This window comes from Mixophyes fleayi, chromosome 3, assembly GCF_038048845.1.
Source record: "Mixophyes fleayi isolate aMixFle1 chromosome 3, aMixFle1.hap1, whole genome shotgun sequence".
Taxonomy (NCBI): Eukaryota; Metazoa; Chordata; class Amphibia; order Anura; family Limnodynastidae; genus Mixophyes; species Mixophyes fleayi.
The window spans coordinates 27,973,392-28,117,570 of record NC_134404.1 but is presented as its reverse complement, the minus strand read 5'-3'; the positions used below and the strand labels follow the sequence as shown (position 1 = coordinate 28,117,570).

The window sequence follows — 144,179 nt, the reverse complement described above, 5'->3', positions numbered from 1 at the left end:
CAATCACCATCACCAATTCTGTGCCCCTTCACCATCACCACCTCTGTGCCCTTCACCATCACCACCTCTGTGCCCATCACCACTTCTGTGCCAATCACCATCACCACTTTTGTGCCAATCACCATCTCTGTGCCCTTCACCATCACCACCTCTGTGCCCTTCACCATCACCACTTCTGTGCCAATCACCATCACCACTTCTGTGCCAATCACCATCACCACTTCTGTGCCAATCACCATCTCTGTGCCCTTCACCACCTCTGTGCCCATCACCATCACCACTTCTGTGCCCCTTCACCATCACCACTTCTGTGCCCCTTCACCATCACCACTTCTGTGCCCCTTCACCACCTTTGTGCCCCTTCACCATCACCACTTCTGTGCCCCTTCACCATCACCACTTCTGTGCCCCTTCACCATCACCACTTCTGTCCCTTGTTTTACTTACCTTTCTATTGCGCGCTCCTCCTCCTCCGTCAGTCCAGATGTAAAAAAAAAAAAAAAAAAAAAAAGAGAAAGAGTCACGTGATCGCTCGTCGGGTCCCGGCAGCCTCTCCTCCTCTCTCTATCACTGAGACACTGAGAGGAGAAGAGGCTGCCGGGACCCGATTCGCGGCACCCGACCCCCCCTCCTCCGATTCGCGGCACCCCCCCCCTCCCCGACTCGCGGCACCCCCCCCCCCGCACGAGTCGCGGGGGGGGGGGGGGCGCGAGTCGGGGGAGGGGCCGAATTTTTTTTTTTTTTTCATTTTTTTAAAAATTACTCCTGTCCCCCCCAGCTGTGCCCCCCCAGAGCCGCTAGGCCCTAGGCAGGTGCCTAGGTTGCCTAGCGGTAAATCCGGCCCTGCTACAGAGAGCATCTCTTGAGCTGAAATTCTGCATCAAGTTTATTACGTGTGCAAAGCATGGTACATGTTGAAATTCACGCAGTCAAATTGCACACACAATGGACCCGATTCATTAAGGAAAGCAAAGTGTGTCACTTCTGACAGCACTTGTAGTACTTCTGGAATGAACATCCCGCAGACAGCTTCAAATTAAATTGTGCTTTTATTGTTTGCGTCACAATAAAGAGCAATACTTTGTCAGAATGACACCAGTAAACAATGTCATTGTTTATACCTCTTGGTGACCCTAATGCTAAGCCAAACACAGTCTGTCACTCTGACTGGCCAGTTCTTCCAGCCTCAGTCACAAACACAATTGTACAATGCAGGTTTTACATACACAAGTCTCCACCCCTTTATATAATTACATCATCAGACCACCTGTATGTGTTGTGTGTGTGCAGTCTAGGAGTTTGACTGTGTACAGACTTAACCCTGTATGCAGTCTTCCCAGGACCTCACCTGTCCCTATGCATGAGAGGTGTGGCAAATAGGCCTCTTTGCTACAAAAGCAAAAAAAATAAAAAAAAAATAGTACCTTTGTACAGTGACAAAACCATGTTGCATTGGAGGGGGATGTAAATTTAAAGTGTGATGACAGATTTAGAGTTGGGGTATGGCATGTCCTAGACCAACTTTAAATTTCAGTGTACAAATAAGCTAACAAGTATTTGTGTGCTACATGAAAAAACAGACAGTATTTAACTTATGTGCAAAATAAAAAAACTAATTTTGACCCTTTAATTTTTCTCTTGGACAAACCATGTTTCAATTCACTCATTTTCTTTGCCTTACTTTCCTAAAAAAAGAATCAGGCTCAATATTTGCTTTGTTATCAGCAATGAGCAATCATGAGGAGAGGCTTTTTGCTATGACATTCCTGAGTTTTTCCAACAGGCATCGGCATTTTTCTTTGTGAAGCCAGTGATGCAAAGAGTAGCTTGCCTGTGAATGACCTGGCATGACCTAGGCCTGTGAATGACCTGGCATGACCTAGGCCTGTGAATGACCTGGCATGACCTAGGCCTGTGAATGACCTGGCATTGGGTACTAGCACTACTATGCTAATAAGATGAAAAGGATGATGCTACTGGCACTGCTGATGGGGATACTTCCCAGTGGGCTGTCATGAACATGTAGTATTTTGTTTGACCAGTAGCACTTGTTCACATGTCCGCAGTTGATAGTCGGCACTAGGGACTAAATTATTTTTTCTGTAACCTCCCAGTACAGCTGAGGATATGCTGTTTGGGAGGAATGGAATAGAGATGAAATTTTGTAGCATGGACACGTGACCTCAACTCATCAGTTAAAATCTGATGTATTCATTGCGGCAATTGGACTCACATCCAATGTTAATATAGCGGTCATGGCTGTAGTGATCCACTGTGCAACAGGGAACTGACTGTCATAACTGGTTCCTCTTGCAAATTCTTGCTGCAGACAATTGTTGAAAACTATGCTTACACTTCTTGGTCCCTTTATGCATAGAAGAATCACCCCCAGCAGCAGCAGCTGTAGCACACAGGGATGTTTCTTGGGAATCATGTATGAATTAGGCGAGTCAGCTAGAATTGGAAAATAGGGTGCTGGACTACATACTATTAATGAGAAGGTAGATGAAGGTGTTGACAGTGAGGATTACATGAGGTGTATCTATTAGGCTGCTCGCTGATGCTGGGCTGCTTGCACAATTTTCCACCTTTTGAAAAACTACTTGAATGACCACTCAAAAGACACAACATGGTGGAGGTGCCAAGATGCTCAATGTCCCTACCTCTACTTCTTGTGGCATCACAAAGTCTACAGATGTCTTATCAATTGTGTTTGGAAATATTTTTACCCCAACCCTGACAACAAGAGGTGCTTTTTTGGTCTTATATCCTGGCATGACAATGTGCTTTTCATGGGCATGAGGTGGTACCACTGGTGGTTGCCTTGCTTCAGTACAATCATCCTCCTCATTATCTTGTCATGTCCAAGATATTAATTTTTAGTAGAGATGCTTACTGACCCCCGTGAAGTGGTTTTGGATCTGGATTAGCTTTGTGTTTTGGTTTTGGCAAAACCACCCTCGTGTGTTTTGGATCTGGATTTTTTTTTAGAATAATTGCTAAAGTCACACAATTATGCTCTTTTTTTAAATCCTACATTAATATTAACCTCAATAACACTAATTTCAAATCATTTGTAGTCAATTTTGACCACCTCACAGGTCACAATATTAATTTCATACACTTTAAAACAAATACTGCAGCGATCTGGCTGGAGGGTAAGCGACAGAGCAATGACTCAAACACACGGCAGTTCCGAGCACATCTAGGACACATCGGCACACAGAGTGGCAGAAAAGAAAGTGGTGCAAGATGGAATTGTGCTTGGATCATGAAACTAGTTATGTTTCATTTGATCGCTCCACCTGCTTCTTGGATAAGTGAGGTAATTCTGCAGCCAAAACATGGCAACGAGCACTGACCCCCCAGGATGCGTGCTTTTATCAGACACACCAATACAGGATGCCAGACAATGCACTAAAAAGAGCCATTGCAATTTTTCAAATCAGCCCCAATTCCCACAAAATTATAATCTAGTTATGTACCTTTCATGTAAAGTGCAGACTACAAACAATTGATGGAGAAAGGCGAAGGCCTCATTCTTTCTTTGCCACTGCATGTGAAGAATGGCATGCTGGCAATTTTAGTTTTTTCTGCAGATAACTTAAAAGGTTTTTCTTTTAATTTTTGTTTGCCTGACTTAAAAACACTATGTACTTTTACATATGCTTTACCAGATGACGTACAGGGATTACCATCATGGCTGGTGGCAGCAGCTGTTTGGTGCTCCTGCTCTTCCGTGTACTGCTGTGAATCCATTTTGATAACGCCATACACTTTTTTGTGCAAATTTAGAAGAAAAGCCTGCAAGGACTAGTATTTGTATTTCAGCAATGACAATTAGCAACGCAGCTCTCCTTTTTGTGTTACCTATATAACACTGTAGAATTGGACTGCAGAATTACACCAACCCTGCCAGCAGCAATAGAATTTGTATTTTTCTGCAATGAGATTTAACACTGGAGCTATGGAGCTTTCTTAAATGTTACTGATTACTTTGTTTAACACTGCTACCACCCTCCTCTTTCAATTCTCTAACTTTGCCTGCCCAACTGCTCTACACTATGCTACCCCTTCTGTATCCTTCTCTCATATGGCGTGGAGGGTGATATTTATAGATTCCAAAACACGCGAGATCCGACGACGTCACAATGACGTTTTGCCTCATTTTGGAATCTGAAAAAGAGCGAAAGTACGAGCCAACTCGGATCTGTACTCTGATCCCCTAAGTTCGGGTGTGTTCGGTTTCCAAGGAACCGAGCCTGAGTATCTTATTTTTAGATTCACAATTTTCCTCCTCAACCTCTTGCACATTTGCAAGTTCCAAAGTAGCATCTTCAATTTCTATGTCTAGATCATCATAATTATTACCACTCATTCTCACATTTCCCAATGGTTTGGAAATTTGGTAAGGAGGTTACTCTATAATTACAGTATCATAATCTGAAATGTCAGACTTGCATATACTATTAGACTCTCAGGATTCTGGGAGTACCCAAATTGTTCTTGAGCCTCTTTTCTTTTCATGCACTATGTGACTGTTTTGGAGGTGACCAATCTACACTGAGTGAGAAGGTGGTGTATGGGAAGTCAATGAAGATGCATAACCACATTGGCACTCTTTTGCAATGGGCTTTCTAGTATGTGTACCATCAGAAGCAGAACACCAACTAGCAAAACGTGGGCAAAACGTTCTCCAAGAACCGAACCCACCCGAACGTTGGGTATCCGAGTACCGAGCTGAGCAGCTCGGTACTCTCCCGCCCGTTCCGAATCCAAATCGAGGCCGAATGTCATTGTGACGTCGTCGGATCTCAGTGCTTTTGGGGTGTCCTCCCTAATTGTGCATTAATATTTCTGGCTGTCAAAAGTCATATCGGTCAGCAGTATCTACTAAATAATTTTTAGCACTCCTCAGTGCTTTTGGGGTGTCCTCCCTAATTGTGCATTAATATTTCTGGCTGTCAAAAGTCATATCTGTCAGCAGTATCTACTAAATAATTTTTAGGGATTACAGGAGAATATTTGCTCTGATTCACAAATGACAACAATCCCTGTGGAGAGTCCATCCAACAGTGGGATGTCTAATCGTGAGCATTCTGCTGATGTGTGCCTTAATAGCCCGAGTGTAGCCGGTGATACCCAAATTGAGGATGCCACTTTGGAATTAGAAGAGGATGAGGGGGAGATTTGTGTAGGCGACGAGGACGCTAATGATGATGTTGATGATTATGATGCAGACAGATACCAAATTGCCTTTCTCAATTTTTATTTATATTCTAGATTATATAACGGCTGAATAGTTTTCTATTTTACTCCTAGTGGAGAGAGGATCTGATGCAGACAGATACCAAACTGCCTTTGTCCATTTCAATTTTTATTGTACAGTATATAACGGCTAAATTTATTTGTATTTTATACAAGTGGAGGGGGGCCTAGAGAGACAGAAACCAAACTGGCTTTCTCCATGTCAATTAATATTGTACAGTCTATAATGGCTGAATTTTTTGGTATTTTATACAAGTGGAGGGGGGCCTAGAGAAACAGAAACCAAACTGGCTTTCTCCATGTCAATTAATTTTGTACAGTCTATAATGGCTGAATTTTTGGGTATTTTATACAAGTGGAGGGGGGCCTTGAGAGACAGAAACCAAACTGGCTTTTTCCATTTCTTTACATATTTAACTATAAGTGTAGGGTGTAATATACATTCAAAGACGATGGCTGCATTGCCAATATGCATAGATGGAGAGGAAGACAATCTGTTTTGTGTGTAGAATAAATGAAGGCCTACCAATGAAGAATTAAACTGTTTTTTGGATGATTTATTACCTCAACAATTAGATTACTTGTCTCTAAAACAGTTGGAGAACTAAATTGGGTTAATTTAGGCCCAAAAACATGGATTTTAAAAAAAAAAACAAAAACAAAAACAAACAAAACCAAAACACGCAATGGCGGTTTTGCAAAACCAAAACCAAAACACGACGGTAATCCAGATCCAAAACCGAATCCAAAACCAAAACACGGGGGTCAGTGACCATCTCTAGTTATTATATACAAACTCTATAAATTGGATATTTTGACCATTCAAGCTTCTACCTTAGATCTTTTTCTACATTTATTTGATCACATGTGGTCTATCTTTATATGTTGACAATAATGTTATAGATTTTTTCATATGTCTACGGTAGTCATTTCTCTCAGTTGTTTATATCATATGATGCATGTAATGTGGTTTTAAATGATTTGATGTACTTTCTAATCCATGTTTTTAAACATTTCAAATACAATAAATACCGATTTGGGTACTTCTGCGCAATTCAATGTTTTTCTGATATTGTTTAAATCAGGCCTGTCCAACCTGCGGCCCTCCAGGTTTTGTGAAACTACAAGCCCCAGCATGCTTTGCCAGTAGACAACCTGTTGATAGCTGGAAGGGCATGCTGGGACTTGTAGTTTCACAACATCTGGAGGGCCGCAGGTTGGACAGGCCTGGTCTAAATGGAGGATTAACATTGCCTCCTTTTTGAGTTGCTGCATTTGATACCCAGGGGTCATTGTTATTATCTAGATTTGTGTGCACTATATTAGCACCAGAGATTGAATTTGGTTTATTACCTTCAGATATTGCCCAAAATAATAGAGATGTGTAAAGACCCCTGTGTTTTGGTTGTGTTTTAGTAAAACCAGACTAATGTGTTTTAATTTAGGATATGAATTTTATTAAAATTGTCATAACAGGTAAAATCATGTAATTTTGAGCTGTTTTTTTTGTTTGTTTGTTTTACTATAATATTTATATCATTAGCATTCATTTACAGACCATTTTCTAATGACCACTTCACAACTTGTAATATTTTACCAACATTGGGCAAAGACTGCAGCGAGCTAGCCGACTAAAATAGTGACAGAGCAGCGGCAGAACACATGACAGTTAAATATATATAATACCTATGAAACATAGTGACACAGCAGTGGCAGATAGAATGAGAGTTTAAGAAAATAAAGGACACCTTTAAAACCTACAAACAGAGCACTGACTTGAGAGAGAAAGGGAGAGAGGGAGAGAGAGAGATAATTAGTGGTCAAAGACACACCATGGTGGGCCTCACCCAAAAGTGAAATGATTGGAGAATAACAATGGTACCATTTCATTCTCAAATTTACACAACATATGTGACATATTGGAGAGGAAGAGCAGCAGCAATAATAAATTGTCATTTTAGAAAGGAAAATATATCAAGGTTGGTAAAGTCCATAATGTAAAATAGTGCACAATGGATTTGTCGTTGGGGTAAGTAGTATATGCATAGTTTAACAAACCAAGCAACAGTGAGTGTCACTTTAGTGGCTGAAGTACTTGATTTGTTAGGGCCTCCTCAAAAGAGAACATTTTACTGTTGCTTGTTGAACAGTAGAATATATAGCAATTTACTAATGGACATTAGGCTAACATCATCATCATCATCATCATCCTCACTGAGATCAATTTCACACAATATTTGTTTATCCGCTATGGAATCCAGCGTTACATATTCTCTTTGTTATTGGGGGCAACAAAAGGTAATCCTCATACAATATGTAGTTTATTTTTTTGGAAGTGCAGCCCATGTCGATTGCTTCACGACTGTGTTAAACACTCTTTCCAAGTGCACACTGGAGCTTGGACATCTTAATTACACCATAGCTAATTTGCACAATTGAATTTTTGCTCCCAGAATTAAAAGGGACTGTATGAGTTGCTAATTTGTATATTATCATTAAAGTAAATAAAACGTGGTAGTAGATTCAATAATGTATTTGGCACTTTTATTATGCAGGACCAGGGGGTAAATGTATCAAGCTGAGAGTTTTTCGGCGGGTTTGAAAAACCAATCAGATTCTGGCTGTCATTTATTTAGTACATTCTACAAAATGATAGCTAGTAACTGATTGGTTGCTATAGGCAACATCTCCACTTTTCAAACCCGCCGGAAAACTCTCAGCTTGATACATATACCCCCAGATGTCACAATAATCTTTCACATTGGTGCGCTGTGTGGACTCAGTGTGACTCTTAGAAAAGGTTTTTGTTTTCTGGCAGTAGTTTTTTTAAGAAAAGGGGAGGGGTCAAGTGCAATTTGAGCAGACAGCCTGCCCACAAGCAGCTGTTTGCATCTATGAAGATTTGTATCAGTTGAAAAAAAAGACATAACATTTCACTTAAAAATAAATTCAAGCATGGATGTGGTGATTCAATTTAAAAATGTTGCAAACGTTTGGATCCCAGCGAAGCGAATAAAAACTTGATCTACAAGGCCCACATACTTAACAGAATTGTTTGCTTTCATATCCTCCTTCAGCTTCCCTTATCTCTTTATATTTGCACTTCTAGAGTCATCCCCACTATTTATAATTCACTGGAGTCACTTAGCATCACAACTCAAATATTTTCATTATCTCTCAAGATTTTTATTGATTAAAACATCAAGAAACACTGTATTCAGGAGCACTAAGTTGATTCTCTATATTTATCGCCAACAGAAATGTGGTTAACGCCTTACTCCAGCAAATCATTTGGCCACAGTACTATCCAGGCTTGTTGCACTGACCATATAACTTCTTTTTGACAAATAATAGATACAAACCTTCATATGTGTTTAAAAAATAATAATTGTGATAGAAAAAAAATTGCCAACTCAAGTCCTTTAAAAGATAAGTAGAAGGGGCACAACCTAACTCAACTCTAAATTGTTAGCATTAATAAATATCTCTCACACACACACACACACACACACACACACACACACACACACCCTCTTCTTCACACTCAAACACACAATGCATATGTTCATGACCCATGGAATCACTGGAGGCCCTCTGTGCAATGGCATGTCTGTATGTCTAAGGAGAGCCTAAGGGTCACTTCTCCATGATCATTCTCCTGGACTGCTCCGTGCTTCTTCTCCAGCACACCCTTCACTCCATTTTCCTTCATGCAACTGTACTTTCCTGGCTCACTTCCTACCAAACGACTTAATTATTGCAGTGTCTCTACCTCTGGCACATCCTTCCCTCCATTCCCACTACCTACAAGACTCTGCTCTCAGCCTTCTGCTTTTCTCACTGTACACCGCTTCTCTTGGGAAATTAATTAGTTAATTCGGCCTCCAATACCACCTCCGATCTGATGACACCAAAATCTACCTTCCACAGTCGGTTGCAAAAACTGGAGAACAGAGGCAGGAGCTGGGATAATATTAAAATACATTATTGCAGGATAAATCTATAAATACTGTGCTCCAAATGGTCACAAGTACAGAAGGTATTGTATATTCAGTTCAAAAGTTGGACCTCAATGACTGGATGCCAGACTAGACAGAAAACAGGAGCGGAGTTGGAAGCTGCACAGGTAATGCAGGTAACCAGGCTTGAGAAAGAATGTAGACAGGAAATGCAGACAATGCTGATAATGAACTTGTGCAGGTAACATGATTGAAATACACTGATCAATCAGTCAGGAAGTTCAGCAGCAGGCTCAAAGGTTGCAGTGTTAGCAACAATTAATGATTTTTTAAAGCTGATACAAAATGACCCATTTAAAAGGCAACAATTAGAAAAAATCAGAGGCAGCTGCAAAGTTGTGAGCAAAGACTGAGCAAGCTCAGGAACTTCGAAGCAAAATTGACAGTTTTAAAATTATACATTGAGCAAGTACAGTGAACAGAAAGATTATGGGGTAATTGTATCATACTCCGGTTTCTTCAACTCGCGGGAGTTCGGCGAGATGACAGCTAAAATTTAAAGCGGCGCTGCCTTGTAAAGGGAAACTTGCCTTTACAAGGCAGCGCCGCTTTAAATTTTAGCTGTCATCTCGCCGAACTCCCGCGAGTTGAAGAAACCGGAGAATGATACATTTACCCCCATATCTTCTTTTTAAGAGTATAGAATCATAACACTACCTCTCCTTCCCTGGCCTCTCCCCTTCTGTACATTGTCGTGAACCAACTATCTCTCTACTATGACAACGTGGATGTCCCAACACTACCTAAAGCGCAGATTATCAAATAATCTTTCGTCCTACAAAAGTCAGCACCTCCCCTCAAATTTCCCTCACCTTCAATAACACCACAATTTTCTCAGTCTGCCAAGTCTACTGTCTTGTCGTCATGGTGGACTCTGTCCTCTGCTTCATTTCTCACATCCAGTTTCTCTTCAAGTCCTGTCACCAACAACATAGTAAGATTCCCAGAATAGGCCCTTTTCTTATCCAAGATGTTACTAAAAATCTTATCCACTTTCATTATCTCCATCTTTGACAACTGCAACCTCCTCCTATCTGGTATTCTCCTCAACCAATCTTAAATGAAATAGCAACACTGATCTTCCTGCTGCTCCACATTTGTTGCAACACTTTGCATATCCCTACACTGACTCCCGATGTCCACCAGAATCAAATTCAAACTGCTCACTCTTACCTGCAAAGCTCTCGACAACTTCACCCTTTAGTACATCTCAAATCTCATATCAATCTCCATCTTCCATCTACTTCTGCTTTGCATTTTACTTCATCTCATGCCCGATCAGACTTTAATTTTTTAAACACACACACAAAAAAACCTCTTTATTAAAGCTTACCCTACTCCCACCTATACTACCCTCACAACCAACCTCCACTCTGAGGCCCAGTCACTCCTCTTGCTTCAGCAGTGCCCACTTACAATTAGAATATAAGCTCTCTCATGAGTAGGGCCCATTCTACCCTTTATTGTCATGTCTGCAATTATTGTCTCTCTTTTATATCCCTGTTTTACATATGTCATGTTTTCTCCACTGTCTCGTGCTTTAGAACACTGTAGTACCTTATAAATAAGATTATTTTTATCATTAGTAATAATAAATGTTTATGATTATTGTTGACTTGAATTTCTTCAGGGGCAGACAAATACATCACTTAGGAGGTATATTTCTTGCAGGTGATCGAGACAAGGATCTGCAATAAAGATGGTGACTATCAGCAACACTATCTAGCCCCTTTTGATTGCCTGATTTTATTAGGCCCCTCCTGCTGATAATACTTAAGTCTGACTATATCATATGAAATCTATTTGCATTATTAACATTTCCGTTTTATTATTATCATCATTTATTTATGTGGTGCCACAAATGGTCTGCAGCGCTGTTCATAGAACAAGGGACCACAGTACAGGATAACAGTACACATCATACAGGCATTACAAAGTGCAACTAGTACAAACTCAGCAGAGAGCAGTTGCAAAGGCAAAGAGGCAAGAGTGACTACTAATGCATGGAAAGAGTGGGAGGGAGGTGGGGAGTACAGAAAGGAGGCTGAGCCTGAGCCCAAGTGGGTACCACTCAGTGGCGGATCCAGGGGGGGGGGGGGCGATCGGGGCGATTGCCCCCTCTACCAGGGGCTTGCTGCTGACGGCTGCACACTGTGCAGGTCCGTTCAGCATTGACAGTATGCTGCCCGGTTGCTCTGATTGTGTTTTAAACACAATTAGAGCAGTGGGACAGCACACTGCCAATGCTGAACGGACCTGCACATACTGTGCAGCCATCAGCAGCCTTAGAAATTAGAAAGGGGGCGGGGCCTAAATCACCCCCTTTCCCCCCTAAAATCGCCCCGGGTAGAGCAGTTGCCTAGATCCGCCCCTGGTACCACTAGCAGGATCGGACAATGGTGGAGATGCAGAGGCAAGGGTGAGGAGGAGAGACAGCAGTAACAAAAAGGAGAAAAGAGGGAGGATGAATTCGGGGTGGGGGGAGAGGTAAACAAGAGGACATGAGGATGGAGGGCCCTGCTCAAGGGAGCTTACAACCTAAGGGAGAGGGGGAGACTGACCGGAGACACAGAAAGTGAAGATAAGGTGAAGGAACGAGAACTTTAGGGGATGAACGCGAGTAGGAAGGAGGGAGGAAGAGTGAGGGGGAGGTAGATTATAGTAAATGAAGAGAAATAGTGAAGAGGGTTAAATGGAGTATTGCACTTGGACTATTGCAAGAAAGACATTTACTATTTAATGTTAAAAGGACAAACAGCAAACAAATTGATTTAATTTGTGTTTGTATGTCATTATATTGAAATGTGCACTCTTCTGTACTGAGTATAATGTGACTTTAGCATTTATTATTAACACTGTGTCAAGCCTCATCTCCATGTAATCCATACTTTTGGTGGGCGTGCATACATACATATTATACCTGACATACGCCTGGTGAAGTGCTATAACCTTAACATATGCTAACCTTTATGTACATTATAAGCTCCTATGCTTCCACCTCTAGATGAGCCACTATGTCTCTGTGCTGCTACATAATTAGCCAATTATAAGCAACCCCTTGGTGATTGAGTGGGTAATTGACAAAGCCACAAAACAATAAAGCTCACAGTAAAACATATTATTGTGACCTGTGAGATACACAACCAGCAGATAAACATTTATGTGTATTAAATGAAACAACTTATCTAAGCTTTCAGTTTAAACCTATGTCTTTAATAAGACACACACTTAAATTTCATGAAATAAATCTAGTCAAAATATTTTCCGAACAGTCAGAGCACTTGGTATCTTACTTTGAGTACTGCAGAGGTCACACAAGGTGCTGAATCCCTCTTCTCTGTTCTGTACTCTTGCAGAGAGCTGTGTGTTAATAAATGCTTGGAGCGTGTTCAAGTTATATAGTTACAACACACTTGACATGCAGAGGCGTATACAATTGCTTAATGACTCCACCCCTCACTAAACACACAAAAACATTTGGGAAAGTATGGCATTTAATAACAATGTATAATAGTCTGCCACAGTATTGTATATGTATGATTTATAGGAGTAATGAGAATTCTCATATAGTGCTCCCTTTATAGTTTAAAACACAGGTCAAAACAAACATAATAACAAGAAATAACTTCTGCAAAGTGTTAGTTTTGGAATCAAATCTTGGTTGTGGCCGTCAATAGTGAGTGTGCAGTATAATACTACACTCTATGGGGTATACTTACTAAACTGCGGGTTTGAAGAAGTGGAGAATTTGCCTATAGCAACCAATCAGATTCTAGCTGTCATTTTGTAGAATGCACTAAATAAATGAAAGCTAGGATCTGATTGGTTGCTATAGGCAACATCTCCACTTTTCCAAACCCGCAGTTTAGTAAATCTAGCCCTATGAGTGTTTTACCAGCTATTGTTCTATCTCCACCTTGATCCAGCCTTTATTGTCTCAGCATTGCCATGTCCCAATAGAATGTATGCACTCACATACAGGTCCCTCTCTATCCATAGTGTGCACATTTCCTCATCAGCTTTGTATGCATTTTTTCTGTTTTTATATATGATTTTTTTATGCATGATTTGTAATACCCTTTGTCCAATACTGTGAAGTTTTAATGCACTTTTCCAACTTTTGCAGCCAGCTGTCCAGGAGGGGGCTCCATTGTGGGGGCGTGGCCATGTGAATCGGCCCATTAGGCCCCACCCCCTGTCAATATTTGCCCATTTCAGCCTATCGGTGGGTGGGGGGGGGGGGTCAGGATGACACTTTTAGCCCCACCCCCACCTGCTTCACAAACGAGGTGAGCTGGACCTGGTATGTTGCCCTGCTCTCCTGGGAGTCCGGGAGAACTCCCAAAAATTTGGGAGTCAGTAGGCAACCATTTGATATACTGATAGTGATATGCTGGTTACAGCTTCATTAAAATCAAGAAAATAATGCAGCAATTACTAAAACTCATGAAAGTATATAATAGCAGACCATTTTTACTCTGGGTAAAGCCAGCAGAGTTTTGTGAAAGTAATTAGATTTACATTTAGAAAATATTTTTTTATAAATTCTATAATATATTACAAATTTTTTTTTGATGATAAGAAACTTTTGTTTTGTAATTATTTATATTTGAACTGAAAACACCTGTGTGGAGGACTTACCTGGCCGGGGCCGTCGTCATCCCTCGGGCGGCGGTTCCCTCAGTTCAGCCGGGACGGTGAGCCAATCAGGGCTCACCTCCCGGCCATTTCAAAAGGAAAAATGGCGGCGGACCAATCCGGACCCGCCATGTCATCACGTGGCGTCGCGTCGACGCTACGTGATGACGTTAGCGCGGCGCCGACTATTTAAGTCGGCGCGCGCGCCGCCATGTGCAGTTCGTCGGCGGAGAGAGCAGGAAGAGGACGTGTCGCGGAGAGCTGCGGGATCAAGACAAGAAGAGAAGACAGCGGAGACCAGCAGTGGCGGCAGAGAGCCCTTGTTAGGGCTAAGAGCGCCTCTGCTGCCTGAAGACCGGCGTGATCAAGACAAGAAGCCGGCGGCAGAGCGTGGAAGCAGCGGCAGACGGGGAAGGAGTCCAGGAGAAGCTCCCCGAAGACAGCACCAGGTAAGGCCTTGCCAGGCAACTCCTCTCCCGGGCCCACGCCCGCAGCACACTAAGTAAAGTCGGGCACTAGGCCCATGGGCACAGTCGGGCACAAGGCCCGTTGGCACTAACTTAGGGGCACAAGGCCCAGGGACCTGGGCACTAGGCCCCAATAAAGTTAGTGGGCCAGTAGGCCCTATTACTGTGACAAAGGGGACAAGCCCCTGTTAGTTAGACAGGGGGCGCGGAGCCCCAGGTGTACAAGGGCACAAGGCCCTTAGGTAGTTAGTGGCCTAGAAGCCATAGGAAGGCCACAGGGCCTGGTTAGGGGCTGGTAGCCCGTAGGCTATTAAGGGCACAAGGCCCTAGTAGATAGCTAGGGAGGCCACAGGCCTCGGTAGGCAGGGGCTAGGACCCCTAGGTAGAAAGGCACAAGGCCCTAGTTAGTGGGCTCAGAGCCCTGAGGTAGAGAGGGGACTGAAGCCCATGGTGTGAAGGGCAGAAGGCCCTGGTGGTGATGAGGTAGAGGCGTGGGAGCCTCGTGAGTGTAGGCGCGGTCCTGTGTGAGGTGAGCACACGTGGTTAGGAGGTACAGTAGAGCGGAGGCTCCTGTGGTGTTGTAGCAACCTGCTGGTTGGCTAACAGCGGTGTGCTCTGGTAAGTAGCTTACAAATTACTGTATATTGTATTCTGTCTGTGAGGCGGGTATTGTTGAATTACAGTATTTTGGGTGTGCTATGTAATTGTGTCCAGGGGCAAGACGTCAGGCCCCCATTAAAGGTAGGCTCTTGTTCCTGTGGTTTCCTGTGCTAACCCGTGCTGTGGGGACAAGTGTAGTTACCAGCCTACACATAGTCAGGGAAGAACACACATAGTTTTCCTGTCCCTTAGGTCCCCGGGGTCACACTGGTACCCAGAGGGGGTGGCTGAGTGAGTTGGTGGCAGTGCAGCACACCTTGAGGCAGTTCCAGGGGCGGCCGTGGTTCTGATCAAGGGTCCTCAATGCCGGTTCCGTGCAGGTGGACCTGTGGTTCCGGACGTAGGGACACGTGTGAGATACCCGAGTACAGGCAGTCGGGCGGTTCAGTTCGATCGGCTGTTCCGTGCGGCAGTCGGCCCGCGGGTTAGTGTGCTGTTCTACTGAGCCTCAGCCGGGCTTAAAGAACCGGTCCTTAGGGTCCGTGGGTGACCCCATAGCAAGAAGGCAGCTTCTTGGTACGACCTGGGTGAGGGGGTTAGGAACCGCCCTCCGGTTTAGGCTGTGAACCCCGGCTGGTGTTCCCCGTAGCGTGTAAGTGAGCAGTTCCGTTAGTGCACCACACCTAGTTAGTCATAGTGGTTTGACTTAGTTGCGTTGCCGACCATTAGAACGTTGTTAGGGTCGGGTCGCTGTTGTAGTCAGTCCAGTTTTGTGGGTGCCATCTTAGTCTCACGGAGAGCGTAGAGGGAGGCTGTGTGTTCTTGTCATCCGCAGGAGTCGGGAAGGTGCAGGAGAACCGGATCGGAAGTGGGAGTGTCCCGGTGAGTATCACGCTCGATTCCTCCTTTCGGTTAGGCCCTCACCGGCAGGTGTGTGAGGTACTTGAGGCGGGATTAGTCCTCGGACTAGTCTTGGCCTTCAGTGCCTGTAGTCCCCCGCGTCTTGGCAAGAACAAAGTGAGGAGGCGGCAAGTGAGCTTGGACTGACTGTGTCCTTGTTCTTTGCCGTAGTCTCGAACAGCCCTTACTTGGTAGACTCGGTTTAACTGTGTTTTCCCTCTTAGGTGTTACTTGCGGGCGTCCGGAGAAAACCCAATCAGGGACCGAGGTAGGATCCAGTCATCCACGCGGATCGTGGTAAATTCAGAGGTATTAGGAGTTAGTCGCCCTGTGAGGCACATCTCCGATAGGGACCCTACATTTTGGCGTAGTCGGCAGGATCCGCGTTCGTGATGACGGATTCACGACAAACCACGCCTCGCGCCGAGTGCAGCCCGCCTAATGTGATGGCTGTGGGTGCCGCGTTGTCCCACCTGCCGAAGTTCGATGGAAAGAATCTTGCTTTCGCTGACTGGCAGGAACGGCTGCATGGCACTGCCCGGTTGTATCATATCACCGGTGCCATGAAGGTGGAGCTGGCTCTGAACGCCCTGTAAGGGGATGCCAGGAAGACGGTTCTTCTTCGACCCAAACCAAATAGGGACACCTTGGACGCCATCTTCAAAATCTTGGAAGAATTGTACGGTGACACCTCCTCTGCGGCAGTTCTGAGGAAGAGGTTCTTCGGGCGTGTGCAGAGGGAGGACGAGAGTCTGACCCAGTTTGGCAACGCTCTCCTAGAATTGGCGGGAGAACTCTGGAAGAGAGACCCACGGGGGTCGGCCGCCATGGGAGACTCGGATGTGCTACTGCGAGACCAATTTGCCATGGGGCTCTGGAACGTGCCGCTCCGGCACATTCTACTGGACAAGGTGCGGGATCAACCTGACCTGGCGTTCCAGGAAATACAAGCGGAGGCTGTGTCCCGGGATAGAGATGATCACTACGGGCCTTATGCGGTAGCGCCCCAGCAGGTCCTTCTCACCAGTAGTCCATCCGAAGCAGAGGCCCACCCGTTGGAGAGTTGTGTGAAAGATCTAAAGGAAGCTCTCTTAGCCATGAAGGAGGAAGTCACCCAATTGCGGCAGGAAGTCCGTCGGCCGAGGGATCGCCGAGGTGAAGGGGGACCTATAGAGGAACGTAGAAGCGCCCCCAGGTCCCAGCAAGGCCCAAGACTGGCCGTTCGCTGCTGGAGATGCCAACGCGTGGGACATTATGCCCGTAACTGTCCCGAACCTCCAAACCAGGCACCGTTAAACTAGAGTCCCTCGCGGTGAAGGGGCCACCCGCGGGGGAGATGGGGGCAAACCCCAACTTCACCAACTCTGCTGATTTGGTGGGGGAGTGCCCTACAGTAGTAGCCACGTTAGGGGGTAAACCACAGCAGTGCCTGCTGGACACGGGGTCTCAGGTGACCATTATGTCGGAGCGGTGTTTCCTGGAAAACTACGCTCACCTGCAGAAGAGCCGGGCCCAAACGTGGATTAAGCTGACCGCCGCCAACAATTTGCCCATCCCTGTCGTGGGAGTAGTCTGGTTGGAAATTGAAGTATGCGGACAGACCTTGGGAAAGAAGGGCATTCTGGTGGTTGGTGGAGAAGAGCTTCGTCATGGCCCAGTGATCCTGGGGATGAACGCCCTACAGAATTTGGATCAGGCCTTATTCCACGCCAAAGGGCCTCGATACTGGAGAGAGTTGGACGTACCCCGGCCCGTGCAGCGGGTTTTCCAGAGGATGGTACGACGGTGTGATGAAGAACTGACTGAGTCGGGACTGGAGCTCCTTGGCTACCTACGGACCAACTATCGACAGACGGTCGAAGTACCCCCTGGTCAGGAGGTGCTGCAATATATGGAGGTGAGGACAAACCGGAGATTAGAGGGAAGAGTGGTGTTGGTGGAACCGGTCAGTCCGGAACGAACGGCGGAAGGACCGCTTGTTGCCCGTGCGTTGGCCAGGGTACATCGAGGAAGGGTACCCGTGCGGTTATGTAATGTGCAGGACCATACTCAGAGGATGGGTCCTGGTACGACTGTCGCTCGAGTTATCGCCGTGGAAGCAGAACAGATTGGAGATGACCGGCAGATACTTCTCAAACCCGCGTCAGAACAACAAGGGGGCTTGGCGGTCCAGGTGGAATGTGACGATAGCCTGTCCCGCGAATGGAACGGCAACACCATTTTGGAACAAATGGATGTTTCCTTGGAAGGGATCGAGCCTCGGGATGTTACCCGGTTACAGCAGATATTGTGGGCCAGACAGAAAGTTTTCTCCCGAAGTGAAGAGGATTTTGGGTACACGGAGGAACTGGAACATAATATCCGTACCGGAGACAGTCTGCCCATTAGGGAGAGATATCGGCCAATCCCGCCCAAGTTGTACCAAGAGGTCAAGCTGATGATTAGGCAGATGTTGGATAGCCACGTGATTACCGAAAGTAAGAGCCCGTGGGCAGCTCCTATCGTCTTAGTACGGAAGAAAGATGGCGCTATCAGGTTCTGTGTGGACTATCGGCGGTTGAATAGCTGTACTGTCCGCGACGCGTATCCATTGCCCAGGATTGAGGAATCGCTAGCTGCGCTAGGGAAGGCGAGATATTTCTCCACTCTGGATCTTGCCAGCGGATACTGGCAAGTACCAGTGGCGGCAGAGGACCGGCAGAAGACGGCCTTCATCACGCCAATGGGTCTGTTTGAGTTCTGTAGGATGCCTTTTGGGCTCACTAATGCTCCCGCCACCTTCCAACGGTTAATGGAGAGATGTCTGGGAAACCTGAACTTCGACGCTCTTCTGATCTATTTGGATGATATCATCATCTTCGCTCCCACGGTCAAGGAACATCTGGATCGACTCGACGTCGTCCTACAGCGCTTGGAGAAATTCGGCCTGCAGTTGAAGCCGCGAAAGTGTCATCTTCTGAAATCTCGGTTGGAATACCTGGGACATATTGTGTCCCGGGATGGGGTGAGCCCCACTCCGGATAAGGTTTCTGCGGTGTTGGACTGGAAGATCCCTCGAACGGTGACGGAACTGAGAGCATTTCTGGGGTTAGTAGGCTACTATCGGAGATTCATCAAAGACTTCGCAAAGGTGGCTGGCCCGCTGAACGAATTGTTGAGGGGAGTTGCCACTACGGCTAAGAATCAAGCCATAGCCTGGGGAGACGCTCAGGAAAAGGCGTTCACGACGCTGAAAGAAGACCTGACGACGGCTCCGGTGTTGGCGTACGCTGACTTCGAAAAGCCCTTCGTTCTGTATACCGATGGAAGTCTCAAGGGCCTGGGGGCCGTGCTAGCACAAGTCCAAGACGGTAAAGAACGGGTCATTGCCTACGGAAGCCGGAGTCTGCGGGATTCAGAAAGAAACCCCGATAATTACAGTTCCTTTAAGCTGGAGTTGCTAGCAGTGGTTTGGGCAGTAACCGAAAAGTTCACGGAATACTTGACCGGCGCTGAGTTCGACATAGTGACCGACCACAATCCCTTGGCCTACTTGGGCACGGCCAAGTTAGGGGCGCTGGAACAGCGCTGGATGGCTCGGTTGGCCAAGTTCGGATATAAGATCCGGTATCGACCCGGAAAGGCTAATGGAAATGCGGATGCGTTGTCCCGTTATCCCCTGCAAGGGCCGGAGGGGCCTAGTGATGAGGATAGAGAAGGGGAAGAGATCCCGGATCTGACCCAGTTGACATCTCCTGTCTGTGCTCTGAGTGTGCCCAAGACGACCGTAGATTGGGCCGAACGGCAGGCTCAGGATGCTCCATTGCGGTGTGTCCGCCGATGGAAGCAACAGGGACATTGGCCCTCTAGTGAAGAACGGCGTCGACTGTCTATAGCCGGACAAAGGCTATTGCACAGATGGGATCAACTGGCAGTGAGGGAAGGGGTGCTAGTTCGCCGAGCCTACCTGGAGCAAGAGCTCCATCCTGTATGGCAGGTGGTGGTGCCTGAGTCCATGGCGCGGGACTTGGTACTGGAAGCCCATGAAAAAGGCGCTCATCTCGGGGCGGCCAAGACCCATCAATGGCTACGCAGGCAGTACTGCGTACCTGGCGCCAAGGCGTTGGCGGAAGAGGTCTGCCGAGCCTGTCCACGATGTGGGGTAAGTAAGGCTGGGGAGCAGCATGCGCCCGTGCAAACCATCCAGACAGGGCGACCCTTGGAGCTGCTTATGATTGATTACGTCCTGGTTTGGGAGTCAAGTAGTGGTCATAGCTACGCGTTGGTCATGACCGACCACTTTACTAAGTTCACCGTCGTCGTGCCCACACGAAACCAGACTGCGGAAGCAGCTACGCGCGCCATTGTGGAGCACTTCATTCGGAGATATGGGTGCCCGGAGCGGATTCACTCGGATCAGGGAGCCTGTTTTCAGGGACGCCTCATGGAGGGTCTGTGTGACACTTATGGGGTACAGAAGTCCCGGACCACTCCTTATCACCCTCAAGGTAATGGCGCCTGTGAAAGGCTCAATCGGACCTTGCTGCAAATGCTCAGGGCTCTGGAGGCTGGGCAAAAGAACCGCTGGCCGGAGTTTGTGCAGGACTTGGTGTGGGTATACAATAACCGGGTACATAGTACCACCGGTTATACTCCATACTTCCTTTTGTTTGGGCTGCCTGGAAGGGAGTGGCGTGATTTGGAGTTGTCCGTCCCCGAAGAAGCGGACAGTTGGACTCCCAGCGGCTGGGTGACCGAGCAGAGGAGGAAGCTGAAGATTGCCGGGGACGTGGTTAGGGGGCAGCTACGGTCCAAAGTCCATCACGGACCAACCAACAGCACGGCTTCCCCCTTCGTAGTGGGTCAGCGAGTACTGATGAGAGTTAAGAGGCCGGGAAATAAACTCAGCGATCGGTGGGAAGTGTTGCCACATGTAGTGCAACGGCGCATGGCTCCTGACCTTCCTTTGCATGAGGTGGTTCCTGCGGAAGGGACTGGAAGACCGCGGGTGCTGCATCGGAATATGTTACGTCCCTGTGGTTTTCTGGATTTGCCTTCCGACGTCCAGGAGAGAAGTGAGCCAGATCTCATACCCGCCCCGACGGGGGTGGATTGGTGGGCACCAACGACCACCGAAGACGTTGTTACTCCGGATGCTACTCCAGTGAACATGGACCTTCCGACACCGCTGCTTCAACCTAGAAGATCGCAGCGACCAAACTTGGGCCAGCCTGGAGAACGTTATACTGACCCGAATTTCGTGTGGACCATTGTTTTGTCGGCAGGGACTGCCGACATTAAAAAGGGGGGAAATGTGGAGGACTTACCTGGCCGGGGCCGTCGTCATCCCTCGGGCGGCGGTTCCCTCAGTTCAGCCGGGACGGTGAGCCAATCAGGGCTCTCCTCCCGGCCATTTCAAAAGGAAAAATGGCGGCGGACCAATCCGGACCCGCCATGTCATCACGTGGCGTCGCGTCGACGCTACGTGATGACGTTAGCGCGGCGCCGACTAGTTAAGTCGGCGCGCGCGCCGCCATGTGCAGTTCGTCGGCGGAGAGAGCAGGAAGAGGACGTGTCGCGGAGAGCTGCGGGGTCAAGACAAGAAGAGAAGACAGCGGAGACCAGCAGTGGCAGCAGAGAGCCCTTGTTAGGGCTAAGAGCGCCTCTGCTGCCTGAAGACCGGCGTGATCAAGACAAGAAGCCGGCGGCAGAGCGTGGAAGCAGCGGCAGACGGGGAAGGAGTCCAGGAGAAGCTCCCCGAAGACAGCACCAGGTAAGGCCTTGCCAGGCAACTCCTCTCCCGGGCCCACGCCCGCAGCACACTAAGTAAAGTCGGGCACTAGGCCCGTGGGCACAGTCGGGCACAAGGCCCGTTGGCACTAACTTAGGGGCACAAGGCCCAGGGACCTGGGCACTAGGTCCCAATAAAGTTAGTGGGCCAGTAGGCCCTATTACTGTGACAAAGGGGACAAGCCCCTGTTAGTTAGACAGGGGGCGCGGAGCCCCAGGTGTACAAGGGCACAAGGCCCTTAGGTAGTTAGTGGCCTAGAGGCCATAGGAAGGCCACAGGGCCTGGTTAGGGGCTGGTAGCCCGTAGGCTATTAAGGGCACAAGTCCCTAGTAGATAGCTAGGGAGGCCACAGGCCTCGGTAGGCAGGGGCTAGGACCCCTAGGTAGAAGGGCACAAGGCCCTAGTTAGTGGGCTCAGAGCCCTGAGGTAGAGAGGGGACTGAAGCCCATGGTGTGAAGGGCAGAAGGCCCTGGTGGTGATGAGGTAGAGGCGTGGGAGCCTCGTGAGTGTAGGCGCGGTCCTGTGTGAGGTGAGCACACGTGGTTAGGAGGTACAGTAGAGCGGAGGCTCCTGTGGTGTTGTAGCAACCTGCTGGTTGGCTAACAGCGGTGTGCTCTGGTAAGTAGCTTACAAAGTACTGTATATTGTATTCTGTCTGTGAGGCGGGTATTGTTGAATTACAGTATTTTGGGTGTGCTATGTAATTGTGTCTAGGGGCAAGACGTCAGGCCCCCATTAAAGGTAGGCTCTTGTTCCTGTGGTTTCCTGTGCTAACCCGTGCTGTGGGGACAAGTGTAGTTACCAGCCTACACATAGTCAGGGAAGAACACATGTAGTTTTCCTGTCCCTTAGGTCCCCGGGGTCACACTGGTACCCAGAGGGGGTGGCTGAGTGAGTTGGTGGCAGTGCAGCACACCTTGAGGCAGTTCCAGGGGCGGCCGTGGTTCTGATCAAGGGTCCTCAAGGCCGGTTCCGTGCAGGTGGACCTGTGGTTCCGGATGTAGGGACACGTGTGAGATACCCGAGTACAGGCAGTCGGGCGGTTCAGTTCGATCGGCTGTTCCGTGCGGCAGTCGGCCCGCGGGTTAGTGTGCTGTTCTACTGAGCCTCAGCCGGGCTTAAAGAACCGGTCCTTAGGGTCCGTGGGTGACCCCATAGCAAGAAGGCAGCTTCTTGGTATGACCTGGGTGAGGGGGTTAGGAACCGCCCTCCGGTTTAGGCTGTGAACACCGGCTGGTGTTCCCCGTAACGTGTAAGTGAGCAGTTCCGTTAGTGCACCACACCTAGTTAGTCATAGTGGTTTGACTTAGTTGCGTTGCCGACCATTAGAACGTTGTTAGGGTCGGGTCGCTGTTGTAGTCAGTCCAGTTTTGTGGGTGCCATCTTAGTCTCACGGAGAGCGTAGAGGGAGGCTGTGTGTTCTTGTCATCCGCAGGAGTCGGGAAGGTGCAGGAGAACCGGATCGGAAGTGGGAGTGTCCCGGTGAGTATCACGCTCGATTCCTCCTTTCGGTTAGGCCCTCACCGGCAGGTGTGTGAGGTACTTGAGGCGGGATTAGTCCTCGGACTAGTCTTGGCCTTCAGTGCCTGTAGTCCCCCGCGTCTTGGCAAGAACAAAGTGAGGAGGCGGCAAGTGAGCTTGGACTGACTGTGTCCTTGTTCTTTGCCATAGTCTCGGACAGCCCTTACTTGGTAGACTCGGTTTAACTGTGTTTTCCCTCTTAGGTGTTACTTGCGGGCGTCCGGAGAAAACCCAATCAGGGACCGAGGTAGGATCCAGTCATCCACGCGGATCGTGGTAAATTCAGAGGTATTAGGAGTTAGTCGCCCTGTGAGGCACATCTCCGATAGGGACCTTACATTTGTATACATTGAAATTGTAAATAAAAGCATTACCGTCACTATCCTGCAAAATTGCTTGTGTCACCTTTACGCTACAGATCTCAAGTCACTTTTTCCCTGTTTATTAGTGTTACACAATCTTCTCTCCTCACCCAGAATGTATTTCACAGGCTCCAACCCCACCAATTATTTTCTCTCTAATGCTGACACCTGTTTCTGCTGAATAGCAATTTTCACTAAGGTTGAGAAGAGGAACATCATTCCACAGCAGACAATATGTAAAATTGTTAAAGAATAAGGGGTCTATGCATCAAGCTTTTTTGACACTTAAAATATGCGATTTCCGCATCTTTTAAGTATGTTTGCCATTCATAAACTGCTTAACGGAGATTTCACAGAAAACTCCTTTGTTTAGACAAATATCGTGTAGCATCACAGTCCCCATAGATTACTATGGGGACTGCGATGTTCTGCAATGCATGAAGCTTTAATAAGTTTTGCATTGTCTATGGGATTCTGCTGAAGCCTCTTCCGCTTCACAGAATCTGTTACAGAAGAAGTCCTCCTATCACCAGCAGCACTAAGCAGCCGGTAAATAGGAAAAATAGATCGCAGGAGAGGGGTCACCTCACACAATATTAATTCATCCCTGCTCTAATGCCCCATACAGAAGTCTCTGCACTTTGATGTAATTGGCGGTAAAGGTCTTCCTCATGGAATTTGTAGTTCATTTTGATGAACATCATCTATTCCACATTTTTAGGAAGTAGCTTTCTACGCCGATCATTGACAAGGTTCTCGGCTGTGCTGAAAACTCTTTCTGAGTACACACTGGAGGATGGGCAGCTTAGGTATTGCAAAGCGAGTTTGTACATGGCTCTCCAAATTGCCATTTTTTCCTCCCAGTATGTAAAGGGACTGTCTGACGTGTCTATTTGTATGCTGTCATTAAAATAATCCTCCACCTACCTTCGGATGTTGATAGTAAAATCAGGTGGGGTTATGGCAGAGGTGTCAAGATTTTTGGTCAATTCTTTTAGACCAGACGTCAAATTGTTGTACTAAGTCATCTGCATCACCACTGGGTGTCTTGGGAAAGCAAATTTTTTTCCTAGCAGCAGTGGCCTGAAAAACTGAAGGAGAGATGCCGTAGTGTCACTTACCACTTGAGTGTTAGAGAGCCGTGGCGGCCGCGAGCACCACCGCGACTCACCGTCCCTCTCTCTGGCGTCCCGGCCGTCGCTATGATGACCGGGACATCACTTCCGGAAATTCGGGCCGACCGTTGCCAGGGCAACGGCCAGATGCTCCGGCAAGTCTGGCAGCCGGGCGCATGTGCAGAGCTGCAGCCTGTGGGCTGATTAACAGGGCACATTAGCAATTAGCCTGGCCTGTGTGCAACTTGCAGGGCTGAGCCCTGATTGGTTAGTCTGTGTATTTAAGGGAGGGCTTAGCCTCCCTGCCGGTTATAGCGCTTCTGACCCAGTCTTGCTGACCTGCTCCTATTTGTTGTACCCTGTCCTGTGGATACTCTGTTGGATTTTCTGTGTATGCCTGGACTTTGGACTTTGCCTGTTTGCCCGTGACCCTGACCCTTTGGCCTGTTTTGTTTACACAATCAACTTTGTGGTACAGAACTTTTTTAAAAATGACAGTGACATGCAGGAGATGCTATCCGTGTCCTGAAATAATTCAGGTCATTTTTGACATTCTGAAACAGCATGTAGGAGATTGCAGCAGCTGCAAGAAGAATAGAGTTTGAGATCTGCATCGCGTTCATGTTAAACAGGTCCTTTTAAAGCTCCGAGAGCCTCAACTTTTCGCTAAATTGGAGAAGTGTAAATTGAGGTCCAGAGGGTATCGTTTTTAGGGTACATCATCCCCTCAGAGGGGTTCTCAATGGATCTTAGCAAAGTCCAAGTAATCCTAGTGGTCTTCAGATTGGTTGAGTGCGCCCAACCAATCAAGGGCAATCACAATTTGGCCCTTGTCAAAGTCGCTCAGATCCTTACACTTGGCCATTTCACCTGCTTCCCACACATCAACTTCAAGAACTGACTTTTCACTTGCTGCCTAATATATCCCACTCCTTGACAGGTGCCAGTAGTGACGAGATAATCAATGTTATTCACTTCACTTGTCAGTGGTTTTAATGTTGACGCTGATTGGTGTAAACAGACACTATCATGTGAATATAGACACATGACATAAAAAGGCATTTAAACTGTGGATTTACATTTTTCAGCTTATAGCCGGACAAAGGCTATTGCACAGATGGGATCAACTGGCAGTGAGGGAAGGGGTGCTAGTTCGCCGAGCCTACCTGGAGCAAGAGCTCCATCCTGTATGGCAGGTGGTGGTGCCTGAGTCCATGGCGCGGGACTTGGTACTGGAAGCCCATGAAAAAGGCGCTCATCTCGGGGCGGCCAAGACCCATCAATGGCTACGCAGGCAGTACTGCGTACCTGGCGCCAAGGCGTTGGCGGAAGAGGTCTGCCGAGCCTGTCCACGATGTGGGGTAAGTAAGGCTGGGGAGCAGCATGCGCCCGTGCAAACCATCCAGACAGGGCGACCCTTGGAGCTGCTTATGATTGATTACGTCCTGGTTTGGGAGTCAAGTAGTGGTCATAGCTACGCGTTGGTCATGACCGACCACTTTACTAAGTTCACCGTCGTCGTGCCCACACGAAACCAGACTGCGGAAGCAGCTACGCGCGCCATTGTGGAGCACTTCATTCGGAGATATGGGTGCCCGGAGCGGATTCACTCGGATCAGGGAGCCTGTTTTCAGGGACGCCTCATGGAGGGTCTGTGTGACACTTATGGGGTACAGAAGTCCCGGACCACTCCTTATCACCCTCAAGGTAATGGCGCCTGTGAAAGGCTCAATCGGACCTTGCTGCAAATGCTCAGGGCTCTGGAGGCTGGGCAAAAGAACCGCTGGCCGGAGTTTGTGCAGGACTTGGTGTGGGTATACAATAACCGGGTACATAGTACCACCGGTTATACTCCATACTTCCTTTTGTTTGGGCTGCCTGGAAGGGAGTGGCGTGATTTGGAGTTGTCCGTCCCCGAAGAAGCGGACAGTTGGACTCCCAGCGGCTGGGTGACCGAGCAGAGGAGGAAGCTGAAGATTGCCGGGGACGTGGTTAGGGGGCAGCTACGGTCCAAAGTCCATCACGGACCAACCAACAGCACGGCTTCCCCCTTCGTAGTGGGTCAGCGAGTACTGATGAGAGTTAAGAGGCCGGGAAATAAACTCAGCGATCGGTGGGAAGTGTTGCCACATGTAGTGCAACGGCGCATGGCTCCTGACCTTCCTTTGCATGAGGTGGTTCCTGCGGAAGGGACTGGAAGACCGCGGGTGCTGCATCGGAATATGTTACGTCCCTGTGGTTTTCTGGATTTGCCTTCCGACGTCCAGGAGAGAAGTGAGCCAGATCTCATACCCGCCCCGACGGGGGTGGATTGGTGGGCACCAACGACCACCGAAGACGTTGTTACTCCGGATGCTACTCCAGTGAACATGGACCTTCCGACACCGCTGCTTCAACCTAGAAGATGTAGCAACCTGCTGGTTGGCTAACAGCGGTGTGCTCTGGTAAGTAGCTTACAGAGTACTGTATATTGTATTCTGTCTGTGAGGCGGGTATTGTTGAATTACAGTATTTTGGGTGTGCTATGTAATTGTGTCTAGGGGCAAGACGTCAGGCCCCCATTAAAGGTAGGCTCTTGTTCCTGTGGTTTCCTGTGCTAACCCGTGCTGTGGGGACAAGTGTAGTTACCAGCCTACACATAGTCAGGGAAGAACACATGTAGTTTTCCTGTCCCTTAGGTCCCCAGGGTCACACTGGTACCCAGAGGGGGTGGCTGAGTGAGTTGGTGGCAGTGCAGCACACCTTGAGGCAGTTCCAGGGGCGGCCGTGGTTCTGATCAAGGGTCCTCAAGGCCGGTTCCGTGCAGGTGGACCTGTGGTTCCGGATGTAGGGACACGTGTGAGATACCCGAGTACAGGCAGTCGGGCGGTTCAGTTCGATCGGCTGTTCCGTGCGGCAGTCGGCCCGCGGGTTAGTGTGCTGTTCTACTGAGCCTCAGCCGGGCTTAAAGAACCGGTCCTTAGGGTCCGTGGGTGACCCCATAGCAAGAAGGCAGCTTCTTGGTATGACCTGGGTGAGGGGGTTAGGAACCGCCCTCCGGTTTAGGCTGTGAACACCGGCTGGTGTTCCCCGTAACGTGTAAGTGAGCAGTTCCGTTAGTGCACCACACCTAGTTAGTCATAGTGGTTTGACTTAGTTGCGTTGCCGACCATTAGAACGTTGTTAGGGTCGGGTCGCTGTTGTAGTCAGTCCAGTTTTGTGGGTGCCATCTTAGTCTCACGGAGAGCGTAGAGGGAGGCTGTGTGTTCTTGTCATCCGCAGGAGTCGGGAAGGTGCAGGAGAACCGGATCGGAAGTGGGAGTGTCCCGGTGAGTATCACGCTCGATTCCTCCTTTCGGTTAGGCCCTCACCGGCAGGTGTGTGAGGTACTTGAGGCGGGATTAGTCCTCGGACTAGTCTTGGCCTTCAGTGCCTGTAGTCCCCCGCGTCTTGGCAAGAACAAAGTGAGGAGGCGGCAAGTGAGCTTGGACTGACTGTGTCCTTGTTCTTTGCCATAGTCTCGGACAGCCCTTACTTGGTAGACTCGGTTTAACTGTGTTTTCCCTCTTAGGTGTTACTTGCGGGCGTCCGGAGAAAACCCAATCAGGGACCGAGGTAGGATCCAGTCATCCACGCGGATCGTGGTAAATTCAGAGGTATTAGGAGTTAGTCGCCCTGTGAGGCACATCTCCGATAGGGACCTTACATTTGTATACATTGAAATTGTAAATAAAAGCATTACCGTCACTATCCTGCAAAATTGCTTGTGTCACCTTTACGCTACAGATCTCAAGTCACTTTTTCCCTGTTTATTAGTGTTACACAATCTTCTCTCCTCACCCAGAATGTATTTCACAGGCTCCAACCCCACCAATTATTTTCTCTCTAATGCTGACACCTGTTTCTGCTGAATAGCAATTTTCACTAAGGTTGAGAAGAGGAACATCATTCCACAGCAGACAATATGTAAAATTGTTAAAGAATAAGGGGTCTATGCATCAAGCTTTTTTGACACTTAAAATATGCGATTTCCGCATCTTTTAAGTATGTTTGCCATTCATAAACTGCTTAACGGAGATTTCACAGAAAACTCCTTTGTTTAGACAAATATCGTGTAGCATCACAGTCCCCATAGATTACTATGGGGACTGCGATGTTCTGCAATGCATGAAGCTTTAATAAGTTTTGCATTGTCTATGGGATTCTGCTGAAGCCTCTTCCGCTTCACAGAATCTGTTACAGAAGAAGTCCTCCTATCACCAGCAGCACTAAGCAGCCGGTAAATAGGAAAAATAGATCGCAGGAGAGGGGTCACCTCACACAATATTAATTCATCCCTGCTCTAATGCCCCATACAGAAGTCTCTGCACTTTGATGTAATTGGCGGTAAAGGTCTTCCTCATGGAATTTGTAGTTCATTTTGATGAACATCATCTATTCCACATTTTTAGGAAGTAGCTTTCTACGCCGATCATTGACAAGGTTCTCGGCTGTGCTGAAAACTCTTTCTGAGTACACACTGGAGGATGGGCAGCTTAGGTATTGCAAAGCGAGTTTGTACATGGCTCTCCAAATTGCCATTTTTTCCTCCCAGTATGTAAAGGGACTGTCTGACGTGTCTATTTGTATGCTGTCATTAAAATAATCCTCCACCTACCTTCGGATGTTGATAGTAAAATCAGGTGGGGTTATGGCAGAGGTGTCAAGATTTTTGGTCAATTCTTTTAGACCAGACGTCAAATTGTTGTACTAAGTCATCTGCATCACCACTGGGTGTCTTGGGAAAGCAAATTTTTTTCCTAGCAGCAGTGGCCTGAAAAACTGAAGGAGAGATGCCGTAGTGTCACTTACCACTTGAGTGTTAGAGAGCCGTGGCGGCCGCGAGCACCACCGCGACTCACCGTCCCTCTCTCTGGCGTCCCGGCCGTCGCTATGATGACCGGGACATCACTTCCGGAAATTCGGGCCGACCGTTGCCAGGGCAACGGCCAGATGCTCCGGCAAGTCTGGCAGCCGGGCGCATGTGCAGAGCTGCAGCCTGTGGGCTGATTAACAGGGCACATTAGCAATTAGCCTGGCCTGTGTGCAACTTGCAGGGCTGAGCCCTGATTGGTTAGTCTGTGTATTTAAGGGAGGGCTTAGCCTCCCTGCCGGTTATAGCGCTTCTGACCCAGTCTTGCTGACCTGCTCCTATTTGTTGTACCCTGTCCTGTGGATACTCTGTTGGATTTTCTGTGTATGCCTGGACTTTGGACTTTGCCTGTTTGCCCGTGACCCTGACCCTTTGGCCTGTTTTGTTTACACAATCAACTTTGTGGTACAGAACTTTTTTAAAAATGACAGTGACATGCAGGAGATGCTATCCGTGTCCTGAAATAATTCAGGTCATTTTTGACATTCTGAAACAGCATGTAGGAGATTGCAGCAGCTGCAAGAAGAATAGAGTTTGAGATCTGCATCGCGTTCATGTTAAACAGGTCCTTTTAAAGCTCCGAGAGCCTCAACTTTTCGCTAAATTGGAGAAGTGTAAATTGAGGTCCAGAGGGTATCGTTTTTAGGGTACATCATCCCCTCAGAGGGGTTCTCAATGGATCTTAGCAAAGTCCAAGTAATCCTAGTGGTCTTCAGATTGGTTGAGTGCGCCCAACCAATCAAGGGCAATCACAATTTGGCCCTTGTCAAAGTCGCTCAGATCCTTACACTTGGCCATTTCACCTGCTTCCCACACATCAACTTCAAGAACTGACTTTTCACTTGCTGCCTAATATATCCCACTCCTTGACAGGTGCCAGTAGTGACGAGATAATCAATGTTATTCACTTCACTTGTCAGTGGTTTTAATGTTGACGCTGATTGGTGTAAACAGACACTATCATGTGAATATAGACACATGACATAAAAAGGCATTTAAACTGTGGATTTACATTTTTCAGCTTTTACTGACACTAACAACAGTCACACTGGTGATTGTTTCAGTGTCCTTGTGGCTGACAAAGACTAGGGTCAATCTGAGCTGTTTAGACCACTAGGGTTACATTTTCTCCATGTTACCTTTGCTTTACATTGTATTCAACTAGGCAACGTTTTTTACCAGTGATTTTCTGTTAAAATGCTGTTCATAGTTTTCTGAGCAACCCGAGTTACAAAATTGCTAGTGTGACAGTCTCACATTTAAACCATTCATTTATATCGAATAGTGTTTGGTTAATAAATTGTCATGTTTAATACACAGAGGGAATATTTGCCAGTGTGACACAGCTTTAGTAGCTGTTAAATAAAAAGACTATATTGTCCATGTGTTACATGACAGATTGAAAGAATAAAGTTTGCAGGATCAGATGTGAGCAAATAAACAAATCACAATATATTAATTTACTATTATTACAATAAAATGTATGAAAAAAAATAACACATGCACATAAAAGTAACCAACCAAGAGCTTACTAAGGTCACCTATAAAAGTCATTTACCTTGCTGCATTCAATGAAAACAGTCTTATCAGCATCCTGGATTCAAGTCTGTTGTACACTTATTTATCAAACTTTGCACACTCCATCATATCGGAACTGTTCAAATTCCACAAAGAAGTGGTACAAGGGGACTCCTCAATCTTATGTTCTTTACTCACCTCACAAATAACCTCCATACCATTGTATTTTATAACATACATGGTTAAAGGTTCTTCCTGCATCTCATGGCTGAAGGAAAGTAGAATGCTCTGCAGTATTATTGGTCATAACAATTAACATTTATACATCAAAGGTAAAAGCACTAATTCCAAATTCATTGGCAGTTACTGCAACATTACATTAGAAGTATTTGTTATCCTTACAATTGAACTAATATATGAATTTCAGAAACCGTTTTTTATTTTACTTAAACTTGGTAAGTCTAACAATTATTGCATATCATTCAAATGAGCTTCTCTGAACACGTGTTCTAGCTGCGAGGTATAGCACAGGTTTCATAAGGTTGCGGAGCATTGGTAGCACTCAGTGCAGGGGTGAGGTCCAGTTTAGCTCCAGGAAGAGCCTTGAATGTGAAGTTCTGCAGCAGCGTTGTAAAGAACAGAAATAGCTCCATTTTAGCCAGGTTTTCCCCAGCACAGCTCCTTTTACCTAGGACAAACAAAAATAAGAAACATTAATAGCCAATACATGGTACTTTTCATTTGAAAGAAAATGAACATGCATCACAGTTCAACAGTTTATTTATTTTCTATTAAAACATTTCAAGTCTTACTAACAAAACTAAACCCATCTTTTCTGAAGGATTTTACTTTTAAAGAGTTGGTTTAATTGGTTATGGAAAGTTAATCATTGTTGGAAATATGCAAAATTCCAATCTATTATTTATAGTAACAATAATAATATGTACATATATAATTAAACACATACAAAAATGCACAATTTCAATTGGATAACTTTAACAGTGGTTTGTGTGAAATTGGCACCTCAGGTGACCACACAATTTTTAAGTTGTGAGTATATATTATTTTTTTTCCCTTAAAACCGATGGAGCCTACTTTTAAAACCAAAGGGAAATATATATTTTATTTATGGGAATTGTCATGAGCCAGCACTCACTTGAGCCAAAGTAACGTGTGTGTGTGTGAGACAAAGGGTTAATCAAAAACAACCACCTGGTCTGTTTAAAAAGATTAAGGGCTAGATTTACTAAGCTGCGGGTTTGAAAAAGTGGGGATGTAGCCTATAGCACAGTCAGATTCTAGCTTTCATTTATTTAGTACCTTCTACAAAATGACAGCTAGAATCTGATTGGTTGCTATAGGCAACATCCCCACTTTTTTAAACACGCAGCTTAGTAAATCTAGCCCTAAAACTTTTCCTGTCCATGCCACATCATAATTTTGTCTCACCAGTTATGTCGCCACCAAGGTTTTTGTTGTTCACACTGTTACTCAGGAAGCCTTCAGTTCTCCGTTTACTAATCCATCACAATTTACTTTCATCATAATTGTCATAAACCAGATGACCTGCCTTGTCTCAATTATGTAGCTTTTTAAAACCAAGCTAATTCTGACACGCGAATTGATAAAAACACGGAGACCTGAACTTATTAAGTGTAATTTAATATGGAAAATAAATCCACAATGCTAAAGATAAAACAAGTAACAAAATTACATACAAATATATAATATAATAGTTTGTTATAAAATAAAAAGGAATGCATTCCAGAAATGATAAACTTACGAATGATCAAGTTTTTGCTTTTTCTGGGAGAAAGAAACTAAATGAACTATGGCATTGACTCCCAAAAAGTAAACAAATTCTTAGAGTTACAGGAGATTTTTAAAACTGCTGCAGGTGTCCACAGACCCCCCTTCTTGTGATATCAGAACTAGAAATTATGCGTAAATGTAAATTAACTGGTTATGACTTCTGTTCCACACACCTTTCAAGTCAAGATTTCTTTATGTTGGCCTAACTTTGCCAGAATGTCTGATAAAGACGATTTTACCTCCACAGGTTACAAGTTTTCCTTCATTTGCTTACCAAATATGGCTCCTGCAATTATGATATTTGAAAAAATATGATATGACATTTTCCTGTGTCCTAATCTCCCTCTTCACAGTATAACCCAGCCTCTCTGGACCCTCAGTTGAGATGACTGTTGGTTGCATATCAGTGCCATTAACTATCATTGCTTTTAAATATCACACACGTGACAGGCCATGTCGACTGGGGCACAATCAGGCCGGGGGGCAGTGGGGGTGACTCCCTCACTGTTCCCCATGGCAATAGGCAACATGCTGCTAAAGTAGATGGGGGGCATAAAGGTGCCCCCGAGCACTACCATGAGCTGGAGGGGGTAACTCCCCCCACTGCATCCAGGGACTCTAGGCCCCATGTCCCCATTAGCACTGGGGGGAGTAGCCATGACCCCCAGCTGTACCTTTTGAGGGAGATGATGGCTTCGCCAGCCACATCCCGGGGGCATTAGGCCCCATGCTCACAGAAATTTTCGTGGGTGTAGTGAGGTCCCGCAGTGGCAATATGAGGCGAGGGGGTGGTTTCCCAGCCCATTTTCAGGATGCTTATCACTGTTTACCTTAATTTACTGGGGGTAGTGCTTTGGCCTCCAGCTCCAGTATGAGGCAATGGGGTGACTCCCCCTGCCAGTTCCTGAGGTGGCAGGCTTTGGGTCACAAGTATGGTTGGGGGGAGTAGTGTAGCACCTCAGCCCCATGATCCTGACCCCATTATTGTGCAGCAGGTTGGGGGCAGGTCTCGCACTCATACTCTCCCACAGAATGATCTGGATACCGTGGCTCTGCGGCTTGACCCTGGTGGGCATGGTGGGTTTCCCGTTAGTTGTACCAGTGGACTAGGTGCTGGTTTCAGAGGCACACAAGTGGCCTGCAGATCGTTCCGTGGTGCCACCCCACCCAGTGGCTGGAGGGTGGTGCACAGACAGGAGAGCTATGGCCCCGGCAGCTGTGAGGGTCTCCTCCCCTTGGGACTTGGCCTCCCCATGTACCTCATCTCTGTTTTTGCGGGCTTCTCTTTTGTCCTCAGGGCATGACTGGTACCATAATCAGGCCGGTGAGTGGTCTCAAGGAGACCAGGTGGCAAGAGCTCCTCTAGGTGTCCCGTGGGCACCCTGGATAGATCAGTCCAGTATGGGTATGGTGCGATGCCACCGAATAGGGGACAGCTGTCACAGGCGGACCCCTGGCCCCTTCGGTCACCTTCCCCTTCTGTATCAGTTACCATTTTTAGGGGGTTCATATGGGCCTGCAAGAGGTTTCCTTGCATTGGCCTGGGATGGTAGGCAGTGGCCACGGCCTGGTGGTCCTTAGTTATATGATTCTCGGAGTAACGTTTCTCTCTCGGCAAGCATGCCTCTGGTTCCTGGTTCCTTGTCTGTGTGTTCGGTAATCCACAGTGGTCGTGCTGTGGCGGCACAGTGTTTTCTGATTGCTATACCTCTAGCACTGAGTCTTTTGGTTCCAGGGACAGGAAGTCGGTGAAAAGTTTGAACAAGCAGTTTGTAGCTTGTGATGGTGCTGCTGCACAGCGCCGCTCCCGGTGACAGTACACTGGGCCTCCCTGTATCACGGGTTCTGAGATGGTGTGCTGTGCGATCAACAGCAGGGTTTGAGTTTCTGTGCACAAAAGATCTGTAAGGGCCAGTATTTGGACATGTTTGCCATTACTGAGCAGGCCAAGAAAGTCGTGTCAGAGGCACTAGCTAGAGGGGGTGGCGGCGAGGACATATACAAGACCACCCATAACTGGCAAAGTGACACGTACCTTTTTTTCGGCTTTCTACCTCAAAACCCAGCACCAGGAGTGGATGGACATGCTCAAGTATATGCACATGGTGCATGACATGTAAATGTCTTCCAGGTCCGGCACCTGTTTGACCTATGACAAGGAGCTTAGTGCCTAATATGATGGACACCTGAGTTTCATGCATGGGTTTAAAGATGCCGATATCTTGCTGAAGGTCTTCCAAGGTGGTGGGGGTGTCCTTCAGCTGGTGCTGGACGCAGGCCTCAGTGGCTAGGGAAGCCTGGCACGCCCTTTCCTACAGTTAGGCCGATGCAACTCCTTCAATAACTTAAGTTGCTTGCAAGCGGTGTCATGTAAGTTTTCGCACGCATGCTTGTGCTGCAGGGACAGACATGCAAACAAGTCATGCAACAAGCCTGCTAGAGGGAGTGGCAATGGAAACCAGCTCACCCCCGTCGCTTCGGAATGCCGAGTCCCCGGTTAGGGTAATCAGCTTGCTTATCCACTGCCTACACAAGTCAGAGGCTGAGTTTTTGTGGGAGGGGTTTTTGCTTGGGTTTTGGTTGCCCATTGTGGGGTCCAAATGGACCTCTGCTGTTAGGAATTTGAAATTGGCAGTTATTTTTCTTGGGTTCTGGCAGCCAATGTACACAATGAGATTGTGCTGGGCCATATGAGTGGTCCTTTTCTGGTACTGCTTTGCCGGCAATATGTGCTTTCCCAGGTGGGTGTGGTGGCAGGAAAGTTTAAATTGATTCTGCACCTGTCATTCCCACCAGGTGCGCCAGTCAATGATGCCATACCCGAGCACTTTTGCAGTGTGTCCTACCAGTCCTTTGAAGCAGCACTGAACATGGTTTGAGGTTTTGGGGACGGGGCTTTGTTGGCGAAGGTTGATATTGAGTCGGCCTCATTCATGGGATTTAGGATAATCAATGGGTTTTATGCTGAAAAATGTGTTTGGATGGGTTGTGCAGTTTTTGAATGCTTTAGTTCCTTTCGATATTGGTGTTTCAACATGCACAAGCCACCAAGCCATTGCATATTATCTGAACGATTTCCCAGTGATTGGTCCAATCCAGTCCCCAGCCTGCACTGAGATGTTGTTCTCTACGGTGGCATTTTTTATTGCTCAGGTGTTCACGATAAGATGGAGGTTCCCATGACCTGATTGCATTATTTAGGCATCGCAATCGATACAGTCTTGGGCCTCTGCCGGCTCCTGTTGGTTAAAAGCTGTAAGTTGCATACTATGATCGCTGAGGTGTTGTACAATCCTATTGGTTAGCTATCTAATTCTAATTCTGTCTGTGGTAGTATTTTATACACCTTTGCACTTTTTTCACATTTATTTTTCTCTTTTATTTCACTTTTTTACCATGAGGATATTATTCATCTCAGTAGAGATATGTGTTTAAGGTATAATTATTAATAAAGGCATTTGCCCCAAAAACAGAAAAATAAAACAAAATAATAATTGAGATATTGGATCATTTGATATGTTGTCTATTATGTAATTATTAATAGAGGCACCTGTCCTAAACATTATATTCTAATTTAACTCCATATTACTTGGATTGAATTAGGAGTCCTAGTCTCTTTAAAGAGTTCTGACTCCCGGTTAGATACCAGGGGAGCGGGCCATAAACGCACACATCAAAAAAACATCCCTAAACGCCAAATCCTCCCAGATCTTAGCGAACAGTAGACATTGGGATCCAACAATGGGGCTGAATAAATTGCGCCATCGCTCACACCAGTTTGCAGCAAAACACTCTATCCATAGGTATGACATGGCTCCAGGTTTTCCAGGAAGCAGATAGTTTTCTGGGACAATAACCTGGGTGTGATGCAGGCCATCAATTGGCAATCCAAGTCCTTGCCTGGCCTCTCCTTCTATCCCAAGCTATGCGGACAGGCAGACTGCCAAGAGTTTCAGCATTTCAGGGAATTGCGATGCTTAGTGCATGAGCGCCCAGTGCCCCTTGATCAGAGGAGGGTTATTAGCGATTCAATATTTCTAGGTTTGCTGGAAGCCTTCCCGGCAGTTGTGCATGATGATTATGAGTGTTCCCTGTTTCGCACAGCTTTTGTAATGTTATTCTTTGAGGCTTGCAGGGTGAGCAAATTGATTACCTCTTCTAGGTCCTTTATGCCTTCTGGTTTGCTCATGCAACACGTAGTGCCTCTTCCTCTGTGAACTGCAAGGTGCGGAACTCCATTATTTTACCACAATTCAAATCTGGTGTCAATTATTTTTAAGTATAAGTTAAGAGGGTAAAGGGAGGTTATACAAGGTAAAGAATATCAACCGTTTAACATTTTATAGAATATGTGTTATTAGGAATTAGAGGGGCAGATATAATTATTTTTGGAATAAGTTGAATTATCTATTATCTCTTCCAATTAAATATCTTAGTCAAATATTAGTGAATACAGTCACGACCAAAAATTTTGGGAATGATACAAGTATTGGTTTTCATAAAGTTTGCTGCTTCAGTGTTTTTAGACCTATAGTCAGATGTGTTTCATAAGTGTCAAAAGGTATTTATTGACAATTACATTAAGTTTATGCAGAGTCAAAATTTGCAGTGTTGACCCTTCTTTTTGAAGACCTCTGCAATTCGCCCTGGCATGCTGTCAATCAACTTCTGGGCCACATACTGACTGATGGTCGCCCATTCTTGCCTAATCAATGCTTGGAGTTTGTCAGAATTTATGGGTTTTTGTTTGACCACCTCTTGAGGATTGACCACAAGTTCTCAGTGGGACTAAGGTCTACGAAGTTTCCTGGCCAAGGACCCAAAATTTCGATGTTTTGATCCCCGAGCAGCTTAGTTATCACTTTTGCTTTATGGCAAGGTGTTCCATCATACTGGAAAAGGCATTGTTCGTCACCAAACTGTTCTTGGATGGTTGGGAGAAATTGCTCTAGGAGAATGTTTTGGTACCATTCTTTTTTAATGACTGTGTTCTTAGGCAAAATTGTGAGTGAACCCACTCCCTTGGCTGAGAAGCATCCCCACACATGAATGGTCTCAGGATGCTTTACTGTTGGCATGACACAGGACTGATGGTAGCGGTCTCCTTTCCTTCTCCAGACAAGCATTTTTCCAGATGCCTCAAACAATCTGAAAGGGGATTCATCAGAGAAAATGACTTTACCCCAGTCCTCAGCTGTCCAATCCCTGTACCTTTTGCAGAATATCAGTCTCTCCCTGATGTTTTTTCTGGAGAGAAGTGGATTCTTTGCTGTCCTTCTTGACACCAGGCCATCTTTCAAAAGTCTTCGCTTCACTGTGTGTGCAGGTGCACTCACATCTGCCTGCTTCCATTCCTGAGCAAGCTCTGCACTGGTGGTGCCCTGATCTCGCAGCTGAATCAACTTTAGGAGATGGTCATGGCGCCTGCTGGATATTCTTGAGTGCTCTAAAGCCTTCTTCACAACTATTAAACCTCTCTCCTTGAAGTTCTTGATAATCCGATAAATGGTTGATTTAAATGCAAAATATCTAGCAGCAATATCCTTGCCTGTGAAGCATTTATTGTGCAAAGCAATGATGACTGCATTTGTTTCCTTGCAGTTAACCATGGTTAACAGAGAAAGTACTATGATTTCAAGCACCACCCTCGTTTTGAAGCATCCAATCTGTTATTCTAACTCAATCAGCATGAAAGAGTGATCTCCAGCCTTGTCCTTGTCAACACTCTCACCTATGTTAACAAGAGAATGACCAGATGTCAGCTGGTCTTTTTGTGGCAGGGCTGAAATGCAGTGGAAATGTTGTTTTTGGGATAAAGTTCATTGCCATGTCAAAGAGGGACTTTGAAATTATTTGCAAATCATTCTGATCACTCTTCATGACATTCCAGAGTATATGCAAATTGGCATCATAAAAACTGAAGCAGCAGACTTTGTGAAAAATAATATTTGTGTAATTCTCAAAACTTTTGGCCATGACTGTATATTGATGTTGTTTATTGTTATCCATAATTTTTCTTTTAAGTGACACTGACATATTTTCCTGTATGATGTATTAATATTTTAATATTAATATTTGCTTTTATGTTACTTACTTAAATTCATACTCTGAATGATGACAATCAAGGAGTTTAAAACAACACACAATTACTGCCATCACCTATTTATTTATTAGTTTGTAATAGTATATTTAATATAGTTATACTAGTATACTGAAACTTAAGTTAAATATGTTATGCAATTAACATGACCAGTACTAAAGAGATGCACTTGAATTTTTGTTAAAGTTGGTGTTTGTGTGTATCTGTTTATTTACATTTTTTCTTAGTTCACTATATGTCCCAAGGGACCAGGGCCAGATTAAGAGTCATATGGGCTTGGGGCTGAAAATGATATAGGGCCTATTATGAGACGTGCCATCCCCCCGGAGCTGTGGCCAGTGATGTACATGTGTGGCCAGTTGTATGTGGGCTTGGCCATCACCATGGAGGGCATAGCTTGTGCTTCCCTGCAACCACCAACATCTCTCTTCCATTTTCCCTTACATAAAGAGTGCACCAGTAACTGGTTCATAGGGCATGTATGTAAAATGAAGAGTGGAAATACATCCCAGCTGTCCCTCATGTTGGGACAAGTTCCTGGCTAATCAGGATGGTCCCCTAAAATCAGGACTAATCTGATGTTATCGGGACAGTCTATAGGTATATTCAACTTATATATATATATATATATATATATATATATATATATATATATATGTATATAACATTAAACAAAGTACAAAGTACAAAATATACAGAATATATTGTAGCAAAGAGGGATAGTTGCCACAGTTCCCTGTAAGGGAACAGGTAGGAACACAGTTAGTCTGCAGCAACAGGCTGCAGACATGATTAAGTTTTCCCTAGGTTCCTCTTTGAGCACACACACACACACAGGTGTTCCACATGGGTGTGATTGGTTTGCTGTGATTTGTTGCAGTGCTTGGGGTGGAGGATAAAGACACTGTCTGTATGTGTGTGTGGGACCACCGATGCCAGTAAGTGGCCGGCGAGCAGACAGGGAAGTAATGTCTGGCCAGATGTAGGTGTAGGGGGATTTTCATGTAGTGTTACTGGATATGATTGCTGTACCAGCAATGGAGCTGTTTTACCATGCTGACAACTGCTAATAAACAGCTAAATGCTTCAGCGTACTTTTGTTCGATTCCTGTGAATGGTGTACTTTCTCACAATATATATATATATTGTAACAAAAGGAGGCATTTAGCTGGCAATATGCAGATAAAGCAGGGAAGTAGAGTAAAACATTTGCACTGTTATGTACCTAGGTGGAGATTAAACCAGGTAAAAACATATGTGTAGTTTAAAATTGATTTACTTACATGGTTTAAAAGCTGCTTCCTCTCAGCAAACAGAGAGGGTGGGTCTGATAGTCTAAACAGAACCAGGGATGGGCGTTTCCTTTTAAAGAGAAGGTGGGTGTGTCACCTGTCCATCAAGCTAGGCCTGTGGGAGGAGTGTCAGGTATAAAACCCTGCTTGTTTCATTGTTCAGAGAGACTAACGCTGGGGTAGCTGGCTAGTCTTCAGAGAGAGCTGGTCTATGTATAGCAAGCGTTTAGGGTTTCCATAATTGCTGTGAAAGTATACGGTGTCAAAACATTTATTACCATCCTGACAATAAAGAACCATAAAAAGGAAGAAGTTGTACGCGTGTGCTTCACCAGTAGCGGGCTCTTGCCACAAGTGGTGTCAGGAGTGGGATGCTCCGGGAAGCAAGTTTCCGCTACCCAACCCGCGCAGACGTCAACATGGAGGAAGTACTGAGAACCCTCGTGAATGTGGCCGCTGCGCAGCAACAGCAGCAAGCTCAGATGCTACAAGTCGCCGAGGCACAGGTGGAAAACACAAGGCTCTTAAGAGAAGAATTAAGACAGGTGAGGCATGACAGAAATGAACCACCTGGTCCTGTACTCCTGAAAATGTCACCAGGTGATGACATAGAAGCGTATCTGGTGTCCTTTGAGAGACTTGCAAAAAGGGCAAAATGGCCTCCTAAAGATTGGGCTGAGAGACTGGCGCCATACCTGACTGGTGAAGCTCATCGAGCTTATATGGATCTAGATGAGGAACGGGCCTCTGATTATTCGTGTCTAAAGTCTAAGATATTGGCTCGCATTGGAGTTTCCGGGCCAGGCCGGGCCATCACTATCACCAATGGCGCTATGATAAAGAAAAACCGGTGAGAGCGCAAGTCGCTGAGCTTTCTAAAACTTTAAAGAAATGGCTGCAGCCTGAGGAGAATTCGCCTTCTCGGATTATTGAAGTTCTGGCGATAGATCACTGCATCCGGGGGCTGAACCGCGATTTGCAAAGGTGGGTGCTGCAATCAGACCCACAAACTTATGAGAGGCTTTCCACCGTGGTAAAGAGGTTTTGTGCGCTACAGCAAATGACTAAAGAACCTGCATTTGTGCCAAAGCCGCTGCCGCGCCAAAAGCCAGGTTTGACAATCCTTGCTACGGACAGAGGGCCAGGTGCAAAGCTGTCTAATCTGAAGTGTTTTGAATGTGGTGAGCCAGGCCACTTTAAGGCAGAGTGTTCTAAACTACCGGAACCCATGGACTGTTCCGTGGCACGTATTGGGCCTGCATTTCCAAGCTACCATGAGTACCACATCAGGAAGTCCTTGTTTGTTGCGGGTGACTGTGCTAATCAACCAAAACCTTGTTCTGGCCTTGGTTGACTCGGGGAGTGAACTCTCATTGGTTTCCAGCTCTGCCTTACCAGAAACCATAACTTCTTGGTTGCCCAAGGTGAAGGTTCTTTGCGTACATGGCACGACAGAGGAGTATGAAAGAGCAATACTACCAGTCACAATCAAAGACAAAACTGTTATGGTGGTGGCTGCCATAGCACCTAAACTCCCATATCCACTCATTTTGGGGCGAGACTTCCCAATGTTTAATGATGTCCTTGGTGATCGGATCCGGCCAGACATGCCGGCAACTGATGCAACGGTCGGAAGCCCAGTCTTAAAGGAACCGCCTAAGAATCCACAACATCTGGACATCGATCTTTGGGAACCGCCAAACCGGAATGCCATCCTGGGAGTCACAGCAGAAGTTCCACAAAAGCATTCACCTGTGGGGAAACATGGACAGTCCAAACTAGCATCGGTCGGTGATGTCGCAGATGAGCCCACCCCGCCTGTCAGTGAGAATATGGACTGGTCCGCAATACCAATTTTGTTTCCTCTGCAGGACTTTGCTCGAGACCAACTTAATGATGCCACTTTTGAACATGCCTTTAAAAGTGTGACTGAGGTAAATGGGGTAGCGAAAGCCGCCCAGCCTGCAGAAGGTATACCATATTTTATTGTTAAAAATAATTTCTTGTATAGAGTTGCTACTGTACAGGGGGAAAAAGTAGAACAATTAATGGTTCCTCAGGTCCATGTACCCCTAGTGTTAAAAGCAGCACATACACATGTCTGTGGGGGACACCTAGGGGAGGATAAAACACGGGAACGAGTTCTGCTTAGGTTTTACTGGCCCGGTGTACACATGGCAGTGAAAAAGTATTGCCGGTCCTGTCCCATTTGTCAAAGAACCTGTCCCAAACCCATGTACAGGGCACCTCTCATACCAATAGTACAAGTTCCCTTTGAACGGATAGCTATGGACCTTGTGGGCCACTGGAAAAATCAGCACGTGGGCACCAATATATACTAGTGGTGCTTGACTATGCAACCAGGTATCCAGAGGCAATTCCCCTACGAAACATAAAGTCCAGCACCATAGCTAAAGAACTGGTATTGATGTTTACACGCTTGGGAATACCCAAAGAAATTCTCACAGACCAGGGTACTCCATTCATGTCTAAACTGATGAAGGACATGTGCCAGTTGCTAGGGGTTACGGCGCTTCACACCTCTGTATACCATCCACAAACAGATGGCTTGGTGGAACGCTTTAACCGCACATTAAAGCACATGCTCAGGAAAGCAGTGGCTCAAGAAAAAAAGATTGGGACACTCTTATTCCCTATTTGATGTTTGCCATCCGTGAGGTACCTCAAGCTTCAACAGGGTTTAGTCCCTTTGAGTTATTGTTTGGGAGACAGCCCAGGGGTATCTTGGATATGTTAAAAGAAGGCTGGGAGCAGCAAGGTCCCAGAGAGCCACATCTGGTACAATTTGTGTCCCAAATGTATGAGAGGCTAGGAAAGATAGAGCCCATTGTGCAGCAACATGTAAAAGAGGCTCAGGAACGACAGAAGAAAAGTTATGACAAAAGTGCTGTGGTTCAATCTTTCAAGCCTGGGGACAAGGTCCTAGTCCTGGTTCCTAACCAGGAAAGCAAACTTTTCGCCCATTGGCAGGGTCCATATGAAGTTCTAGAGGCTGTCGGTCCTGTCAATTACAGAGTCCAGTTAGGTAGGAGAAGGGAGGAGCAAATATATTATGTGAACCTCCTTAAACCCTGGCATGATGAGGAAACCTCTCCTCAGGTAGTGAGTACTGCCATTGAAAAGTCTGAAGTACCCATAGAGCCAGCCTTGTCCATTCAGCAGAGACAACAGACTGAAGAAATGATTCACCGGCACAGGGATGTCTTCTCTTCCATTCCTGGGTGCACTACCTTAATCGAACACGACATTGTCACTGCGCCAGGAGTCATTGTCAAGCAGAAGCCATATCATATTCCAGAAGCCAGATGGGTGGACGTGAGAAAGGAGGTCGAGAAGATGCTCCAGTTAGATGTAATTGAAGAGTCCACTAGTGAATGGAATAGTCCCATTGTGCTTGTCCCGAAACCCGATGGGACAATTAGGTTCTGCAATGACTTTAGGCGCCTAAACAGTATGTCGCAGTTTGATGCCTATCCGATACCACGTGTGGATGAACTAGTTGAAAATCTTGCTGGTAGCAATTATTTAACAACCCTTGATCTAACAAAAGGTTATTGGCAAGTTCCCCTGATTTCCACGGCCAAGCCAAAGACTGCATTTTCCACCCCTGATGGTCTCTATCAATATAAAGTCCTACCGTTTGGGTTGCATGGGGCACCTGCCACCTTCCAAAGGGCTATGAATAAATTGCTACGACCTCACACAGCTTATGCAGCTGCTTACTTGGACGATATAGTGATTTATACCCCAGACTGGGGATCACATTTAGCCAAAGTTGAGGTGGTCTTAGCTTCATTACGGTCCGCAGGGTTAACAGCTAACCCAGAGAAATGTGCCATAGCTATGAGAGAAGCCAAATATTTGGGGTACATTGTTGGTCGAGGGCATGTAAAACCCCAGCTAGACAAAGTGGAGGCAGTCAAAAATTGGACAAGACCAGAGAAAAAGTCACAGTTAAGAACTTTTTTAGGCTTAGTAGGTTACTACAGGCGGTTTGTAAGCCACTTCGCCACTAGAGCTGTTCCACTTACGGACATGTTAAAAAAAAGTTGTCCAGTTCTGGTGTTGGCTTAGGTGCAGTCTTGTCACAGGAGAATAATGGAGTAGAAAATCCTGTCCTGTACCTAAGTCATAAGTTGCTTCCAAGGGAACAAAAATATGCCACTTTGGAGAAAGAATGTCTCGCCATAAAATGGGCTACAGAAGCTCTGCGCTATTATCTCCTAGGCAGAGAGTTCACCCTAATAACAGACCATGCACCATTAAGATGGATGCAGAACAACCGGGAGGTAAATGCCAAGGTAGGTAAATGTTTTTAATATAGAACAGTACATGGTACAGCATTAATTATGTGTTTGGAGAGTGTAGAGTATCCCTGTTTTCTTGTCTATACAATGTGGGCAACCCCCTCTTGCACCCCAGTCTGTACATGGTGAGTGCAGAGGATCTATGTCTGTTTTTGTTTATACAATGTAAGTCCCATGACTCTTGCACCCCATTCTTTACATTCTTTATATTTATTAATTCCAACTTGTGTCAGGTGAGTCCCAGGTGTCCCATGGCTGCTAGTGCTAGGGAAAGTCTTGCCTTTAAAAGCTGTGTGCAGGTAAGCCTTAAGCCCACATAAAATAGCATAGCATTTGATCATGTTAGGACTGACCAGAATGGGAAGACTTTGGCGTGAGTTGGTCAGCATAACATATATTGCAATATGTGGAACTAACATTTCCTGATTTTAATATAGAACAGTACTTGGTACAGCATTAATTATGTGTTTGGAGAGTGCAGAGTATCCCTGTTTTCATATATATATATATATATATATATATATATATATATATATATATATATATATATATATATTTGTACATATATATGACATTCATTATTCACTTTATTAGGTATGTCTGAACACCTGCTAGTTATTACAAACATCTGATCAGCCAACCATGTGGCAGAAACAAGCATGCAGATATTGTCAAAAATTGCAATTGTTTTTCAGACCAAATACCAGAATGGAGAAGAAATGTGATCTAAGTGACTTTTACTGACGAATGATTGTTGGTGCCATATGGGTTGTTTCAGTACATCAGAAACTGCTGATCTCTTGGGATTTTTACACACAACAATCTCTAGAGTTTACAGGGAATGATATTTAAAACCAAAGCCAAAAACATCCAGTGAGCGGCAGTTCTGTGGGTGGAAATGCCTTGTTAATGAGAGATGTCAGAAGAGAATAGCAAGCCTGGTTCAAGCTGACAGGAAGGCGACAGTAACTCAATTTACCATGGGCGGTATGCAAAACAGCATCTCTGAATACACAAACTTGAAGTGGATGTGCTACAGCAGCAGAAGTCCACACAGCACCTTTGTGACCGCCACACAATACAGAGCACCCTTGTGTCCTCCACACAATACCTTTGTGACGCCACACAATACAGAGCACCCTTGCATCCACCACACAATACAGAGCACCCTTGTGACAGCCTCACGATAAAGAGCACCGTGACTATCAGCTGTTGGTCATTTTCATACCTTCTAACACCTCAAATGGCCAAAGGGAAATGTATAAGATTTGTTATATTTAATTATTCTTTCAAGTGTTCATACTTCTGAGCAGACTTCAAAATATAAATAGTGAAACACAGTTAACTATCAGTGACAACAGGGTATAATCTCCATTGAAAAAGTTGGTAATTTTGTTGTAAGAAAAGGAATGGATCCTTATGCTAATGCACATGGGCCACTCACACATGATAGTTGTATTTTCACATACCCCCTGTTGTCATATATCCTCTGTTGTCACATATCCCTTGTTGGGCCTGCTGTCACATATGGCCTGTTGGGTCTGTTCTCAAATATCACCTGTTGTCACATATATCACATATCCCCTATTATCACATATCCTCTGTTGGGCTGGTCATCACATATCCCCTGTTATCACATATCTACTGTTGGGCCTTTCGTCACATATCACCTGTTGTCATATATCCTCTGTTGGGCCTGTCATCACATATCCCTTGTAATCACATATCCCCTGTTATCACATATCTTCTGTTGGGCCGGCTGTCACATATCCCCTGTTTAGCCTGTTGTCCGGTGCTACTCGCTACCACGGCATTGTGAACCCCGACAACATTTAAAACGTCAGGGGAATCACAATTTCTATAATTACATTATACAGGCGTGGGGTCCGGGTATTGCCGCTCTAAAACCGGCATTTTCAGTCTCTCCACAATAAAACACGTCATTTGATAGTGTACATGTTTAGGCCAATCGGGTTACACACTGGATGGCGATTTCAAAAGCCGCAGAAAATGCAGGTCTGACATTTGGTAAGTAGTAATTTCAGTAGTGTAGGAATTATAGAAATCGTGATTCCCCTGTCGTTTTAAATCTTGTCGGGGTTTATAGTGACGGATTAACGTACCCCACCCCTGTTGTCACATATCCCCTGTTGTCACATATCCTCTGTTGGGCCTGTAATCACATATCCCCTGTTGGTCCAGTTGTCACAATTCCCCTATTGCCACATATCCCCTATAAAAAATATTTTTTTCCTACCTGTTGTGTTGAGCTCCAGGTACCCTCACACACACACAAAAAAAAATCCTCCTGGCTGGCCTATGTCTGTGGAGAGGCCTGGGGTAAAAGCCCCATCAGGCCCAATGTTAATCTGGCCCTGCAGTGGACCCTGGACATCCACTGCAGCAGTGGTGGAGGGAAAACCATAGTGCTAACACCACATGTCTGGTTATATCTAGGATGGCCACATTTAATTTTGCAGGCCCGATCTCCCTAATGAATTCATCTTCAAGGTGACTGGCCTAAGGCTGGTTGGTACTATGGCAGGGAGACCCCGTTTTTGGGTTTTCCTGCAATAGTGTCAACAGCCCAGGCTGGAATAGCTTTGTGCTAGTATTATCAATTTCGAAAGGGACCCCACCCTTTATTTCCCCGATTTTGCCAATATCAGCTGAGGCTTGCAGCACTGGAGCTGGTTTGGCTTTTATTGGTGGCGAAGTGCTTGCTTTTTTAAAATATATTTCTCGGGCTTACGGCCCTTTGCGTATCATATGTTTTTTATGTTGTTTTAAGTGCACCTTACTAAAATGTATGCATTTTGTGTACTAGTACATATACATACCTAAAGATGTGTGCAACTCTGAATACTAAGTAGACATTTTAAATGGACATAATTTACGCCTATGGTTTTGGAGTAATTTATGTCTGACTCTACATAAGGCCCTTAAAGTTTCAGGGGCAAACGCAGGATTTTTAAGGGGGGATTTCTGCCCCCCCCCAAAAAAAATAGAGAGAGAGCTGCTGCGCATGCGGCCGCGCATGCGCAGCAGCTCTATTTCGGTGATTCCTAATTGTACAGCAGCCGCGGCGCTGTCAAAGAAGCGTCCGCGGCAGTGCTGTATTGTAGAACAATACAGCACCGATGCGAACGCTTCTTTGACAGCGCCGCGGCTGCTGTACAGTACCGTTCGTTCACAGGGGGAGGGGTTTCTGGAGAACCAGCAACCCCCCCTGCGTGCGTCCCTGAGTTTAGAGGGAAACAAAATGTATGTAGTTTATTAGGGACATGGCAAAATTTAGAGTTGTACATAAGTGAATTTGTTCAATGTATAGATGTGTCATGAAAAATGTGATGCACAACTTGCATCTTTATTCTGAGGTGCATTTTCAGCTCGTGCACTTGGAAATGCAGATTTGGGGTGTTAATGTGCAAGTGCAGTACAGTAAGGGCGAGCAGACAAAAGTTATGCATGCCTAGATGAACTGCATCTTATTTTGATCTTGAAATACATTAGCTATGAGATTAAAATTTTGCAGCTACATTAACCTGATGCAAGTATTGCAGTTGAGGATTATGATTGATGCATCTTTGCACCAGGCTAGATTATAGGTTGCACATATCATAAGATGCAATTCAAAATACAGAAGAAGAAGCGCAAGTGAGTAGAAGCATCTTTGTTCAAATGCAAGCAAAACTGTAAATAAGGCCCTATATGTTTAAGCTATTATAAATGAGTGTGGATATTATGCTCTTGTGTGTAGTTTTTACTTTCTCCCCCCCCATTTTTTTTTTATGTTAGGTACAATTGCTTGTGTTAACCTACAGGCTATGATATCATTGACGTACAATAACATTAAGGGCACTTATAAGACCCAAAGCTTCTCCCTTCACCAAAGAATCAATCACTAGGTTTTATATAATCCCTGTTAGACTACTGCTAGTAAGGTGTAATCTAACAATGATAATATCTTATAAATGCCAACTACCCTTTTATGAACATCAATGATTTCACTACTGTGCTTTAAACCTATATCTTAAAGCAAATAGTGCATACCAGTACTTATTTGCACCTAGGACCTTTACATAAGTCAGAGGTGTTTATTGACAAGGGATACAAGGTACCAGTCCTGAGGAACCACAGTTTCCTTCACAGTATGGCAGGTGGGGTTTAGGGATGATTTTAGCATCCCTTTCTGATGCAAATATCAATTTTAGACTCCAGATTCATGCAGGCATCAAGGATCTAGAGCAAAATTTACATTTCAAGGTAGCATCATCCTGTTTAGTATCTACTTATGGCAGATGAAATTATGAGCAGTATTCCTTGGCTGATGTATGACTTGAACATTCTCAGTGCCAGCATGGTGGTCAGTACCATCATAATGCACGCCAGAGTCGCCCAAGTCTGGGGATTGCTATTTAATTTGGTTTTGATAATGGCAATCCATATGCTTCTCTGAGATAGAAGATCTTGGCTTTAGTTTCAAATATAATTTGAAGCATTATTAAAATTATTTTAAGGCCTCCTGATCTCCAAAAAAACCCAAAATATTCAGTTTAAATTATTCTTGTTTCAGGTAGAAGTTGAGAAGGAAAATTCAGATAAACCAGACAAGCTCTGGCTTCTTGACCAGTCATCCGAAGTTAAAGTCCTGGAACTTTCAGGACAAAATTATGGATAGATCAGTCAACATTTGAGCTGGACCTCTTTTAGCCTGTGATATTATCATGTCTGGACCCACTGCACATTGATGATCACCAGTGGCCAGGCATTTATGCTTTTCCTCTACAGCAGACCCTACAGCAGAAGAGAGTTGAGCTTGTATTGTTGCCCCCAAGACTTATGTACAAGTAAGAAGTGTGTCACTCACCGGACCGTGAGTGCCTCTTCCCGGACATTTAGGAACCGTGGCCGTCCACCATCCTGAGGGTCTGCGCATGCGCAGCCCTTTTCTATACTTCAGTGTATACCCCTTTAACTTAATTGGCAGATCAGGCAACCTCCCTATATTAAGCACCTGTGGTCACTACCACGTTGCCTGATCTTGGAGTCTCATTCCTCATGAGTCTCTGAAGGTGTTCCTGTATTACTTGTGTATTCAGTGCTGCTGATTCCTGTGGTTTCCAAACCACTTCTACTACTGTGGTTCCATACCACTTCTACCATCAACTGTGTCATCATGACTGTTTGCTGATTCCTATCCGCTGCCTCCGTGCACTACAGTCTTCTACACCACTTCAACGTTATTTTATATCTATGTGACTGTTTACTCATTGCTATCCGCTGCCTCCGTGCACTCCAGCTTTTACCTCACTCACCTGCTTCTCATCAAGTCTGTTTGCTGATTTCTATCCGCTGCCTCTGTGCACTACAGTCTCCTGCTTGCAACTCGCCTGTGTTCAACATCGTGACTGCCAGCTGACTGCTATTCGCTGCCTCTGTGCACTACAGTCTCCTGCTTGCAACTCGCCTGTGTTCAACATCGTGACTGCCAGCTGACTACTATCTGCTGCCTATGTGCACTACCGTCTCCTGCTTGCAACTCGCCTGTGTTCAACATCGTGACTGCCAGCTGACTACTATCCGCTGCCTCTGTGCACTACAGTCTCCTGCTTGCAACTCGCCTGTGTTCAACATCGTGACTGCCAGCTGATTACTATCCGCTGCCTCCGTGCACTACACTCTCATCTCATCTTTGCTGTGGCTTCCTCGAGACTGCCGCTTTTCATTACCATCTGCTACACTTCGTGATCTACAGCTCCTGCCCTGCGCTGCACTCCTGTTTCCCATCGCTGTTGGTTCCTGTGGTTGCTACTGGTTACCTCCGTGTGCCGCTGAGTCCTGCCGCTGTGGTCAGCGCTATCGTCCATCTCCTGCTGATCCACTCTCCACGCCTTCACGTGTTCCACTGGCCTCTACCCTCCTGTCAGCATTGGATTTGTATCTCTCCTACTACCCTCTGCTGGATCATCTCCATTCTCCTGGGTTTCCTATGAGTCCAGTTCCACGTGTTGCTGACTCCTGTGGATTCGTGTCCCTGTCGGTCTACTCACCTGTGCGCTGCACCTGCTAGACCGCTGCTTCTCCTATCCAGGGACTTCCTATTCAGTCGGTCTCCAGCCGCTCAGGTACCGCTGCAATCCCATCTGACTGCTACTGCTGAACCACGGTATGCATACTTCTCATTGACTGTGCTGTGTATTGCATATCTTGCTGGACTGTGTTTGGTTCTCTCTGGAGTCTGCTATCCGCTGAGTCTATTGCCATCATTGACTGTGTTATCATTGTGCTGGACTACTTCAAGAGACTTTCTAGATTGCAGACCTGATCAGTCATTTACATATATATATACCTATATTGTGCATATTACTGTGGATCGTGTATAAGGTGCCTGTGTCTATCCTGTGTTTCAGTCTTTCCCCGTGCACCTCCTCACATATATATGCAGTGTACAACTTGCTGATGTCAGACCACTGATCCCTGTTTCCGGTATCATCTGTTCCATTATCCTCTCACATAGCAGTGGTACAACTTGCTACCGCAGACCACTGACTACCTGGATACCTCCACTTGGATTCCATTCCTTCACTCAGACAGCGGTACAACTTGCTACCCGCAGACCGCTGACTCTCATCACCTCCTTGTCTCTGTTGGACATTCCTCCTCACTATAGCAGTGGTACAACTTGCTATCGCAGACCACTGACTACCTTCACGTGTCCTTGTCCATACAGTTCCTTGTGTATCATTACCTCATTATTACCAGTGTTGCTAGTCATAGACTTTCCTGAGCATCTCATCGGTCATCATTTCATGTTCCGTGATCACCCAGCTACCAGAGTACCCTATTACCATCTACATTGCTCTGGTAAGCCTACCATCTGGTGATCCCTGGGTAAAGACTCCTAGTGCCCGTGACAAAGTGTTTATAACCATATTAATAAAACAGGATCAAAGATCAGGGGCACAAATGATAATACCAATTTTAGGTCGGGTTCAGTAACAGGCAGAAACATCACCAAATTAGCATTTTAGAGATCTGTCCAATTCTAAATCCAAAGTCAAGAAAGACAGATAACTAGTAAAATCAGGAGTCAGACGGGATCTAAAGACTAGAGAACCAAAAGTAACAATGTACCAAGAACTAAACAGCATGGGTTCTAGGCTCATATAGGTGCATAACACCTATAATTACTGATGAGTGCAACAACATTGGTGCTTGTTACATGGATGTTCATATCCTGTAATTAAATTAATGGGAAATATGAAGTTTGTTCTATTGACTGACAGTTACTTTCCATCTCAGAATGTATTTTCCACACAATACTTTGCTAAATAGGAATGTAGGTATGCACCTACATATGTGCTTGGTGGACAAATAAGGTAATTTCCACACAATTAAATGCACTGCCCATCCATTAATAAACAGTGGCAATATTTTACATTATATTAAACTAAAAGAAACTTCCAGTAGCAGGCAGAAAAAAATTGTCATGTAGTGAGAATAGATACACAGAAATTGAAGAATTTAGTGTTTTTAATCATTGTGGATTTTTTGTATCAAGTCCCCAGCATCAGACTAATTGGCAGTAGGACTGATTACCATTCTTTGAACCTGAGACTACTAAAAGTCAACAAGTTTGTAGATCTAAGGTTTAATGTTTGTAAGTTTGTGTATGGTTCCTGTCTATAAATCCTTTAACTCAAATTTCTTTTTGTAAAACTGATCAAGGACCAGTCAGGTAACTGGTAATTTGGTCTCCTGCACATCATTGAAATGCTCATTAAAAAAAAAATCTGTACAGAGTTAGTATTACCCATTGAGAAAGGTATGAATGCATCATTTTTCTTGAAATGTCCTTGTGAGTTGAGAAAATGTTCTGGATAAAACTCTTCTGGTCTTTCAAAGTAGGTGTCATCTTTTAGCGCAGATGTCAACAATGGGATAACAGGGGTCCCCTGTGGAAAAAAGAGTCAATTACAAACCACATGAATAAAACAGAATCATAAATAGATAGTTGAAAACCCTGAAGTTTGAAAGACGAGGGGGTAAATGTATCAATATGCGGGTTCTTCAACACCCGCGTGTTCAGCCTCTTCCGCGATTAAATTTCAAGCGGCGCTGCATTGTAAAGGGTTAACTTCCCTTTACAATGCAGCGCCGCTTGAAATTTAATCGCGGAAGAGGCTGAACACGCGGGTGCTGAAGAACCCGCATATTGATACATTTACCCCGAGGTGTTTAGCCAATTTGGCGATATACAGTATATGCATTACAAAATTGGACAGATCATATTTTTTCATTAATAAAAAACAATGGAGTCATTTGGTAAACAAAGGAATGGTAGAGAGAAAATGTGTATAGCCGGACACTCAGAGGTCTAATTTAAATAAAACATGCTTACAAGCTTTATTGATATGCATTAAAATTGTCATGGTATTCTTCCAAGAATTCCCTTATGGACACATAAGAAGGGCAGACAGTAATCGGGGACATCTACTGATGCATTACTGTGGAAGTGAGGTCAAAAAATGATGCTATCAGTAGGCTACTGGTCTAGAGTTAAAGGAGTCAATTGCTTGCTGCTACTCTCTGTTCATAAAGAGAGGGGAGAAGAATCTTTTACCGATCCCTCCACATGCTGTGTTTGCATCGCATCAAGCACTTATTACTTTGTCAGTGCAATTATTTTCAGATAAACACTTTATTTTTACATTATTAACAGTAGTGTGTGTGTGTTTATTTTTAATGGATCTGTTCCAGTAAATATCTCTTTATGAATATTGATGTGGAAATCCACTAGGCCCCCTCTGTGTCACTATGATATGTTCTGACAAATTTGACACTCACCTTTGGAATAAAATATCCTCTGAATGTGACATCCTGAGAAGTTGCATGCGGGAGGTTACCTGGAACAATATCACCAAACCGCTGAATTTCATGAATGACGGCGTCAGTGTACGGCATTTATTTCCTGTGCTCTATTTGTGGTGTAGCTGACCCAATCACTGTTTCAATTTCATCTTGCACTTTTTCTGTCAGGAAAGAGGTTCTAAAATTATAATTCATGTCACATATCTGTATAAACTACTCAGAGTTGTAGCAAAAATCCAGTTACAGATGAGTACAAGTGCAGTAGCTAGTAGGCTTTATGTTTTTATTATTTTCCTACTTTATCATATAGTGACCTAGTATCCTTTGTTTTATTTTTATTGCTGTTTATGTACTTTAAAAATGTTTTCGGTAATTTTGAAGCCAAATGTTCACCTCTAGCTACCCTGTTATGATCACTATTCCCTTAATGTCACCTCACCTGTACATTAGATGTAATGTAGAGGACTTCACCCGTGCTGCCCCCCCTGCACTGGAATGACCTCCCTCGCTCCATCCGTCTCGCTCCTTCAAACGGGCACTCAAAACTCACCTGTTCCTCAAAGCCTACCAACCTTCCACCTAGCCCCCTCATCTCCTCTGCTCGTTCTCTCCTCTCTCCCCTGGTCCCCTTTACTCTCCCCCTTGCATCGCTGCCTCCCTATCGTGCCTGTTTCATCCACCCTCCCTTAGGATGTAAGCTCGAATGAGCAGGGCCCCTCTCCCCTCCTGTCTCCATACCCATTCTTCTGCTCCGTATTTACTCCATTTGTCTGCCCGGAGCTTCTGAAGCACTGGTACTTTGTGTTTACTGTTCTGTACTGTTTCACCATGTATGGTTTACTGTTTGTACTATGCGGATAGCTTGTGGCACCTAACAAATAAAGGATAATAATAATAATAATAATAATAATAATAATAATAATAATAATGTCTGTTATATTAGATAGTAATAATTCCAACAGAGCTTCCCTTCATGTGTTTACTATCAAAAACATTGTGCACTTCAAGTAAAAATATGCAGCAAAATTATGATTGTGTGACACCAATTTGTCTCATATTTGATATGTGATTAATTAAAGTTTTACTGATATATATATATATATATAACCAGGATTGGGTTGGGACAGGGAGCAGGGCTTGACAATTAAAGTGTATTTTGGGCCACCTGGGGGTTTAGTAGCACTGTCATTACAGCAATGCAGTGCAGGTAGCCTGTGCAGGCAGCGCATAGGCGGTCGCTTTGCATACTACTCAATGCGGCTGCTTATGCATGGCTTGCATGGGCTACCTGCACCGCATTTCTGTAATGACAGTGCTACAGGACTCCTCCTAGACTACGGTAGACCTTTAGCACCAAGTTACTGTGTGAGTGACGTGGCCGTGATCACTAAGTATTGATGGGCCATAGAGTCAGATTGACACCCAGTGCTCTGCCTCTTTTCCTCTCATGGGGGTGGGTGGGGGGCTGTGATTGGGATGATTGGCCCCCTAGCACACTGCCACTCCTAGTACACCCTGAACCCTCTGCCCTTCTCCTCACTGACTGTCCAGCGCGATGTCATCATCACGTCCTGTCGCTATCAGTGAGGAGCTGCACTGAGAGGAGCGGCTGCAGAAGATAAGAAGACAGAAGGTAAGTAAAAAATTGCATTTCTGCAGGGGGACTGTGTGATGAGGATTACAGTGTGATGAGGAGGACAGTGTGATGAGGTGGTCAGGAATAAGGGGGACAGTAATAAAGAGCAAAGTGTGATGAGGGGCACAATGTAATAAGGGGCACAATGTAATGAGGGGCAGAATGTAATGAGGGGCACTATGTAATGAAGGGCACAGTATAATGAGGGGCATAGTGTGATGAGGGGGGCAGTGTGATGAGGGGGACAGTGTGATAAATGGGGAACAATGTGATCAAGGGTGAACAATATGATAAAGGGAGAACAGTGTTATGAAGGGGAGCAGTGTGAAGAAGGGAGAGCAGTGTGATGATGGGGCAGACATATCAGTTATTTGTTACTCTATTGTTGTAATTTTATAGCTATATAGTGCTTTACATATACTCCATTATAATTAGCTAGATATGTAAAAAAAGGTGCTGTAGGGAGAAGATATAAAAGCCAAAATGCAATATAAAGTGAGCTTTGTTTTTTGTTGCAATATATATTTTCATCATTTAAGATTTATTATTTAAAATAATAAAGTATTGTTGGTTAAGCAACACTAAAATAGCCTCTTTTTTATATTAAAAAATATATATTGTACTGAAAACCACATTTTAATGATGGGCCACTACTTATGGGCCAGTGCTGTGTGCTTGCGTCCCCAGGCTAAAGTCTGCCAGCCAGCCCATGCATAGTATAATACATGAATCATGTGAATATATGTATAATCTGTGAAATATATTCCTATCTCTGTAAAACACTGACATCATAAGTAATTATAAATGAGCAAAGTTGCAGCAATATTTCATGCAAATTAAACTTAGCAGCAGAAATATTTGGTCGTTTATCAGAGACGCAAAGTTTCGGAGACACAATCTTCCAGTTACACTTATTTTTCGATATTCCATGAAATGGCCATTCAGGAATAGGGGCCTGATTCATTAAGGATCTTAAATGTAGAGGATCCTTATATCAGTCTCCTGGACAAAACCATGTTACAATGCAAGGGGTGAAAATGAGTGTTCTGTTTTGCACATAAGTTAAATAGTGACTGTTTTTCATGTAACACACAAATATCAACTTTAAATGTCAGTGTACAAATAAGCTATCAAGTATTTGTGTGTTACATGAAAAAACAGTCAGTATTTAACTTATGTGCAAAACAGAAAACTAGTTTGCACCCCTTGCATTGTAACATGGTTTTGTCCAGGAGATTTAAATAAGAAACTTCTTAATTTAAGTTCCTTAATGAATCAGGCCCTAGATTTGTAAATTGACATTTTATAAATCTAAATAGTCTAAAATAAAGCTGAAGTAAAAGAATAGTTAATTTATTCTGCTCTGCAGTGGGGTTTGAATTCCAAATAGAGCAAAATGCTTTGATGAATTCTGTACGGAACACTTAAGAAAATAACTCTGCCAGATAATAAGACAGAGGAGAATATTTTTCATTAAGGTGGAAATAGTACAGCATACCTCATCCATGCCAGAGTGTTGCATATAATATACCTCATATTTTTTATATAGTGTGTTGAACACTATCTTTAGAGCTTCTCTACTTTATTCCAGTCATTCAACATCAATGGTATCTTAGACAGACATTAAACTGGACCCATTCCATCCCCTCCCCCATACAATCTGTCAAAGATTTAATCTATCACAAACATCTTTGCTTCCTTTATTTAAAAAAAAAAAAAGGAAAATATGTAGTTAAACAAAAATTATATCAAATTATAAACTAACAAATGAACATAAAAATACTCAAATGTTTAAATCCTTTGCAGAAACTACTACACATGTATAAGAATGAATGCATCCCTTACTTTTAAATACAAGACTATGAGAAGCTCACAATTCCACGCTCAACCTATGGCCTTATACTTCTAAATGGTCATAGAGCTCCTAGGAAGCTTGTCATATCCTTATGTTTCACAGTAGGGGGTGCATTATCCTATATATATATATATATATATATATATATATATATATATATATTATACAGAGTTCTCACTTTGGATGTCTGGGTATTTCATCATTAGCAGGAGGCCCCATCTCAGAGTGGTAGTGGTTGTCTCCATTCCAGCAGCAAATAGATTTCCCACCAGTACAAGGAGGTTGTCATTGTGGAAATACAAACTGGATTCTGGTTTCCCCTGCATAATATAAATAAAACATTATTATACAGACTATTTTTTAAAAGTTAAGAATACTACCTTAAAAGGTGCCCTTAAAGTGTAACAAATAAGTGTGCATATATTTAGATGGCAGTGTCCCAGATACAAATCAAACAATTGCCTATCTGGTGAATATCTGAATCAGCAGGGTTCCCAGATACATCACTTAAATCATGAGGTACTTGCTCAGAAGTGAAAAAAGAGCAGAGAACACCACGTTTAGCTTAGTAAATGGTTCACCCTTTAATGTATATTTAAAACGGCACAGACATGAAAATAAAAGTATTGGCAGCTTATTTGTTGCACCATATATAAAGTTAAAGGTCTTCAACCCATTCCAAGAGTGAACTCCTACATTTCCTGTCAGTGTAACAGAGTATGCAGAAGACAAATTCATCAGGGGGAGTCCAAAAGCTTACCTACGCGTTTCATCTGTTTGGGCATTCCATCAGGGGAAATATTGCTTATAATTTTCATATATCTCTTCATTTAAATAGATACACTTATAATCCATGCTAAATTGTGAATTGCACATGCATAAGTGACACAGAATGCTTGACGTACATGATATCTGCCGTCTTGATTATGTAATTTCCCGGAAAGTGATTAAAACTTAAATCTCCTCTATACAAACTATAAGGAACCATGGGGCATTAAAGAATAGATAAATATTGAACAAACAAGGACTAACTAAGACTAACTTTTTTGACTGTTCAATGATTCCTTTAAAAACTAGAAACTAGGAAAATTTCTGTCTCCATCTAAAACCAATTAAATAGATTTGCCCCTTTACAAACATTTCATTCTACTAAAGGAGGAGGTTTAGTATTCTCACTAAACAGAAGTTTTCCAAGATGGAAGAAGATGTACTTCATTAGGTCTTGGGAATTTTCAATCTTTCACCATACGCCATGTAATACTGAAATCCCTTATTAAGGGGAAAGTGTGACATTTGCACCCACACAAAAACCTAATACATTTCAAACTTTTATTGATTTCAATACATTTCAAGATGCCTGACCTTTAAAAGACACTTTGCAAAATAAATTTTTCTATTATAAGGAATTAAAATGATGCACAGTACCTCTTTAAAACAGGGGGTAAATGTATTAACCTCCGGTTTCTTCAACTCCCGCGACTGTACAAGGCATCGCCGCTTTAAATTTAAGCGCCGAAGATGCCAAACTTGCGGGAGTTGAAGAAACCGGAGGTTAATACATTTACCCCCAGGTCTTAAAGTGGTGTATAAGTTCTATCCTTTAGACTCAAAGTGTAACCATATTAATATCTTTTATGACATGGTTAAAATGGATTTATTTGAAATAGAAAAGGAATATAAAGTGAAAGAGAATCTATTTCAGAAAAACAAGCCCTAAAGAATCTAACAAATAATGTGAATCTGAATATCAAGAAAGCTGATAAAAGTGGAGGTATGGCAATATTAAATAAAGAGAACATTATCAAGGAAGCTACAAGGCTTCTATGTGACACTATATCTTATACAACTTCAATTTGAGAAAAAGGAGTTATTGACACTTTTAAATATCAATATATTTTACGAGAGCCTCCCAATATTCATAAAAATTTACTTTGGAGAGCGATTAATAAATTTGCTTACCTTTCATGCTTCAAAAGAAATGTAGAGAAAAATAAAAGATACAACAACATTGTTACAATATTTTACGGGGCATATTCAATTCTCGGCGGAAAAGCAGAAAATCCTGCGATTCGCGCACCATTACCGTTATTACGTGGAAAAACCGTTAATACGGTAATTTTCTCACTAGATTTCAACTCGCAGCTCCCTGAGCCGCGAGCTGAAATCCAGCTAACTACTACCGTAATAATGGTAGTAGTTTTTACACGGCGGGACTTTCGGAGAATTGAATATGCCCCTAAAGATGTTAAAAGGTACACGGAATATTTTTGGCTTACAATTTACATACAGTCCTTCTATTTATTGAGCATCAGGTAGGTATCGCAAGTAGAGTAGTTTCTTAACTTGGATGACAATTGAACTCAGAAACATAAACAGAGTTCATTTATTACAGTAGCACAAAGACCAATCAGAGTTCAGTACACAGCAGTATTTGGGTTATTAGCAATGTTCAGTACACAGCAGTGCCTGGTAATTAGGCAGAGTTCAGTACACAGCAGTGCTTGGTAATTAGGCAGAGATAAGTACACAGCAGTGTCTGGTTAATAGCAATGTTCAGTACACAGCAGTACTTGGTAAATAGGCAAAGTTCAGAACACAGCAGTACTAGGTAAATAGGCAGAGTTCGGTAAACAGCAGTGTTTGGTTAATAGCAATGTTCAGCACAAAGCAGTGTTTGCAAATAGGCAGAGATCAGTAGATAGTAGTATTTGGTTGATAGCAATATTCAGTGCACTGCAGTGCTCCAAGAGTGCTAGGACAGTATGCAGAGTCCAGTACACAGGGGATCAGTGGGTCAGGAATACACAGGAACTTCCACGGGAGTCAGGCTAGCAAGCAAGTTGCACTGATACTGAGCATGTGTCAGTGCTGAAATTAAGTAGAGGCAGGTTTGAATGATCCGCCCCGAGGAATGAGATCTTTAGTTCAGTTTAAAAATTTTGTTCAACGATATTATGTGCTTTGGAACGATAATCGTTCCTTGCTGCAGGGAACACACTGTGATATCGGACCAATCGGTCGTTTGTCGTCTGATTGACCCAATAATCGTCTGAAAACACAAAAGTGTGTACGCAGCCTTACGCAGTCTTATTTTTAATTAACAATCAGTGTTTTATTACAGGAGACATAAACTTATGCTTATTATATTCATAGAATGATTAAATACATGGTTTGGAAGAAGGAGATTCAGCAATGATTTTGTATGCCACAACATTCCTTATAGCTTGTATACAGGGGATTTAAGTTTTCATCCCTCCCAGGAAGTGATTTCTTGGCATTTTCACCACCTGTGCATGTGCAATATGTATTTTAGTGTAGGCAATGAGCATATTTATTTAATATAATAAAGGGCTTAGAACTATAAGCAATAATTTCCCCTGATGAAGTCTCCAAACAGACGAAACACTTTTGTACTAACTGAGGGATCTGATTTCTGCATACTCTATTGCATTAGCTGAAACTGTAGGGGTCCACTCCGGGAAGGGATTGAAGACCTTGGACTTTATATATGATGCAACAGAGAAGCTGATAAAACTTTTATTTTGAGGTGTTTGCAATTTTAATTATACATTAAAAGATGACCTATTTACTACACTGTAAGTGGGTTACTTTGCTATGTTTTTTTATGTTGCTACAAATTCTGAGCAACTAACAATTAAGTGATCTACCTGGGAACCCTTGTGATTGAGAGAATAACTAATAATCAATAATTTTATCACTGTCACCATCACTCGCTTACTTTTGTATCTGTAGAGGAAGTCTGTACTCTATCCTCCACGCTACCCTCCACCTGCCCACTTGACCCCATCCCCTCTCACCTACACTGCTCCCTCTCTCTCTCTCTTGGCCTGCTCCCACCTTGCCCAACTCCTCAACCTTTTCCTCTCCTTTGGAACCTCCCCCTCCTCCACTAAACATGCTATCATCTTCCCCATGCTCAAAAAAACAGCCCTTTGACCCTTCCTGTCTTTCTTTAATTACCACCGTATCTCCCTCCTTTTTGACTCCAAACTTCTTGAATGAGTTATTTACAACTGTCTCACCTATTCATCTCACTCCCTTCTTGACCCACTTCAATTTGGATTTCACTCCCTCCACTCCAACAAAACTACCCTCAATAAGGTAACTAAATCTAGTGGTCACTACTCTCTTCTTATCCTTGAAGACCTCTCTGCTGTTTCAGTACCATTGACCACTCTCTCCTTCTGTAAACTCTCCAGTCTATAGGCCACTATGACACTGTCCTTCCGTGCTTTTGGTCTTTCATCACCAACTACTTTTTTTCAGTCTTTATACCTGACTCCGTCCCCCCTCTTCCCTTACCTGTTGGATGTCCCCAAGGATCTGTACTTGGCCCCCTGCTGTTCTCCCTATACACCTCCTTTCTCCTTCTCATTTACCATACTTAAAACTACATATCTTATTTTTTCCTTCTTATGAAGAGTTTTCAGTATATATAGATCCATTGAACCCGAAATATCAGGAGCAAGGAGAGTCCAACAATGTCTGCTGACCGCACACTGTAAAATGATGCATTAAAGAGGGGACACAGCGGTGAAGGATGTGATATAGTGAATATTAGGTGACCCACTAGAGAGGCTTAATGTTAGACAATAGCATTTTAAATGTTTAATCACTCCCCATTATAAATAGACTAGGTTATTCATGGGTTGAAAGACTCACATGTGTACTAATGAGTTTGCATGGACTCAAAGGCAAAACTAATCATACATTTTTGCAGGTTTAATATGTGTTGGGGCATTGGAGTGTAGAGGTGTCCCTGGGAGCCTTGGAGCCGGTGCCTAGTGATGACGCCGCGCCGGCAAGTATATAAACCGCCGGCCGGCGCCATCTTGTTCAGAAGTCCGTTGGCGGAGAGGAGAGAGGACGCCGTGGGATGTCCGGAGCGGTGGATCAAGCAAAGAAGATGCCGGAAGTCGCAAGGTGCCCTTGTCAGGGCAAAGAGCGACCCTGCCACTTATAATCACCACCGGAGACGTCGGCAGGGATCCCTTTTCAGGGCTAAGAGCGCCCCCGCCCAGAAGAGAAGAAGACAGCCGCGGTGGAGATGTCGGCGGGGAGCCCTTGTAGGGGCTAAGAGCGCCCCCACCCAGAGAGCAGCAGGAAGACCCACGCCGAAGCGGAGAAGAGGCGCCTATGGCTGGAGGGTCTGGAAGACCAGAAGAAAGAAGACTGCGTGTCAAGCTGAGCTTCCTGCACAGAGCAGGTAAGTATAGTCAGCGTTAATTCGGGCACAAGGCCCGTGGGCAATTCAGGCAGAAGGCCCGTGGTGCAAGATAGGGGCACAAGGCCCAGGGACTTGGGCACTAGACCCCTACAAGGTAGAGGGTAGATAGCCAAGGTGTTAAAAGGGCACAAGGCCTTTATAGTTAGTTAGTGGCCTAGAGGCCATAGGAGAGGCCACGGGGTCTGGTCAGGGGGCTCAGAGCCCATAGTCTATAAAGGGCACAAGGCCCTAGTAGTTAGGTAGTGGGCGAGTGGCCAGAGTTAGAAAGGCCACAAGGCCTAATTAGGCAGGGGCTAGTGCCCTAAGTAACAGGGCACAAGGCCCTAGGTAGTGGGCTCAGAGCCTTGAGTTAGAGAGGGGGCTAAGGCCCATAGCCAGAGCGCAAGGTTCTGTAGGCAGCTGGGCAGAGAGGCCCAAGGTGTAGGGCATAAGGCCCTGGTGTATCAGAGGCGTGAGAGCCCTGACTAGTGTAGGCTATGGTCCTGTGTAAGAAGTGAGAACACTGAGAGTAGAAGGTAACAGTAGAGCAGAAGGCTCCTGTTGGTGCTGTAGCAACCGGCTGGTTGGCTAGCAGCTGTGTATTTGGGTGAGTAGCTTGCAAAATACTGTATTAATGTTTTTATTTTGTCTGTGCCGCGAGTATTGCTTGTATACTGTATTTTTGGTGTGCTACATATTTGTTTCCAGGTGCAAGACATCAGGCCCCCATTAAAGGTAGGCTCTTGTACTTATTGTTGTCCTGTACTAACCTGCACTGTGGGGATACGTGTAGTTACCAGCTTGTACACATAGCTAGGGTGTCACACGCCGGTCCCATAGTTACCGTATTTCCCCATGTATAAGACGCACCTTTTTCCCCAAAATTTTGGGTCTAATAACTGGGTGCGTCTTATACAGGGGTAGTAGCACTTACCCTGTCAGATGACTCCTCTGTCCGGTAAAGTCTTCTCTCTGTCTGATCCTGATGCTGGAAACCCGATTAGGGTCCTCTCTGCAATGTCTGGATGTCCTTTCAGGACCTTGCCAAGGTCCTAAAAGGCATCCTTTCAGGACCTTGAGGTCCTGAAAGGATTGTCAAGGTCCTGAAAGGACTTCCGGACATCGCAGAGAGGACCTTAATTGGCTTTTCAGCATCAGGATCAGACAGAGAGAAGACAGAAGACTTTACCAGACAGAGGAAGCATCTGACAGGGTAAGTCAGAATTCCCTATAGCGTTGTCTCTCCTCTGTATAAGCTGCACAAATACTCTGTGAAAAAATTGAGGATAATGTTTATCCTCAATTTTTTCACATGATTTATATAGGTGCGTCTTATACAGTGGAGCGTCCTATACATGGGGAAATACGGTAGGTTCCGGCGCTGTGACTTTCCCTTTAAGAACCATGAGTCTGCTTGCTTCTGCCTCAGAGACATTACTTTCACAGGTGTTCCTGGCTACTGTGATCTGGACTTCCTCCCGAACCTCATTGGTCCTGGAGCACTATATTAACCTCCCATGGTTATGGGCTCATTGCCTGTTCTTCGTGTTACTCTGGTTGCATTTGGATCTGCTGTTCACCTACAAGCTGCAAACTCCTCACTGCTGTTCACCTGCAAGCTGCAAGCTTCTCACTGTAGTTCACCTGCAAGCTGTAAACTTCTCACTGCTGTTCACCTGCAAGCTGCAAACTTCTCACTGCTGTTCACCTGCAAGCTGCAAACTCCTCACTGCTGTTCACCTGTAAGTTGCAACTCTTTACCACTGTTCATCTACAAGCTGCAAAACGCCTCACCGCTGTTCACCTGCAAGCTGGAACTCCTCTCCGCTATTCATCTGCACGCTGAACGAGTATAGTGAGTTGTTGCTAAACCTGTGCCTTATCTATTGCTTCAACTTTACTGCTGGCTGGCTAAGATCGCTGCATCTCGCTGTTAGAGCTACTTTCAAGTTACCTGTCACCTGTAGTTCCACGTCTAACACGGGTTATCCTTACTCTGCTGTTACCTGGTTACTGGACTGTTATTGTGAACTACTTGTTGTGCCGGTGGCTAGTACTTGGGCTCAAGTTGCGAGTCTCTGTTCAGTTGCTCCATACTACAGTGAACTTACCTGAATCCTGCTACCTGTAGTTCCACGCATGATTCAGATACTACTCATGTCTTGGCTACTTCTAGGCAACATTCTACTGCATGTTTCAGTGTTCATCCAAGTCCTTGGGTGATGTTTAATGCTTACTGCTCTACTTATAAAAATCAGTGATTCCAGTACCACCTGCTATGTTGAGTCATATCTACTCTCGGATCAGCTAGTTCTATACACTACTCTGTTTGGACTGTAAGCTGTACCAGTGATTTACATTCATCTGCTGTGTGGTTCTCTATTAGATCCTACTGTTCTTGTTTATCATCTCTGCGTTGAACTGTATATCATCTCATGCTGTTGCCAAGGGTTACTGACTATGAAGTAGCATATGTGAATTGTGTCTACATTACTACAAATTGTTGTGTATTCATCTCTGCCAATATATATCTATTTCCTTTCTGTTGTACCAACATTCAATACACTACATTGCAGCACTACTACTTTCTCCTGTGTTATTATTGATGCTTGAAAGCCGTGAACTTATCCTGTGAAAATCATTGTATTCTGCCTCCACCATCCTCGATAGTAGAGGCAGGGGATCTGCAAAAAACATCAGAGCCATGACATAGGGGAGAGCACACGTAGTCTTCCAGTACCATAGGTCCCTGGGGTTACACTGGTTTCCAGAGGGGGTGACTGAGTGAGTCAGTGGCAGTGCAGCACAGCTTGATTCAGTTCCAGGGGCGGCCCGTGGCTCTGGTTGAGTGTCCCAAGCCCGAGTTCCGTGCAGGTTCTCTGGCGGTTCCGGGTGGACGGACACGTGTTCGATATCTGGGTGGAGGCAGTCGGACGGTTCAGTTACGATCGGCTGTTCCGTGCGGCAGTCGACTCCCAGGTTAGTGTGCTGTTCCAGAGAGCCTCAGCCAGGCCTTGTGCAGCCGGTCCTTAGGATCAGTGGGCGACCCCATAGCAAGAAGACAGTCTTCTTGGTACGACCTGGGTGAGGGGGTTAGGAACCGTCCTCCGGAGTAGTCCGTGAACACCGGCTGGTGTTCCCTATAGAGCATAGTGAGTAGTTCCGTTAGTACACCACACTTAGTTAGTGTGTTAGTTGTTTAACCTAGTTGCGTTGCCGACCATTAGAGAGTTGTTAGGGTCGGGTCGCTTTTGTAGTAAGTTTAGCGTTGTGGGGTGTACACCTTAGTTTCACTGATAGAGCAGAGGGAGGCTGTGTGTTCCTTATCATCCGCAGGTGTCAGGGAGGAGCAGGAGAACAGGACCGGAAGTGGGAGTGTCCCGGCGAGTATCACGCTCAATTCCCTATTTCGGTTAGGCCCTCACCGAGAGGTGTGCGAGGTACTTGAGGCGGGATTGTTCCTGGTCTCAAGAGCCTGTAGTCCCCCGCGCCTTGGCAAGAGCAAAGCAAGGAGGTGGCAAGTGAGCTTGACGAAGAGTGTCTGTGCTCATTGCCATGATCTCGGACAGCCCTTTCCTGGTAGGCACGGCTGTAATCTCTGTCTCTTTCTTAGAGGGACGTGGTTGGAGGTGACAAGGGTTGCGGTTGCTGATCTCTGGGATCGGACAGCGGCTGGGCATCGGTAGCAGACAGGAGGTGACCATCGTTATAAAGTAAACTCTTTTGTGTGCGTCTGTCCTGTTCCCCGCAGGCGCTATTACAGCTGTATGTATGGGATCATTTCTGGATTAATTTACAGTGAACTTAAAAGATGTGAATAAAAACTCATACATTCAAATTTAAAGGAGATCAATAAAACTGAAGATGAAAAACAATGCAAGGTTTTTTTTAAGTGTTCAAAATAATGTGTTATCATAAATTTAACAAGAATATATTAAAATATAAACTTGGGGCATATATAGAAAATTTAAATGCTGTTTCAGGCCCTACCAGTCAGTAGAATCCTGAGATCCGACTGACAGGTGTGTCAGATTATTATACCCCATAGCTACCTTCTGCATAAAAACAAGCATTTACCTCACTGCTCTCAAACACAGGTCCTCTAGCACTCATGTCTCAGAGAGACAAGGTGGTTGAGTATTCAGTTACATGGAGGGAAGCCAAGAGGAATTTGGGGCCCCACTACAGCAACTTTCTGGGTCGCACTCTACACATAGTAGGAGAAGGGATTTGTGCCACTATTGAAGGGGGCGTGGCCAACATGGGCTGTGGCTGCCCCTCTTTACACATGACATTACGGGGGGAATTCATTTAGCCACAAAGTGTCTGTAGCGCAATGTCCCTGCGCCACATCACCAACAATTGAATTCCCCACATTATGTATTAAAAGGGTGTTGCTCTCACCTACCTGTTATTGCAGCTTTCATAACCTGGTATTGGATTCTTGGGCCTGATTCATTAAGGATCTTAACTTGAGAAACTTATTATTTCAGTCTCCTGGACAAAACCATGTTACAATGCAAGGGGTGCAAATTAGTATTCTGATTTGCACATAAGTTTAATACTGACTGTTTTTACATGTAGCATAAAATATGTACCATTGATGATGATATATATATATATATATATATATATATATATATATATATATATATATATATATATACACAAGTTAACCCGTGCATGATACTCATGCATTCTAGTCAAATCAAGCTACTTAAGGTGTTAAAAAGGTTCTTGTCATGCATTTGGGCCATAGCCCAGGCCTCCTCAGGGGAAGAGCGTTACTTCCCGACGTAAGCGCCCTTTTTTAACGTGGTTTTGTTCACATGTCACCACCTCATCATTCTTCTCCATCACCTCATCCTTCATTTTCATCGCCACATCTATCCAGATGTCTATCCAGACACAGGGATCTCTCTCAGCGGTCCTGAGTATCACACTCTGTCACGCCCGGCAACCACCAACCACTCCCCACTGTCACCCCCGACAACCACCAACCACTCCCAACTGTCACTTCTCCTTCAAGAAATATATATATACTTTTTTTAAATCTTTATAAACACTTTTAACAATTAACAAATTAAATTAATAAATTAAAAACATCTTAGTATACCAAATTTCAGCCCTTTCTGAATTTTTTTTCCACACACACTAAGAATTTAGTAGGTCAGTGTATTACTCCGCCCAGCAGGTGGTGGTGCAGCTTGGTTTTATTTTTTACACACACACACACACACACACAGACAGACTAACACACGCCACTAGACATTTATATTATAGATAGAGAGAGAGATAAGATTTTAAGCGCCTCATAAATTTTAGCATGCAGTATATAATACATACATTATAATAAAACATAACATTCAACACGCCACCACCCCCACGGCCACATCACGCCACCATCACAGTCACATTACACCACCACCACAATCAGATTACAACCCCCCAAACACATCATAACCCTGATACATCATAACCCCCAAAACGCATAATAAGCCCCCCAGACACATCATAAGCCCCTCCCAGCCCAGCATACTTACCTAAGCTGAGCTGGTGAAGAGTTGGAACTCCTCCTTCTTTGTCTCCAAGCTGCTGGGACAGTGTGTAACATCACACTCTCTCCGGGGACTGGGAGCTGCTGACAGCTGTAAGCTCACTCCCTCCCTCCCCTTTACACTACCCTTCCCCCGCAAAAAAAAGAAATCAATTTTGTGTGCGTGCTAATGTTAAAAAAGTTAAGTGTCTGACTGTACGGGGCCTGGGCCCCAGTAATTCGTACTCCCCCCCCCCCTCCCTCTTGGTGCGCCTGGTTATATGAACATTTGTAAACAGAGTGTCTGAGGTTACAATTATAAATGTGTCTGACATATGTGTTGTACTACAGTTTTGTGAAATGGACAATATTAAAACGCCTAAGAGTCTGGCATTACTATTTTAGGAATACATCTTCTATATGAAACATTTAGTAAGGACACATTTGGGGACTGAAATTGAGGCACTAAAGTTTTTACATACATTTGTCTTTATGGGTAATTAATGCTAAATGATAAGATGAAATTTATACCTCTTGCTGCTTAGCCAGAAATGCATCAATCAGATTTCTCTGGTCATCTACATCCAGTTCTTTCCTCTGTTTTGTAAATGTCAATCTTAGAAAGTTTTGAAACTTCATAATGTTTTCAAATACTGTTTTGTGTGCACCTGGCAGCCAGTCCATCACAGATGGGAAACTATTGTACAGCTTCAAAAGAAAAATGCATTTTTAAACAAAATTATATTGAAGGTTTAAATCATTTTCATGTCTTACATTGTGATATACATTAAAACAAAAATTATTTTGTGTTAAAATGAAAAATAGAGAATTTTGCCATTATTCTTGTGAAGAAATGAGGAGTTCATTTAAATCAGAATTGCTGTACCTTATTTTCTCACATTAATATGAATTATAAAAACATTGAATTATATTGGTATGCCTCTGGTGCCACCAACAGTACCTTTATTCCTAAAATGGTATGTTCTATCTGACAGGCAAGAGTGACAATCAAAATGTTTATTAACATTCAATGTATACAATATATCATCATGTAACATATCAATATCATACCATATATTAAAACAAAACAAATATTGTAACAGGATCCTGGTATCTAAATAATTCAGCTAGAAGGTGGTTTTGCTAAACAGTCTTCAGTCCAATATTACACACTCGTCAGTGATAATTATGACTAAATAGTATTTTTCAGGTATTAATCCTAAATAATGCTTTGGTGATGTGGAGGAAATTTTCCTCTCATGTTGAAAGATGGCAAAGCTTTTCGTTCCCATAGTTGAAGACATTGTTTAATACTTTTTAGTGTAAGTACTTATAATTCTCGATTAGATATATGCTAGATTGTCGTGAGCGCTTGTCTTTTCCGTCCTTAGTGCAGACGTCATCTGGTACAAAAAAAAATCCTCCGGCAGATGGCGTTAGGACGTGGATTCTCCCCAGATGCTGGTCGGCTTCTGAGTGCTGCTGCATGCGGCGATACTAACTCTCCAATGTTCAACCCTTGCAGAACGTTAGGTCATTCATATAGTTATTTAATAATGTGAGTTATAGATCACCAACGCGTTTCACCTCTATTGGCTTCCTCAGGGATGTGGGTTGTAATGGGTTCGGTGTAGATCTGACTCCTGTTATATAACCTCATTGCATGCATATTTATTAATTGCAGGGGTGGAGTGGTCTGTATTCCAGTCATGTGACATGAAGCCAGTGTTCTATAAAGGTAATTAAGCCGGTGTTCTATTAAGGTAATTGAGAGATGCTTTGAGAATATTTGTGTGCAATAGGTTTAAGTCTCTCCCATGGTTATAGATAATTAATCTGCATATTATACTGCGTTCCTTCTTAGTGTTCACAGGCACACTTATTACTGCAATGTGATGGTAGGGGGCATTGCTAAAAAGTGAATTAAAGTCCTGTGTGCGCTTACTGAAGTCCTTCATACTTGTCTCATCTTACCAGTCTTTCATAAATAATGTAGGCATATCAAATAACATTTATTTTTAATTCCAATACTGACATTCTGCAAGTTATTCTTTATTGGGTGCAATCTCATGCTCATGTACTCTGAGATTTGCATATGGATACTTGTTAACTTGGTGCGTGTACTGTTTCTAACGCTGTAATATCAAATCAGCATATGTTTGTGCCTGGCTGGTAAGTATCATAAGCCTGATATAGTGTTATTTTGTTTATACAAATATTTCTAAGTCATGCTTTTATTAGAGATGGCTAAGTGTGAATTGGTTCTTTGTAGTATAAGTATCGATCTTGACATGAATATAGCATTTTTTCTTTGTCATGAGTGGATTTCTTCAGGGCTTAGAAGTTCATTCTTTCAGGTGTATATAAAGCTTCCTAGGTCAATGTCTAAGTTTAACCCAAAGGGTGCTAATATGGATAGATCATATATCCACTTAGCTTCCACTCTAGAGATTCTGAATAAAACTTTTCCCCCTCTCCAGGGCTTCTTGATCCTATTTATTCCTAGAAGCTTGAGGGGTCTGCATTGTGTTTATGGGCATTATGATCAAATACACTATCTGGTTCAGCTTTTTAGCATATGTTTCACTTCTTTTAGTGCAGCCAATATAGTGTAGGCTGCATGGGCATTCTGGTAGGTAAATAACACCAGTAGTGTCACTCTTTACCATTGGACTTCGATTTTAATTTAATTGTAGGATTAGTGCTGTTGATGTTGGTAGTTTTACAGGCTTGACATCTATTACAGCAAAAATGTCAGATTCATTGTCTTTTAACCAAGTTCCTTTAGTGATTATTTTGTTTCCTGGGATAGCACTCTTCACTAGGTTGTTTTTTTAGGTTGTGTCACTTCCTGAACACTACTGCAGGTTATACTTTTGTCACTCAATTCCCTGCCTCGTCGCTATATTGCTTTATGAACCTCGTCTGGTCTACACTTCCGCTGTTTATTTCCTTTGTGTTGGTGCTTAAGAGTTTTTCACTTTCTATTTGTCTAATGTCTTCAAATTGTTGATTCACTCTTCCTGGATTTTATTTTCTTTCAAGGAATTTATCCCGCATATCTCCTGATTGATTAATGTAGCCACAGTTCTTCCAAAAGTACTTTCTGAATTCCTTTGGAATTGTCCGCTGGTAATGTTGCAGTGATTGCTAATGGCCAGGCTATAGTTGCTGCAGTCTACTTTTTTCTAAAAGGTTTTAGTTTCCAATTGGCTGCTTTCCACAAACATTTCTAAGAAATCTTCTTTTTTCTTAATTGTGTTTGCGCTAAATTGTGTGTTGAGATTGTTGGTGTTTATGTAACTATTGAAGGCTTCTAGTTAATTTTGGTTGCCTGTTCAAATACATATAACATCTATAAATCTTTTCTCTCTCTCTCACATATATATATATATATATATATATATATATATATATATGTATTTATTGCAGATTGTGGTGTTCTCCTATTGGGCGACAAGCAATTCTGCGTTTGTAATAACCCCCCTCAAAACAAAAATAGTTATGTTCAAGAATGAAATTCCTTCTACAATGAACTCTACTTATTGGCTATATAAAGTTGATTATTCTCGTAACATTTTTCTTACAAATTTTCATCTTTTTTGTGGTCTATCACCATGTGTAAAGATGTAATTTCTTGTAAATCTATGTCTTTTAGCATGTTAAGAACTTGGTTGTGTCTTTGAGGTAACTTTTTAGTTTTGTTACAAGTGGTTGCAGAAATTTGTCTATGTATCCAGATCGTTTTGATGTAATTGAGACTATTCCTGAAATTATGGGTCAGCCAGGTGGGTTTGTGAGGTTTTTGTGTATTTTTGGTAGAAAGTAAAAAACTGGTAGTCTGGGATTTTTTAGATATAGGTATTCATGTAGTTTTTTTTTATCTAGAATTCCTATTCCAAGGATGTTGTCTAAAATGGTTCTTTATTCCCTTGTATATCATTCAATGGGGTCTTTTTTTAGGACCTCATTTATTTTGTGGTCATTCAGGAGCCTAAAAGCTTCTTTTAGGTAAGCGCTGAGAAGAAAACTTTTCAGAGCATATTGGTAGCCTTTGGGAGGTGATGCGGGTGACCTAGGGGTGCTTGGGATTTCCAAGCCCACCTTACCTTTGGACCCATCAGCGGCCATACCCCCTGCACACATGACAGTTCCACCAAGAAATTCTGTTCTGATTATTGTGAATTAATATCAGGTTATCGAAATGGTTATTGCTTTTGTCTGCTTGTTATATATATGTATTTCTTGATATATGTGATATGTTTTAATATCTTTGCAGTACATTATACATTATATATATTAACCATAAATAGTTTTTTCTTGGTACTTGATTCATTTTTTATAGCCATCTTAATGATGAGTGAATCGTGAAGTAATAAGCTCCAACTTAACCTCCTATATAGCTCACATGATAAATTGTAAAATGTCTCCATAGTTTGCACTTCTCTAATAAGATGTAATTTAGTTATACTAGTCAGTCAGTTAATGTTTTTTTAAGCATGTGGTTATTAACCAAAAAAGAGGCAATATCCACAAAGCAATGACAAATAACCATATTCTAGAGAAAATGTGACATTGTAACTATGTGATATATGAAAGAAAATGAATGTGTAACCTTAATTAACAGAGAGAAAAAGAGAAAATGACCCTAAGGGGAACGTACTTCTAGTAGTGAAATATTTAAAATTTGTAATTGAGAACATACATTGACATAAATAATGAATCAGTTAAAATAGACAATACTTAGTTGTCTAGCCGCGAGGCTACTCTGATATCCTTGTATTTTTAATAAATTAATACTTTCATTGGACCACTTTAAGTGGTGGAAGTTAATGAATGGTACACTTGGTGCAGTCAATCATTTCCCTAGAAAATGAATGTAGACAGTTTTCTCCTCTAAAAAAATGTAATCTAAATAGCACTACTAGAGCACCAAGTCCTTGTAATTGTGAGACCACATGAGAAGATTCTTTAATATGCCTATATTTAACTCAGCATAACTGGATGAAAACATGGAATCTGTTCAATAAAAGGTTTAATAGAATTTAATTGAACAAAATTCTGTGTTGATGTTAAATGGTCCTGGAAGGAGTGCTTTTCTGGGCAGTTTTGTGATTTTTAACACTTTATCTCTTTAGCTAAATAATGAAATCATAAGTTATTAAATATATTCTTTGTACATCACCCTTTGGAATCTCACCAAGCAATTATGGTAAGGTGAGGATTGGCTGATTATAGAATTACTTTAATGATCAATTTTTGAATACATGGACTATTTGTTACTGCCATAGATGCAGGCGGTGCAGTTGAGGGGAGTAGGTGTTTCTTTGTCAAAGCCCCTTGTATATTCGTGAGTTTTTCACCACTGGGGCAAATTTTACCATGGGGCCCACAAATGTCTAGCTATGCCCTATAATATTTTTCACAGGAAAGTAGAAGTAAAAGTAATTAAAAGTACGAAAATATGTTGAAACTGTAATAGGAGACTAACTTACCCTGACCATAGGTCTTCCCAGAAATCTTATATTTTCATTAATTAAACTCATCAGCTGCAGAATGGTTGGATCATTATATTCAAATCTGTGACTCAGTAGTATGGACACAATTATATTGGCTACAGCAGCATTAACGATGGTCAAATTATTAAATGGTTTTCCTAAAAATTGGAAAAAAGTGCAAATTAAAATAAAACATGAGAAATATTCATATAAATCATATAAATATATATATATATATATATATATATATATATATATATATGTGTGTGTGCGTGTATACCCTTGCATTCCTTTGCTTGTGTGGATATTCACCTGTTTACACACCAACACTGTGGGGACCTTATTCGTAGTGGGGACGAAAAATGAGCTCACCACAAAGCTTCCCAAGATGACCTTCCAATAGAACATATCACTTTAATGATGGAGTGCCAGCAGTGATGTAAGCTGGGAAGGTGTGTTTTAAAACATATTCTATAAAATAATAAGTTAATCAAATATAGGGTGTCAACTGGCATTTGAGACCCTGGGCGTCTGTCTGCTTCGTCCAGTATGGCTGTATCTATGTATAATATAATTTTAATAATAAACTATAGAAATATTATATTTTGGAAACCTGCTCATCTCATTTATTATTTAAAGAGTCGGAAAGAGAATATCTTATACAGATCACACGGTGTCTATCCAAACACTATGCAGAAACAGTGATGGCTCTAGGGCATATAACAAAAAGCAGTACTGCCTATACTGTGACAAGCCCCTCTCAAAAATAGTCCAGCATATGGAGTATGTTCACCACAATGAGACTGAAGTAGCCTGGGCCATGAAATTCCCCAAGCACTGAAAAGAAAGGTGAATGTACATGACACATCTTCACAATCTCTTAGTTATTTTTACCTGTGGTCTGATTTTCAGATTTAACTACTGTCTATTATACTTTACTCAATGTTATTTTTATCTTGAAAATGTGTGGTTATTCATGAGAAATGGCTCTTGATCAGTATTAATGGCTTTTGTCAGTGACTGTTCACAACTATCACACATTAAACCTCATATTTTTACTTTTTGGTTGGTAACTGCCATGACAACTGCTTTTCTTTTCCAATTTTATCATTGTTGATCTGACTCAATTGGTCACCAGAGCACAGAGTTTGATTTCTCCATCTGAGAAGATTACTCAGTTCGGACCTTTCTCTAAGATTCAACCACATAACTGTTCAGATCTCCTATATGGGATTGAGCGATGACTGAAACTATTATCTATCATCATATTTTGCACATATATCACTGTCCATCAATTACACTTATTTTTTTTAAAATCATGCTCTGTACATGCTAGCTACTGTATGTCAACATATAAGTATTCCATGGCTATTTCTCTTATATTATTATTCTTTTTGTATGTAGTGCGGATATATTATGCAGCGTTGTACACTGAGGGGATCATAAGTCTAACAAATTACATATAATGAAATAAATAGAAGGTAAATATGGCTTTGTCCAAATGAGCTTGCAATGTAAGAGGTGTGGGGAACTATTGATAAATAAGGTAGTGAAATTACAATTGTATCTGCTAGGGCAGACAGTCTGTGCGGCTACTGCCAGGCAATATTAAACAGACATTTGTGTCTGACATTTCTATTCAGCTACCAATGCTGTTTACAGTAGATTTTTTAAGACAGCCACTGGCATCCTGGACAGACTTTCCCCATTTATATTAACCAAACTTCTCTCCTCTTCTGGTTCTGGATAAGGCTTTCACTTTTATGCTACATGAGCAACTACAGTATGTGGTTATTATCATGCCCACTGCTGCACACAGAGCCAGGAAACTTTTTCCCAAACTGAGCAGAAGTTGTGTCGGCAGCTGCTGCCACCAAGGAGGCCTCAGAAAGCAACAAATGATAGACAGTGATAGCAACAGCAAATGCAGTTGAACTCATTCGGTCCAGCAGCTCAAATGAGACAGTATTCCAGTAGATCTTCAAAATATTCACTGCTCAGCACTACACTGTAAATTCCCACTGCCTTCACAAAAATGTAACAGTTTTGTATTTGTGAGAAGATTATGTTGGAAATAGGGCAAAGATTTAATCTAATAGTGCAGCCATTTCTAACTGCCATCCACATACAACCATAATCAACCAACCCATCTTCATTTCCAGCACATCTCTTTTTACATGGCAAGTCATGAATATTAAAATACAACTGGATAGTGCAGGAAGTTTAACATTATTATATAAATGTATTAAACATTTAATTTTACATATAGTATTTGAGATATTTAGCATTTATAGAAAATATTATCAAGGATTCTAAAAGGGATTTTAACTTCCCAAAACCCCTATGTCCAAAAGTATTTCCAAAATTTGGAATTGCATATAAAATTGAGAAAAAAAGGGAGTTTGTATTGTGGCAAGAGCCCGCTACTGCAGAAGCACACGCGTACAACTTCTTCCTTTTTATGGTTCTTTATTGTCAGGATGGTAATAATGTTTTGACACCGTATACTTGCACAGCAATTATGGAGACCCTCAACGCTTACTATACATAGTCCAGCTCTCTGTCCAGATCAGCCAGCTAGCCCAGCATTGATGTCCCTGAACAATGAAACAAGCAGGGTTTTATACCTGACACTCCTCCCACAGGCCTAGCTTGATGGACAGGTGACACACCCACCTTCTCTTTAAAAAGGAAACGCCCATCCCTGGCTCTGTTTAGACTATCAGACCCACCCTGTCTGTTTGCTGAGAGGAAGCAGCTTTTAAATCATGTAAGCCAACCAATTTTAAACTACACATATGTTTTTACCTGGTTTAATCTCTACCTACGTATATAACTGTGCCAATGTTTTACTCTACTTCCCTGCTTTATCTGCATATTGCCAGCTGAATGCCTCCTTTTGTTACATATCCTTCCCCCTAGCGTCTCCAAGTAGGGGGGCGCGGACTTCGCGAGGAGCGCATATTTTCGTGACAACGCATCTGCATTTTTGTGTAGAATCCCAGGCCTATGTTCTACTGAGAACTTGAAAGGTTGTAGTGCCAAGAACCAGCGGGTTACCTTGGCATTTACCTCCCGGTTGTTCTGCATCCATCTTAATGGTGCATGGTCTGTTATTAGGGTGAACTCTCTGCCTAGGAGATAATAGTGCAGAGCTTCTGTAGCCCATTTTATGGCGAGACATTCTTTCTCCACAGTGGCATATTTTTGTTCCCTTGGAAGCAACTTACGACTTAGGTACAGGACAGGATTTTCTACTCCATTCTTCTCCTGTGACAAGACTGCACCTAAGCCAACACCAGAAGCATCAGTTTGGAGGAAGAACCTCCGGGTAAAATCCGGTGCTTGTAGAACTGGAGAGGAACAAAGAGCTAACCGAAGATCAGACCATGCGGTTTCTGCAGAGTCAGACCAGGTTAATCTATCTGGACAACTTTTTTTTAACATGTCCGTAAGTGGTGCAGCTCTAGTGGCGAAGTGGCTTACAAACCGCCTGTAGTAACCTACTAAGCCTAAAAAGGTTCTTAACTGTGACTTTTTCTCTGGTCTTGTCCAATTTTTGACTGCCTCCACTTTGTCTAGCTGGGGTTTTACATGCCCTCGACCAACAATGTACCCCAAATATTTGGCTTCTCTCATGGCTATGGCACATTTCTCTGGGTTAGCTGTTAACCCTGCGGACCGTAATGAAGCTAAGACCGCCTCAACTTTGGCTAAATGTGATCCCCAGTCTGGGGTATAAATCACTATATCGTCCAAGTAAGCAGCTGCATAAGCTGTGTGAGGTCGTAGCAATTTATTCATAGCCCTTTGGAAGGTGGCAGGTGCCCCATGCAACCCAAAGGGTAGGACTTTATATTGATAGAGACCATCAGGGGTGGAAAATGCAGTCTTTGGCTTGGCCGTGGAAGTCAGGGGAACTTGCCAATAACCCTTTGTTAGATCAAGGGTTGTTAAATAATTGCTACCAGCAAGATTTTCCACTAGTTCATCAACACGTGGTATCGGATAGGCATCAAACTGCGACATACTGTTTAGGCGCCTAAAGTCATTGCAGAACCTAATTGTCCCATTGGGTTTCGGGACAAGCACAATGGGACTATTCCATTTACTAGTGGACTCTTCAATTACATCTAACTGGAGCATCTTCTCGACCTCCTTTCTCACGTCCACCCATCTGGCTTCTGGAATATGATATGGCTTCTGCTTGACAATGACTCCTGGCGCAGTGACAATGTCGTGTTCAATTAAGGTAGTGCACCCAGGAATGGAAGAAAAGACATCCCTGTGCCGGCGAATCATTTCTTCAGTCTGTTGTCTCTGCTGAATGGACAAGGCTGGCTCTATGGGTACTTCAGACTTTTCAATGGCAGTACTCACTACCTGAGGAGAGGTTTCCTCATCATGCCAGGGTTTTAGGAGGTTCACATAATATATTTGCTCCTCCCTTCTCCTACCTAACTTGCGGACTCTGTAATTGACAGGACCGACAGCCTCTAGAACTTCATATGGACCCTGCCAATGGGCGAAAAGTTTGCTTTCTTGGGTAGGAACCAGGACTAGGACCTTGTCCCCAGGCTTGAAAGATCGAACCACAGCACTTTTGTCATAACTTTTCTTCTGTCGTTCCTGAGCCTCTTTTACATGTTGCTACACAATGGGCCCTATCTTTCCTAGCCTCTCATACATTTGGGACACAAATTGTACCAGATGTGGCTCTCTGGGACCTTGCTGCTCCCAGCCTTCTTTTAACATATCCAAGATACCCCTGGGCTGTCTCCCAAACAATAACTCAAAGGGACTAAACCCTGTTGAAGCTTGAGGTACCTCACGGATGGCAAACATCAAATAGGGAATAAGAGTGTCCCAATCTTTTTCTCTTGAGCCACTGCTTTCCTGAGCATGTGCTTTAATGTGCGGTTAAAGTGTTCCACCAAGCCATCTGTTTGTGCATGGTATACAGAGGTCTGAAGCGCCGTAACCCCTGGCAACTGGCACATGTCCTTCATCAGTTTAGACATGAATGGAGTACCTTGGTCTGTGAGAATTTCTTTGGGTATTCTCAAGCGTGTAAACATCAATACCAGTTCTTTAGCTATGGTGCTGGACTTTGTTTCGTAGGGGAATCGCCTCTGGATACCTGGTTGCATAGTCAAGCACCACTAGTATATACTGGTGCCCACGTGCTGATTTTTCCAGTGGCCCCACAAGGTCCATAGCTATCTGTTCAAAGGGAACTTGTTTTATTGGTATTGGAATGAGAGGTGCCCTGTACATGGGTTTGGTACAGGTTTTTTGACAAATGGGACAGGACCGGCAATACTTTTTCACTGCCATGTGTACACCGGGCCAGTAAAACCTAAGCAGAACTCGTTCCCGTGTTTTATCCTCCCCTAGGTGTCCCCCACAGACATGTGTATGTGCTGCTTTTAACACTAGGGGTACATGGACCTCATGAACCATTAATTGTTCTACTTTTTCCCCCTGCACAGTAGCAACTCTATACAAGAAATTATTTTTAACAATAAAATATGGTATACCTTCTGCAGGCTGGGCGGCTTTCACTACCACATTTACCTCAGTCACACTTTTAAAGGCATGTTCCAAAGTGGCATCATTAAGTTGGTCTCGAGCAAAGTCCTGCAAAGGAAACAAAATTGGTATTGCGGACCAGTCCGTAGCCTCACTGACAGGCGGGGTGGGCTCATTTTTGACATCACCGACCAATGCTAGTTTGGACTGTCCATGTTTCCCCACAGGTGGATGCTTTTGTGGAACTCATGCTGTGACTCCCAGGATGGCATTCCGGTTTGGCGGTTCCCAAAGATCGATGTCCAGATGTTGTGGATTCATAGGCGGTTCCTTTAAGACCGGGCTTCCGACCGTTGCATCAGTTGCCGGCATGTCCGGCCGGATCCGCTCACCGAGGACATCATTAAACAGTGGGAAGTCTCGCACCACAATGAGTGGATATGGGAGTTTAGGTGCTATGGCAGCTACCACCATAACAGTTTTGTCTTTGATTGTGACTGGTAGTATTGTTCTTTCATACTCCTTTGTCGTGCCATGTACGCAAAGAACCTTCACCTTGGGCAACCGAGAAGTTATGGTTTCGGGTAAGGCAGAGCTGGTAACCAAGGAGAGTTCACTCCCCGAGTCAACCCAGGCCAGAACCAGGTTTTGGTCTATTAGCACAGTCACCCGGAACAAACAAGGACTTCCTGATGTGGGACTCATGGTAAAACAGCTTGGAAATGCAGGCCCATTATGTGCCACGGAACAGTCCATGGGTTACGGTAGTTTAGGACACTGCCTTAAAGTGGCCTGGCTCACCACATTCAAAACACTTCAGAGTAGACAGCTTTGCACCTGGCCCTCTGTCCATAGCAGTTTTGCCATTGGGCCCTGTAGCAAGGATTGTCAAACCTGGCTTTTGGCGCGGCAGCGGCTTTGGCACAAATGCAGGTTCTTTAGTCATTTGCTGTAGCGCACAAAACCTTTCTACCACGGTGGAAAGCTCTTCGTAAGTTTGTGGGTCTGATTGCAGCACCCACCTTCGCAAATCGCGGTTCAGCCCCCGATTGCAGTGATCTATCGCCAGAACTTCAATAATCCGAGAAGGCAAATTCTCCTCAGGCTGCAGCCATTTCTTTAAAATTTTAGAAAGCTCAGCGACTTGCGCTCTGACCGGTTTTTCTTTATCATAGCGCCATTGGTGATAGCGCTGGGCTCGGCCTGGCCCAGAAACTCCAATGCGAGCCAATATCTCAGACTTTAGGCACGAATAATCAGAGGCCCGTTCCTTATCTAGATCCATATAAGCTCACTGAGCTTCACCAGTCAGGTATGGCGCCAGTCTCTCAGCCCAATGTTTAGGAGGCCATTTTGCAAGTCTCTCAAAGGACACCAGATACGCTTCTATGTCATCACCTGGTGACATTTTCAGGAGTACAGGACCAGGTGGTTCATGTCTTTCATGCCTCACCTAGCTTAACTCTTCTCTTAAGAGCCTTGCTGCTCTTGCTGCGCAGCGACCACATTCACGAGGGTTCTCCGTACTTCCTCCATGTTGACGTCTGCGCGGGTTGGGTAGCGGAAACTTGCTTCCCAGAGTATCCCACTCCTGACACCACTTGTGGCAAGAGCCCGATACTGCAGAAGCACACGCGTACAACTTCTTCCTTTTTATGGTTCTTTATTGTCAGGATGGTAATAATGTTTTGACACCGTATACTTGCACAGCAATTATGGAGACCCTCAACGCTTACTATACATAGTCCAGCTCTCTGTCCAGATCAGCCAGCTAGCCCAGTGTTGATATCCCTGAACAATGAAACAAGCAGGGTTTTATACTTGACACTCCTCCCACAGGCCTAGCTTGATGGACAGGTGACACACCCACCTTCTCTTTAAAAAGAAACGCCCATCCCTTGCTCTGTTTAGACTTTCAGACCCACCCTGTCTGTTTGCTGAGAGGAAGCAGCTTTTAAATCATGTAAGTAAACCAATTTTAAACTACACATATGTTTTTACCTGGTTTAATCTCCACCTAGGTACATAACTGTGCCAATGTTTTACTCTACTTCCCTGCTTTATCTGCATATTGCCAGCTAAATGCCCTCCTTTTGTTACAGTATATATAGAATATTTGGTGAAGGTTTACTAATATTAATTTGTGAATTAATTAAGATGCTAAATATAAAGTAGAATGAAGTCTGATGTATTCATCTTAACACATGAATAATTACAATATATGATAAGAAATCCAAATTCACTCTGTATTGTATTAACAGATAGAGCAGCCTTTGTTGCAAAAATTCACATTGCTCATCACAATTATGGTGAATTGATGGTATTACACTTTTCCATTGATGAACAATGGTTTTCACTTGTGGAATGTTGAAATTCAAGATGCATAAGTCACATAAAGTGCAAAAACTTTACTCCAGCTGTAATTTACCAGCATAATGTATAATTACAGCAAATAAAGAATATGAAAGAGATTAGAGCAAGCAGAGAATAACACAATTAGATGAGGAGTAGTGTATGTATGTAATAACACTAACAAATTATATTAATGTTTAATCTCTGTTATTGTGGAAAGTTTAAAGTAACCACTCACCTCCATATGATTTAAATGTCTGTTTTAAACATTCAGCCTCCTCAATAATCTTGTTTTCAATAGATTTCTTCCCCATCCCAAAATCTCGTAATGTTGAAAGAGTAAATCGTCTCATCACTCTCCAGTTCTCACCATTAGACATGATAAGACCTAAACAGAATGAATACATGTCACAGGGCTGTGCTGATTTAAAGTACATATAACGTCTGCAAAAAATATATATATTATTGTGAGAGATGAGCTTCACCAAGAGTGAAATTCGCCTCAAACACCTGTATACAGTATGATATCAGCTCTCCATCAGTCAGTCACCCAATCCCAGCCTAAATCTCCTGTTTATGTACCTGATAACTGTACATGTACAGAGTTGAAGAATATTTTTGCAAATTCACATTTTGCATAATTTACAGCCTGAATACAGATGGGATGCAGGCGGTCAATTAATGCAGCTGTGTGGTGTGTTTGGCGCAGGACTGGGAAAACTTAAGACCATATTCGCTGGTAAAACTTGCAAAATTTTGCTTCATAACACAGATCGAGACAAATATTTTGCAGAACAGTGAATATTTTGCTCATCACTAATCAAAGGTCTGTTTCAAAACTGGACAAAATACAATACAATTAATAACTATGCATGTCACCCATGCTCTCTTTCACTCCTCTGCAGCATGTTTTCATGTTAGGAGGGAGGTGCTTCTCTAAGACAAGCAGAGAGTGACTGACAGCTAGGCAGACTTGCTTTGCAGAAATGCACTGAGTTGACTGGTTGAGTCAATGATGTTCCAAAAGTTCAAAATCATTGAAGTTTGTTTGTTTCATTGTTAAAGTGTAATTTTTAGTAAATCTATATGATTGTATCTTTAATCGTTAGCTCATTGTATTTAGCAATGACACTATATTTGCCCTTAATAAAAAGGATAAAAAACAAGATTTCTATATGGAATAAATTACCTTTCATTCAGACAGTCACTGTGTTAAAATTAGTTACTTTGAATGTTAATTCAGGTCATTTATAAGTTGTGAAGCTAATCTATATTAACCCAGATTTGCACATATGTTTAGTATAAACACAAGTAAGGTTGAGGCTGTTAGCTAGTGAGAATTCTTCTAAGTGAAATTCTTACAAGTGTATTAACTAGTATAGTTAGAGATATACAAGAGAGGAACAGGAGGGAAACCTTTTACCTGTAAACACTGCTACATGAGGACAACATTCAACAAACTGCCCTGAGCTCTGATTTCCTCAACCACCTGGATTGTTACCTGCCTGGACTCTCCCTGCTGAACTGTTTCTCACACTTATTCAGGCCTGCTGCAGTATTATCACTTTGTGATTCCTCTTATGCTGCTTGGATTCACACTTTTAAACCACACTGTTACTCCACTTAGCTTGAACTTTGAACTGGCTCCCTCTTGTCCTGTGGATTTGTATCACCAGCTTAGTGCACCTTGTATTATGCCTTGTTTTATACTATTGCCTTCCAATCATGCCTGATGTTCCTGTTTCACCTACCTGTTTTTTTCTAAACCCACCCATCTGCTATCTCTGCTGTCCTTTCTGCTTCTTATTCCCTGACTCATACTTTACATCTCTTCTTCCTTTTTTCTCTCCTTCTACCTTTGCATTCTTTTTATTCACCTCTTGTGTTCTCACTATTTCCTCACTACACTTGTAAGCCCTTACCATTCTTGCTTTCTGAATTCTTTCAACTGTATATTCCACACCTTCTATAGCTTTATCATGATTTACTCCTCTCCCACTTCTGTCCTCTCCCTTTATCCCCCTGCTTCCCATGTTCATCCTTTCCATATTGTTCTTCCTCCTCTCTCCCCCTTCTCACTTCCCATCCCCTCCCTATTTCACTCCTCTCATCTCTTCTGTGCCTCTGGGCCCCTGATCTAACATGCTACCCCATCTTACATCTTTTCCTCTCTCCTCCCTTTCCCCACTCACACCCTTTCCCTCTTGTCCCCTTCGCTGCTCTTCTCTCAGTGTCAATCTGCTCCTACCTACCTCCTCCCTCTCTTTCCCCCCAGCTAATCTTATCCCTCACATCACTCCTACCTTCTGCCTCTCCCATTCATAAACCTCCTTATCTGCCCCATCTCCACTCCTCCCCTACCTCTTGCTCCGCTGCCCCTCATCTCCTGTCTACTGACAAATCCCCTTATTTCTGTGTCTCGTCCAATTCCTACCCTCTCTTCCTGTCATTCACCTCGCTCCATATCTTACTCACCCTTGCAGACAAGCAACCCCAACAATCTCATCCACATCTCTCCTCTTCCCTCTCTTCCACTATCCTGTGGTCTCTGGAATGCCAGATCAATCTGCAACAAATTGACCTCTATCCATGATCTCTTTATCTCTAGATCCTTTAACCTGCTTGCCATCACTGAAACCTGGCTATACCCTGAGGACACTACCTCTCCTGCTGCTCTCTCTTTCGGGGGCTTGTCCTTCTCCCACACACCCAGATCTGGGAAACGGCAAGGTGGTGGCGTCTGCATACTTCTCTCCTCCTGCTACTTTTTTGGGGTTCTTCCCCCTGAACCCTCCTTCTCTTTTTCCTCCTTTGAGGTACACTCTTTCCGCCTATTCCACCCAGTCCACCTTCGTGTTGCTGTTATCTACCGTCCTCCTGGTCCTGTCTCCTAATTTCTTGATCACTTTGCCACCTGGCTCCCTCACTTTCTCTCCTCTGACCTTCCCTCCCTGATCTTGGGGGATTTTAATATCTCTATTGGCAATCCCTCAGACCCTGCTGCCTCCAAACTTCTCTCCCTCTCCTCCTCCCTTGGTCTCTCTCAATGGACCAACTCTCCCTCCCACCGCAGTGGCCATTCCCTAGATCTATTTTTTTCACACCTCGGTACTGTCTCTGACCTCATTAATTCACCTTTTCCTCTCTCGGACCACCATATCCTCTCTTTTAGCATCTCTCCACCCCTCTCATTGTCCCCGGCCCCCAAGGTTACTCTCACCAGGCGTAATCTTGACACAGTTGATCCTACCACTTTCTCCTCCTCCCTGGGCTTGCTCCTCTACCCATCACCACTTTTTCTTGCCCTGATAAGGCTGTCTCCTTCTACAATCGCACTCTTACCACTGCACTTGACTCTGTCGCCCCGGCTGTCACCATCAAGCTTCGTCGGTCCCCGCCACAACCGTGGCACACTAAACTTACCCGCTATCTTCAAAAATGCTCCCGCAGTGCAAAACGGCTTTGGAGAAAGTCACGCACTCATGCTGACTTCCTCCACTTCAAGTTCATGCTTGCATCTTATAGTTCGGCCCTTTCCCTCTCTCCAAACAATCTTTCTTCAAAGCTCTCATTTCTTCCCAATCCTCTAACCCCCGTCGGCTTTTTGCCACCTTCAACTCCCACCTCTCCCCTCCCCCTCTCCCACTCCCCACCACGCTCTCTGCTGTCGACTTTGCTACCCACTTCACCTCCAAGATTGAGTCTATACGTCATGACATCTCACAGCAGTCCCTTCTTACACCACCCTCTCCCCCCTCCACGCCCATTCTGTCCCCCTTCTCACCCTCCTCTGCTGCTGCTATCTCCTTTCTCCCCTCCCCTCCAGCTAGCTCTCCCTCCTTCTCTTCCTTCACTCCGGTATCTGTAGATGAAGTCCATACCCTTCTCTCTGCCTCTCCCCCCTCCACTTGCACACAGGACCCAATCCCCTCCCACCTTCTCCGCTCCCTCTCTCTTGAAGCTTGCTCCCACCTTGCACACCTCCTCAACCTCTCCCTCTCCTCTGGAATCTTCCCCTCCTCTTTTAAACATGCTCTTGTCTCCCCCATACTCAAGAAACCGTCCCTTGAGCCCGCCTCTCTCTCTAATTACCGCACTATTTCACTTCTTCCTTTTGCCTCCAAACTCCTTGAACGGGTTGTCTACAACCGTCTCACCTCCTTTCTTTCCTCTCACTCACTACTTGACCCGCTCCAATACGGTTTTCGCCCCCTCCACTCCACTGAAACTGCCCTCACTAAGGTCACTAATGACCTTCTCCTCGCTAAAACCAATAGACACTACTCCCTTCTTATCCTTCTTGACCTCTCTGCTGCCTTCGATACCGTTGACCACGCACTCCTTTTGCAAACTCTCAAATCTTTAGGCCTATGTAACACTGTCCTCTCCTGGTTTTCCTCTTACCTCACTAACCACTCCTTCTCAGTCTCTACTCATGATTCTACATCATCCCCTCTTCCCCTACCCGTTGGCGTTCCTCAAGGCTCCGTTCTTGGCCCCCTGCTTTTCTCCCTCTACACCTCCTCCCTTGGTGTCCTCATCCGCTCCTTTGGCCTCCAGTACCACCTCTATGCTGATGATACCCAAATCTATCTTTCATCCCCTGACCTCTCCCCTTCCTTTCTGTCTCGTGTCTCCTCCTGTCTCTTGGCCATCTCATCTTGGATGTCCCAACGCTTCCTTAAACTCAATATTTCCAAGACCGAGCTTATAGTCTTCCCCCCTGCCAGGACTCTCCCACCTCCCCCCTCTCTATTTCTGTTAATACCACTACCCTCGTTTCTGTCCCCCAAGCCCGATGCCTTGGGGTCATCCTTGATTCCTCCCTCTCATTTAAGCCTCACATTCTGTCCCTCTCTAAATCCTGTTACTTCCACCTTCGGAATATATCTAAGATACGTCCCTTTCTCACCACGGAAGCCACGAAAACCCTTGTTCACTCGCTTATTATCTCTCGCCTTGACTACTGTAACCTTCTTCTCTCTGGCCTACCTGATTCTCGCCTTGACCCTCTTAAGTCTATCCTCAATGCTGCTGCCCACCTCATTTTTCTCTCCCGCCGCTCTATATCTGCGGTCTCCCTCCAACAGTCACTACATTGGCTCCCCATACCCTACAGAATTAAATTTTAACTCCTCACCCTCACCTTTAAAGCTCTTACTCAATCTTCCCCTCTCTACATCTCCAATCTCATCTCTACCTACACTCCTACCCGCCCCCTCTGCTCTGCCTCTGACTGCCGCCTCACTACACTGATCACCTCCTCTCACTCTCGTCTTCAGGACTTTGCCCGGGCTGCTCCCCTGCTGTGGAACGATCTTCCACGTTCCATCAGGTTAGCATCTACTCTCAAAGGCTTCAAGCGTGCCCTTAAGACTCATTATTTTATTCAAGTCTATCAGTCCTCCTAACTTTCTTGTCCTGGCTCTCTCCCCTAGTTAGTACCCCCATTTATGTGTCTCCCCCTCCCTCTAGGTTGTTAGCTCTCATGAGCAGGGCCCTCTTTCCTTGTGTGCTCCTTCTACAGTTCCTTCACCCTCTGTACCTCTTGGCCTGCTTCACTAGCCCTGTTTTCCCTGTTTTATTAATCTTCGGCCTTCTTCTTGCTGATTTCTACTATCCCTTTCTCTATCTGTCAGATAGAATCTGATCTGCTTTACCCTGTCACCTGTGTTTGTATATATTTGTATCATGTTTTCTGTATATGAAATGTACGGCGCTGCGGTCCCTTTGTGGTGCCTTATAAGTCAAAGATAATAATAATAATAATAAGGTACAAATACAACACTGAATAGAATTTCATACTCAGCGAACACCCACAAGTAAGCAGTAAGGTTCACTGCATTGTTTACAATGGTTAGGGGAGGCTCTAGTTAAGATTCTCAGATAGACTGGAATAAATGTTCAATAAATTACTAATAATATAAGTATTAAGAAAAAAGATTTAGAGTTTGGAAAATGTCACTATCATATATGTTGTGACTTTCTTATTAATTCAAGACTAAATATGACTTCCTAATTGTAATAATTCTATTTAAGATTTACCTGTTTTAATTGACCAAAAAGCCAGTTGTCAACATTGTCTGAGGAACCAAAATAAAAGACGACATTTCATCCGGCCAGAGAGACAGAGCTTATTGCATATTATAATTAACTTCTTGTTGGAACAATGTATAACACTGTAATAATTTATGTATAATTGTGAGCTGTTTCTATTGTTCAAATGGTATAAAAACGTCCCCCTTTGCTGACTATGGTCAGGGGGTTCAGTAATGAAACTCCAAGCTAACATGTTGGGTGTGCTGCGTACGTCAATATTAAACTAATATTTTATTAATTAAAGGTATTTATTTCCCTTTAAGCAACTAGATCAGACAATCAATTATTTTCCATATATTATTCTCTAAACAATTGGATCATATGGAGCTTAAACAATGCATTTGGAAATGAAAAAGAAATACATACAGATTGCAATCACCATATTATATTTCTAAAGATTTTTATTGAGTCAAGTCTATGCCATCATTGGGAAACCTTTTTCAGAGACATGGCAGCATCCTTTGAGCAATAGAGTAGAGTTTGTCTCAGTCCTGTTGGAAATTGAGAGCTGTGATACTGTAATGGGAATTATTATTATTAATTTTTATTTATAGGGCGTCACTAGGTGTCCGTAGCGCTGTAGAGGGACAGACGAAATTACAATACGAGGAGAGACAGCACAGTACAGTAAACAATAAGCACAGTAACTTTGTGAGCTCAAAGCACAGCTAGGGGCGGGGGAGGGGAGAGGGGAAGGTCCGCATTCGACCGAGCCCAAGAAGGAGGGCACGGATGACAGGGAGACCCCCAGGTGGGGAGAGGAGGGAGCGAGAGGGGACGGGGGGAAGAGGGTCCAAGAGGGGGAGGGCAAGGTAGCTGGAGAGCAGAGTTGAAGGTGGTGAAGACAGGAGAGGTGACCCTGCTCAAAGGAGTGTACAATCTAAGGGGTGGGGTAGACAGACAGAGAGACAAAGGGGGAGAGAGCAAGAGAAGGAGGAACGGAGGATAACGGAAGGGGAATGAAGGGGAAGAGGCAGAAGAAAAGGGTAGGAAATTAAGTGGGAGGCTGGAAGGCTTTAACAAAAAGGTGGGTTTTTAAAGCCTGTTTGAAACTGGACAGATTAGGGGAAGTTCTGATGGAAGAGGGAGCTTGTTCCAGTGGAGGTGGGCAGCGTGGGCGAAGTCTTGGATACGCGCATGGGAGGAGGTGATCAGGGGGGAAGAGAGGCGACGGTCATTGGCAGATCGGAGATGGCTGGATGGGGCATGAATAGAGCGGAGGGTGGAGATGTAGGGTGCAGTGGAGTTGGCAAGGGTCTTGTATGTAAGAGTGAGGAGCTTGAAGAGGATTCTGTAGGGGAAGGGGAGCCAGTGAAGGGATTGTTAGAGGGGAGAGACAGACGAGGAGCGGCGAGAAAGGAAGATAAGCCTAGCGGCTGCGTTAAGAACAGATCAAAGGGGAGCAAGATGAGATTGGGGGAGGCCAGTGAGGAGGAGGTTACAGTAGTCCAAGCGGGAGATGATCAGAGAGTGAATAAGACATTTGGTGGCATCTTGGGAGAGGAAGGGCCGGATGTGAGCGATGTTACGCAGCTGGAAGCGGCAGGATTTAGCAAGAGAGAGAATGTGGGGGCCAAAGGAGAGAGAGGAGTCGAGGATGACACTGAGTTCAGTTTTGGCGAGGTTGAGTTTGAGGAATCGGGAGGACATCCAGGAGGAGATGGCAGAGAGGCAGGGGGACACCCTAGAGAGGAGGGAGGGAGAGAGATCAGGAGAGGAGAATGTTTCTAATATTTCTTAAAATGTATCTACATTTATGTTTAATTCCTCACAATTTTAACATTATTTATTTAATTTAAATACGACAAACTATGCATGGTATGAAAGTAAATAGTGCATTCAATACAATTTATAGATTGTATGGGTGAAATTACCTAAAATGCAGATTTTTCAGCAATTTCCATGAATTTAAATTTTAGTTTGAAACTGCCAAACTTACTAAAAGACCAAACCATGGTTTGTCAAAAAGCCACATAACACATCACTGCCCCATCACCAAATGAGTCAATATATAGTAAGCCCACCTAATTAATTGATGGGCATTGCTCTCATCTGTGAGCGATAACTCCTGATTGGCTGCCCAGCTATTAAGTAGGCAAGCTTACCAGGCATTAACCCATTTGGTCATCGGAGTTTCTCGGGAGCAGTCAGCTTTGTCTGAGGGTTTTAATAATGTTGTGGACAAAATATTTTTTTCTTTGATAGACTATAATTAATTTATTGTATCACCAAGGGACACAAACACTTTATTATACTAAGAGGGCCAATTCTTGTAGTGCCTGCTCTTGTGGCAGAATGCACTGCCATACATGTGCATGCTGGTATTTGTAGTGCTAAAAGATTGGGCACTATAATTGAACATTTTAACCCTTGGTACGTATGTTTGGGACCACCCTAGAAGGCTGGGTGTGATGCAGAATAGCACTAGGATGAAAGCTAATGATTGGTAAAACCAGATGTTTTCTATCCAGTTTTATCAGATGGTTTGCTTTAAACCACATACTCTTGGGGCTAACCCAAATGTGACTTAAGGGTTTTCAAACTACCACACATTGCCAGTGGTTTGGGCTTTCACCCTCCAAGCTGGATTTTAAAAAAAATATTAATACATTTCCCACTATGTTTTAAATGACTTTAAGTTGTACAACAGTTCAACAAAGTTTCACATATGATGGACTAGCTGCCAGGATGTCACAGGGAATGGTGTATAGAAATGGCTGCACATATTGCATATAGCACAAATAAGCCAACAGATTTATTTTCAGTTTTGCAATCTTTAAAACATACTTAAACTATATTATATTTATATATTTTTTTTTAAAAACTAAAAAACAGTTACCATATCCCTTTTGTACTTTATCAAACACAGGAGTCGGTGGTCTGTCAGCAAATTCCTCAGCGTGGTTGACTAGAGCATCTTTAATAGCATCATAACCACATAGGATGACCGTCTTCGTCATGCCTATCTGGACGCTGAAAACTGAGCCGTACTTCTTAGACATCTGTAAATAAACAATAGGAGAAATAATTTGTAATATAGTCAAAAATAAATTATATTATGACAGTAAATTAATAATTTCATACAGTTGGAACCAGTGGTCAAAGTGAAAATTTAGAAAGGGCGGTATGAAAAATGTAATGTGAATGCAAGTGAATGGAATTTAATAGTTTTACAGTGAAGACAGTAGGAGAAGTAGCTGTATAGCATACCACCATAAATACCATCACTTTGATCACTGTTTGGTACCCATTAAAATGTATTACCAGGAACTGCAGTAGATATTCGAAACATAAAAAAAATATCAGATAATAAACTAAAAAAAAAAATGAAATAATTGATATTGCTGTAGTGCAGGGAGTAACTTAAAAAAATGGGTCTGTGCAGTGAAATTAGAGCGGATGATCTAAATTGGGTGTAAATTCTGCTAAAACACATACAAAAAAGAGCATTTCCACCCATGTACTGAGCAGTATACATCAAGATGCGGCCAGTTTCATATCTGTAGTATATGCGCCTGGTTGGTACCTAGTTTAGGCAATGTGGCTGATTGTCCTCATCATCATCATGTATACTATATAAAATTTTTCGGATGCTTTACTAGTACACCAACAGGGACTGTAATGACATTGTATTCAAATGCATATATTTTAATATGGAGTTGGTCTCTCTTTTGCAGAGATAACAGCTTTAACTCTCCTTGGAAGGCTTTTCACAAGATGTTGGAGTGTTTCTGTGGGAATTTGTACCAATTCATTCTGTAGAGCATTTATGAGGTCAGGCACTGATGTTGGATGAGAAGGCCTGGCTTGCAATCTCTGTTCCAGCTAATCCCAAAGATGTTTAATTGGGTTGAGGTCAGGGCTTTGTGCGTGCCAGTCAAGTTCTTCCACACCAAAAACTCATCGAATAATGGCTTTGTAGTCTGTGCTTTGTGCACTGGGGTACAGTCATGTTGCAAAAGTGCTTTCCCCAAACTGTTGCCACAGAGTTGGAAGCATAGCATTATCCAAAATGACTTGGTATGCTGAAATATTAAGATTGCCCTTCACTGGAGATAAGGGGCATAGCCCAAATCCTGAAAAACAGCCCCATAACATTATCCCTCCACCATAAAACTTCACAGATGGCATAATGCAGTCAGGCAGGTAACGTTCTCCCGGCACCTGCCAAACCCTAACTCAACCATCTGACTGCTAAACAGAGAAGTGTGATTCATCATGTTTCCACTGCTACACAGTCCAGTGTCGGTGTGCTTTACACCACTCCATCTGATGCTTGGCATTGGTCTTGGTGATGTGAGGCTTGCATGCAGCTGTTCGACCATGGAAGTCAATTCCTTTAAGCGTTCGCCGAACAGTTTTTGTCCTGACATTAATGCCAGTGTAAGTTCAGAACTCCTCAGCTATGGAATCATCAGAGTGTTGGTGACTTTTTACTCACCATGTGCCTAAGCACTCGTTGACCCCATTCTTTGATTTAACATGTTCTTTCACTTCATGGCTGAATTGCTGTTGTTCCTAAACACTTCCACTTTCTAATAATATCACTTACAGTTGACCGTGGAATATCCAGCAGGGATGAAATTTCACAAACCGTCTTACTGCAAAGGTGGCATCCTATCACAGTACCATGCTTGAAGTCACTGAGCTCTTCAGAACTACCCTTTTTGTATCACAAATGTTTGCAAATGGAGACTGCATGGCTAGGTGCTTGATTTTATACACCTCTGGCAATGGGTCTGATTAAAACACCTCAATTCCATAATTAACAGGTGTGGCAAAATAGTTTTTTCCATATAGTGTATTTGCACCTACTTTCTATCAGGAACAAAAGATACACCCCCAACAGATGTATATGCGTCCCGTGCTGGTCTACATAAGCCACATTTATGAGACCTCCCTTACTATACTCAACCTCTGTCAGGCTGCTCCTTTCCTCTCCCGTTTAGTCTCTCCAGTCGTAAGGAGATACAAGCGACAAATTTGTGCATGTCTGCAGTGGTGTATATACATTCTCTTTGTGGGCATGCACATTGAAAATTTGTGCAATTTATGCTACGCAAACTGGCATAATTTCAACTCAGCATCAAGCCCCAGATGTTGAGGTATCATTTCTTGACATTTAAGGACGAAGAGTATAACATTGCCATATGAAATAAAACCGTTCTGATTGTGGAAAGCAGAGATTGCAATAATACAGCAAACAAACTCATGATACTTGTATTTTACTTATAGGAATACAAGTAACAGAGCTAATTGTAAATTACCATTCTGCATTTGCACCCTCCTGTACAACTACTGTAGTTCCTTACATTTGAAGTTCAATTTAGTAAATGTGTGGACATTTCTTCCAATTTCTCCTACTATTAATAATTTGGGGAAATGAATTTACCCACTTTGACTTATTCACATTTAATTTACCTTGTAGTTCTTTCTGGACTAATGGAGCAAAGAAAATGTTTAAAAACATATTTATTTTAAAAGTAGGCATAAGTGCTTTGCTGGTGTTTTATCAGATGTACAGTATTACCTCCACAAGTGTTTTATGAGGTCTTGCCATGTCAATCATGTGTATGTTTCCAATAATTGGTAAAGGCTTTGGTCCCGGAGGGAAATTCTCATAACTTTGTTGTTTCCGATTGGTAAAAACATAGGCCAAAAATAAGATGATGACAGCGGACAGAATAATTGTGAAAGGGTCCATGGCATACAAAGTCTTCTGTAAAATCTAGATAGGAAAGACAAAACATAGGTATTTTATTAGAAAACTTAAACAGTTATCATACATATACAGTCAGTACAAGCAATAGTTATTTCTTCTTTCATCCATCAGGAGAACTTGTCACCAGAGAGGGGGGAGCTGAACGATCGACTCCTGTGGATAAATACATTTTTTATACAGTGTCAGAGTCTACTGATTTAAGATCTAACCTTACCAAGGTTAAAAGGGTTTAATATTATGCCTTATTGGAAATAAGTATGTCTGTTTTTACAACAGGCATACTAAAGATTGTTGGACCCAAAACAGCTTGTTTGTACACATCAGGAACATATGGTAGACCCTTGAAATCCAATCCCTCTATGCATGGGACTGTGGACATCTTCTGGAGTCTTCTAATTTTTAAGTATTCTCTCTGACCAGTATTTGCTAATTGGTGGAACTTTATTCACAACTTCTACAGTAGGTAGTTTTTTTTCAAAATGTCTTGCAGTTTGTAAACTTTAAATGTGCCCTCTCTCATTTAAAGAACTCGCTTTACAAAAAATTAATGTTTTTGGATTTGGGTGCAATAAAAGGCATATAAGTAGCCTCTATTCACAAAGGAATGCCTGGATCTGCCTATCATTTCACATTAAAAGATACCACATTTCTCTCTATAAATAGTCAATGACTTCTTTTTCTGCTCCCTGCTTTGTGCATGAACAGGTGCATGTCATTGTTTATCAGTATTTGCTCTACAAAGCTGAACTTTGGGTTCAGATAAGGAATTAGGACTAATGAAGCTTGTGCCAAGTTTAAGGAAAGCTGGTCTTAAATTACATTTTTTTATTGATGCTTTGGTTCAGTAAACAGCAGTGTAATTATTATTTTAACATTAGAAATAAAAGTTTGATCTCCCAAAGTAGTATCTCAATAATCAAAGGAGTGAATAATAGCAGGGAGAACAGCATGATTATGATTCCATACTAATGGTTATTTTAATAAAGACAGAAATCTGTCTAAACAGTCAAGATAATGTTAAAATGATCCATTTTTAGGAATAGAACCTTTCCATGCCATTAGGACAAGCGTTGTGGGTACAACACCACCTAGGATTGACACAGAGTGCGGTGGTGAAGAGTCTAATTTATTACTGTTATTCACCAGAGCCTGTTGAAATCAGGGAAGGTTATGGCTGTGTGTAGTAATCAGGTTGTGGTTCACCGAAGTGGGCCTTAGGAAGGTGGGTGGAGCTCTACAGGTCAATATCTCAGGAGGCAGAATGGTCAAATTAGTCAAAGTCATTGGGATACAGGTAAAACAAGAAAGAATCGACAGGCAGGGGAATTGTAAGGGAAAGCTAAATAAATATCAAAACCAATATGTCTGCATGATAGAAAGTTGGGATCCAAGTATCACATAAACAGGGACAAACCAGGTCAATAATCACGAGTAAATACTAATCAAGATAACATATAGAAGCTCTGAACAAAAATTATCTTTTCCAGGCATCAATGAAGCCAAAAGATCTCCTTAACAAACAGATCGGCTAGAGAGGCAGTAGAAGGTAAAACCCTTGAGGGGCCCAAAATGGGTAATTTTTAAGCATCTTTCTACCACCACCTATATAGTATTACTTCCTGTATAGTATTGCCTCCTGACAATGGGATATCAAAGACAAAGTCCTTTGGGATGTGTGCCTATGACTAACTCGACCTAGGTAAGGGTTGCAATAGTCCTACTGTTTTTGAGCACAAGTGTCACACGTGTGATCCATGCTTGACAAGAAGAGCAATTCTAATTGAATTTGGAGCTACTTGTAGCTGCCATTACACCAGGTGAACCCTCAATTAGATAGGGAAAGAAGGTAATGTTACCTTACAATTCTTCTGACACTTGGTTCTTGAAAGAAATATTTAAAATTTTATTTGGGGGGAGGGTGCTGCTCAGAGTCAAAGAGCACTCTATTTTTTTTGGCAACTTATTGCTAAAGATGTTACTGATACTAGCCCTCCCAAATTGCTCTCAGTTTGAAACACTTTGGATTTTTAAAGCAAGACAACTATTTGCTGTTTGAGGTGGGCTGCTCAGTGTCATGCAGCACCCTGCTTTTTATCTACTAAATAGTTTGTATGTCTATTCCATAAAATACTGTTACAACAACTAGTAGCCACTGCTTGTCTACTATTTACTCTCTGACATTCAATTGATCAGCAAACAATTTTAGCAGATTGATCTTTAAATAAACTGCAGTACAATCACAGTTATTACAATATAGCTTGCCTCTTTCACCCTATCCACTCCTATCCAAGCTGTTGTTTTAGTACAGAATTGAAGCCAACCTCCTACCCACATGCTACAACTTTGAAAATGGCAGATAGGAAAAGCGGGATATATGTAAAAGATATTGATCCAAAACTCGAATGACCTGACATGTTACCAGAAATTATGTTTTCTCCTTGATTTGAGATCTGAATTTGGAGTTCAGAACAGCGCTATGACTCGGTTCGTCTCAGAACCCCAATATTCGGATCTGTCTGATTCCTCCGAATCCGAACCACTCAACTCTAATATCAACTTTTTTTCTAACTACTGAGTACAAGCAAGAAATAATCACCTTAACTTTATTTCAGGATCTGAAAAAGGTAATACAGGGATCATTGAGATTGCCCGATGCTATATTATTACTGTGGATGAATATTGGCACCGTCTAGCGGCTGGAGAGATAATTAGAGATGAAAAAATGTTAAACAGTCTTGTAAATGTATCAAAATTTACTGTTTTGATGTTCAAAAACTTGTTCAATAACTCTTACTCTATTATGCATCATACATTTACATTAATAAAGTATTTTTATGGTGATATTTTAGTTACAACATACAAATGACTTATTTAACATCTAATCTAACGAACATCTATCTCTGCCTATATCGCTATAAACATTATACAGTGATATCTTGTGAACTTTTAAGATGATGATATCATCATAGGATTTTCATCACACTCCAGGTCAGATCAATTTAAGCTGCACAGGGCTGAATGCTAATCATTCACCTGGTGATTACCCAAACCCTCCATACCATCCCGATAAGTGTGGAAAACATAATTTGATTCATAACAGTGGTGCCATATCTTATGGTATTTATGTATGGCCTTTCTACATTCATACATGAATCGATCATGTCTCCATACCTTAGTAATTAGATTGATCCAGTGAGTTACACTTGGTGGTTCAGTTGCCATCCATCTCCCAGCTATAATAACCTTAGCCAGGGAGGTTAAGGTAAATATATATTTGAAGAGTGGTTTACTTACAGTTTCTTCAAGTGTAGTGCCAAATAGACGGATCTTAGGGCATAAAAAAGGGATCAGAGGTAGTGTGGAAGAGATACAGTCCTATATTTGGCCACAGAAGGACTGGACAAGACCATAAAAGATGCCAAAAAGTGCCCTCAGTGATACCACACCTGGGGCACTCCGAAGAGGTGCACAGTCCCATCCCGGGCATCTTGGTTGGTGTTAAGCATACTTTGTGTACAATGTAAAAATGGATCTGCTAAAACTTAATAAAGGATGTGGCATGTCTAGCACTTCCCTCCACGGTATTCCACTCCTCATCATAAAGAACCCTTAGATCGGTTTCCCATTTTATTCTGAGCAGATCTAATCCTCTCTGGGTCACCTAAGATAACAATAAGGCATATAGCACATTTAACAGTCAAAATTGATCAATATGTTTGCAGTTGGTTCAATTGTTTTAGTCAATATAAATTTCAAGAAGTTCAGGAAAATTTTCAGTTCTGTAACAATTCAATGAACTGGTTTGAGAAACGGGTTGGATACTCTTTACTGGTGCGGATAGTTCCGACACCGATGAGTACTACACTTACATTCCGAATGTGGGAAAAAACAATTGTAATCTAAGCAGACTTACCTCCAAACCGACGCTGCAGATCTCCGATCGCAGCAGCATGGTGACTGGAAGTTATTCCGACTAGTCGGGTGTCCGTCAGTAGATGTTCACGACCTGTATCACTTTTAATTTAAAGCGGCAATGTCGGGTTCAGTGTTTAAACACTTAACCTGTGGGGCCTGTCATTGCCGCTTTAAATTAAAAGTGATACAGGTCGCAATGACGTGAAAATCTACTGACAGACACCTGAATAGTCGGAATAACTTCCAGTCATCATCCTGCTGCGATCAGAGATCTACAGCTTTGATTTGAAGGTAAGTCTGCTTACATTACAATCGTTTTTTCCCATATTCGAAATTTAACTGTAGTGTTGGAATGGTGGTAATTGTGAAAACGATTACCACCATCAGCAACAATGTATAGCTACATAGAAAGGAGATAACAATTCAATCAGTAATTCTTAACCTGTGGTTCAGGCACCAAAACATTATTCACTGCTCTATATGGTGTAGAAATGACCAAATAACTGACTATTCACTCCAGGCTTCTTAAGCTCTTAAGAAGTTGCTGTTTTAATACAACATAAAATCAGCATAACACAAATGTTATATGTTTCACGGCTTCCTGCCACTAACTATACCCACAAGCCCTAACTATTGTCTTGCTGCTAGTCAATGTTGGACACCCCGCCCACCAGATTGCACAGTCTGTTTATACACACAAACATACTACAGCAATCACACCCATGCGCCTGTGAGTAAAATCCTTCCTTCAGGTAACAGCAGAACCCTGTCTGTAGCTTTCCCTGCTGGACAGGGCTTGTTCTGGTTACCTTTTTCACAATAGTTAAACACTTTTTAGCAAACAGGTCATTATCTCATGTGTCATTTAAGAACACACAGTGTGTAGGGAGGCTGTTAGTTGCAGTGAAAGTAGCATTCAAGGTGAAAGAGGGACAGAGAGACTTTTTGTGATTATTGTAAAGCAGTTCTGTAGAGATCAGTTAGCTAGAATAGTTTGCTGATCAATTGGTTTTAATTGCAATCTGTCAGAGTTTAGACGGAGCAGTGGCTTCTGGTTATTGTTAATGGATATATAGTAGTAGTAGTATATTGACTGAGTTAGATATCATTCTGAACTATGTAGTATGTTTAATAGAGAAAAACAGTGTGCTTTTGCTGCATTACTATTAGCAGCAGAACCCCAAAACATTTATTTTTTTTCTTTTAAATTTTAAGTTTTTCTAGTGAAAGTAATCTTGTGTGGGTCAGTGACATCTGATTTAAGCTGGAAAAAAATGGGTGTCTTGCTGTGAGCCTCACTGCAGCAGAACTTATATATTCTAAACTGTTTTCAATTTTGCAATACTTGTCAAGTTGAAAAGGGTCAATCAGTGACATCTATATTAAAAAAAAGGTGTTTGCGTGTGAGTGTCAATGTAACTTCACCCCCCCCCCCAAAATATGCTAAATATTCTAATATTTATTCTAATTTAAAAAAGGGTGTTTGCCTGGTAGAGTCAGCAACAAAACCATTAAAAAACATAAAATTTGTTTGTTAAGAAATAAGTTTCTAAATTTTAAGTATATCATGGAGCTGTGGTTATAAGAATTGTTAGATAACATTCCCTCCTTTTCTTTATCTCATTGGGCGTTCCACTGGTGTGGTGCCAGGCAGCTACAAGTTTATCTCTGACTTGTTATAGTACATTACACCTCTTGTTAACCATGGATCACTGTACAGATCAGGAGCATACCAGTACCAGTACTGGCTGTAGTAGTATATTTACTTTTACAACCTGTACTAGAAAATAAGGTTATGTGGGAAGAAAGTTAGGGCAGCACGGTGGCGAAGTGGTTAGAACTTCTGCCTCACAGCGCTGGACCCATGAGTTCAATTCCCGACCATGGCCTTATCTGTGTGGAGTTTGTATGTTCTCCCCGTGTTTGCGTGGGTTTCCCCCGGGTGCTCCGGTTTCCTCCCACACTGCAAAAAAACATACTGGTAGGTTAATTGGCTGCTATCAAAATTGACCCTAGTCTCTGTGTGTGTGTGTGTGTGTGTGTGTGTATGTTAGGGAATTTAGAATGTAAGCTCCAATGGGGCAGGGACTGATGTGAATGAGTTCTCTGTACAGCGCTGCGGAATCAGTGGCGCTAGATAAATAAATGGTGATGATGATGAAGTGTCCTCAAAATCCAAACAGCATTTGTCCAATTCAATCTCAAAGAAAACATCAGGGGGTAAATGTATGAACCTCCGGATTCTCCAACTCCGGCGAGTTCAGCGTCTTCAGCGCTTAAATTTAAGCGCTAAGGACGCTGAACTCGCCGGAGTTGGAGAATCCGGAGGTTCATACATTTACCCCCAGCTATTGATGTAAGGAGCAGGGGTAAGAGAGAGGTTTCTGGTGAATGTGGTGATTTGTTTCAAAAAAAGAATATTGCTAACATTCCATACATTCCCGCTCCAAGGACAGTGGCAGGTGGGGAGTTTGACTGGGGCGGTACACCTGTCAAACCGTAACGCAGGTGTCCTAAGGCGAGCTCAGGGAGGACAGAAACCTCCCGTGGAGCAATGGCTTAGAGTGTAGGTCTGTCACTGTCATGTCCAAAACTGCTGAATCAGTGCCTGAAAATAACATTGAGGCTGAAGAACAACTTGGGCAGTCACAAAATCCTGAGGAGATTCTAAGCAGGATATCCATGAGTACTATGTGAGTCTGAGGTTTCAGATTCCGACAATATCATTATAGAGCAGCCTCCTTCGAAAAGTTCTCAACCATTTGGAAATGTAAGGATGGGTAGTTATAGTATTAGTATTGATGATGAATTTCACATAGGAATTGAGGAGGCTACTTTGGAAGTTGCAAATGTGCAAGAGTATGAGGGGGTAACTGTGTATCTGAAAATGAATGTGCTATTCTTTGACGAGATAATGAGGAGGACAATGATGACTGTGTACCACTAAAGTAACCACCAGTGTTACCAGCAGCTCATGCCCGTGATTAGCGCATTATCATGCCAGGGAATAAGGTGAAAAAAAATGCACCTCTTCTGTTTGAAAATATTTTATCCAAACCCAGACAACATTTTCAAGGCATCTGTTGCCTTTGTCAGGCCAAAATAAGTAGAGGTAGAGACATTGATCTATTAGGCACCTCCTCCCTGTTACATCATTTTCAGTGAGTTCATTTAAGTTGTGCTTCCAAACATGGTAAATTGTGTATAGGAGCAAGCAGCAGAGCATCAGCTACCAGTCGAATGAATAGACAGTTGCAATCCTCACTGGTGTCAGCACCTTCCTCATCAACTTTCTCATTATTAGTACATAGTCCAACATCCAATTATCAAATTTCAAATTACTCCCCTAATGCAATCCATGATTCTCAACACACATTTTTATATGCAAAGGAAACAAGTATGGCAGTCAGTATCCTGTTGCACAGCAGATCACTAAAGCCAAGACAGCTATGTTAGCATTGGATGTGTGTCCAATTTCCAAGATCAATGCATCAGGGTTTAGACGATAGATGAGGTCATGTGTTCACAGTATCAAATTCCATTTCAATTCCATTTCTCTATAACTTCAATTACTCGGCTATACTGTGAGGTTAAGCAAAAAGTCATTCAGAAAATGCCATTGTACAAACTGTCCGCTTAACTGCGGATATGTGTACAAGCTGGCTTTGTCAAAACAAAGACTATATGACTGAGACATCCCAATGGGTAGGTGTATCGCCATTAGCAGCAGCAGCAATGACAGTAGCTTCACCATCGTCATCAACATCCTTACTGCATAGTAGAGCTAGCACTCAATGCCAGGTCATTCACAGACAAACTAGTCTGTTTATTGCTGGTTTCAGAAAGAACCATACTGTTGTTAATCTGTTGGAAAAACTCAACGCAAAATGGCTCACCACACTAAGACTCTCCTCAAGATTCCTTATTGCTGATAATGGAGCCAACATTGTGTATGCATTATGACTGGGTGGAATTCATTGAACACGTACCATGCTTTGCACATACAATATACTTGGTGGTGTGGAATTTCTTGAAAAATAAAAGGTCAGTGAAGGAGATCCTGTTTGTGGCCTGTAAAATTTCTGGGTATTTTCAAATGTCAAAAAAAAGTGTCATCTGCCAAGCCACCAACTGAAGCAAGAGGTAGTAACAAGGTGGAATTTCACACTTTATATGCCTCAACAACAAGAGGAACACCAACAAACATCAAGACCTACACATCAAACCATGAGATAGGAATAAGGGGGACACGTTACCTTACTCCAGTGTATTGAAGATTCCTACTGTTTTATGCAAGCTTCTGAAAACCTTTGAAATTGTAACAAATGAATTCAGTTCAGACACTGCCAGAGTCAAGTCATACCCTTAATCAAACTTCTTGCAGTTGGAGAAACTGAAGGAAAAGATGAAACTAAGCGATTGAGCAAAGTATTTCATCCTTGTAGATAAAGTTCTTTCCAGACCCACAGTTTTGCAGCATCTTGAAATTGGATCACTACATTTTGGCAACGATAATTGATTCTAGATTTAAATCATATGTAATGTATTTCTTTCCAAATGACAGAAATCATCACAGATGTAAACATCTCCTTGTGAGCAAGCTGTTGGCTCCAGTTGCACATGACATCTATCCTGCTTCAGCTTCTCCTCCAGATGATAATGATAAAGTAGAACTAAGTATCTCAGACAGTCCCTTTAAATTCTGAGAGGAAAAAAGTAAATATGGAGCCCTTTGTACAAACTAGCTATGATGTACTTAAGCTGCCCACCCTCCATTGTGGACTTGGAAAGAGTGATTAGCACAGCCAGGAACATTTTGAGTGATCTTCGGAAGAGACTACTTCCTAATAATGTAGAAAAACTGGTGTTCATCAAAATCAGCTACAAATTGTATGAGTAAAACCATTCCTGCTGACAATTATCAACAGAATGTTTAGATTCCATTGGAAATTAACTAATATTTTGTGATGATGACCATGATATCAGTGATGATGATGATGAAGTGGCTGATAACATTTTCATCAACATATAGGAAGATGCCCACTGTTAGCCAAATGCCCATTAGTGATTTGTTAAAAAAATCTATTCCTTCCAGTTTATCAAAGAAACAGCCTAAATGTTCTCTTTTGTGGGGGCCCAAACAAATCACGCACTTCAGCTACAAAAGTGGTAACCCCTGTTGTTGAAGTGCTCAACCAGATTATTGAACTGCTCAATAAGAATGAGATCATTGAACTCTTCATGGGAGAACTGCTGAGGTGTTGCAAAGTTTCCTTCATATTCACTTCAGCTGCTGCCACCTAAGTCCTGAATTTCATCTACATTTCACAATGGAAAGTCAGACACTGTGTTAAACACTGGTGTGGAAACATCATCTCTCACCAAACCATGAGCAAACCAACATTTTGAACTTTTCCTTTCTCAATGTCTCAATGTTTCCACTATCGTAAGCATTCTACACAGGTTTTTCAAACCTTAGAGGTGCCCAAGACTTGTCTTGGTCTCCAAGCCTCATGCCAAAATGCCCAAGATAAGTAAAAGTCTGTGATGGTTTTTTTGGGTTTTTTGAAAGAGTTTTTGCCACAAATTTTGCAGAATGCATTAGGATTGTTTAAACAATCTCTTCATGAAGAACTCATTTTTGATAGAAAAAAACACCAATAAAATAAATGTATTTATTTAATAATATATGACAGTGACACGTGGGCACTCTAATGTTTTATCATTAATTGAAGTTATTCTTACTTGAAACACTCTGTATATACAAATTGTCACTAGAACCACTAAATACAACTTGACTTATTTACTCTAAGTGCATGACATGTTATTAAACAAACAAAAAAGGGAAAAATACAATGGGAAACACAAGCCGTTCAACTGCCAACTGTCACCTGACTACTGGTTGAGTGACCGATGTGCCAAATTCTGTCCTTTTAATTTTTTAGAATGTGAACTTTCAAATTGAATTACATTGTCTGGTCAAGACAGTAGTTTAGCAACCAAATTACTTACTTGTGGGGGATGCCCAACTATTGCCCTATCTGAACTGTTTGGATTACATATTTTTTACACTTCACTAATATAGCATAAATGTATTATATATACATTCCATATTTATATTCATTTCATATTGATATGAAACATTTTATACATGACATATTTATATACTTGCAAATATATATGAGTAGCATGAAAACCACTTATAGTAAAACAAGGTGTTTGAAAGCTCCGTTTTTAACTCCCGATGAATACTCTGCACAACGAGAAGTGTATAGTAAATAAATAGATGAAGGTGCAGGCCACAGTCATCCATTTAGTTATATAAATGTCTAAATGTATTAATTCTACCACTGTCCATCCAATGAACTCTGCATGTTTCTGTAGCATAAGTGTCTATGATGGATGCTCTATTACATTCTAAATTTATTGTATGCCTAGTCTTTGAAATTATTTTATTGTGGGTGCATTCCACCTTTGATCATCATCAACATTTATTTATATAGTGCCATCAAATTACGTAACATTTTCAAATTGGGTATCCATCTACTTGTCTAAATATCTACTTATGCCACTGTTCTTGCAATAAACTCTGCTTCTTACTACCTCTTTATTCTCCAGGATGCATGCTGTCTAAGGTGAAATATATGGTGTGCGTAGTCTTTTAATTTTTTATTATGGGCGCAATCCACCTTTGTCTATTTAGTTTTATAAGTGTCTAACTGTATTAATTCTACCAATGTCCATCCAACGGACTCTGTCTCTGTAGAATAAGTGTCTATGATGGAACCTCTATTACGGTCCAAATTTATTGTGTGTGTAGAGTTTCAACGTTTTTATCTCCTGCACTTACACTCCATACACTACGTTTTTTTTGCTGTTTAATTTATCTAATTAAATTAATTTCTTATCCTTACATACCCCATACACTGCACCCACCCCTACATGCTACACTACACAACACACCATCAGTGCATTTTGAGGAAACCTCGAAACTACAGGAGGTGTCTCCCACAGGCACCCCGGGTTTCAAACACCACCGTATTTCTGGCTTCAGACCAAGTAGACCCACCAATTCAGGGCATCCTGAAACCAGTGGACGTCATTATTCCGACCCTGTAAATGTCGGCTATTAACCTGCCAACATGAAAATGTTGGTAGGCTAAATGGCGACACATACAAGGTGTAGACAGGTGGATGATGTTGTCAGTGTGATTGGCAACATTCACAATGTTGCCAATAACAATGTTGACATTAAAAGACCAATGATGCCGTGCCCGGGGTATAGCCGACGTCAATCACACTGATGATATTGTCCATTTGTCTATACCCTGCAAGTGGCAACATTTAGCCTGCCAATATTTTCATGTGAGCAGGTTAAGTGCTGACATTTCCAGAGTCGGAATAATGTACCTTACCCCCTGAAACAACAATACTAGGTCACATATTACACTTGACCTTAGCCAAAAGGATGAATCAAAATTGACATTTCAATCGCAAACTGGACATTTGTATGTAGATATACATGTTAGCTGGATGTAGATATACATGGTAAATTGCAAACATATACAAGTCCTCTTGTTTGATTCACAATGTCAGCATTACTGCACATATTACTATTCAGCTAGAAATACCATACTTGTAGCATAAAAAAACTACTAAATACAAGGTGTTTGAAAGCTCAGCTTTTCGCCCATAGAATGCTCTGCCCAATGTTTTACTAATCTTTGCATTTTATATATTATGGGTGCAGGCCACCTTCATCTATTTAATTTTATAAAAGTCTAGCTATGCATTCTACCACTATCCATCCAAAAACATCTGACTGTTTTTGTAGCATCAATCTATGATGAATGAGCTATTTTGTTCCAAATTTCCAAATGTGTTGCTGCTGAACAACTCCAATATAAAGCTGCTGACCATCTGGGATGTGTTGGTGCTGACCCTCTCCGATGTGTTACACATGCTGCCTAATAGTTACCTACTTGGTGTTTCTTCTTTTTCAATGAAAATGTCTTTGATGTAGACATCTTTGATAAAGTGATGATAACATTGTCATTTGCCACCAGTGAGGAAGATGAACACTGTTATCCAAACCTGTGTCTAGTTTTGTGAACCAGTACAAAATGAGATTTCTATTTGCATAGCAAGATGATTGAAATGAGATAAATTGGTTTTTGCACCAGCTCAGACTTGCCAGAGATTGAGTCTTATTTTGTTTGTTTATGGAACTCATTTTGCACCCTCCAGCTGCAAAATTCGGATATATTTGGTGGAAAGTAATGTCTGTGCCATGTATTTGTGTCACTTCTCTGTCAATAATTGTAATCTGCCAAATCACTGCAGACTTTGGTGAAAATCTGGACAGTTGTGAAGGGATCATTAGAAAATAGAATGGAAATGACTGGAAATTAATGTTAATGCTACAAATACAGCTCAAAATCATATGATTTTACTTACTTTTACAATTTTTATTTAAATCCAGATCCAAAACCAAAATATTTCATGGTTTTTGGGCAAAACCTGTCACATAACCAAACATGAGGACATTTTAGAACCAACACCACATCCAAAACCGCAGAGGTCAGCTCACATCTCTATTATACATACAAAATATAGATACATCCACACATAAACTGCTTTACACTCAAACACAAACTACATATGTTCCTGCACCAGCATTGACATCACTGTAGTCATGGTCACCCTCTGTGCAAGTCTGTTTAAGTCTAAGGGCTAGATTTACTAAGCTGCGGGTTTGAAAAGTGGGGATGTTGCCTTTAGCAACCAATCAGATTCTAGCTTTCATTTATTTAGTACCTTCTACAAAATGACAACTAGAATCTGATTGGTTGCTATAGGCAACATCCCCACTTTTTCAAACCTGCAGCTTAGTAAATCTAGCCCTAAGTCTCCTCTCCTGGCCTCTCTCCTTCTGTACCATCTTGCGAACTAACTATCTTGCTGCTATCTCCACATAGATGTCCCAATACTACCTAGCTCAGATGACCAAATAGAGCTTATCATTTTTCCTTCTAACAAGGTCAGCACATCCCTTTAAAATGTCCCTCAAAATCAATAACACAACAATTTCCTCAGTCTCCCAAGACCACTACCTTGTTGTCATAGTGGATTCTGCCCTATGCTTCATTCCTCATATCCAGTCTATCTTCCAGTCCTGTTGCCAACAAGAGCACGGTGGCTTAGTGGTTAGCACTTCTGCCTTACAGCGCTGTGGTCATGAGTTCAATTCCCGACCATGGCCTTATCTGTGTGGAGTTTATATGTTCTCCCCGTGTTTGCGTGGGTTTCCTCCGGGTGCTCTGGTTTCCGCCCACACTCCATAAACATACTAGTAGGTTAATTGGCTGTTTGTGTATGTTAGGGAATTTAGACTGTAAGCTCCAATGGGGCAGGGACTGATGTGAATGAGTTCTCTGTACAGCGCTGCGGAATCAGTGGCGCTATATAAATAAAGTAAGTGACAATGTCCGCAGGGGGAATTGGGGGTGAAAATGTCAACATGGGGGGGCAATGGCTGTAGGGGGAAAATAAAAATTGGCCACAGTGTGTGCAGGGACAGTATTTGACTATAATCTGTGTGGGGGACAGTATATGACTATAATGTGTGTGGGGGACAGTATATGACTATAATGTGTGTGGGGGACACATTATGACTATAATGTGTGTGGGGGACAGTATATGACTATAATGTGTGTGGGGGGGACAGTATATAACTATAATGTGTGTGGGGGGACAGTATATGACTATAATGTGTGTGGGGACAGTATATGACTATAATGTGTGTGGGGACAGTATATGACTATAATCTGTGTGGGGGACAGTATATGACTGTAATGTGTATGGGGGACAGTATATGTCTATAATGTGTGCTATTAAGTGAATGTGGGGCTGTTTGGGGAAAATTAGGTATATTTATTAAATTAAATTATGAATTATTTAATGCCTGAGATGGTTGTGGGAAATGGTTATTTTTATTAAATATAAATGCTATTTAATTTCTTGCTGGGGTTGTTTGGAGGGAGGGAAAGCAGTTTATTTATTAAATTGGAATATTATTAATTTAATGTTGGGGCTGGTTGTAGGGAAATAGATGTATTTATCAAATGGGAATACTATCATTTTAATGTTGGGGCTGGAGTAAGGCCTAATTTTAAAACGTGGGTGTTATATTGATTTAACACCGCTGCCGGTTGGAGTTTACTAAATTTCATGTAACCATTTTTTTCCCAAATAGGGCCCCCAACATTCCAGGATCCAGATAAGCAGCAACTGATCTAAAGACACCAGCAGCCACAAGTGGAGACAATGACAAGACAGGTAAGAGAGACCAGGACATTCTGCCAACTGTCCTGAATTTGGTGGGTGACTGTCCCGCTTAGTCAGGATTTGGTCTGACTACAAGGACAGTAGGGAGGTATGTACTGCTTCACATTGTAGTGGTTGTGAAGGCAGAACTGTGTGCACCTAATAGTAGTGCTCACAGTGTATTTGTTGAAAATGTGTCTAATAACCATATTACATCATAGGAGCCCTCCTGTCTTAAGTGTCCTGGGCCCCCCCGAGCATAAATCCAGCTCTGGTTAGCAGGAGGGAGCGGGTAGCTACTCCCAGGTCCTGGATAGGACACAGCCTGCAGAGCAAGCCGAGAAGCTCTAAGTCTCATGAGATTTATTAAAGACTAAGAGCTTCCCTGCTCACTCTACAGGAAGATAAGTGCAGTGGGCTGGGGGTGTTGTAATGTGTTTCTGGGGTGGGGGGTGGCATGATAGGGAGGGCCTGATAAATGTAATGTTTTATTATAATGTATGTAGCAATGCCCCATGTTGACCATGCCCCCATCATAATGTGGGCACGCCCCTGGCGGTGACGCTGCTGCGCAGCGGCACACAGTTTTGTCCAGCTCATCAACAGAGATGGGCCTGTATGCTTGAAATGCCAGGGCTGATTTTTAGTCCCAGTCCGGCCCTGCTTTATACCCTTTATTTTAATGTCCTCTCCGCCTTATATGTCACCATTTTATGATTGTCCTGTTTTCCTCATTGTCTGGTGCTGCTGAACACTGTAGTACCTTATAAATAAATAATACTGTTATTATTTGTATTAGTAATAATAAATGTTTATGCATATTGTAGTCTTGAATCTCTACATCTAGTTAGGCAGAACAGGGGTGTACAGATACGGCCTTGAGCAGGCATATTTCTTACAGATGAAGAAGACAAGGATATGCAATGAGGATGATGATGAATATCTCCAGTAATATCTACCCCTTTCTGATTGGGTGATTTTGTTTGACCTCTCCAGCTGATAACACTTAAATCATTAATGGTTATATTATATGAAGCCTATTTTCATAAATAACATTTAATTTGGACTACTACATGAAAGACATTTACCATTTCATTTTTAAAAAGGTAAAACAGCAGATTTTATATTTAATTTAATGTGTGCTTGTATTTCATTATAGTTTATATTGAAATGTGCACATGATACTTCATTATATTATTTTCTTGTGTACGATTAGGGTAATGTGACTTTAGAATGTATTATTAACTTCATCAAGCCACATCTCTATGTCTGACATATGCCTGGTGAAATGCTACGGGTCTGTGCTGGATGTATCTTGAGATGTATCCAACATAACATTTGCATGAATATACTTCTTTATGTGCATCTTTCCCCTATGTACATTATAAGCACCTATGCATCCACCTTCAAATTAAGCACTATGGACTTGTATTCATTAAGGAAAGTTAAGCAAGAAATTGAGTAAGTTTTCTGGACAAAACCGTGTTGCAATGCAAGGGGTGCAAATTAGTTTATTATTTTGCACATAAGGACAATACTTACTGTAGCACACAAATACTTGATAGTTTACTTGTACACTGAAAGTTGATCTAGGAAAAAAAGCCAGTATGTTCCTTATGTGCAAAATAATAAACTAATATGCACCCCTTGCATTGCAACATGGATTTGTACAAGAGAAAACTAAAGTAAGAAAAAGAGTACTTTCCTTAATGAATCAGGCCCTGTCTCTGTGCTGCTAAAATATAAGCAAGTCCCTAGTCATTGAGTGGGTAAACATCAAAGCCACAAAACAATAAAGCTCACATTAAAACATTAAGTGCATATTATTATTACATGTGAGATACAAAACCAGACATGCAGATAACTGTTTATGTGTATTAAATGATATAACTAATCTGAGCACTTAATTTAAATCTATAGTTACATAGAAATGTCTTTAACGAGACACACTCACAGTTCGTAGAATAAAGCAAAGTCAAAATGTTTATGAGCAGTCAGAGGACTTGGGTTCTTACTTTGAGTACTTCCGAGGTTACACAAAGCGCTGATTCATTCGTCTCTATTCTGTTCTCTTGCAGTGAGTTGTTTGTATATAAATGCTGGGAGAATGTTTAAGCCATATACTGACATGCAGAGGTGTATAAAACTTCCAAATGACTCCGCCCTACATTAAACACATAAAAGAATTATGGCACTAAATGACAATGTTTAATAGTCTTTCACAGTACTGTATATGTATATTATACACAAGGGGTGTGAATGCTCATACAGTACTCCCTTTATATATGCTAGTTTAAAACACAAGCAACATCTGACATTATAGCGTGGGTGGTTATAAAGTGAGGGCGGGATATATTAGAAATAACACATTATAAAGTAAATTTTTGCAGAGAATACACCTGGTGATAAGTGAAAGTGGGAATAAGCAGAGGGAAAATAAATAACTGTGACATAGATCATTATGTTTGTCACTTTCTACTGGACTATGGAATTTATTTCAGAACATATGTCATTCATACAGCACAATGACAATGAGAATATACTTCATGCTAGAGGTCATTCACTAAGTGCAAAACATAAGGAAAAACACCACATGTTTTGTGTACAGATGTGCCTCTTATTCCTGCCACATACATGGGTGCACGGCCACTTTCTGCAGTTTTTAACAGACCCCATAAAATAAAAGTCCTAAGTTAGTGGTATTGTACTACATGGAAATGTGCTTGTTGAAAGGTATAAAAATGTTTTTGCAAAGTCCAGCCCATTACTGTTTTAGAACAATCACTATATAAGTACATACTTTACATTTTCCTAACAAAATGGAATTTGTAATACATTTCAATTGCACCAACAATTAATAAAAACATGGTTATGAACTGAAACTCATGTATTATAATGTAACAAACAACCGACTTAAAAACATCCGGAAATTAGCATTCACCTCAAACAGAATAGTACAGAATAATGAAAAGCTTAAAGCTGCAATTTTAAAATTCAGTCTATTTCCACTTTAGAACCACATCTTTAATTACAAACTTTACACACAGCTAAAACAACATTTACTGCATTTGAATTGTAAAATACAATAGCTAAAAACTAAAATTTGTGTTATAAGGCACAGTGCACCTCCTACTGGAAAATACAAGGATTTCATTAGTCACTCTAGTCTTTCATGATCATAAAGAAAATATATTTCACATGTGATAAATTTACATGCATGCTGGCCACCTGGGTGAATATGAAGCATTGTCTATTGGCCAGACCAGTTGTGCTGTTTGATTGTAGATTTCTGGAATTGCAATCAGTCATTAGACCTGGCACCCATGGCCACAGTCTATTGCATGTAGGCATGTACTATTACTGTATACTGGTAATAAAATGCAACTATGTTGGTAATGAGTTTCTAGAGTACATGGTCATGAGGCTTCTATTGTATTCAGACACAAGCTGTTATTGTATACTGCCAATAAGCTTCTATTGTTTATCGACAATGGGATGCAACTGTATAATGGCAATGGGCTGCTACCGAATAAATATCATGGATTTGTTTCTATATTATGGGCATGGGAATCTTACTGAATACTGGAAATGGTTATCACTGAATTACAGCAGAGGTCTCTTGTTGCATACTGGGATGGGGTTACTTCTGTGTATTAGGCACGGAACTGTAATTATATATTGGTCATTTGTGACTGTAAAACATGCTGTATAAATGGTGACAGGGATGACAATTTACCCCCATTGCAAGTTCTCATACATTTATTTGGCATTGTACAGTTAAAGCATGACCACTACTTGGCATGTAGGAACTAACCACTATGCATATCTCCCTAATTCATTGTACATTGTATGTATAGTGAGATACTGTGTATGGCATGAGTATAGGCAGTTGCATACTGTAATCAGTAAGTATATGCTTAATGTCATATATTATAATTCAGTGGATAAAGTTACAATCCCCTATTGCCAGATACAGCAGTCCACATCAACACCTAATTTTCTCAAACTGCACTGTCTCCTTCCTAACAATTATTAGCAACTAATTCACATCTTCAATCTGTCTATCTCATATGGCAATTTCCTTACTATCTTCAAACATGTGCTCATCTCCTCTATCATCAAGAAACCATCTATTGATCCTACATTTAGCTCCAACTACCATACAATTTATCTAATCTCCTTTGCTTCCATATGTCACGGTCACTAGGAGTCTCTACCCAGATTCTACCAATAGTTGGCTTTACTCACCAGAGGCGCAGAGTCTAACACAGCGGCTGGTCTTCTCCAGCAACTCCCGCACGGAAGTATGGGTTTTAGCAGCTGCAACTGTGCAGGTCGAGGCCCTCTGGAGAGTATGATAGAGTAGCGGATTACAGCTATACAAAATGGGGGTCAGGTGTTAACCTGAACCAGGTAATAGGAGGAACACTGAAGAAACAGGAAAGTCACTTGGGAGTTGGGACTGTACTGTAGACAGTGGATCATGAGCACCATGATCAGAAGGCTACTGAGAAAGACAGTTCAAAGGTAGGTAGTACATAGCTGCGGCTGACGGATATACCTCGGACGAGGAGCTGGGAAATCAGATGATGAATGCGGGGGTAGGTAATACAGGAGGTATACTGTGGCTGGTAAGTATCACCACAGACGTGGAAACGAGATATCCAGATAGCGGGTACAATAGCAGGTAATGGAAGAATGTACTGCGGTAGACAGGCATTACCAATAATGGGGAGATGAGACTTGTCTAGGCTGCAGGTACGAAACAGGGTAACGTGGAGATGTCTGTGGCTGACAGGTATTACAACTTATGTGGAGATGAGACTTGTCCAGGCAGCTGGTATAATACAAGGTAACATGGAGATGTCTGCGACTGACAGGTATTACCACTAATGTGGAGATGAGACTTGTCCAGGCTACAGGTACGATACAAGGTAACGTGGAGATGTCTGTGGCTGACAGGTATTACCACTAATGTGGAGATGAGACTTGTCCAGGCTGCAGGTACGATACAAGGTAACGTGGAAATGTCTGCTGCTGACAGGTATTACCACCAATGTGGAGATGAGACTTGTCCGGGATGCAGGTACGATACAAGGTAACGTGGAGATGTCTGCGGCTGACAGGTATTACCCCTAATGTGGAGTAGAGACTTGTCCAGACAGCAGGTACAATACAAGGTAGCATGCAGAGGTCTGCGGCTGACAGGTATAGTCGCGGATGCACTGGAGAGATTCTACAACAGGCAGGTAACACGATCCAGGAGCAGAGGACTCCTTGGTTACCTCAGCAGAATGAGGACAAAGAACAGGCAAAGGAAGTAGGGTAGGGGTGCCTTAAATAGTGAGAGGCAATTAGTCAACCAATGAGAAGAGGGAGATGGTTTCAACAGTCCTCAGATCTGCACATGCGCAGATCCATAGCTAAGATGGTGGATGGCCCCGGCGCTGCATGGGCACTGGGAGAGCAGTGAGTGACTTAGATCTTGGCCTAGAGGAACCAGTGATCCGGTGAGTGCCACCGTACCACTTGTGTAGCTTGTGCACAACTCATTTTCATTCCTTTAATTCTCTCCTCATCCTTCTGCAAGAGAGCTTCCAGCCAGTACACTCCATCTTTTTTAAAAGCTCATCACAAATCTGCAGCCCAGCTAGTCAGAAAGACAGTCATGGGTGTGACATGATCAGGGACTAAAATATAAGTGAATTGTGTGTAATTTCTGTATGCAAGCAAAGCATTGGTCATTTTAAGATTGCTGTCATATGACCTGTCCATTTGCCACATCCAAGCACCCTGTGGTGGCCTGTGACCCATTGCTTACACTTAGAGAAACTGAACATCTCTTACAAAAGCCTGTAAGATAATACTTTGTGGAAAAAGCAAAGGTTCAAATACCAAGTCATGATGTGGTCTCTTAAGTTCTTATGTTTCATATTGGAAATCTATACATCAAAGCAATGATTTAAATATTTTATATTTGCGATGTCTACCATATATTTTCAGGACAAATGGATACATTAGATATATGGAAAATAAATGCTAGCCCATAGGGAAACTAGAGTAATCAGGTAGTTTCCTAAATCATGGACCTAATATGATCTGATGATTGAATGCACTACTATGATGTTTTGGATAAAATATTTTTTATTTCTAAGATTCCTAAATAGAAAGGTGCTGTGAATACAGGTCATAAAGCGTTTTTTAATCCACATTAGCATAGACACAAACCTCTTCCAGTGAGATCACAAGGAGTGGGATGGATGGGAGAGTGTTTAAAAAACATGAGACACTACTTATTTCCTGGATATTCATTTTTATATAAAGGATCTGTTCCATATTTCAGCCTGCTATGTCAAAAGATAGAAGAATTGTTCTGTTCCTTTATTTCTCTTTTATATTTTAAAAAACTTGTTTGAATAATTTTATATTACTGTGTCATTTTCAAAATACATTTTTTTATTGATTATTATACTCTATATAAATGAAAAATGAAAGACAGGACATTGATTTGTTTACGATAACTTATCAATTTAAATTAAGCTATAGTGTAGTATAAGACAGGAAAAAAACATCTGCAAAGTGTTAGCTTTGGAATCAAATCTTGGTGGTGGCAGTCAATAGTGAGTGTGGAGTAGAATACTATACTCTATGTGGTTTACCAGCTATAGTCCTATCTCCACCTTAAGATCTAGCCTTTGTTGTCTCAGTATTGCCATCTTCCACTAGAATGTATGCTCTCACAAACAGGACCCTCTCCATCCCAAGTGTGCACATTTTTCATCAGCTTTGAATGCATGATTTGTTTTTATGTATGATTTGTAATACCCTTTGTCCAGTCGTGTGGAGTTTTGTTGCACTATTCAAATAAACAATGATGATGATGATATGCTGATAGTGATATGCTGGTCAACGCTTCTTTAAAAAAAAAAAGAAAATAATGCAGAAATTTCTTAAATCAATGAAAGTAAGCAAGAATAGATCATTTTCACTTTAGGTTAAGCTGGTAGAGTTTTGTGAAAGTAATTAGATTTGCATTTAAAAGGTAAATTTTTTTGAATTCTGCAATATATTACAAATGTATTTTTGATGGTGATAAATTTTGTTTTTGTTCTTTTTTATATTTGAACTAGAGATGGTCACTGACCCCCGTGTTTTGGTTCTGGATTCGGTTTTGGATCTGGATTACCGTCGTGTTTTGGTTTTGGTTTTGCAAAACCGCCACTGCGTGTTTTGGTTTTGGTTTTGTTTGGTTTTGTTTTGCTATTTTGTTGGAAAATCAATGTTTTTGGGCCTAAAATAACCCAATTTAGTGCTCCAACTGTTTTAGAGATAAGTAATCTAATTGTTGAGGTAATAAATCATCCAAAAAAACAGTTTAATTCTTCGTCGGTAGGCCTTCATTTATTCTACACACAAAACAGATTGTCTTCCTCTCCATCTATGCATATTGGCAATGCAGCCATCGTCTTTGGATGTATATTACACCCTACACTTATAGTTAAATATGTAGAGAAATGGAAAAAGGCAGTTTGCTTTCTGTCTCTATAGGCCCCCCTCCCCTTGTTTAAGAAAACAAAAAATTCAGCCGTTATAGACTGTACAATATTACTTGACATGGAGAAAGCCAGTTTGGTTTCTGTCTCTCTAGGCCCCCCTCCACTTGTATAAAATACAAAAAAATTTAGCCGTTATAGACTGTACAATATTATGAGAAATGGACAAAGCCAGTTTGGGGTCACTCTGTCTATGACACCCTACCCTTAAGGATAAATTGCCCTAACAGCAGCCTTTCAAGATGGTACGTGATATGGAAATGCCACAAGTCCCTTTCCTCTTTGGGGGTAGATTGCACCCTACACTTACATAGAAAGTTTTAAAAAGATGTTATAGTCATCATCCTTAGCTTCATCCTCACCCTCATCAGTGTGTACGTCATCATCACAGACTATCAATTCATCGCCGCTTGAATCCGCCATTAGAGAACAGTCAGTGCTTGGATGTCTTGGATGGTGAAGGCCTTCCTCGTGGAAGATGTAGTTCATTTTTATAAACATCATTTTCTCCACATTTTTGGGAAGTAACCTTCTACGGCGATCACTGACTAAGTTCCCTGCTGTGCTGAACACTAGTTCAGAGTACACACTGGAGGGTGGGCAGCTTAGGTATTGCAAAGCAAGTATGTACATGGGTTTCCAGATGGCCTGCTTTTCTTCCCAGTAAGGAAAGGGACTGTCTGACATTTTCATATCAACTACCTCTTGAAAGTAATCCTCCACCATTCTTTGCATGTTTATACTCGTATTGGATGGAGTTATGGGCAAAGTGACACATTTTTTTGAAAAATCCTTCAAACCAGCCCAGATGTTAAATTGTTCTGGTCTACCCCCTGCGTCTTCCCTGCTTCTTTTTGGGAAATTTAATTTTTTACGAGCAGCAACAGCTTGAGAAAGTGAAGGAGGACACTTCGTCAAGCCGAGGCCCAGTTCAGCGGCCATGTTGCTGAGCAATAGCTCCTTGCAAAAGTTCACATCTCGCTCATTTACAAGTAAAGACTCAATGTAGGTTTTAAACCTTGGATCAAGCACAGTGGCCAAAACGTACTGATCCCAGTTCAAGATCTTAATAACTCGAGGATCATTGTGAAGCGAATTAAGTACTTGATCAACAAGGCCAACATACTTTGCTGAATTGCTTGCTTTCAGCTCTTCCTTCATTTTCTCAAGCTGCTTTTCCAATAGTCTGATTAAAGAAATGACTTGGCTCAAACTAGCAGAGTCTGCACTCACCTCACACGTCACAACTTCAAATGGTTTCAGCACCTTGCACAGCACTGAAAGGATTCCCCACTGTGCAAGAGTGAAATACATCCCCACTCCTTTCCCAATGTCATGGCTTGTGCAATATGCTTGGATGGCTTTGCGCTGTTCCTCCATCCTCTGAAGCATGTACAGGGTGGAATTCCACCTAGTTACCACCTCTTGCTTAAGTTGGTGGCAGGGCAAGTTAAACTGCTCTTGGAGCTGCTGTAATCTCCTACATGCTGTGGCTGAATACCTGAAATGGCCTGAAATTTTACGGGCCACCGAAAGCATCTCCTGCACCTCACGGTTATTTCGTAGGAAGCTCTGCACCACCAAGTTGATGGTGTGAGCAAAACAGGGAATGTGTTGGAAATCACCAAGCTGTAATGCTCGCACTATATTGTTGGCGTTATCAGAAATGACAAACCCTGGGGAGAGTCCAAATGGTATAAGCCATGCATCAATCACATCTCTCAGTTTGCGTAGCAAATTGTCAGCCGTATGCCTGTTAGTGAAGCCAGTGATACAAAGAGTGGCCTGCCTGTGACAAATGTTACGTAGTGGTGTACATGCTGCTGCTGTTCCTGCTGGTGAAGGTGAATGACCAACCCAGTGGGCTGTCAGTCATATAGTCTTTGGTTTGGCCACTTCCACTTGTCCACATATCTGTGGTTAAGTGAACAGTGGGCAGAATGGAATTTTTCAGCGCAATCTCTACATTTCTACACACTTTTTGGTATAGTTGTGGAATTGCTTTACGGGAGAAATGGTGTCGCAATGGAATTCTGTAACGCGGACACAAAACCTCAATTAACTGTGAAAAACCAGCTGCATTTATTGTGGAGATTGGACGCAGATCTAACACTAACATTGCAGCCATGGCGTCTGTGATTCGCTTGGCGACTGGGTGACTGCTGTCATATTTGCTTCCCCTCGCAAATGATTGTTTCACAGTTAATTGCTGAAATGTAGGACTGCTCATTTTCTTGACCTGCCTCTGGGATGAAGATTCACCCCCAGCAGCAGCAACAGCAGCAGCAGTGGGACTAACGCTTTATTCAGAGGAATCAATAATAGTGCAGGAGTCATCCAGCCTTAAGTGGGATGCCGAGCTAACTCCGAGCGCTACTGAGGATATTGATGAGGATGGTGTGGTGGGTGTATTTTGTAGCAGTCAGGATGTCGGTGAGCGGAGGGTCTTAGCTGATGAGGGAGTGCTTGTAATTTTTTGGGAAGAACTTTCAGCTTTTCCCAACACTTTTCCATGAACTCTCGTTAAATGCCGTAACATAGACGAGTTTCCAAGATGGTTAAGGTCCCTCCCTCGACTGACTGTGGCTTGACATACGCTACAAATGGCTATACATTTGTTGTCTGGATTTGGGTAGAAATAATTCCACACATAAGAAGTGGATTTTTTTGTTTTATGCCCATGACAATGGCCTTTTTCTTGTCACGTGCCAGAACTGCTGCCACTGGTGCAGGACTTACACAAACAACCTCATCCTCATCAACATCCTCATTAGCGCCCTTGTCGCCTACACAAATCTCCCCCTCATCCTCTTCTAATTCCAAAGTGGCATCCTCAATTTTGGTATCACCGGCTACACTCGGGCTATTAAGGCACACATCAGCAGAATGCTCACGATTAGACATCCCACTGTTGGATGGACTCTCCACAGGGATTGTTGTCATTTGTGAATCAGAGCAAACATTCTCCTCTAATGCCTTACTGTTATCTTGCAGCTCGGCTTTGACGCGTAACAGTAGTTGTGCACCAATTGTAGGCTGGGTAACTTTTTGGGATCTGCCACTAATAGTCAAAGGTGAAGGCCTCATTCTCTCTTTGTCACTGTGTGTGTAGAATGGCATGCTTGCAATTTTTTTTTTATCGTCACTTAACTTTTGCTCAGTTACACTTCTTATTCGCTTCAATACAGTAAATTTTTTTCTGGTTTTTGTTTTTTTGCACTAATTTGGAAACACTCTGTTGTTTGACAACGCCTTGGCCAGATGACATACTGGGAACACTAACATCAGGACTGGTGACAGAACCTGGTTGTTCATTCTGATCATATGTGGACTGCTTTGAATCCATTCTGAGCGCAAAGCCCTGAGGAGTGCAAAAAATTATTTGGTAGATACTGCTGACAGATATGACTTTTGACAGCCAGAAATATTTATGCACAATTATGGGGGACACCCCAAAAGCACTGAGGAGTGCAAAAAATTATTTGGTAGATACTGCTGACAGATATGACTTTTGACAGCCAGAAATATTTATGCACATTTATGGGGGACACCCCAAAAGCACTGAGGAGTGCTAACAATTAGTTGGATGATACTACTGACAGATATGACTTTTGACTGCCAGAAATATTTATGCACAATTATGGGGGACACCCCAAAAGCACTGAGGAGTGCTAACAATTAGTTGGTAGATACTGCTGACAGATATGACTTTTGACTGCCAGAAATATTTATGCACAATTATGGGGGACACCCCAAAAGCACTGAGTACTAACAATTAGTTGGTGGATACTGCTGACAGATATGACTTTTGACTCCCAGAAATATTTATGCACAATTATGGGGGACACCCCAAAAGCACTGAGGAGTGCAAAAAATTAGTTGGTAGATACTGCTGACAGATATGACTTTTGACAGCCAGAAATATTTATGCACTTATGGGGGACACCCCAAAAGCACTGAGGAGTGCTAAAAATTATTTAGTAGATACTGCTGACAGATATGACTTTTGACAGCCAGAAATATTTATGCACAATTATGGGGGACACCCCAAAAGCACTGAGGAGTGCTAACAATTAGTTGGTAGATGCTGCTGACAGATATGTCTTTTGACAGCCAGAAATATTTATGCACAATTATGGGGGACACCCCAAAAGCACTGGGGAGTGCCAAATATTAACAAAAAATAATAAACCTCTATCCTCCTCTCTTCTCTAGCGATTTTTGCTAGAGCAATTGCAAGAAGAATATTGGATTCTCTGTCCCTGCTCTAATCAGCCTGTGACTACACCCTGCTCTCTCCCTCTGTCAAATGGCGATGGATTGCTGTGGAGGCGTGTATTTATAATGTTGAAGTATCGCGAGAACCGAGCCCCGAGATCCGACGACGTCACGATGACGTTCGGCCTCGATTTGGATTCGGAACGGACGGGAGAGTACCGAGCTGCTCAGCTCGGTACTCGGATACCCAAAGTTCGGCTGGGTTCGGTTCTCGGGGAACCGGACCCGCCCATCTCTAATTTGAACTGAAAACACCTGTATACATTGTACTGCACATGTAAATGAAAGCTTTACAATCACTATCCTGCAACATTGCTTGTGTTACCTTTACTCTGCAAAATGAACTCAGCTCACTTCTTCCTTGTTTATTAGTGTTACACAGTGTTCACTCCTCACCCAGAATGTATTTCACATGATCCAACCCCACCAATTATTTTCTCTCTAATGCTGACACCTGTAACTGCTGAACAGCAATTTTCACAAAGCTTGAGAAGAGGAACATCATTCCAGGGCAGACAATATGTAAAACTGTTAATTGAGTAAATCAAATTAACACTAATTAATTAGGGGTGTGCATCGGCCACTTTTCGTGTTTTGGGTTTTGGGTTCTGATTAGCTTGAGGTTTTGGGTTCTGATTGGTTTTGCCAAAACACCCCACTAAAGGTTTTGGTTCTGATTTTGGGTTTTGGGTTCTGATTTTTTTGTAAAAAAGCGTAAAAAGTGCAAAAATCCATATTTTTTGTTTTTTTTCACTTCTACACTATTATTAACCTCAATAACATTCATTTCCACTAATTTCCAGTCTATTCTGAACACCTCACACCTCACAATATTGTTTTTAGTCCAAAAGGTTGCACCGAGATAGCTGGATGTCTAGACTAAGCGACACAAGTGTGTGGCACAAACACGTGGTCCATCTAGGAGTGGCACTGTAGTGGCAGACAGGATGGCAGTTTGCAAGAGTTTGCTAGAGGTGCAAGATGAAATTGTCCTTGGGCCCTCCCACCCACCCTGATGTTGTTGAAATAGGACATTCGCACTTTAACAAACCAATCAGGAACAGTGAACGTAGTTTAATCTCTGGTACTAATATTTCTGGACTGCAGGAACAGTGAACGTAGTTTAATCTCTGGTACTAATATTTCTGGACTGCAGGAACAGTGAACGTAGTTTAATCTCTGGTACTAATATTTCTGGACTGCAGGAACAGTGAACGTAGTTTAATCTCTGGTACTAATATTTCTGGACTGCAGGAACAGTGAACGTAGTTTAATCTCTGGTACTAATATTTCTGGACTGCAGGAACAGTGAACGTAGTTATATTTTCCAGTACTAATACTTCTGGACTGCAGGAACAGTGAACTTATTTATATATTGCAGTAGAAATTTTTTTATACTTTTTTTATAATTTTTTTTATATTTTTTTAAAATTATTTTTGTATAATTTTTTTATCTTTTTTTTAATAATTTTTTAATAATTTTAAAAGAACAATGGACTTAGCAGGACAGTGCACAGGACAAAGCACCACTGGACTCAGCAGGACAGAGCACAGGACAAAGTAACCACTGGATTCAGCAGGACAGAGTGACAGGACACAGACAGCACCACTAAAAAATCCAACCTCCATCTTCCCTGATCTGAGCCCGACTGAAGATGGCGGCAGCAAGCAGGGAATTTATACTATCCGAGTCTTGTGAGAATCCGATGGCGGGATTTGGAGCTCAGCCTCGGTTTCACTGATTCTCCCCACCAGAAATACCCGAACAGTGCTCGGATCGCCGTCGGATCCGCACTGTTCGGGTGCGCTCGGATTGCGATAATCCGAGCCCGCTCATCACTGTAATTAATAGCATTTTTACTTGGTATCATACAGCATAAACAGCTTTAGTAGAACCCTCCACACACAGTAGAACCCCACACACACCATACCCACTGGGACACCTATATGATAAAATATAATTTTGCCTTACTTCTGTAATGAAGCTAGAGTGTCACAAAGTATATCACTAATCAAATAGTGATTAAAATGTGATCATCTTTACTGATAAAACACAGATAAATAAGATTGTGGATTATTGCTGAAGAGGCAAATACAGATAGCACAAGGGAAACAGGTATGAGGATTGCACATAAATTGCATACTGTCTAGATACCTAAAGATAGCAATGTTATAGATAACAACACATGGCTGTCCACTAGTTATATGTATTTATGCATAATATGCATGCACAGGATGACATAGACAAGAACTTCCTGCACACCAGTAACAGGTATCAAGGTTGCAAATATACAGTATAACCAAGTCAGGATTCAAGGTTTGCAAATACACAGGACTGTCACATCCAGATCAAAGTTACATATGCACAGGATTGTCAGGTCAAAATCAAAGTTACAGATGCCCAACTTACCAGATCAGAATAAAGAACCTAAGATTAGCATATAAACAGGATCTCAGGCACTGTAACAGTGACACCATCAACTCATTCACAGGTTGCGACTGCTGAGAGAGAAAGGATTTTAAGAACCAGCCATAGGGGCAGTGCTGAGGAATGCAGCATAGTGACATTACTGCTGCATTGCTGGAAGAGCAAAGAACCAAAATACAGCAGTACCCCTGGTTAGAGTATGGTACTGCGGCAATGCATAAAAAACAGGACAGTTTTTGTGTTCCTAACTCCACCTACACCAGTCACAGTAAAATATAATTCTGAAAGCTTTCCTAAGGTTCTAGATTATAAAACATTATAGACAAACACGTCATCATTTTACTAGTGGATCTGAATTTTAATAATTAAAGTATATCTACACCCTCATCTGTTTCAAACACTTTTAGTGTGAGTAAACCACAGTGAGCTGAGAATTTTAGTCTAAACACCACAAGACACTTGCAATATACATTCCCAGGCATGCAGTATCTACCATCCCAGACCCTCCCATCATATAGGGTAACCCCTACAGTTTCTGGGAACAGTTGGATAAAGCCATACAATTAACCCGATACGTACTATTAAATTATCAGATTCTGAAAAAAAGAACAGAGGGGAATTACTGCTATAAAGAATAACAAATAACATAACTGGAGGGAAAGAAGCATAATCATAAGTGACTGCACTGTAAATACAGTATATAAAATGAATACATTTATAATTCGTGTTTCTCTGTAAGTCAAATGCAGAAGACTTGAAAGCGAAGAGGTGCTCTCAAAGGGTGTGTGTAAAATGTGAGGTCGGGAATATTGTGCCCTGTGTTACTAGATAACTTTGTCACTTGTAAAGGGAACTAAACAGCTTCAAAGGCCCCCTGGGGTGAGCTATGCCCTGGTACTGGAGTGGTTTTTGTTAGACAGATGGTAGGGAGCCGTTCTTAGCAAGAGTCTCACCCAAAGAGACATGAGCTATGTAAATACGTTCTGCGATATTGTATATAGGCAAATATAACTCCATTTTCAAATTTCCACTTGCGATCAACATAATTAGTGATAATCCAACAATTCATACATAGTATGATGAAGAGCGTCCCATACGTCGAATAACACAGGTTATGAGAGGAAATCAGCTACACTAATCCATGTGACCTCTCTATGTTTGGAATCTATAAATTGGTATATTTGTAATGGATTTATTAATAATAAAATTGGCTTTGTGTGACACTCCCAAGGAAAGATATGTTACTTTTTAGAATTGGGTATTAAACGGGGAAGAAATGGTGTGGAAAGCCTCCCCTAGGGACCAAATCCCTGGGAAAGGGGATAGGTGAAAAAGTGTTTTTAAAAAGCTGAAACCCCCTGCAAAAAATTGTCAGACTTTTGAGAAATCAATCAACATTGATAAGCACTCCATCTTCCAATGCAATTTCTCATGGCACAGATTATACAACTTGTATGTAAGTTTATACTCTGAAACTTTATCTTTTTATTTTATATGTTTTGCGGTATATTTATGTCACTAATTTACTATTTTATATTTTTGTAAGCACTGTCTTTTTTTGTATATTTAATTTAAAATTGAAAAAGTGCTATCCTTATTGCTATAAACAAATTCACTGCCTGGTTAGAAGAGGTTGATTGTTTAGCTTTAAATACCAGTGTAGGAAGTGTAAACTATTTTCAATATCTAAGCGCAGAGTGTGCGTAATTTGGTAATTAAGTCATAGGCATTCTGCGTGCCATATACGTAGATGGTGGCAGATGCAGAGACATGTGGAAGTGTGTGTCTGTGTTGGGAAAAGGACCAGTTAAGGGTAAAATAATTATTTATGGCTATTAGACTCACTTATGTTTCTATGCTCTTTGACAACATAGATATATGTTATCCATTCCTTACTCTTTTCAAGAACATTTAGAATTATCGGTTTGGTTACATTACTTTCATTCTTTCTTGTATATTAGATTTTATTTCAATTATTCATCAATTCATCATTGCAGTAGTGGCTCAACAGTTTGTCACTATGACCTCGTAATAAAAAACCTTGAGTTCAAGCCCCCGGACAAGCTATATATTTTTTTTTTTTCTTGAGTTCTTATCATTTAATTAATTTTGGTGTTAGATTTATTAACACGTATCTTTGTTATCATATAATGTGTGTCATAGTGTTAAAGTATATATCTTGTTGGTTGCTTTACTTCTATTTTTTATTATTATAGGGTTTTATTTTTTATTTAGTTATTTATATATATTAATATTTAATGAAGGTATCTTTTTTAAAATCTCTTCAACCTTTTAGTTAGGGGTTGATGTAGATATAATTTATGTAGCCCTCATATATATATATATATATATATATATATATATATATATATATGCATGTGTTTTCGACCAAATGTGTTTTCTATATGGCTTAACTACATAACAATGGTATAAACAATTAAGGAGAAATCTTAAAGAACCCCATTAAAGACATCCAAAGGAATTTGTGATTTTTTTAGACAAGTAGAAGAATGTAATTACTATCAGAAAGGATGAATATGATTATATGGCGATAGACAAATCACAGACTCCCTCTTTATATATCCTACCAAAGATCCATAAGGAAACACAAAACCCTCCAGGCAGACCAATAGTTTCTGGAGTAAATTCCGTGACCTCTTATTTATCTGCCCTCATTGATTTCCACCTACAACCATTGGTATCTTGTACAAAATCTTATCTAAAAGACACAACAGATGTTCTGAATAAACTTTCAGTTATAGAATGGGATTCAGATTGGACATTTGTCACAGCAGATATTACATCTCTGTATACCATAATTGAACATAGTTTTGGCTTAGAAGCCTCGAGATATTTTTTGGAGGCAAATGATGTTGAATCCAGTTTGATGAATTTTCTCCTGGAAGGAATGGCATTCATTCGGCAGAAAAATTATTTTTACTATGACAACCAGTTCTATCTTCAGCAGCTTGGAACAGCCATGGGTACCAGGTTTGCCCCAAGTTACGCCACTTTGCTTATGGCACATTGGGAAGACAGTGCCATATGGTGTATCACACAGTTTGTGGTGGACCTGGTATCTTGGTTTTGATTCATAGACGATATTTTTTTCATTTGGCGTGGCAGTACAGGGGAACTTGAAGAATTTTGTAGGTTTCTAAATTATAATCAATGCAATATCAGCCTTACTTTTGATATTAGCAATAGCAGTCTAAATTTCCTTGATCTGACCATCTATGTCAAGGCTAATACATTACAAACTAAACTTTATAAAAAAAAAAACAGATTCTAATTCTTTTATCCCTTTTACAAGTAAACATCCAAGATGGTTGAAGAATATCCCATATGGCCAGTTTGGCAGGTGTAGAAGGAAATTCACTGAAACCTCTGAATGTGAATCCCAAGTTGATATAATTGCAGATGATTTTCGTCATAAAAGCTATTCTGAATCCCTGATTAATAAGGCTAGAAATAGGGCCCTTGTATTAGACAGAAAATCATGTCTGGAAAAAAAAGCATCTCAAAATACCAATAATGAACACAGACAATGGTCTTTCATTACAAGATTTAACAATCAACAAAAGGAAGTTGAACGTATCATTCATAGACACTCAGGGCCGGATTAACCCTAGGGCTAACTGGGCTACAGCTCAGGGGCCTCGGCATCTAGGGGGCCCTTGAAAATGCTCAGCAGCATTATTGATCGGTCGGGGGCGCGATCAGTGCTGCTGAGCACTTTCACTGCGGTCCTTCCCTGGCGCGCTGTAGTCTCCTTACTGAGGAGATCTCCTCAGTAAAGAGCATATAGCGCACCGGGGAAGGACTGCAATGCCAGGAGAAGGAGGTAAGTGCCTTGGGGGCGGGGCGGCGCGGCTCGGCTCACCGGGGTAGGGGGGAGGGGGCAGCTCGGATCACGGGGAGGCCCCTGGGCTAAGGGGGCCTCCATTCCCTTAAACCAGTCCTGTAGACAATGGGGGCTGTTGAAAAAAGATAACATTATTAGGGAGATGCTCCCAGAATGACCTAACTTCATCTATAGGAAAGCAAATAATTTGAAGGCTAAACTGGTGAAAAGTGCTTTATCGGAAAAGGCAAAAGGAATTCGCTCAAAAGGCTTCCATAGATGTGGAGTCTGTGTCATTTGTAGAAATACCTATAACAAGAAAACCCTAAGTTAGATTACAACTTTCCAGATAGGTGAAAATAACTACACTATTGATGAATGTGATACTTGTCACACAAAGAATGTAATATATTTACTCAAGTGTGAAATGTAATAAATGTTATGTGGGGCGAACCTCCCTCCCTTTAAAGACAAGAATGTCTGAACATCTGCATAATATTAAGAAAGGATTCTCAAGTCATCCTTAGTCTCAACATTTTGCAGAAAATCATATGTGCTCAATTAAGGGAATTGTTGAATTATTGGGTATTACCAAGGTAACCCCTAATTGGAAATATAGTGATATTGCCACTAGGCTAAAAAAGAAATGTACTGGATACATAAATTACAAACTCTTGTTCCTAATGGGTTAAATGTCGATTTTGAGCTACATTGGTTTTTATAATACATCATTTCCATAATATATTATGATCATTACCATTGTTATCTTTAACCATCTATACAATCTACCCTTGGTCAATATATATGATTTGTGAGTTTTATTTTAGCATATTCTGGGTCTAATATGTAATTTGATTTTTTGCATAGTACTAAATTAAAAGGGATTATATTCTATTTTGTACACCATAATAGCCTGTTACTTGATAGGTTGGAAAAAGCCATATCAAATTTTTCCCCATTTTTTTTTAAAAGGGAGTTTTTTATTTATGCCTCAGATCGATTAACATAATTTAGAGGTCTTTTATTCCCATAGATCACATGATCGTAGTTCCTTCAGATCTATAGTAGTGTTGTGCGCGAATAGCAGTCTCTAAGAATGTCACGTTCATGTTATCAGACTAATCACATGATCAGACAGACATCAGGTTAGAACTATGGAAAATATCTGAGTGATGGCTAAGTCACATGACTAGATGTAGTCACCAGCAATCACATTAGTAGAGAAAACATCTCGAGTAAGTAACATAGTATTAGGATAATATAGCGTCTTGGGAATAAATAATAAGATGTTATTCAAGTTTTTGACAACTAATATTCAGTAGATGGAATTCTAAAGTCAGCTTAACATTAACCCTAATGATACTTGGCTATCATGTGACCTCGGTCTTGAGAGAGGAAACATCTATAACTTTTTTGAATGAATATACCTTATGTGGATTGTATTTTAACATGTTTGATGTAATATTCTTTAAACAAATGTAATATTGTATTTATCGCTGTCAGAGAAAGATCAGGTGACAGAAACCAGTCACATGACTGAATGTTTTTACTATAAATACTGCTTCTAATGGAACAGTCACACATGCCTTGATATAGACCTGCCTTGAAGGTCAAAACGCGTCAGCTTTATCCAGCCTTGTACCAACCGCCTTGCCTTACCAGAAGTTTCTACTATATCCAGTGAATCTTCTGTAAATAAAGAACTTTATTATGAGCCCTTTCCATCGGCCAAATTCAGTAGTCGGCCATTACCTGGCATAATTGGAGTGTTAATTTACATTGTTATTTGAGACATTGCTATTTAAGATATTTGTATGTATTTCTAACTTTTGGGATATTGATATGAGATACTTAGGTATTTCTAATATTGTTTTATACTGTTTTTAATAGATCTTGCGAAGGTAATGCATTATTGCATTTTTTCTGTTTTTTTCCACATAGATGTCTATCAACATGAGTTGTGCTTGAATGACATTTATATTGCAAAGAAGAACTTGCCCATCTTTGTGTGGATTGGATAAAGAACTCATAAATCATTGGATTTATTTATTATATTTGGGATTTATGTGATGATAGTCCCACAATTCCTTGGTATAGGTACCGCCTTATGATGTCTATCCTCCTTTTTGTATAATTAAGGAGTTAAAACAACAGGTGTAGGCGTTGATTCAAAGTGAACACTACTATAAATGGATAGTTAGAGGAAGGTGGAGTATCTTTGATAAAGTCAGATGCACTACCGACAAAATGTGTCAATCTTTCCACATCCATTATTGGCAAAACATACTATTGGTTCTGCTAAGGACTGGATTTTCTTTTGAGCTTCTCATTACATCTATAAGTCCATAATTTGGATGCATTTGTTCCCGGTGCAGTTTATGGTATAGCTACCCAAATTGTGGATATCACCTTTGGCTGCGCAGATTCCATCAAGGGGAGATCCTCCCTGACAGCCACCACACTTTATTGGGTGAGACCAAATTTGAATTACTTCTACAGAACGAGCTCACCATCAAGTGACTAGCATCGCGGGTATTTCTTTTGGCTGTGCAAAAACTAGAAAGGGAAGTACCTTTTCTCCTTGACAGCCACCACGTATATTTTTTGAAATCAAACTATATTTACAATCACAGAATGAGGCAATTATATATATCAGAAGTACATCTCTCAAACTTATTTTAACCAAATAGGACTTTTTTTTTATCATTGATCACCACATACTACAGTACTTGCAGATTTTGCACACTTAGTGGACTGACCACCCACTTTGAGTTTAATCAACCATTCCAAACTAGTGTTGTGTAAGAAGCCGAGATATATACGCATTTATCGGATATTATGATATATAATTTATCCTTAGCGGTCTGTTGTTATATGTAGTGTTTATTTACACATGTATTCTTGATATTTTTTCAATCGTCTATATTTGACTTTGTTTTGCATTTTTATTTGTATATTCTATTGTGATAATAAATTATTTTAGAATTCATACAAGTATCCTGCCACAATTTCTACATTATATATTTTTTGAAGCACCTTTCCAATTCTTTATCACAATTTTGGAATAGAGAAAGAAGCTGGGATAATATTAGACTTTAATGCAGGATAAATCGATATCATATACTGTGCTCCAAATGGTTACAAGTACAGAAGGCATTGTTCAAAAGTTCAGTTCAAAAGTTGGACCTCAGTAATAGGATGTCGGACTGGACAGGGTGCAGGAGGGGAGTTAGAAGCTGTGCAGGTAATGCAGGTAACCAGGCTTGAGTTGGACTAGAGACAGGAAATACAGACAATATGCTGATAATGAACCAGTGCAGGTAACATGACTGAAATAGACTGAAATATCAGTCAGGAAGTTCAGCAGCAGGCTCAGAGGTTGCAGCGTTGCCAACAAATAATGACTTTGTAAAGTCAATACAAAATGCCTCATTTAAAGGGTAGCCATTAGAAATAATCATAGGCAGCTGCAGAGTTGTTAGCAAAGACTGAGCATGTTTAGGGACCTGGAAGTAAAACTGACAGTTTTGAAAATATGCATTGAGCAAGTTCAAGGAACAGAAAGATTATCTCTTTTTAATAGTACAGGATCATAACACAACCTGTCTTCCCCTGGCCTCTCCCCTTCTGTACTATGTCATGAATAAACAATCTCTTGGCAATCTCCACACGAATGTCCCAACACTACCTAGCTTAGAAGACCAAACTGAGCTTATATTTTCTCCTCCCTTCAAATCTCCCTCACCATCAAAAACACCTCAATTTCCTCAGTCAGCCAAGCCCACAATCTTATTGTCATAATGGACTCTGACCTCTGCTTCATACTTCACATCCAGTCTCTTCCAGCCCTGTTGCCAACAGCATAGTAATATGGCCTTTTCTTACCCAGGATACTACCAAAACTCTTATCCACTCTCTCATCATCTCCTGCCTTGACTACTGCAACCTCCTCCTATCAGGTATTCTCCTCATCCATTTATCCTCCCCTCGATCCATCTTAAATGACACAGCAACACTGATCTTCCTGCTGCTCCACATCTGTTGCACCACTATGCAAATCCATACACCGTCTCCCCAATTCAAATTGCAAAGCCCTCAACGATACCATCCATTCATACATCTCAAATCTCACATCAATCTCCCACTTTCCCTTTTAGATATTCTTTTGATATGAATTTTACCTTATCTATGATAATCATCTCTCATCCCCAGCTACACCATTTTTTCCGTGCCGCTACTCACTTGTGTAATTCCTTAACATGCCCGGTCTGACTCTCTAAAACACTTTATCATTTTAAACACTATATTAGCGGCCGAATCCCCTGTCATATGATGCCGCCGCCTGTGTGCCCCCCGGCCATCCCTCTCCCAGCCCGCGCCTGTTCAGCTGTACCAACATACAATTAGAATGTAAGCTCTCTCATGAGTAGGACCCATCCTACCCTTTATTTTCATGTCTGTACTTATTGTCTTCCTGATATGCCCCTGATTTATGTATGTCCTGTATTCCCCTTTGTTTAGTGCTTCATACCTCTGTAGTGCCTAATAAATAAAAATATTTCCATTAGTAATAATAAATGTTTATGCGTAATGTTGAATTTAATTTCTTAGACCTGGATAGAGAGAACAGGGGAGAACAGATAACCCTTTTAAGAGGCACATTTCTTGCAGATGGAGGAGACAAGAATATGAAATGAGGATGATTGCAGCACTATCTAGCCCCTTATGATTGTCTGATTTTGTTTGACTCCTCCAGCTGATAATACTTAAATCATTAATTGCTATATTAGTAGTATAGTCTATTTGCATAATTAGCATTTAAATTTTGACTATTGCATGAAAAATATTTACTATTTCATTTTTACACATTTTCAGCACAAATTGCTGAAAAAGTTAATTCTGGCTATGATAGAAAGGTGTCAGAACACACACTGCATCACAGCTTGCTGTAAATGGGGCTGCATAGACACAGACCACTCATGGTTCCCATGCTGAACCCTGTCACCGCTGAAACTCCCTACAATATGCATATGAGCACCAGAACTGGACCATGGAGCAATGAAAGAAGGTAGCCTGGTCTGATGAATCATGTTTTCTGTTACATCATATGGATGGCTGGGTTTGTGTGTGTCACTAACTTGGGGAAAAGATAGCACCAGGATGCACTGTGGAAAGAAAGCAAGTTGTAAGAGGCAATATAATGCTCTGGGCATTGTTCTGCTGGAAAACCTTGAATACTGCCATTCGTGTGGATGTTACTTTGACCCATCCCACCTACCTTAACATTGTTGCCGTTCAGGTACACCCCTTCATGGCAACAATAATCCCTGATGGAAGAGGCCTCTTTCAGCAGGATAATGTTCCCTGCCATATTGCAAATATTGTTCTAGAATGGTTTGAGGAACATGACAAAGTCTTGACTTGGCCTCCAAATTCCCAAGATCTCAATCTGATCAAGCATCTGTCGGATGTGCTGGTAAAACAAGTTTGAGCCATGGAGGCCCCACCTCACAACTTACAGGATCTGCTGTTAACATCTTGGTGCCAGATACCACAGGACACCTTCAGAGGTCTTGTGGAATCCATGGCTCGAAAGGTCAGAGCTGCTTTGGCGACATGGGGGAAACTATACAATATTAGGTTTTAATGTATATATACATTAGTTTAAAGCAAGGGTGGTTATACAGGGGGGTATATAATAGAATTAACACATTTTAATGCACATTTTTGCAGATAATACTCTTGCTATAAATGAAAGGGGGGATTAAGACAAGGGAAAATAACTCACACAGTGTTATGGCCACCAGTGCGCCATAAACTTGTAGAGCTAGGAGAAGAGGTCTTCACCTATAGCAGCCGCCTTTTCCGTAGACTGGTAATGCTCACAGGTACTCGGATGCCCCCAGGACTTACACTCAACATAGTACAAGTTTATGGTCACACGGCAGCACACAGGTACAGGAGGTAATACACGGAGTAGGGACTGGCCAGAGATCCACGGACTGGACAGTGATGGTAATGTCCGATTGGCCAGACAGCACCAGCAGAGATGTCTAGGTACAAGCAGGGTCAGGGCCACAGGCAAGGTTCAGAGTTCGGGTACAGGCAGAAGGTCAGGGTCCGGGTACAGGCAGAAGATCGGGATCACAGGCAATGGTTCAAAGTCCGGGTGCAGGCAGAGGGTCAGGGGCACAGGCAAAGCTCAGAGTCCAGGAACAAGCAGGGGTCATACACAGAAAAGGCAATCCAAGGTTTAACACTAATGTAGCACAGGAGCAGGTAGCAGACTGGAGTAGAACGCTATAACCGACAGTGAGGCTCAGTCGTCACTGCCTTAAATAATACAAAGGACCAATCAGGGAAAAGCCCTGCAAGTGCTCCCAGCAATAACATAATAAATTACAGGTACCTCAGCCAATGGAAGAGAAGGGTGAGAGCAGCGTATAACTAATCAGCCCTAATTGGCTGATCCCTAACAGCCCTGCACACGCGCGCCCGGATGTTTGACAGCTGGAGAATCTGAAGAGTCCAGGTTGTTGCCCAGACAATCGGGGCGAGGCAGCCGGTAGAAACGTCCCAGTAATCGTGGAGACAGCCGGGACACCACCAACAGGCAGCAGAGAGTCGCGGCGGGCATGCTGACTCACAGATAGTTATATTTGTCTTTTTCTGATACCACCTGACTATGGAATTCATTTCAGAACATATGTCATTCATATTCACATTCAACAGCCTCTCAGGTCTTCACCAAGAACTTCCGCAAGGCAGGATGGGCTTGGCTGCTAAGAAACTGCAGGTCGCGGCCCATACTAACCCTCCAGACATGAGAGACAGGTAGACAAGCAGCAATATAATACTGGAAAGCTACCTGTAGTCGAAGTCAGATGTACAACGGAGATTTCTTCAAGGAGTAGTGAGGTACAGCCGGGTCTGGTGCACAATAGCAGATGTCCGTCAAGCCAAAGGAAGATCCAAATAGAATAATGAGGTCCAAGCCGGGTCTGGTACACAGGGGCAGATGACAGTCGAGCCGAGGGAAGTCCAGCAGAATAATGAGGTCCGAGCCGGATTTAGTACACAGCAGCAGATGACAGCCGTGCCAAGGAGGGTACAATTGGATAGTCTGTTCCAAGCCGGGTCTGGTACAATAGGGAAATCACAGGAGATGCAGGGAGAATTACAGGGAGCAGGTACACAGAGCCAGGAGTCAGGTGTGTAACCTGTTGCTCTGACACAGGGTGTCTGTCAGAGCGTGATTTATATACAGAGGACAGGCAGAGTTTTGAATTCTCCGCCGGGATTCACATGATCGGCGCTGCCGCAAACTAGAAGTGACAGTTGGCCAACTGCGCGAGGATCGTGGAGCGGGTAAGTAATACAATATAGGCATGTTAATCTTACTGAATATTGGAATGGGATTATTACTGTATTACACCAGTTGTCTCTTGTTGCATTCTGGAATGGAGTAGTTTCTGTATATTAGACAAGGAACTGTGGTATATACTGGGTATTTGGGACTGGGCAACCTGCTGTATTAGTGATGGCAGGGATTACATTTCCCCATTGATCACAATTACTTATATATTCATTTGACTTTGTACAGTAAAAACATGACCACTACTTGGCAATGATTTACTAGACACTATGCACCATCAACATCTATTTATATATCTCCACTAATTTCGCAGCACTGTACAGAGAACTCATTCACATCAGTCCCTGCCCCTTTAGAGCTTGCATTCTAAATCCCCTAACACACACACACAAACCGAGAGAGACTAAGAGCAATTTAATAACAGCCAATTACCCTACCAGTATGTTTTTGGAGTGTGGGAGGAAACTGGAGCACCCGAAGGAAACCCCCGCAAACACGGGGGGAACATACAAACTCCACACAGTTAAGGCCATAGTCAGGAAGCAAACTAATGATCCAAGTGCTGTGATGCAGAAGTGCTAACCACTAAGCCACCATGCTTAACATCTTCACCCATATTGTGATATACATTTTACAAATTGTGGGATACTGTGTATGACACAAGTATAGGCAGCTGCCTACTGTAACCAGTAAGTATAGGTTTATTGTCTCATATTAGAAATCATTGTATAAAGTTACAATCTCCCCTTGCCACATCCAGCACTCCACAGCAACATTATCCTCCTGACACTCCCCCTATTATTTTAAAACATGTGCTCATCTCTTCTATTCTCAAGAAACCATCTATCTATTGACCCTATATTTATCTCCAACTACCACACAATTTGTCTAATCTCCTTTGCTTCCATACCATTTGAGTAGCTTGTGCAAAACTTATCTGCAAGAGGGCTTCCAGCCAGTACACTCCACCTAAAACGCCCTCACTAAAGTCTTTATTATCCTTTATTTTTAAAATCTCATCATAACTCTCCAGCACCACATAGTCAGAACAAAAATCATGGTTATGACATCATCGGGAACTAAAATGCAAATAGTGAATTGTGTGCAAGCAAAGCAGGGGTTAATTTAAGTTTGATGACATATAACCTGTCCATTTGTCACGTATAAGCACTGACCACCACCCTGTGGTGGCCTGTGGCCTGTCCTAAAGTAGTTGTTGAAATTTAGAGAGACTGAACGTCTCTCCAAACAGTCTACAATGTAAGTGTGGTCTCTTGGAAATGTATACATTAAAGCAATATTTTTCATAATTTATATTTGGGATGTCTACCATATATTTTTAGAATCAGGGCAAATGGGTGCATTAAATATGTGAAACTTAAATGCTAACTCATACAGAAACTATAGTAATCAAGTAGCTCCCTAAATCATGGACGATTTCAAATATTCCTAAATAAGTGTTATACAGGTCAAAAAACAACTGTACAGCCAAATTAGCATAGAAAAATACCTTTCCCAGTGACGTCACAAGGAGTGAGGTGCTTGGGAGAATGTTTAAATAGCTGTTCCATTGTGCATTTCTTGGGTATCAAATTTATTATGGATCTATGCAATATTTCAGCTAGCCCCAGCAACAGATAGAAGTACTTTTCTGTTCCTGTATTTCTACTTTATATTTTAAGAAGCTTGTTTGCATAATTGTATATTACTGTGTGTCATTATATTATAACTTTTTAAACCTTAAGTATTGTGACATATTAAACTCCATTTAATAATCTTCTCTCTTTCAGTTCTTAAGAGATTCATGTGCTAGATAGCTTGGTTATTAGAAACAATAACTGATCAATTTAAATTAAGTTGTAGAGGAATATAAGTCAGGAAAAAAGAACTTCTGCTAAGTGTTAGGCTTGGAAACAAATATTGCTGGTGACTTTTACTAGTGAGTGTACAGTATACTACACCAAATTATTTTTTTTTACCAGCTACAATACCATCTCCACCTTGAGTCCCAGCTCTTATTGTCTCAGCATTGACGTCTCCCACTAGAATGCATACTTTCACAAACAGAGCCCTCTGTATCCCAAGAGAGCACATTTTTTCCAACTTTGTATGCATCTATTCTGATTTTATATATGATTTGTTTTATGTATGATTTGTAATACCCTTTGTCTAGTCCTGTGGAGGTTTGTTGCACTTTTCAAATAAACAATGATTTTGATAATATGCAGACAGTGATACGCTTGTTACTGCTTCTTTAAAAAAAGAAAGTAATGCTGCAATTGCTTAAACACATGAAAGTAAGCAAGAGCAGATTATTTTCACTCTGGGTTAAGCTGGTAGAATTTTGTGAAATAATTTGATTTACATTAAGAAGTTTTTTGAATTCCGTATTATATTACGGATTTATTTTTGATGGTAACAAACTTTGCTTTTGTTCTTATTTATATTAAATTTATAACACATGTATACTTTGTACTGCACATGTAAATAAAAGCTTTACAATCACTGTCCTGCAACATTGCTTGTGTCACCTTTACTCAGCAAAAATAACTCAGCTCACCATTTCCCTCTTTATTAGTGTTACACAATCTTCACTTCTCACCCAGAATGTATTTCTCAGGATCCAGCCCCATCAATTATCTTCTTACTAGTCCAGGGGTCTCTCCATCTGCGGCTGTTCTGTACTGCACCCCCCATAGATCTTGTTTATTAAATTTTTTTATATATACGGTTTGTGTACACTTAACAAAGCTCAGGTCAATTTCTTCTTGCTTATTGTAAAGACAGTTGTGTTCTTTGATGGTGTTGTTTGATTTTTTGATCTTGGTGTAAATTGAGTTGGTGGAGCGGTCACCCTATGATTTTAACTTTCTATTCTTCATATTTTTTGGACTTTATGTTGTACTTTTATTAGGGTATACCACCCCTAATTCCCTAAATTGGTTTTGATCTGGGTAACGCACCTTGTTTACATTTGTTTGCACACTTGTTGTAAGTGCTGAATAAAACATATCCATCACCTTCCCTGTTTTGTTCTCACAATCAACTTGGTGGTACAGAGCTTTTTGAAAAATGACAGGGATGTGCAGGAGATGCTGTCTGTGGCCCAAAAAAATTTGGGATATTTTCAGCATTTCTGCAACAGCATATAGGAAATTGCTAGGATCAAACAGTTATCAACATCTTGAAATTGGATCAATACATTTTGCCGACTATGCTTGATCATAGGTTTAAGAGCTATGTCACAAGTTATGCAATGAGCTACTTGTGAGGAAGTTTTCACAGCTGAAGTGGTACCTGACATGACGGCATCCCCTCCTTCAGTTTCTCAGGCAACTGCTGCTAGTAAAAAAAATAAGCTTTTCCAAGAGACCCAGGGCTGATGCAGATGATTCAGCAGAACATTTTGACATCTGGAGGTAAATGTATCAAGGTCCAATTTTTTTCAGCGTTTTAAAATCGCGACAAATCGCGGATGTTAACCTGCAATTTTAGTCCAAAAGTTATCAAATGTATTAAGCTGCGATTTTCACCTTGAACAAAATCGCTGGTCATCTCTGGTGATTTGCTGCGATGTCAAACACTCCCGTGTTTAGCTAACTCTCCTGTGTTGTCCTTATCTAGCTGTGAGATTAGTAAACACATCACTGTTACACAGGCCCTGTCTATACAGCCGGAGGTCCGGCAACTATCAACACTGTAAAAAATAGATCAAAGTTAAAAAAAAAAGCGTGGGGTCCCCCCTCTATTCACTAATAACCCTAGTGCTGCAGCCTACTGCTGGTTACGTGAAAATTGGGGAAAAAGTTTGCGTGGAGTCCCCCCGATTTTCACATAACCTGCACTAGGCAAACCTGCCGGGGTGGGTGGCACTATAGCAGGGGGACACGCGGCAGGGGTCCCCCTGCCATAATGACAACCAACCCCAGGCTGTTCAGCGCTGTCGTAGGAAACCCCTAATACTATAAATAGTCCTAGCGCATAAACTAAGTTAATTGCTTATCGGAGCTCCTACACTGTAAAAGCTGTTTGCGGCGGCTTTCATCTTTTTTTATTTTTTCCAAGCAAGCATGTTCCGGAGTGGATATTACAAATATGGGGCCCTCCTGGCTGAAGAGAAGACAGTGATGTGTTTACTGAACACGCTGCTAGAATGCAGCATGTTGTATCTGGCGTGTTTTAAAGCAAACTCGGGAGAGTTTTCAAAATCGCAGCCTGATACATTTGAGACTTGTATAACTAGAGTGGCAAACAGTCGGGAGTTTGATCTCTATCGATTTTAGAAACAGCGATTTTGACAGAAACACAACTCTGGCGATTTTACATGAAATCTCAGGTTCATACATCTGCGAGTTTCAACTCTCCCAAGAAAATGGTTGGATTTGCAAAATCGCACCTTGATACATTTACCCCCAGGTCTGGTCTAAAAGAATTGCCCAAAAATCGACCGGCATAGGAGGATACTTCCTAAATATGAGGAAAAGATGATGTTCATCAAAATGAACTACAAATTTCACGAGAAAGGCCTTTACTAGCAATTACATCAAAGTACAGAGACTTCTGTAATGGTGGATTCCACTGGGGATGAATTAGTATTGTGTGAGCATGATGTACACACTGATGAGGGTGAGGATGATGACAGTGTAGATTGCAGGTTCTAGGATCTAGCTGAGAGAAGGAAGCTAGCTGATGCTGGAAAGTTCACCTTTATTAAATATGTGTTTTTTGTCTTTAAAAAGGTAAAAGCTTTCTTTCTACATTTTTGTTTTTGACATTTATGTTACAGAGACTTTTGTACTGGTGGATTCCTGCGGGTATGAATTAATATTGTGTTAGGATGATGTACACACTGATGAGGGTGAGGATGAGGCTGAAGATGATGACAACAACATCTTGCCACTGTAGAGTTCATTGGCAGCACTCTTAGCTTAGCTATCTTAAGCCCATTGTTAGCTTGTTATGTGGGGACCCAAACAAACCAAGCACTTCAGCCACAAAAGTGGCACTCCTTGTCGCTGAAGTGCTTGGCTTGTTAAACTGTGCATGTCCTTTTTAAGATCCAACATAAGGGTAGGTGGGTGAGCCCGAGGACAATTCCATCTTGCACCACTTTTCCTTTCAGCTACCGCTGTGTACTAATGTTACCTACATGTGCTATAAGTGCTGAAGTTTGTTTTCAATCATCATTCAATTGCTTCTCTCTCGTACGTGTGACCACATTCTTTATATTTCACTGTGTTCAGGCCTTCTCTGTATTATTCTTCTGATGCGCAGTGCATATCTCATGTACAAGGTCTCTTAAATCTGGGATCTCATCCGGTTGGTCACATTTTCACTTAAGTATGGTCTGCTCAACTGCATCTATATATTGATTTAAATCTCTGTTCAAAGCAGCGTATCCCAATTGACGGATTACATGCTGCCCATATTTTCCGTGTCACCGTCTGTCTGAAGCAGATCTAATGCCACTCCAGTTGTAATATGCATTTCTGTGTCTACATAAAGTTGGCAATTCTTCAGCGATTATTGGGAGGTATACACAGATGAGAAGGAGATTAAAGATGCAGCACGAGCAGACATGGTTTAATTATGTAGAGTTCATTGACAGCACTTTTGGGCTTAAGGCAGCTAAGCTAATGGTAGCTTGTTTTGTGGGGGCCCAAACAAAGCCAGCACTTCAGCCACAAAAGTGGCACTCCTTGTTGCTGGAGTGTTTGGTTTGTTAAACTGTACATGTCCTTTTTAATATCTTACATGAGGGTGGGTGGGGCCCGGATAAGTGGGGCCCAAGGACAATTCCATCTTGTGGGTGGGGTGGGGCCCAAGGACAATTCCATCTTTCACCACTTTACTTTTTTTTCTGCCACTGCTGTGTGGCAATGTTTCCTAGATGTGCTATGAACTGCAGTGTGTATGTGTCGTTACTTTGTCGCTTAGCATCCAGTCAGCTTGCAATTTTTCTAAAAATATAGATCCAAAACCAAAACACGTGAGGGCGGTTTAGCCAAAACAGAAACCAACACGGGGGTCAGTGAACATCTCTAAAATATAAATATATATATATATATATATATATATAATCATCAATTCTTCAATGAACATGCCAGCATTAGCAAGCCAAAATTCCAAAAAGTTTATTAGAAATATGAAAAATCATAGAAAAGTCCAGGAATACAAGAAAAACCCAGAAAAATTCAAAAGAAGAAAAAATTATATTTCCTGCCATTTCTTCTATATTTTCATTTCCATGTCATTTTAATGATTTAGTTTAACTCTAAGAATTTCTTATATAACTTATATAACTAGCATTGATATGTGTTGTAGTATTATTATTTCTTTATTTTATATATATTTCTTAATCTCTATTTTTGAACTCTCATCAATTGTGGTTAAAATTTAATATTACTTTACTACATGTTAGAAATTATACTTTTATTATAATTTCATTTATAACTTGATTAGTGTGGATACAAGTTTAACAGTACTGAATTATATCACCTTCGATATCTATGCTTTTGTCCTACTATGCAGACATCCTTCTTTATAATCACTATTCTAACACAGTGCAAACTGTATTGCATGATGAGTGATAATCTTCAAGTTTTACACATGTTGTTGTTTGATTTGTGTTAATATTTAGTTTCTACAACACATTGGAAATGCCTCTCCATGTATGCTCATTATTTTAATATACAGTAGCTAACAGAATTCTTACATATTTATCCTTGCTGTAAGGGTGAGAGAGAACCTCTAAAGCAGCTATTATACAATAAAAATGCCATCCTAACATCTATTGAAAGAGTTATAAAATTATTTCCATTTCATTACTGTATAACTTAGACTATGCAGAAAGTAAATCTTTGATCACTTTTGTGAGAGCAGATTCAGTGGAATGTTGGGGATAGGAGCCTGATTGCAGAGAGTCAAAAATGGAGTAAGAGGACAGAAACTGAGACCGTTTGTATGCTAATCGCTCAAGTAGTTTGGAGGCAGAGGGGAGGAGTTGGAGAGATAGGCTGGATCGAGAGATGGTTTCTTTAGAATTGGTGAGATGAGCGCATGTTTAAAGGAGGATGGAAATGTGCCAGTGGAGAGAGACAGGTTGAAGATGTGAGTTAGAGGTGGGAATGCAGTGGAAGAGAAGGAGCGGAGAAGGAGCGGAGAAGTTGGGAGGGAACAGGATCGAGGGGACAGGTTGTAGGGTGAAAGGATGAGATGTGTGCAGAGACTTGGTATTTGGTATTACTGGAGAAAATGAATTAAGGGTGGATTTGGGCGTGAAAGTGAAGGTGGGTAGAGTGGGTGGAGTGTGTGAAATTTGGCATGAGGAAATATCTTATCGAATAGTGTTTTTCTTTGAAATAGGTGGCAAAATCATGTAAGTAAATGTGTTTGATGGCTTTGCACATTCCAGTGTGAAAAGATAAGTGGGTCACCTGGGACATCTTCAAATGGCTCCTACTGTGAGACAGCCTGGCTTGGGAGGGAGTTTTGGACACTTGAATAGACTGTGTGGGGCCGTTCCCAGCTGGAGATCCTTGCAGGCAGCATGTGAAAGCCTATACAGGTATATAGAAATATGACCTTCAAAGGAAAATTTTGTCATAGTTCATATTTTGGGAAATCTGGATGTTCATCCATACTGAGGAGCAGAAATCACACCAGGGTTGTGAATGACAGGTACGTGTGGTGTATGTGAACAGCTAAAATAACAGATCTTTGAAAAAGATATGTCACATTTTCATAATTCCATCATGTTTGGTATTTAAATGTTCGGGAGCTTATGACCGGTTTATTGAAGGTTATTTCTCTGGGAAATATCTGTGAGGAATTGCCCACAGGTCAAGACTTTGGGAATATTTGTGAGCAAAGTAAAATGACACCCAGGGGACATCCCTGCCCCCTATTAGCATTAAACACTGCCTCTGTGAAGACAATCCCATTTTATTTTGCCTAAAGAAAATACAAACTGTCAGACTTTTTGGGAAATCAATTCACATTGATAAGCTGTCCATCTTCTTTCAAGTCAAATTTCCCTTTGCCAGAATGCAATTCATGTAAGTGCAAATCTGAAGGTAAGCACGGTGGCTTAGTGGTTAGCACTTCTGCCTCACAACTCTGGGGTCATGAGTTCAATTCCCAACCATGGCCTTATCTGTGCAGAGTTTGTATGTTCTCCTTGTGTTTGCGCGGGTTTCCTCCGGGTGCTCCAGTTTCCTCCCACACTCCAAAAAAAAACATACTGGTAGGTTAATTGGCTGCTATTAAAATTTACCCTAGTCTGTCTGTGTGTGTGTATATTAGGGAATTTAGACTGTAAGCTCCAATGGGGAAGGGACTGATTTGAATGAGTTCTCTGTACAGCGCTGCGGCATTAGTGGCGCTATATAAATAAATTATGATGATGATGGTGGGCTGAGAGGGATGAAGAGGAATAAGGTTCAGGTACGCAGAGAAGTGAATTTAAGGTGGCAAGGAGGCAACGTTGGTTAGAAGACTGGGTGGATATTAGAGAAATAAAGAATGTTTGTTTGGCAAGTGAAAGGCTAGTGCTGTAAAATGAAAGGATGAATTTATAGTAGAGGAAATCAGGATAGGAGCGAGATTTCCTCCAGTGATGTTCTGCAGTGCCGGAGCCCATTTGCAGGTGGCGAGTCTGTTTGGTGTGCCATGGTTGGGGTTTGGATTGTTGGAGACTGTATGTGGTAGCTATAGCTGCATTGTCTAGGGCTGAAGTGAGTGTTTTGTTGTAGAAAGAGGCAGCCTGATTAGGACAGGATAATGCAGAAATAGGAAACAATAGGTGTTTTAGTAAAGATGAGAAGTTGAGTGGGTTAATGGTACTTAGGTATCATTGAGTACATATTGATTTAGATGCAGGGCGGAGGGCATGAGGTATGGTGATACTGAATGAAAGGAGGTTGTGGTCGGAAAGTGTGAATGCTAAGTTGGTGAAACTAGAGATGAAGCAGTAGCGGAAGAAGACAAAGTCAAGGGAGTGTTCCATTGCAGAGGGTGGGAGATGAGTTCCACTGGGAGAGACCGAAGAAGGAAGTAAGTGAAAGAATTTTAGTGGTAGAAGAGACTGTGATTATCAATGGGAATGTTGAAATCGCCATGTATGAGAGTAGGCAGGTCAATGGATAGGAAATAAGTGAGCCAGGCTGCAAAGATGAAAAGCAATTGGGAAACTGGACCTGGGGGGGGGCGATAAATGACAGCAACATGAAGGTGTAGAGGACAGAACAGACAGATAGTGTGGACTTCAAAGGAAAAGTAAGAGAGTGAAGGTTCAGAGGGTATGACTTGGAAGGTGCAATTTGGAGAAAGTAGAATGCCTACTCCACCACCTTGTCTGTTGCTGGGGGTATGGCTGAGGGAGAGTCCACATAGGAGAGAGCTGCAGGTGATGTAGTGTCAAAAGAGTCACGTTTCAGCAATGGTCAGGACGTTGAGGGATTTAGAAATTATTAGATCATGAATGGATTCAAGTTTGTTACAACCATATCTGGCTTTCCATAGTTCACAGGAGAAGGGAAGAGAGGGTAGTGGAGATATGTTGATAAGGTTGGCGATATTGCAAGTACGGGGTGGATGGTAAGGTTTTGGATGGAAAGAGGAGCATGGGCAGAGAGTGGGGATTGTACGGAGTCCAGTGTCACCAGCAGCCATGAGAAGGAGCAGGGTGAGGAAGAGGACCTGTGAGGTGGATTTGTGGGTGTGAGGGTTATTTTTATTTATGTAGGCTGGTGAGTGTGGCGGGTGCAGGAGACAAAACAGTTCATGTGTGCAGACTAGTGAGGAGGGAAGTAGTGAAGGGAAAATCATAATAGGGGAGAGAGAAATAGGATGGGGAAAGAAGAGGAGCTTGAGAAGAAATGTGGTGATAGTGAATAGAAGAGTGTATGAATTGATTAGGTGCATGATGGAGAGATGTGAGAGATTTGAATGAATGTGTATTAGCTGGGGTAGGTAATGAGAGAGTGGAAAGGAACAATTCTTCCAAATATTGCAGGGCAATGGAAGTGGTAAAGGATACTTTACCGCCCACTGGCAGCGGTTAATGGCGTAGGCCGGCGGTTCCAAAAGTGTGCGCCGCGGCTCCCATGGGTGCTGCGGCACTGTCACTGGGGTGCCGCGAGCCAGCCATAGGAAAAAACAAAGAGCACATAAACTTACCAATCCACGCGGCGCCGGGACCCAGCAGACTCCTCTCTCCCGCAGCAGCTGTCACTGACATCGATATTCAGTGACAGCTGCGGGAGGACATCGTGAGAGTGGCAGTGGAGGGGGACACAGCATGATAGGGGCAGAGGAGGAGGACAGCGTGAGAGGTGCACTGGAGGGGGACACAGCGTGAGAGGGGCAGTGGAGGGGGACACAGCGTGAGAGGGGCAGTGGAGGGGGACACAGCGTGAGAGGGGCCGAGGAGGGGGACAGCATGACAGAGGGCAGAGGAGGGGACTGCGTGAGAGAGGGCAGAGGAGGGGACAGCGTGACAGAGTGCAGAGGAAAGGGACAGCGTGACAGTGCAGAGGAGGGGGGGACATCGTGAGAGAGGGCAGAGGAGGGGGGACATCGTGAGAGAGGGCAGAGGAGGGGGGACATCGTGAGAGAGGGCAGAGGAGGGGGACATCGTGAGAGAGGGCAGAGGAGGGGGGACAGCGTGACAAAGAGCAGAGGAGGGGGGGACAGCGTGACAGAGGGCAGAGGGGGCAGTGTGAGAGAGGGCAGTGTGTCTGGATGCAGAAGAAGCAGTGTGTCTGGATGCAGAGGGAGCAGTCTCTCTGGATGCAGAGGGGCAGAGTGTCTGGATGCAGAGGGGGCATTTTTGCATACAACTAAATAAGTATTTCTGTCCTGACCTAAATACTTATTACATTTTTTTGACCCAACTACTTATAAAACAGGACTGCTCAATAATTATTTTGGAGGGGTGCCTTGAAAAAATTTGGAGACTCTAAGGGTGCCGCAAACTGCAAAAGTTTGGGAACCACTGGCGTAGGCAATTCTGTAGCTCTGACACGTCGAAGTCCAGGATACTGACAGTTGGGGGCAGAGGGTCCAGCAGGCAAACAGAGGTGGCAACAGCAATCACAATTTATCTCAGTGGGCAGCTGAACAGATGTTGCAACAGCAATAACAGTTGAGCTCTGTGGGTCCTACAGCTGAACACATATGGTAGCTCAGTAGATCCTTGAACAACCTTGTTGTTCGGTATGAAGATGATCCTCAGTGCTGCTGTGACAAACAGTATTCAGAAATATCCACTGCTTTATATTTGAGAGAATAAGGAAAAGTGGGAGTTTGGGCAAAGAGCTGAGCCAGTGTACAGCTTATACCAATTGCCGCCCACATGCCACTCGATGTGATAAGGTAATCATCACATGTATTGTCCTTCAAGTTGTTGCCTGCTTGAAATTAGACTTATTGTCATTCATTGATATACTAAGTGGCCAAATACTGAAACCGGATAGCATACAAGCATATCGAGCAGATTAGAACATTTTGATCACAACGCTACCCAG

At 42.3% G+C, this 144,179-nt stretch overlaps 1 protein-coding gene and 1 pseudogene across 1 annotated transcript in view; both read right to left on the bottom strand.

The window, feature by feature from the left end:
- LOC142143433 (cytochrome P450 2K1-like) overlaps positions 1–12,648 on the bottom strand; it is an 82,665-nt gene extending 70,017 nt beyond the window's left edge. The window contains exon 1 of the mRNA XM_075201273.1: positions 12,581–12,648. The gene's annotated coding sequence lies outside the window, so the exon portion shown is untranslated. The remainder of the gene's footprint in view (positions 1–12,580) is intronic.
- An 18,156-nt stretch (positions 12,649–30,804) lies between these two features.
- LOC142143430 (cytochrome P450 2C5-like) lies at positions 30,805–109,319 on the bottom strand (annotated as a pseudogene).
- Between the last annotated feature and the right edge of the window lie 34,860 nt (positions 109,320–144,179).